The sequence below is a fragment of the Pristiophorus japonicus genome, chromosome 5, assembly GCF_044704955.1.
Source record: "Pristiophorus japonicus isolate sPriJap1 chromosome 5, sPriJap1.hap1, whole genome shotgun sequence".
Taxonomy (NCBI): domain Eukaryota; kingdom Metazoa; phylum Chordata; class Chondrichthyes; family Pristiophoridae; genus Pristiophorus; species Pristiophorus japonicus.
The window spans coordinates 227,619,731-227,763,909 of record NC_091981.1 but is presented as its reverse complement, the minus strand read 5'-3'; the positions used below and the strand labels follow the sequence as shown (position 1 = coordinate 227,763,909).

Genomic DNA, 144,179 nt, shown 5'->3' with positions numbered 1-144,179 from the left:
CAGTGCTTTTGTGTAAGTTCTTAGTTTCGTGCGAACTGGAGTTAAGACTGGCCTTGAGGCTTTATTGCACCACAATCTTTTGAAAGTCTTTTTTCCCATGATAGACTGGCTCACGCCCGTGTCCAGCTCCATTGACACCAGGAGTCCATTTAGTTCAACATTCAGCATTATTGTGGGACAATTCATGATGAATGTGTGCACCCCATGTACCTCTGTCTCCTGGGTCTGAGGCTCAGGTTCGTTGTGATCCTCCGTGGATCTGTCCTCCTCTGCAACATGGTGGTTTGCAGGTTTAACAGGCTTTGCAGCTCGCCTGCACACTCGGAAGTGTCCCATTGTTCCATAGCCCGAGCAAACGTACCCTTTGAATCGGCATGAATGGAAACGATGATCACCCCCGCAGCGCCAGCAAGGTGTTAATGGCCTTGCATTCATCAACCTTGATGGTGGACTCTGCAGACATGCAGCTGCAGGTATGTGTGACCTGCCCTGTACGTTATGATTCGAAAACAACATTACTTTGTTCACAGTACTTGTAGCAGCACTTGTGTGCTGAGAGATTTGCTTCGTATTGTCACTGGTGGCAATGAACGCCTGGGCTATCGCTATGGCCTTACTCAAGGTTGTGGTCTCTACAGTCAAAAGTTTTCGAAGTATGGTTTTATGGCCAATGCCAAGTATGAAAAAGTCTGAGCATGTGCTCCAAATGTCCTTCAAATTCGCAATGTCCTGCAAGGCGTCTTAGCTCGGCGACATAACTCGACACTTCTTGGCCTTCAGACCTTTTGTAGGTGTAGAACCGGTACCTCGCCATCAGAACGCTTTCCTTCCGGTTCAAATGCTCTCGGATCAGTGTGCATAAATCGTCATACGATTTCTCCGTGGGTTTCGCTGGAGTGAGCAGATTCTTCATGAGGCTATACGTTGGTGCCCCACAGACGGTGAGGAGGATCGGCCTTCATTTGGCAGCGTTCTCTTCCCCATCCAGCTCGTTGGCCACGATGTATTGGTCGAGTCGTTGCACAAAAGTTTCCCAATCATCTCCCTCCGAGAATTTCTCAAGGCTGCCCACTGTTCTCTGCATCTTTGGGGTCGCTATCTGTATCTCGTCGCCAGTTGTTATGTATGGAGAAAGAGTCAGACTGAACACTGACCTTAGTCTTTTATTGCAGGTCTCCAGAGTGCCTCTCCAACCTGTGAGGCCTCCTTAAATACCTGCGCTCCCAAGGGATTATGGGATCCCTTGTGACTCCAGAGGATGAACCCTCTGATGGCTATACAGAGTAAATACAAGTTTACATATATAACTGGTAGAACTCCAGCAGAGTTGTTTTTCAAATGACAGCCACGAACCAGGTTCTCATTGTTAAAGCCAAACCTGGCACAGTCAGTAGAAGAGAAATAATTAAGACAGAACGAGAATCATGATAGAGGTAGGGTAAGTAAAGCGTGAAATTGAATCAGAAGATGAGAGTGACGAACCATCACCATAAATGGTTACAGTGGTTACCAGGAAGAGTAGTGAAGATATGTGGTCCTCGCACTTATTTGGTCAAGATGTTTGATCATGGAAAGGTTAGGTTTATTCACATTGATCATATTTTACCTACAGATGTGGAAGGAGTTGAAAGTTGGAATGATTTGATTATTTCTGATGGGTCAGATAGTCGTGTTACAAGTAGAGTACCAGTAGCAAATCCTACATCCGATGTATTAGAAACAAGTCCAAGAGAAAGTCAGAATTTAAGTCTGAGTCCGAGTCAGGCAGACAAACAGTCTGAAGTTGTAGAGAGTCCAAATGTAGATCAAGGATTACCCTTGGTGGAAACCTCTCCTTAGGCTCAGCCTAGAATGGGAAGTTTGGGAAGTTCTGTTCAAGAGCGACGGTATCCTCTGAAGCAGAAAACGAATGGTTACGTTTGATTTGTACATATGGCAAAATAAGTCCATATCTTTTGTTATATATAACCATGCAACGTATGTATGATGATTATTTTATTCTGATTACTTCTTTGTTAAGGAGGGATAAGTGCAATATTGCTTCACCTAGTGGACTACTGTAGTGATGCAGCCACTGATGTTTATACAATAAAAGAAAGTTCCAGATTAGAGCCGTCTTCAGTATGTGTACTTTCATGATGCCGTAAAGAACATATTACACCAAGTAAGTATCTTTTTTATATTGCAGCGATGGCCCTTCCCTTTAAGGGAGGGAAGGAGCCTTTGAATGCAGCAGCACTGCACGACCCAGTGTGCAACGATGCTGAAGTCTCCACCCCACCTGCTGCCAGTTGTGCTCCAAGAAGGAAGGGGAGTGCTAAATCAAACGCTCTACTTCCTTCTTGAAGTACAAATGGCGATTTTTTAAAAATTTGAAATCATTAGCGCTTGGCGCTAACTTTTCAAACTTAGTGAATTTCTCCCCCTAAAAGACTAAAAGACACAAGTAATGATCTGACTTAAACATTGATCTCAGAATTTTTACAATTATTAGGGGCTATCCCGTAGCATTATTCATCAGCTAGTCAAACAAAATGCCGTCTGGGCATTAAGCAATGCCTGGGTGTAGCACAGCAAGGAAAATCTGGGAGGGACATTTTCATACCTCCAACAGAACCTGGTGGATTTTCCAACCCTTCATTTCGATGGTCCATCACCAAGAGTAGCCCCATGATACTACCAGAGACTGAGCTTGACAAGACCTGAAGGACACCACTACCAGACTGGCCCTACAATTGGTGATGAGAGAACCAACCTTGCCTCAACCAACCTTACCTCATAAACCCAGCTATCCATGACAGGAGTGATGGCAGTGACCACTGCACAAGTCCTTCAGACAAAATCTCATCTCTGCATTGGGGACATCCTCCATCGTATAGTGTGGCACTACTGTCGTGCTGAGGGGGAACAGACTAAGAACAGAGCGAGCAGCCCAAATCTGCTCTTCCTCATCCTCTTCTTATAAGTAGCACAAGAACAATGAAACGCCAAAGGGGAAACCCAGCATGCAAGAGCAATGGTGGTTAGGCGAGAAATGGACCTTTCAACTACTCCTCCCAACCGCTGAATGAAAACCTACTGCTACCTTATACAACAATAACTTTCATTTATATAGCACCTTTAACATAGTAAAATGTCCCAAGATGCATCAACAATGTGCAAAAGTCCAGAATTGGAGGAGTGCAGAGATTTGAGGATTATAGGGCTGGCGGAGGTTACAGAGATAGGGAGGGGCGAGGCCATGGAGGGATTTTAAAACAAGGATGGAAATTGTAAAATCAAGGCATTGTCGGCCCGGGGGCCGATGTAGGTCAGCAAGCACAGAAGTGATGGGTGAACAGGACTTGGTGCGAGTTCGGATATGGGCAGTAGTTTTAACTGTGCTCAAGTTTACCTTCAAATCAAAGTTGTTTTGGAACGCTCTTTAATTATGTCCAGCAAACCATGCCTAGCCCTTCAAATAGCTTTACTTCTGAAACACTGCTTTTTATTTTGAAATGACAACTTTATATGGGCACTGGTTGCACCCATCTCATGCCTATCACACAAGGACAAAAATCATTACAGTGATGTTAAAATGGCACTTCCTGGTGATTTAAATATGCTTCGAGTTTACATAGAATTACATAGAATATACAGGCCATCTAGCTTTTCCTTAAATGCATCTGTACTATTTGCCTCAACTATTCCCTGTGGTAGCGAGTTCCAAATTCTCATCATTCTTTGGGTAAAGATGTTTCTTCTGATTTCCCTATTTGATTTCTTAGTTCTTATGTTGATAGTCTTTAGTTTTGTTCTTCCCCACGTGGAAACCCTCTCTCTTCTCTATCAAAATCTTTCATAATTTTAAAGAATGCTATTAGGCCAACCCTCAGCTTTCTCTTTTTAAGAGAAAAGAGACACAGCTTGCTCAATCTTTCCTGGTACATATAACCTTGCAGTTCTGGTGTCGTCCTTGTAAATCTTTTTAACACCCTCTGCAGTGCCTCTATATCCTTTTTATAATATGGTGACTATAACTATACACAGTACTCCAAGTGTGGTCTAACCAAGGTTTGTTACAAGTTTAGCATAACTTTGCTACTTTCCAATTCTAACCCTCTATAAATAAACCATAGTGCTTGGTTTGCTTTAGTTATGGCCTTATTGACCTGTGTCGCAACTTTTAGTAATTTCTGTATTTGTACTCCCTTATCCATTTGTTCCTCTACCCCATTTAGATTCTTATTTTCCAAGTAATATGTGGCCTGCTTACTTTTCTTACCAAAATGTAATACCTCACACTTGCATATTTTGAAATTCATTTACCAATTATACGCCCATTCCGCAAGCTTATTAGTATCTTCTTTCAGTATTGACTATACCCGCCTTTCCCCCAATTTGGTGTTGTTCGCAAATTTAAAGATTGTATATTTGATTCCAAAGTCTAAATCGTTGATATAAATTGTGAACAACATTGATCCCAGCACTGATCCTTGTGGGACCCCAATTTCTACCTTCTGCCACTCTGATAGCTACTCTTTACACCTACTCTTTGCATTCTGTCTTAGAGCCAGCTCACTATTCATTTTGCTGCTTGTCCCCTGACTCCGCATGTTATGACCTTATTCATTAGTCTATTATATGTTACCTTATCGAAGGCCTTTTGGAAATCTAGATAAATTACATCGACTGCATTACCATTGTCTAATCTCACTGTTACCTCTTCAATGAATGAGGTTGGTCAAGCAAGACTTTCTCTTTTGAAATCTATGTTTATATTTTATTATATTTTTGGTTTCTAGATTTTTTCTATTTTCTCCTTTATTAGGGATTTTATTATTTATCCTACTATCGATGTTAAGCTGACTAGTCTACAAATTCCTGGACATGTTCTATCTCCCTTCTTAAATATCCGCCAGTCCTCTGGCACTACACCTTTTTCTAACAAATTATTAAATATGTGTAAGAGTTTCTGTGGTGCCCCTGGAAGTTATGCTGCAGCCCGACCTCAAAATGCTACTGTGGAATTACAGGTCTCTGCCCATTGTGGAATGGCCACAGGATGGCAGTATAGTTAATCATATTGCATGGTGACAGTGGAGTCAGTCAGGCCACAGAATAGGGTCAGAAACTCGTGAATGTCACAAGAGCTGCTGGTGCCACCACAGGCAGTGTTAACGGCTGCTGAAAATGGTGGCATTGGCAGGATTGGGGAATGGGAACCTGAGAATAGATTCAGAAGGGAGAGAAGCAAAGCTGCAATTGGAAAGCAAAGTAGAAAGTGAATTTGGAAGTCAGAGGAAACAAGGGCTAGAAAATAGACAACAAGGGAGTTTGGCAGTGCTTAATGGTATATATTTCAATGCAAGGAGTATAGGGAATAAGGCAGATGAGCTGAGAGCACAGATAGACACTTGGGAGTATGATATTATGGGCCCGAATTTGATCAAAGCCAAGTTCCGTCCGTTTACCGTCATTGGTGAAAAACTGGAAAAAAAAACGCTGGTGGAAAAAATGGGCGTTACACGGTGATTCTGGGCGGTAGCAGGCGGTAGGTCGGATTCTGGGCAGCAAATGCAATCCTCGACAAAGTAACGTCGAGGCTGGAGTCAGTCCCAGGGAGGGGGTAACGCAAAAAAAAATGTTCAACAAATACAAAACCAAACATGAAAATCGCTGCAAAAGAATTAAAGAAAAACATCTCGCTAACCTTTTCTTGCAGGTCTTCATACCTAACGTCCAGGTAAGATCTGCTTCCACACGGCGGTCTTTTCTCCTGCAGGAGTGGAGGACCACTCGGATGAATCGCAGGCGGGAGGACTTTTTTCGGCGTTGCACGCCGGCACACGTCAGCGCATGCTCCCAAGCGGTCCTTTCAAACCGCCAGCGTGAGGGCCTCGCCAATCTCGCACGGAGGGGAGAGCGGCGAAAAAACGGGGAGACCGCCTTTTCTCGGCGGCAGACGGCCATAGGGTGATCCGATTCGGGGCCTATAGCTATACTGAGACATGGCTGAAAGAAGGGCAGGTATGGCAGCTCAACATTCCTGGTTACAGGGTGTTCAGACGGTGTAGAGAGCGAGGTAAAAAAGGAGGAGGGGGTCACAATATTGATTAAAGAAACAATTAGAGCTGTGAGATGGGATGATATGTTGGAAGGATCATCAAATAAGGCCATATGGCTTGAATTGAAGAACAAAAAAGGAGCGATCACTGCTACTGTACTATAGACCCCCAAACAGTCAGCAGGAGATAGAAGAGCAAATATTTAGGCACATTTCTGAGATGTGCAAAAACAATAGGGCAGTAATAGTCGGGGAATTCAATTCATCATCATAGTGAGACCCTCGGAATCGAGGAGGACTTGCTTCCACTCCCAAAGTGAGTTCGTTAATGGCTGAACAGTCCGATATGAGAGCCACAGACCTTGTTACAGGTAGGACAGACAGTCGTCAAGGGATGGGGTGGGTGGGGCTGGTTTGCCATGCGCTCCTTCCGCTGCCTGCGCTTGACCTCTTCGTGCTCTTTGCGTTGAGACTCGCGCCCTCCCGGATGGACTTTCTCCACCACAGGCGGTCTGCGGCCAGGGTCTCCCAGGTGTCAGTGGTGATGTCGCACTTTACCACGAGGCTTTGAGGGTGTCCTTATAACGTTTCCGCTGTCCTCCTTTGGCTCGTTTACCATGAAGGAGCTCCGCATAAAGCATTTGCTTAGGGAATCTCGTATCTGGCATGCGTACTATGTGGCCTGCCCAGCGAAGCTGATCGAGTGTGATTAGTGCTTCAATACTGGGGATGTTAGCCTGGTCGAGGACACTGATGTTGGTGCACCTGTCGTCCCAAGAGATTTGTAGGATCTTGCGGAGACATCGTTGGTGATATATCTCCAGCGATTTGAGGTGCCTTCTATACATCGTCCATGCCTCAGATCCATACAGGAGGGCGGGTATTACTACAGCCTTGTAGACCATGAGTTTGGTGGTAGATTTGAGGGCCTGGTCTTTAAACACTTTTCCTCAGATGGCCGAAGGCTGCGCTGGCGCACTGGAGGCGATGCTGAATCTCCGCATCAATGTCTGTCTTTGTTGATAAGAGACTCCCGAGATGTGGGAAGTGGTCCACGTTGTCCAGGGCCGCGCCGTGGATCTTGACGATTGGAGGACAGTGCTGTGCGGCGATGACAGGCTGGTGGAGGACCTTTGTCTTACGGATGTTAAGCATAAGGCCCATGCTTTCATGTGCCTCAGTGAATATATCCTGGAGTTCAGCCTCTGAACTACACTAATAATAACTGGGATAAAATTAGTGGGAATGTTATAGACGGAGCGGAATTTCTAAATTGGATTCAGGAGAACTTTTTTAACCAGTATGTAACAAGGGAGGGGACGGTACTGGACTTAGTTATAGGGAATGAAGCTGGGCAGGTGGAAGGGGTATCAGTAGGAGAGCATTCTGGTGCTCATGATTATAATACAGTTAGATTTAGGGTAGTTATGGAAAAAGGCAAAGATCGATCAGGAATAAAAGTACTCAATTGGGGAAAAGCCAACTTTTCTAAGCTGGGATGGGATTTGGCCAAAGTGGACTGGAAACGGTTACTTGATGGTAAATCAGTGTCAGAATAGTGAGAGGCATTCAAGGAGGAGATCCTGAGGGTACATGGCAAGTATGTTCTCTGAAAGGAAAAGGATGGGATAACAAATCTGGAGCCCCTTGGATGTCAAGGGACATACAGAGTAGAATAAAGAAAAAAAGGGAGGCTTATGCCAGATACCGAGGGCTCAATACTGCAGAAACTCTAGATGAGTATAGAAAGTGCAGGGGTGCAATTAAAAACGATATTAGGAAAGCAAAGAGAGAGCATGAAAAAATGTTGCAATTAAAATCAAGGAAAATCCAAAGATGTTTTATAAATACATTAAGAGTAAGAGGATAACTAGAGAAAGAGTGAGGGCTATTAGAAACCATTAGGTAATCTGTGTGTAGAGGAAGAAGACGTGGGTATGATTCTTAATGAATACTTTGCATCTGTTTTCACAAGAGAAGGGCGATGTAGACATTGTAATCAGGGAGGAGGAGTGTGAAATATTAAATTAAGTAAACATAGTGAGAGATGAAGTATTAAGGGGCTTAGAATCTTTTGAAAATGGATAAATCCCCAAGCCTGGATGAAATGTATCCGATGCTGTTAAGTGAAACAAAAGAGAAAATAGCAGAGGCTCAAACCATCATTTTCCAATCTTCTCTGGCTGCAGGTGTTGAGCCAGAGGACCGGATGACTGCCATTGTTGTACCTTTGTTTAACAAAGGCGAAATGGATAGACCAAGTAATTATAGGCCAGTCAGCCTAACCTCAGTGGTGGAAAATTATTGGAAAAAAATTCTGAGGCACGGGATAAATCTACATTTAGAAAGACACGGTTTATTCAAGGACAGTCAGCATGGATTTGTTAAGGGAAGGTCGTGTCTGATTAACGTATTGAATTTTTTGAGGAGGAGTGTGTTTGATGTAGTGTATATGGATTTTAACAAGACTTTTGGTAAGGTCCCACATGGCAGACCGGTCACGAAAGCAAATGTCCATGGGATCCAGGGCAAAGTGGCAAGTTGGATCCAAAATTGTCTCAGAGCCAGGAAGCAAAGGGGAATGATTGATGGGTGTTTTTGTGACTGGAAAGCTGTTTCCAGTGGGGTTCCACAGGGCTCAGTCATAGCTCACTTGCTTTTTGTGCTATATATCAAGGATTTAGATTTGAATGTAGGGGGTATGATTAAGAAGTTTGCAGATGATACTAACGTCGGCTGTGTGGTTGATAATGAAGAAAAAAGCTGTAGTCTGCAGGAAGATATCAATGTACTGGTCAGGTGGGCAGAACAGTGGCAAATGGAATTTAATCTGGAGAAGTGTGAGGTAATGCAATTGGGGAGGGCTAACAAGGCAAGGGAATACACATTAAATGGTAAGACACAGAGTGTAGAGGAACAAAAGGACAATGGAGTGCAGGTCCACAGATTCCTGAAGGTAGCAGGCCAGGTAGATAAGGTGGTTAAGAAGGCATATGGAAAACTTTCCTTTATTAGCCGAGGCATAGAATACAAGAGCAGGGAGGTTATGCTTGAACTGTATAAAACACTAGTTAGACCACAGCTAGAGTATTGCATGCTGTTCTGGTCACCACTTTATAGGAAATATGTGATTACACTCGAGAGGGTACAGAGGAGATTTATGAGGATGTTGCCTGGACAGAAGAATTTTGGCTATGAGGAAAGATTGGATAGGCTGGGTTTGTTTTCTTTGGAACAGAGGAGGCTGAGGGAAGAACTTATTGAGGTGTATAAAATTATGAGGGGCCTAGTTGGAGTGGAAAGGAAGGACCTAGTTCCCTCAGCATAGGGGTCAGCAACCAGAGGGCATAGATTTAAAGTAATTGGTAGGAGGTTTAGAGGAGATATAAGGGGAAATGTCTTCATCCAGAGGGTGGTGGGGTTCTGGATTTCACTGCATGAAAGGGTGAAAGAGGCAGAAACTCTCACCACATTTAAAAAGTACTTGGATGTGCACTTGAAATGCCATAACCTATAGGGCTACGGACCAAGAGCTGGAAAGTGGGATTAGACTGGATAGCTCTTTGTCGGCCGGTGCAGATACGATGGGCCAAAATGGCCTCCTTCCGTTCTGTAAATTTCTATGATTCTATGATTGAAAAATTGGCGCTGGCAACTAATTAACTACCCCAGCGCTAAACTCACTGTGCAATGCCATCCTGGTGGTGTTCATCCTGACACAAGGCCCCAATATAGAGTAGCATCGCCATAGCCTCATTGCAGTTTGCTTTGAAAGTGAGGCAGTCATTTCAGAAGGCAGTTCGACCTCGTAAAGGGGAACTGTCTTCTGAAATGAAAAAAGTTAAAATCATGTAAAAATAGGCAGTTTTTACCCCTTACAGCTCAACTGCCTTCAGAAAAAAATTCACAAATAGGAGTCTTCAGCTCTTAAAGCTGAATTGCCTTACGCACCTTTTAAAAAAAAAAATCAGAAAAGTACTTCAGCAATAGCACAAATGGCTCAACAAGCCAGGGGAGGGTTACCCACGGTCTCATACACAGCTTTGTGCAGAGGGTCAACACTGCAAGAGAGATTGTCTACTCACAGGGGCCAGAAGACCCTCCAGAAAGAAGGATGTGGAACCAGATCACTGAAGCCGCCACTGCTAATTGTGTCAGCCTCACGACCTGGCTCCAGTGCTCAAAGAAGCTTCATGACCTCAGACCGGTGGATGCATCTTCAAGAACCATCTCCTATGAACCACACCACTAGTTTGACACACTGCTCATGCATGACCATGCTGCGACCTCCCCCTCCCCCCCCCCGCCTCCCCCCCCCCAATCACTCACCTACCAACAACCTGTACGAAACACGAGGCTCATTTCCCATTCCTAGCTTTGTATCACCTCCATGGACAGAGCTGGCGATTCTTGGCAGGGGCATGGCAGAGCCCTTGGATAGTGGTGGGCTGAAAGGATAGAGGATACTGGTATCCTCGTACATTATCCTATTTATTGCATATTGTGTTCCTAACACAGATGAGGCTGCACACAGGAAGGTTAAAGTAACAGTGACCTCAGTTTTTAATAAGACACTCCAGAGTGAGGAACAGGCCTTCGGGGCCATCTTAGATACAGTCCTCCCAAGCGATGCTGGGATCCCTTGGGACTTCAGAGGATGAGCTCCCTGGTGGCGGAACATGGGAGTGCATGCTTTACAGATACACAACATTGCATGCACCTCTTGCTTTCCCACCCTCCCCTCACCACAACTCCACCCTTGTGTCTTCTTCATTTCACACACCCAAGAAATGGAGTTGCTCAGCCAATGGTTGACAAGTAAAGGAAGAGGAGAGTGAAGGAGAAGAAACACCGTCACTTGATTTCACACACCCAGCCACCAACTCCTCAATGTCGAGTAGCAAAGCCATTTGCAGTCAGCGGATGCTGTAAATCTGAAAATCAGTAGCCTTCCACCAGCCATGCTGCAGCCACTGGTATAGCACTGCATGACAACAGTAGGATAGGCAAAGTCACAGAGTACAGTCACTAAGGGAATGCATAAGGGTGATGAGCTGATTTCTTGATGTTATGTTGGATGGATAGATGTATAAAGTTGGATTGGAAAGTTTGCTTTGTGGTGGCTTTTATTTCAGCTTTGTGGCCAAGAGAACACTGAGATGGACAGTTAGAGAGAAGGTAAGGTGTGGGACAAATGCTGAAAGGGGAATTGGGGTTGTGGTCACTGGTACTGCAGGTGGATGATTCCATCCAAGATATCCTAGCCAGAAAAAGGCTGTCTGGGTTACATCCTCCCTTCTGCTTCCTCCTTTTCTGCTTTCTCTTCTATGTTTTCCTCTTCCCTCTGTAAGCGGATGTTGTAAATCTGAAATAAAAGCAGAAAATGCTGAAAATACTCAGCAGGTCAGGCAGCATATTGACCTTAGACATGAAGTATGTTTCTCTCTCCATGGATGGTGCCTGACCTGCTGAGTATTTCCAGCATTTTCTGTCTTCTCAGAGGCCTTTTTTGACCATGCAAGGCCTTGCAAGTGTCCAGCAGCAGTCCCTCCACTCCCTGCACACTTAAAAGCTTTTAACATGTATTGCACCAAGCTGCTAATTCAATCAAATAAAAACAAATCCAGTCCAAAATCTGAAATGCAAACTTACCTTTAAGAAATGTCTCTGCCACTCTGCTGAATGTTCGCTTTTCAGAGCAAGCTTAGGACCCAGACTACGACCGAAGTTCGCAGACTGGGCTACAAACCTTACGTCACGCTCTCCCCATTTGTATCTCCAGGACCAACGCTGCTATCGGTTGCACTAAGGCTCTCACCAAAATGATGGCTGCCGAGTCCCGTGCTAGAGAAGGGTGCTAAAGTGGTATCTGCCATTTTTCGCCAGTACCGTGGCACAAACGGGTGATGGTTAGCTGCCCAATTTCTCGGCCTAGGAATATAGTTAGTCAAACTATGGGGTAGGAATATAGTTCGTCAAATCATGTGGTAGGAATATGGTTAGTCAAACTATGGAGTAGGAATATAGTTAGTCAGGCAACAGAGTAGCAGTAGAGTCAAATCTTTAAGTACAGATACAAATTAAAAAACTGTATTGACTGTTCTCAAAGCACATAAACTGTGCAATATACATAGAAGCAAAATCCTTCGACACAGCAGCAAGTACTGTGGTCAAATATTGAGCGAAACCTTCAGTTATAAAGAATTTGATCAATCTTTACTTAATTAAAGGTTATCATTTATTCATGAAAAAAATTAAATAACCACCTTTTTAATCTAAGTAAAGACTAACTATTGCTTTCTTTTTCCTTACTCTCTCTTATCTTCCATTTAGAAGTTTTACTCATGCAACAACGTTCCTGGTTACAACATTAAAGTTATTTATTAGCTCCCTGTTTTCTGTTTTATTTCCCTAATCACAAACATTCTCTTTGGTCTTGGCTCATTCTCAGGCACTCTCCTATAAAAGCTCATGTTTCCTTTAGGGCCTGGGGCTGGCTTCTTAACCTTTGTCTTTGATTTCTGGTTGTATGTGTTGGATTTTTGGTTCCCTTCTTCTGGTTTGTTTTATTTACTGCCTCCATGTCCTGATAATTCTGTTTAAGATTTTAGTATGTTTCCTTCATTTCTTTCTTTCTAACCTGTTCACTTAATGGGCCACTGTTAAGAAACTAAGACAGGAAAACATACCATCGAGCTTATTTCCTCAAGAGATCACCCACATACCTTATCACATACTCTACTCAAACCACTCATCCTATTCCTAAGCAAGGCCGTCAGTTACAAGAAAAAGTTTCAAGAAGATGAAGCTCAATGAAATTTCTCTCCAAAACCTAAAGGCCAACAACTGAGACTCCAAATGTTAATCCAATCGAACTGCCAATATTATTCAACTCATTAATCAGTTGCTTTCCACAAATGGTGCATTCAGCAAGAAATAAACCATTAGGACAATTTGAACTCCGTCCATCCAATGGGATTGGGATTGCAGCGCATCAAAAATCATGGCCATACACTTCCCGCCCTGTTTTTACTTCCCACCTGCCACCATTTTCCTGGTACCCACCGAATTCTAATATGCAAATCGGGATTTTATGATGTACATAGGACCCCAACACAATTTTACGGTAAAAATAGGCGGAGCATGTGCCACTCATGGTGCATGTATTGGTATCAGGTGTTGAACAGCTTAATCTTCCTCAAAGGGACTGCTTCAAACCCCTCCAAATCCAGGTATCTCCTCCAGCCCCCACACAAATCATGACACCTGCTGCCAGCCAGTCTGAACCCCTCTTAGTGAGTGCTGTAAAGAAAAAAAGAAAGACTTCCATTTATATAGCACCTTTCACAACCACCAGACACCCCAAAGCGCTTTACAGCCAATGAAGTACTTTTTGAAGTGTAGTCACTGTTGTCATGTAGGAAATGTAACCGTCAATTTGCACACATCAAACTCCCACATACGGCAATGAGGTAATGACCTGATAATCTGCTTTAGTGATGTTGGTTGAGGAATAAATATTGGCCAGGACACCGGGGATAATTCCCCTGCTCTTCTTAGAAATAGTGCCATGTGTTATGTTACGTTCGCCTGCGCGGGCAGACAAATAACATCTCATCCAAATGATGGAAGCTCTGACCTCAGTACTGCACTAAAGTGTCAGCCTAGTTTTTTGTGTTCAAATCCTGGAGTGGGACTTGAACCCACAACCTTCTGACACAAAGGTGAGGGTGCTACTAATTGAGCCACTGACTAACACATGCCATTTCCCCTATCCCTTGCAAATGGGAACCCTTGAAAAACCGCTGGATTTCCCAACCAGCCCTATCACCAAGCTGCCCGGGATCACTGGTTCAGTTCACGGATCAATCATAAATGGGGCCAAGCTCTCAAAACGACTCAGGCCTCATGCTGAGAAGTCATGTGGGTGGCTTGATCACACCACCAGCTGCCTTCCTGATGTCCACTCAGGGTTAAAATCAACCCCATTGTATTCTGTGAAGATTCTGATTTTTTATTTCTGTCCTTTCAATCTACAATTCCATTCTTAATCAGATATCAGTTCATCACTTGTAGCATTACCCCTACATTAAAAGAAAATCTTCCTACTTTTTAATTTTTTCTGTAAATTGCTGTTTTTCTGTTTGTTTTCTATTTTTTTTCACTCTCTATATGGCTTTCACACAGTTATGTCTGTATCTCTCTTTGTCCCTGACTCATGCTCTTTTTCTCTCACTGAAAGTGTCTCCTTCCTTCTGTCTCCTCTCTCCTGTAAATCTCTGAAATGGGCCTGAGATCACTTGTTGAGATCTGGGGCTACTCAGATAGACTGGAGAAGCTGGGGTTGTTCTCCTTAGAGCAGAGAAGATTGAGAGGAGATTTAATTAGGTGTTCAAGATCATAAGGGGTCTGGATAGAGTAGATAGAAAGACATTGTTCCCATTGGCAGAAGGGTAGAGAACCAGAGGACACAGATTTAAGGTGATTGACAAAAGAACCCAAGGCAACATAAGAAAAAACTTTTTTATGCAGTAAGTGGTTATGATCTGGAATGCACTGCCCGAAAGGGTTGTGGAGGCAGACTCAATCACTGCCTTCGAAAGGGAGTTGGATAAGTACCTGAAGGAAAAAAAATTGCAGGGCTACGGGGAAAGGGTGGGGGAGTAGGACTAGCTGAGGTGCTCTTACAGAGAGCCGGCAGGGCTCGACGGGCCAAATGGCCTTCTTCCATGCTATAACCATTCTATGATTCTATCACTAGACTCTGGCCACACTGCAAGGGATGAAATCTGGGGAACTAGAGAAACTCTACTCTGGAAGAAATAGGGGTGGCTGAGGTTTGGGAGCACAGTGGGTCTGGATTAAGATAACTGGAAGCAGCTGTGATCAGAGAGCATGAGAGCAGTGGTGGAGCCAGTGGGTGGGGAGGGGAGGACAGCTGTGAGGTAATTACCAATCCTTTGACCTGTCCTTGCATGAGGGACTGGGGTCTGGGCACACTCGGAAGAGTTGAAGCCTAGGAATTGTCAATATGGTAGCTAGAGTACAGAGGATTTGTGTAGAGAACACAAAGAATGGTCAGTATCAGTGAGGGTAGCACAGAGGGCACCTGTGGCTGCCGAGCACTATACAAGAGACTGGCCATGAAGTTGGGATCACAGAAGGTGGTGCTAGCAACAGAGGGCAGTTGCTGTCATTGGTTACTGTTCCACATATCTATTACTCTGTGGGGAAAATATCTAATAAAAGGGGTTAATCATTTTGTACATGCCTTCTAGCTTGGAATTCACAGTTCAAGTTAAATACAATGCTTTTATTTACATTATCTAAATTGTGTGATGTATTTATGTGTTTATTAGTGATGATTCCACAATCTGGCACTTTGCAAGATACACTAGCTTGTGTTTTCCAAGAAGCACTTCCTGTGAGCATTGCTGACAGCACTGGATTGCAGAATCATCTCTATTGTATTCGGTTTACATTTCTGATGTTCTTTTCAGTTCATCAGCATGTTTACAGCTTCATCGAATTTGCTGTCATAGCCGTTCTATGGTTGTTTTTGTTCCAATTGAAGCACCTTTACACTTTTGATAAATTGACAAGATTAAAGAAATCAGCTTCAGAAGAATGTTATTTTGTGTTTTGATATATATAATATATATAATATATATATTATATATATATATAATATATAAAAAATATATATAATATAAAATATATATAATATACTTCAACACTTCAATTATATATATATAATTGAAGTGTTGAAGTCACATATTGAAGTGGTAAAATTGAATAACTTTAACTAACATTTAGTTGCACATCTTACAGTTAGTTAGTGGTAAGTTCATGTAAGTGTACCTACTTACCTCTACATTTCTAAATTTCTCCCAGACCTCAGAGCCACAAGGGCCATAAGGGCCACATCTAACTCCCTTTTGAATATATCTAACGAACTGGCCTCAACAACTTCTGTGGTAGAGAATTCCACATGCTCACAGCTCTCTGAGCCATGATCATATTGAATGGCAATGCAGGCTCGAAGGGCCAAATGGCCCACTACTGCACTTATTTTCTATGTTTTCCAGTGGTCTTGACCAGGATACCAAGACCATTCCCCTACTCCTCTTTGAATAGTACCATTGAATCTTTTACATTCACTTGAGAGTGCAAATGGGGCCTCAGTTTAATGTCTTGTCCAATAGATGGCACTTCCCACATTGCAGCACCCCTCAGCACTGTCCTTAAGTGTCCGCCTAGATTATGCATCCACATGTATGGAGTGGGATTTGAAACCATTCCCTCCTGTCTCGAATAATGGAGTACAGGCAACTCTCGATTATCCAGGTCCCTCGGGGATTGGGTTATTCCGGGTAAACGATTTTTCCGTTAGGGTGAGTCTACATTTTAAAGTTGAAACTTTAATGAATAAATACAATCGTTAGGGCGAGTTTAGATTTATAAGTTAAAACTTTAATGAATTAATACAAACAGTAACAAAAGATGGACATTACCAGCATGCATGTACAGGTTCTGTGCCTGGAACCCGGTGCCGGCACTGCCCCCGTTCCAAAAGTCAGCAGCGGCCTTGAGAGACCGCGGCTGCAACAGCGCGCACACACACACACCAGCAAAGCAAGGGCAGAGGAGGGTGATTTTTATGGTGACAGTGAGAGAGTGTGAGAGAGAGAGAGAATGAGCAAATACAAATGAGAACTGTGTTTGGAAGGCAATTTTTCCAAATTATTTGGAGCTGTCTTTTCACTTGTTAGCAACAGAATTTTAAATCCCATTACAATGGTTTCCTATTGGATCTGTGTATGGATAATCGAGAGTTGCCTATGCTACTACTGTGCCAAGGCTCACATCTCTCAACTAAATAGGATCATTCTTCCATTTTATCAGTGTCACCATGAAAGTTCCAGGTCATTTATTGCTGTTAGGTTCAGAGCAAAACTGTCCTTTTTTGTTCACAACAAGGGTAAAATGGTGTGCTTTAGACCCAAGTTGAGAAGAGCATCCTCTACTGCACATCAAAAACATACCACAGAAATATATTTATTTTAAATATTTAAGTACTAAGCTATATTATAACATTTGCAGAAAAAATCTCTTCAACTACCCAAAGAAAAATGATCAACGTCATTTTTTTCCCCAAAATATTAACTTTTTTTCAACATAGAAACATAGAAAATAGGTGCAGGAGTAGGCCATTCGGCCCTTCGAGCTTGCACCACAAATCAATAAGATCATGGCTGATCATTCACCTATAAAAGGCACAGCTGGTGCAGGTGCAGCAGGGTGAGAAGGCAAAAAACGAAGTAGAAAGAAATTGAAAGGTAACGTCACAGCCAAGGGGGTAAGTGATTGGCTGGAGATTGGTAAGTAGTTTTTCTTTTTCTTTTCTTTATCAGTAATTAACATTTTGCATTGTTGTTGCCAAATTAAGTTTATCTAGGGATTAAGTCATGACAGGAGAGCTTAGACACGTGTGCTATGTGGGAAATCAGGGATGCTTCTGGTGTCCCTGACCACTATGTGTGCGGGAAGTGCATCCACCTGCAGCTCCTGACAGACCGTATTGTGGCACTGGAGCTGAGAATGCTGAGAATTACGTGAATAGCACATTTAGTGAGTTGATCTTACCGCAGGTAAAGGGTACTCAGCCAGATAGGGAATGGGTGACCAACAGGAAGAGCAGTGCAAGGAAGGTAGTGCAGGGGTCCCCTGCGGTCATCCCCCAACAAAACAGATACACTGCTTTGGGTACTGTTGGGGGGGATGATACATCAGGGAAGGAGCAGCAGCAGCCAAGTTCATGGCACCGTGGGTGGCTCTGCTGCACAGGAGGGTAAGAAAAAGAGTGGGAGAGCTATAGTGATAGAGGATTCAATTTTAAGGGGAAAAGATATACATTTCTGCGGCCGCAACCGAGACTCCAGGATGGTATGTTGCCTCCCTGGTGCAAGGGTCAAGGATGTCTTGGAGCGGTTGCAGGGCATTCTGAAAAGGGAGGGTGAACAGCCAGTTGTCATGGTGCATATAGGTACCAACGATATAGGTAAAAAAATGGGATGAGGTCCTACAAGGTGAATTTAGGGAGATAGGAGCTAAATTACAAAGTAGGACCTCAAAAGTAGTAATCTCAGGATTGCTACCAGTGCCACATGCTAGTCAGAGTAAGAATCGCAGGATAGCTCAGATGAATACGTGCCTTGAGGAGTGATGCAGAAGGGAGGGATTCAAATTCCTGGGACAATGGAACCGGTTCTGGGGGAGGTGGGACCAGTACAAACTGGACGGTCTGCACCTGGGCAGGACCAGAACCAATGTCCTCGGGGTAGTGTTTGCTAGTGCTGTTGGGGAGGAGTTAAACGAATATGGCAGGGGAACCTATGCAGGGAATCAGAGGGAAGTAGAATGGGGGCAGAAGCAAAAGATAGAAAGAAGAAAAGTAAAAGTGGAGGGCACAGAAACCTAAGGCAAAAAGCAAAAAGGGCCACATTACAGCAAAATTCTAAGGGGGCAAAGTGTGTTAGAAAGACAAGCCTGAGGGCTCTGTGCCTCAATGCGAGGAGTATTCAGAATAATAAGGTGGATGAATTAACTGCGCAAATAGCAGTTAACAGGTATGATGTGATTGGCATCACGGAGACATGGCTCCAGGGTGACCAAGGCTGGGAACTCAACGTCCAGGGTATTCAACATTTAGGAAGGATAGACAGAAAGGAAAAGGAGGCGGGGTGGCATTGCTGGTTAAAGAGGAAATTAATGGAATATTAAGAAAGGACATTAGCTTGGATGATGTGCAATTGGTATGGGTGGAGCTACGGAATGCCAAAGGCAGAAAACGCTAGTGGGAGTTGTGTACAGACCACCAAACAGTAGTAGTGAGTTTGGGGACAGCATCAAACAAGAAATTAGGGATGCATGCAATAAAGGTACAGCAGTTATCATGGGTGACTTTAATCTACATATTGATTGGGCTAACCAAACTGGTAGCAATGCGGTGGAGGAGGATTTCCTGGAGTGTATTGGGGATGGTTTTCTAGATCAATATGTCGAGGAACCAACTAGAGAGCTGGCCATCCTAGACTGGGTGATGTGTAATGAGAAAGGACTAATTAGCAATTCTGTTGTGCGAGGCCCCTTGGGGAAGAGTGACCATAACATGGTAGAATTCTTTATTAAGATGGAGAGTGAAGCGGTTAATTCAGAAACTAAGATCCTGAACTTAAGGAACGGTAACGTCGATGGTTTGAGGCGTGATTTGGCTAGAATAGACCGGCAAATGATACTTAAAGAGTTGATGGTGGCTAGGCATTGGCAAACATTTAAAGATCACATGGATGAACTTCAGCAATTATACATTCCTGTCTGGAGTAAAAATAAAACGGGGAAGGTGGCTCAAGAAGGGAAATTAAGGAAATCCAAGGAAGAGGCATATAAATTGGCCAGAAAAAGCAGCAAACCTGAGGACTGGGAGAAATTTAGAATTCAGCAGAGGAGGACAAAGGGTTTAATTAGGTGGGGAAAAATAGAGTACGAGAAGAAGCTTGCCGGAAACATAAAACCTGACTGCAAAAGCTTCTATAGATATGTGAAGAGAAAAAGATTAGTGAAGACAAACGTAGGGCCCTTGCAGTCGGATTCAGGTGAATTTATAATGGGGAATAAAGAAATGGCAGACCAATTGAACAAATATTTTTGTTCTGTCTTCATGAAGGAAGACACAAATAACCTTCCGGAAGTACTAGGGAACTGAGGGTCTCGTGAAAAGGAGGAACTGAAGGATGTCCTTATTAGGTGGGAAATTGTGTTTGGGAAATTGATGGGATTGAAGGCCGATAAATCCCCGGGGCCTGATAGTCTGCATCCCAGAGTATTTAAGGAAGTGGCCCGAGAAATAGTGGATGCATTTGGTGATCATTTTCCAACAGTCTATCAACTCTGGATCAATTCCTATGGACTGGAGGGTAGTTAATGTAACACCACTTTTTAAAAAAGGAGGGAGAGAGAAAGCGGGTAATTATAGAATGGTTGGCCTGACATCAGTAGTGGGGAAAATGTTGGAAACAATTATTAAGGATGAAATAGCAGCGCATTTGGAAAGCAGTGACGGGATCGATCCAAGTCAGTATGGATTTATGAAGGGGAAATCATGCTTGACAAATCTTCTGAAATTTTTTGAGGATGTAACTAATAGAGTGGACAAGGGAGAACCAGTGGATGTAGTGTATTTGGACTTTCAAAAGGCTTTTGACAAGGTCCCACACAAGAGATTGGTGTGCAAAATCAAAGCACATGGTATTGGGGTAACATACTGACGTAGATAGAGAACTGGTTGGCAGACAGGAAGCAGCGAGTCGGAATAAACGAGTCCTTTTCAGAATGGCAGGCAGTGACTTGTGGAGTGCCGCAGGGCTCAGTACATGGACCCCACCTCTTTACAATATACATCAATGATTTAGATGAAGGAATTGAGTGTGATATCTCCAAGTTTGCAGATGACACTAAACTGGGTGGTGGTGTGAGCTGTGAAGGGGACGCTAAGAGGCTGCAGGGTGACTTGGACAGGTTAGGTGAGTGGGCAAATGCATGGCAGATGCAGCATAATGTGGATAAATGAGAGGTTATCCACTTTGGGGGCAAAAATTCGAAGACAGAATATTATCTGAAAGGCGGCAGATTAGGAAAAGGGGAGGTGCAATGAGACCTGGGTGTCATGGTTCATCAGTCATTGAAAGTTGGCATGCAGGTACAGCAGGCGGTGAAGAAAGCAAATGGTATGTTGGCCTTCATAGCTAGGGGATTTGAATATAGGAGCAGGGAGGTCTTACTGCAGTTGTACAGGGCCTTGTGCGACCTCACCTGGAATATTGTGTTCAGTTTTGGTCTCCTAATCTGAGGAATGACATTCTTGCTATTGAGGGAGTGCAGCGAAGGTTCATCAGACTGATTCCCGGGATGGCTGGACTGACATATGAGGAGAGACCGGATTAACTGGGCCTCTATACGTTGGAGTTTAGAAGAATGAGAGGGGATCTCATAGAAACATATAAGATTCTGAGGGACGGGACAGGTTAGATGCGGGTAGAACGTTCCCAATGTTGGGGAAGTCCAGAAACAGGGGACACAGTATTCGGATAAGGGGTCGGCCATTTAGGACTGAGATGAGGAGAAACTTCTTCACTCAGAGAGTTATTAACCTGTGGAATTCCCTGCCGCAGAGAGTTGTTGATACCAGTTTATTGGATATATTGAAGAGGGAGTTAGATATGGCCCTTACGGCTAAAGAGATCAAGGGGTATGGAGAGAAAGCAGGAAAGGTGTACTGAGGAATGATCAGCCATGATCTTATTGAATGGTGGTGCAGGCTCAAAGGGCCGAATGGCCTACTCCTGCACCTATTTTCTATGTTTCTCTGTTTCACCTCAGTATCCCTTTCCTGCTTTCTCTTCATACCCCTTGATCCCTTTAGCCGTAAGGTACAAAGGAAGCTGATGACAAGTGCAATTTTTAAGGCCTTTCTCAGATTACCAATGTTATGCCAATTTATAGGCAATTTTGTGCTGTGGCCTTGTACCTTGGCCCACACCCATGTCCAACCTCATGTTACATAGTGATCCTTCCCTGGATGAGAGAGGAAACCTTCACCCCATCGGTCTGAACTGGATTCAAACTTGGGACACAGAAGCAAAAGGGCAGTGTACTGACCTATAGTCCCACTTAGTTCCCTGAATTTCATTTAAAATATCTACTAGGCACAAGTCAGGAGTGTGCTGGAATACTCTCCACTTGCTTGGATGAGTGCAGCTCCAACAACACTCAAGAAGCCCGACACCATCCAGGACAAAGCAGCCCGCTTGACTGGCACCCCATCCACCATCTTAAACATTCACTCCCTCCATTACAGGTGTACCGTGGCTGCAATGTGTAGCATCTACAAGATGCACTTCAGTAACTCTCAAACCCCTCTACTACCTATAAGGACAAGGGCAACACCTCTAACAGATCAGCATTCCCTCAGTACTGCTCTGAAGTGTCAGCTTTGGTCAGAATGGGAGCTGAACCCATAAATTTCTAACACACTAAACCAAGCTGATAGTTACACCAACATCCTAAACCAACTATACTTGTGGGATAGCTAAGTAAGACTGACAATGTAATAATAATTAGTGCTGAATCAAAGGTAATTTTGCACTATAGAATCCAGGATTATAGGAACTCAATTAGATTAAGGGGTCGAAATTGCCCCTTTGCGCAGGGCCAGTTAACGCCTATGCCTGGCACAAACGGAGCGGTAATGAGTTATCATGCTGGCGCGGTGGTCACATCAACTCGTGCAGAATTGTGCACCTCTTCGCCGATGGTGCTACGGCTTTGCGCCCCGCTCCGGCGTCCCTTGCGACGCTCCTCTGCGCACAACGATGATGAGGTAATCACTGTGCGCTTCGCCTCATGCCCGCCCGGAAGATTAAATCACCCCGCACTCTTCTACCTAGTGATAGGCACGCTGTTCGAAATATTTTTTGATCAGCCAAATTCTCCCCCAGGTTGCAGCTATTTTGTTTTTTGGTTCTGCCACCACCATCATTGATTGCTGGCCCGCAGTTTCCTTTGCCTTCCATCGGTCTCCCTGTTTTCGTCAGCTCCATTTGGAGAGAACAACATTCTTTTCCAATCATGGGCTCAGTGTTGGCAGTGGACCACCTCCTCCAACTTTACCATTGGAGGACGTTTCGCAGAAGATAACGATGCCGTCATTTAGCCAGGCAGAGGCATTGGGAGAGAGAAAACAAAAGGGTTCCCACTGGGAGAGGGACCTGCACTGGGAGAGGCCCATTCTCCGAGGATCAGGGAGATGAACAGGGAGAGGAAGAGGGACAGGGAGAGGCTGATGGAAAGGAGCAGTGAGAGGCAAAGGGAGCAAGAGCAGCAGGCAGAGGCACAGCAGCAGCAGGATGAAGAGGTCCATGAAGATGTGGGCAGAGGCAGACACTTACACAGATGTGCCAACAGAAGGCCGTACGCACCCAGCGTGTTTCGCCAACAGTTTTCCTACGTGCACTTCTCTCAGGAGCAGTGTGTGCGAAGACTGCACTTTACAAAAGACATGGTGACGGAGCTGTGCCATCTACTGCAGCCAAACCTTGAGCCTCAAACAAGGCTGAGGACGGCTCTCTCAGTGGCAGTGAAGGTCACCATCGCCCTCAATTTCTATGCAAATGGATTGTTTCAGGGAGCCACAGCAGACATCTCGAACATCTCCCACTTTTCCATCCATTACTCCATGCGTGACATCACAGACGCTTTGTACAGGAGGAGGATGGAATACATCTCATTTCCGATGAGACAGAAGCAGCTGGAGCAGTCAACTGGCTTTGTCACAGTGACACGCTTCCCCATGGTGCAGGGTGCCATAGACTGCACACACTTTGCCTTGAAGGCTCCACACCACAATCCTGAGATCTTTCAAAACCGAAAAGGACACCACTCACTCAATGTCCAGTTGGTGTGCAACCATAGATGCACAATACTGGTTATTCATGCCCACTATCCAGGCAGCAGCCACAATGCCTTCATCCTGCGTCAGACCTGTATGCCAGCACTGTTCCAGCCACACAATGCAGCTCCTGGCTGATTCCTTGAAGACAAAGGCTACCCGCTGTGCACCTGGTGCATGACTCCCCTCTGCAATCCCACCACTCCTGCCCAGCACTCTAACAATGACAGTCATGCAGCCACTAGGAGCACCATTGAACAGACCATCGGAGTGCTGAAGCAATGGTTCTGTTGCCTTGACCACTCAGGCGGAGTCCTGCAGTATTCACCTGACCAGGTGTCCCTCTTCATCATCGTTTGCTGCATGCTTCACAACCTGGTAATCATGAGGGCACTGCCGTTGCCCGAAGACATAGCCGTTGCACCTCGGGATGAGGAGGAGCAGGAGGAGGAGGCACAGCCAGCAGGCAGGACGCGCCAACACTGTCCCGAGACTGCAAGGGAGGTCTGACACCATCTCATAAGATCTCGGTTCCAATAGGGCCCTCGCAACTCACCACTTCCTTTGTACCTCCCTGTAAACACATCAATGGCCCCTTCCTTCCATACCACATGCCCAACACTGAAATGTGGTACAAGACCAAACAGTAAAGATGAGTATCAACATTTATGTGTAACAAGTGTAACATCAACATAACATATATCATTCACTCTTGTGCATCTCCTTACATCCCCTTTTATGTAAACCTACTCTACTACTAAGCCGCAGTATCTCTCCTATGGCTGCAGCATGGCTGGTGGAAGGCTGCTGTGTTTCCAAGCCAGAGACTACAGATGGTCTTCTAGGATGCCCTCGACCAGCTCTGGGCCTGGAAGGCCGGGTTGCAGACTGAAGTACCTCAGGCTGGGCTGCGGCAGTCTGGACTGGCTGAGTGACAGCCGTGGATAATTGCAATGGCAGAGTAGCAGTGGTGGGATCAGAAATGCTGTTGTCCTGACAGAGAACAGCAGGTTCCTGCTCCACTGACCCAGTGCCACTCCCCTGGGGCAGCACCTCAGCCACAGCACCAATGTGATAGAGCACAGATTGCTGGGCTGCTGCGGCACTGTGTGATCCCCAGTGAACTGTGATGGACACAGCGGTGATGATAGCAGTCCCTCGCTGAGACCGCATGACATCACCAAGATGTTGCGTGGCATCATGCTGAGACTGCATGAGATCAGTCTGAGCATCCATGCAAGCAACCATTGACTATTGCAGCACCAAGATGTTGCGTTGCTTCCGCCTGTGCCCCAATAGTCGCTGCCACATCACCCATGAGACACCTCATGAGGTCTGGATCCGCAATGTCCGTCTGGGAGTCCACCATTGCCTTCACACTGGCAATGATGGGCTCTATGGTGTGCACAGAGCTGTCTATAATGCAGGAGGCAGACTCCTCCATGCTACTTACCACTTGTTACAGGCTCCCGAGCACATTTGCCACTGCCCCTATCCTGCCGGAGTGCAAGGCCACTGCCCTTTTTCAAACGCCTCACTAATGAGGTCCTCATCTGAGTCCTGTGGAGCAGAACTCCTGCTCCGGGGAACTGGCTCTCGAGCTTGTCTTACTTCTTGACCCTGCTGCAGCCCGCTAGGCCCCAGTGCATCACCCAGTGCAGACCTCTTTCCTAAGCTCAACTGCAATGACTGCATACTCTCAGTATCTGAGTTCGTGCATGCGAGTGTGAGAAGCAGTGACTCAGTGTCCTCTTCCTCCTCCTCCTCCCCCTCCACCATTTCTTCTCCCTGCAGACTGGATTGCGGGGGCTCAGGCATTGTCTGAAAGCACAAATAGCATAAGAGTGGCGTTAAGGTGAGGGAAGGGGGGCAGGCATGCAAGAAGAAAGATGGTCAGAATGTGGAGCGCCTAAATGATAAGGCCTTCTGCTTAAAATGAAAGGGTTTCACTTAACAATGTTCGGGCTCGACGGTCCCCACTGTCACAGGGATGGTCACCTGTGGGCCAGTAAGGCAAAGTACTCGCTCCTCCAGGTCTGTGAGCTGGCGCAGTTCAGGCTCCCCTCCTCCTGTTTGATGCTGCTGCAGCCTGTTATGTGCCATCTTGGCCTGCAAAAGAAAGGAAGCTTAGTGAGTAACTGCAGTTATGTATGTGGAAGAAATGCCTGGGCAGCTTAAGCAGCAGTGATTCTAAGCAAAGCATCAAATGAGGCATTAACTGAGTAGGCACACATCCTGAGTTAAATGCTGGTTTACTGTGTCTGCACAGTGGCTGCCTTGTAAGAGTTATGGAAATAGACAGAGGCTCACAGGTACATAGGTACGGGTTGGGGGAGCATGTACTCACTTTGACCAGACGAGTGAGATTGCAGAACTTCTTGCGACACTGAGTGAGTGTGCACTGAGGTCTGAGAATCTGTGAGTGGACCTCCCAGCTGGAGAGAAAAGGATGCACCACCTGTCCTCCACTGCCCCCACCACTGTCTCCAACTTGGCATCTGAGAACCCCGCATCGCCCTTGTACTGCCTCTCCCAGCTGCCATGATGGCCCTCAAAAAGCAGCTTCTCAACTGTGAAGAAGACGAGAATTAGCAGAAAGAAGCCCAATGACCAGGTGACTTGTTATGAGTGAATGAAACTCACATGAAATTGACTACACATTTCCACCACTGCCCCTGCAGCGCCCTCCAGTGGGGTCCATTTAACGCTCCAACAACACTTCTCTCAGACTTGCGAAACAAAGTGTCGAATTTAAAAACTTCCTCGTGCCCATCTTGACAATGGCAATGCGTTTGGGGAACATGAGGGCTTGCAACAAATCAGATACTAGCTGTTTATGAGATATCTCATTCCCCTGTGAGGTTAGGAATCCCCTATTTTTCCATAATTGTCCGAAATCATGGGCCACCTCAAAGGCATACCTAGAGTCGGTATAGATATTGACTTTGAGATCTTTGGCCAAGATACAGGCTCGGGTGAGGGCGAATTGTTCAGCTTGTTGAGCAGAATAGGCAGTTTCAAAAAGCGGGAGATTCCAAGACCTGATTCTCCTGGTTTACTATGGCGTATCCTGAGATTCGTGTACCTTCTGGATTAATTCCGTCAACATACATAATACAGTCTGGATCTTCAATTGGTACATCAATAAAATCTTCCCTGACTGATGTGGCCTCTTAAATTAAAGATAAACAATCATGACTGGGTTCTTCCTCATCTTGGGGTGGCTCAGTAAGAAAACAGGCCGGATTAATTGCAGTACAGTGCCGAAAGGTCAGCTTAGGATTGTTTAGTAAGTAGATCTCATATCTGCTTTGCCTGGCCATGGTAAGGTGTTGAGTCTGCAGTTGGCCCAGGAGGGCAGCTACGGAGTGAGATGTGTTAAGACAACGGTAGCACAGTCTTTCAGAATTGTACAATACAGTTGAAAGGGCCGGTCATAGAGGGGCCGACCCAAAGCCGGAGCTTGCAGCAGGGCTGTCTTTAGTTCCTTAAAGGCTTGGACATCTACGGTTTCTATTTGTATACGGGGTGAGGTGCTTAGTCATCAGGGCAACATTAGGGATCCAGGATCTGCAGTAATTGATCATCCTCAAACACTGTCGCATTTGTTTAGCCGTGCTAGGGACTGGAAACTGGCAAATTGGTTCGACTCGGCTAGCCTCCAAAGCTCGGTGGATACTCGTTATTGCCTGTGATAACCCACTTGGGAGGGGTCCTCTGCCCACACATGAGGATCCACATAGTCAGGTATGTCAGAGCCAGTATGATGCTGCAGAGACGTTAAGACCTTCTCGGGGTCCCCGTGGAATTTGCACATCCCGGCTGGTAGGGTCAGCCTCGTCTATAGCCTGGCGCACCATAACTCCCAAATCTTTAGCGTGGTGGGGAGGTAATAATTCACGAGTAATATGTGGTGCCACCGTTGGGGGCTGTCCATTTCCACAAAATCTGCCTTCCCTTCCGGTCCAGTCACTCTAGCCCTTAATAGAATTTCCTTCATTTCCCCTTCGTGATCCTGATAAAAGTTCTGCAGGTCCTGATTCTTTCCACTGGGATCGTATGCTAGGGTCACGTGATAGGGTGCCTGCGGCAGGTCCAGAGACCACCACTGAGGGGTTCTAGTGGTATAATACTGCCGCTTAAGGGTTCCCTGTTTTACAATAATCCCATCATCTCCACACTCCAAATGCAACTGGAATAATTTGCAGTGGAGGTCTCTAGCCATCAAGTTACAGTCCAGATTGGTTGTGATAACAACTCGATGTTCCACCGATTCTTCCTGGTAACCCATTTTAACCGGTTCTGACACTGGGAATGTCGAGATTTGTCCCAGGAATCCTGAAAGTTCCTGTGTTTCAGTAGAGGCAGGGAGTTTAAGCTTTGATTGTACAGAAGACATGAAGGCTCCCGTATCTATCAAAAAGGGTTGCCACTCATTCAGAATTTTTAACAATATCATTGGTTCGTCGTCCGGGGAGGATCCCTGCACAATCAAGCTGCATAGTCAATCGGGGGACAATTGACCAAAGGGGTTGTTCTGGGAGAAGTTAATATAAGATCCTCCTCTCCCCCCTTGCCCCCCTCCTCTTCCTCCTCTTCCTTTTCCATGCTGACGGTAGGGGCAATTTTTATTCCAATGTCCTTCCTGCCCACAATTAAAACAGTCAATTCCTCTTACCCAGTCCATGCTGGGGACAATAGGGAGGTTTATTAGCAGGGCTCGGGCCGTTTGGTTGTTTAGTATAACTGTATCCTTGCTTATCCATCCAATCCTGTATGCAACACTGCGGTTCTATTGATCCTTCCTCCCGAGATGGCTCTTCCTTTCTAGTCACGTATTCAGTCTTGACCCGGGTTGGGGGCGCACCTCCCCCCTCCCCTTTCTTTTCCTGCCAATAATATCTAACTGCCCTTTCAATAGCGTGAGCAATCGAATAGTTGTTCGAAGATCACACAGACATCTATAGTGGGGTGGTCTGCAGCTTGTTGTGCATCAGGGTTTGGCATTGGTCTGACAGGGAATTGGTGTCAGGATTTTGGGATCTTGGAAATCATTCCTAGGTCGGAGGATGTTTCGGAGCTGTCTGACTGCTTGACAGTTCTGCGTCTCGATTTGCTATGTCTTTCACAACTTGGACTGGTAGATTGACTAGAAGATTTACGGGACTGTCTGTGATATCGAGATATAGTTCTGCCCTTTCAAGTGTGAGATCTGGTCCTTTCGGCTATATTGCTTGTGAACTGGGGATCCGAATCGCTATCAGAGGATGAGGAGTCAGTTTGGGTTTGTTGCTTTGGTGGTATGGGGTTATTTTTAACTCCTTTCGCCGGAGTGTAAGGTGGAAGGTGTTGGGAAGAGGACTGGAGCAAGGGGCCAGGGGGTGCAGGAGGCGCCGTTGGGCGCTGAGTCAGTGACCACTCATCAATTTCATCATCAGCCTCGGTTAACACAAAGCCAGCCATTTTACTACGTAGTCGGTCAATACCTTTCTCAGAGGTCCCAGAGGATCTCTTAGTAAGTTTCTCATGCGCACATTCTTTTTTTTTAAGACGTCTACAGTTTTAACATGTGTTCCCTCTGTCAATGAGAGTCCCAATTTAATAGCATTTATTTGCCAACTTGACAGAAGTGATGCATCTTTTAATTTTTGACAATCCCTGTGCTTTTTTGCTACCTCTACGCTTCTAGTGCCACCTAGAGGCCACTGGTCATCTCCTAATAATTTGTTCAGGGCTCCTGATAATTTTCTAAAGTCTTCAGCTCTTTCAGGGAATTCCTCACATAACTTTTGTAGCAGACTATCCGCATCCATTGTTTTATCCAACTGATTACCCATTTTCACGCTGTCCCTCGTATTACCGTGTCGTTACGCATTCACGTCGTCGTGCGATTTGAACAAACTTAAAACAAACAGACTTTACTAAAACTAACACAAAGCCGCGTCGCCCCGCAGCTTGCGTCGCCGCGCGATTCAAAACACTTGAAATAAACGGACTTTACTAAACTAACACAAAGCCGCGTCGCCCCGCGGCTCGTGTTGCCGCGCGATTCGAAACACTTGAAATAAACGGACTTTACTAAACTAACACAAAGCAGCGTCGCCCCGTGGCTCGCGTCGTCGCGCAATTCGAAACACTTGAAATAAACGGACTTTACTAAACTAACACAAAGCCGCGTCGCCCCATGGCTCACGTCGCCGCGCGATTCGAAATACTTGAAACCAATAGACTTACAATAAACAGACTTACTAAAATCAGCACTGACTTTGATATTACTTCACGGTTCGCGTCGCTGCGCGTTCGCGTCGGCCCACGTTCACTCGTTCGCGCGCTTGCGCCGCCGCACGTCCCACGTCACTACACGTTCATGCTGCCGTGCGTCTGCGTCAGCCCTCCTTCACTTGGCCGCACACTCGTGCCGCTGCACGTCTCGCGTCGCTACGCGTTCCACGCTGCTGCGTATCTGCATCAGCCCTCCTTCACTTGGCCGCACGCTCGCGCCGCTGCACGTCTCGCATCGCTACGCGTTCCACGCTGCTGCGCGTCTGCGTCATCCCTCCTCTACTCGGCCGCACGCTCGCGCCGCCGCACGTCTCGCGTCGCTGCGCGTTCGCGTCGTTGCGCATCCGCATTGGCCCTACCTTTCGAGTTGCTGTGTGATTTAAATTCAATCAGTGCCTAGACGGGCCAAGTGATATACGAGGTCGACGTCACACCTGACTTGAACACCTATCCTCTATTTAATTTCCCATAAGCCTTATTTAATTCCCTGTGAGCCTAATTTTCTAAATTTAATTTCTTTTAGTCTCCAAATTTCCCTATCCTTTCGCGTCACTGCGCAGTTTAAATCCAATCAGTCAATGAAAGCCCTAATTTAATGGAGTTTTTCTGCCAACTGGACAGGAGTGATTTTTTTTCTTTTAGACTGCAGTGGAATTTTTCTCATAATTTAAAATCTCAGAACATTTTTTTTTAGCACCTATTTAGTACGTTACTTTTTTTTTCTTTTCCATAACTAGAGAGAAGTCTGGCACATAGGCTGTGGACTGCTTTTCGTTATCTCAATTGTTCCAGCCTCAAGGTCGTGTTATTTAATATAATATATTTTTTTGAATCCTTTTGAATCCATCTCAGTTGTTTTGCTGTGCCTTCTCTGAATGTTTTCTTTCGACAAGTAAGTGAGCATGTTAAATCCTTTTTTTTTAACCACCGGGACCATGTAATTTTTTCTTTTTTTTTAACAAACCTGTCTTTTGTGCATTTCCTGGCTCCGTAACTTATCATCCGAATATACGTAATTCAATAAGGTTCACACTCTTAAACTTCCCACATACAGGACAACACTACGAAGGGTTTAAAAAAAGCTTTCATTCTGTTTGAGATAAAACAAACCACAACTCCCCGGCTTTTTTTTTACAGTAAAAATCACAGAAGGATTTCTCATTTAAACAGACGTTCACAAGAGTCTCTTTTCTTTCCTATTAATTTTTGGATCCATGATTGATCATCTATCCCTATCTAGCTCTAACTATAACCTATCTTTCCAAGTCGCCGCTTGGTTTGCATCATCGCGCAATTTCCCTATCTCTATCCCTATTCTAAGTTTGAAAGGTATTCACCAGATTGTCCTGGATCTAGTTCAGACACTACCTGAGAACCAGCGAGTGGCTAAACTTTCCTCAGACTTTTGAAACCGGGGGAAACTGGAGCAGTATTGAAATCATACTCACTCCAGTGGCCACTTTCCCCTCGTCTCGTCCAAGGCTAGTCTGGCTCTTAATTCGCAAGTTTTCGGCAGTCGTCCGTTGAGATCCCACTTCTGACACCAAATGTTGATTCCTGGATTCTTTTACCTCAATCTGGTTCAGCAAAATTACTGAAACGAATACCGTTTGTGCTTTAAACAAAGCAAGCTTTTATTTAAAAAGCAAATCCCGATCGGGGACTTTATCAGACAGAAGGAATGCATGTCTGTTCGAACGCACTCACTTCCTACGGACAAAGTGACGTTACATTGTAAAGGGACGATGGTTATACATTTTCGGCAAAAGATAACAAGATAGGGCCAGAGTGACATCCCAGCTCAGCCCATCTCTTTTGATCCCTCCTTCTCTTTGTCCACTCATAAGCCGACCCAAGCATGGTCCGATTTTAAACAAAGACCTTCTGTCAATGTTTCAGGTTAATAACATGATTTAATAAGACCTTGAGGTTTTTCTGCAAGCTGTGGATTTTTTTTCAATATGTGTTAGTGTTGTAACATTTCGCAGTCTCGAGTCTGAGATGTCATGGCTATTCCTCCATGAATTGTTTGTTAGCTTATACTGTCCCTATACAATTCCCACGTTCTCAACTTCAATGTCTCTATACATTTTTAAACATTCACATTGTCGCGTACCATCATGGGTTGACAACAGACACCTAAAAGCCATGAGCACTTATGGCAATCTCATGAGCCCTTGTCAGTCATGGTTGGCCTCCGAAGCATACCCAGTCCCGATCGATTGTGATCATTACAACCAAACTATGATGGGGATAGTTCTCAGGATGCCAGTGATGGGTCAGTCACAGCGGCCAGTGCCAATATATTGGGTAGAAAATCTTGAGGTTATCTGAAATGGGGTATATGTGTGGTATCATGGGGCACCTCCATATGTGGTTAAGTGGGGAAACTCCATGACCAGCACTGATCTGAAGGGATGTCAGGAAAGAGGTGCACATGATGTTGTGTCCACATCACCTGAATGTGTTCGACCAACTGGTATGTGGATTTAAAGCGATCAACTGTACTATGGAGGTGATGGCTCAGAGCCACGTCCCGCCCCAGGTTGCTTATAGAAACATAGAAAATAAGTGCAGGAGTAAGCCATTCGGTTTTTCCTTTCAGTTCTGTGCGGAGGGGATTCCTGTACGGGCTGCTCTTACACATCCTCCACCTTGCCATCCTCGTCTGCTGTCCAGACACGCCATGGCGCACCATCTTGCCATCCGGAGGAGGCGAAGGTCCCCAATGGAGTGCTCTCCATGCAGGAGTCCTCACTTTATTTATTGGGGACTTGGCCTGGAGGGTGTTGCATGGAGCAATCCCGTGCAAAATGTTTTTAAGTCGATTCACAGACTCCCAGGCTGCCTGTATTTTCTGCAGTCTGGAAGACTCCCTGTTCCATGTTTATGTTGAATGTGCGAGATTGCAGCCTGTTTTGAAAGGGCTGCTCCTTAAATTTTGGTTGCATTTCAGTCCCACACTCCTGATCTTTGGGCACCCTGTGTGGAGGGGAGTGGGCATGTCGGAAGGCCTTCTCATAGGACTGCTCCTGGGCATGGCCAAGGTGGCTGTAGAATTTACTAATATTTCGCAAAGATTCCTTGTACTTTTTCCCCGGCAGAGAAGAATCCCTTTCTGGACTTTTAAAATGGAAGGAAAAACTTCGGGACACAAATGAGTTTAAAGGGACAGATAAGGCCTGCAGGGTATAAAAGGGGATGCATTCATGGAGACCACCCACCCCACCCCCCCCGCCCCCCGTCTCCCCCCATCTCCCCCCAGTGTTTGGACTCATAGGAAAGGGAATTTAATTTGGAACTTGATGAACATTTTGGTATCCTAGGAAAAACTCTGAGGAAGGTACCTAAGAGCATGACAAGTTTAAGATCTCTAAAGGAACATTTTGGAACAGACTGCCAGGACAGAGGGTGGGACTTCATTCAGGAATTGGGTATTGTAGCTAATTTAATTTGTCTGGGAGAATGAGTTGATCGATAACTAACAAGAACTGTGAGACATAAAAATTCGCTCCCTAATGACAATAAATGCATCAAGAGCTATCAGGCTAATCACCGGAGACCATTAGTGGTATGCATGTGCAAATAGACCTATAGAAATCACGGGCCCAGCCCAACGGCCCAAGAGTTTAAACACTGCTCAAACAATGCCAATCGGTGATTTTCCACATTAACACATAGAAACATAGAAACATAGAAAATAGGTGCAGGAGTAGGCCATTCGGCCCTTCTAGCCTGCGCCACCATTCAATGAGTTCATGGCTGAACATGCAACTTCAGTACCCCATTCCTGCTTTCTCGCCATACCCCTTGATCCCCTGAGTAGTAAGGACTTCATCTAACTCCCTTTTGAATATATTTAGTGAATTGGCCTCAACTACTTTCTGTGGTAGAGAATTCCACAGGTTCACCACTCTCTGGGTGAAGAAGTTTCTCCTCATTTCGGTCCTAAATGGCTTACCCCTTATCCTTAGACTGTGACCCCTGGTTCTGGACTTCCCCAACATTGGGAACATTCTTCCTGCATCTAACCTGTCTAAACCCGTCAGAATTTTAAACGTTTCTATGAGGTCCCCTCTCATTCTTCTGAACTCCAGTGAATACAAGCCCAGTTGATCCAGTCTTTCTTGATAGGTCAGTCCCGCCATCCCGGGAATCAGTCTGGTGAACCTTCGCTGCACTCGCTCAATAGCAAGAATGTCCTTCCTCAGGTTAGGAGACCAAAACTGTACACAATACTCCAGGTGTGGCCTCACCAAGTCCCTGTACAACTGTAGCAACACCTCCCTGCCCCTGTACTCAAATCCCCTCGCTATGAAGGCCAACATGCCATTTGCTTTCTTAACCGCCTGCTGTACCTGCATGTTAACCTTCAATGACTGATGTACCATGACACCCAGGTCTCGTTGCACCTCCCCTTTTCCTAATCTGTCACCATTCAGATAATAGTCTGTCTCTCTGTTTTTACCATTAAAGTGGATAACCTCACATTTATCCACATTATACTTCATCTGCCATGCATTTGCCCACTCACTTAACCTATCCAAGTCACTCTGCAGCCTCATAGCATCCTCCTCGCAGCTCACACTGCCACCCAACTTAGTGTCATCCGCAAATTTGGAGATACTACATTTAATCCCCTCGTCTAAATCATTAATGTACAATGTAAACAGCTGGGGCCCCAGCACAGAACCTTGCGGTACCCCACTAGTCATTCTGAAAAGTCCCCATTTACTCCTACTCTTTGCTTCCTGTCTGACAACCAGTTCTCAATCCACGTCAGCACACTACCCCCAATCCCATGTGCTTTAACTTTGCACATTAATCTCTTGTGTGGGACCTTGTCGAAAGCCTTCTGAAAGTCCAAATATACCACATCAACTGGTTCTCCCTTGTCCACTTTACTGGAAACATCCTCAAAAAATTCCAGAAGATTTGTCAAGCATGATTTCCCTTTCACAAATCCATGCTGACTTGGACCTATCATGTCACCATTTTCCAAATGCACTGCTATGACATCCTTAATAATTGATTCCATCATTTTACCCACTACTGAGGTCAGGCTGACTGGTCTATAATTCCCTGCTTTCTCTCTCCCTCCTTTTTTAAAAAGTGGGGTTACATTGGCTACCCTCCACTCGATAGGAACTGATCCAGAGTCAATGGAATGTTGGAAAATGACTGTCAATGCATCCGCTATTTCCAAGGCCACCTCCTTAAGTACTCTGGGATGCAGTCCATCAGGCCCTGGGGATTTATCAGCCTTCAATCCCATCAATTTCCCCAACACAATTTCCTGACATCATAATCAAATTACTGCCGAACGAGCCCGACAAATTCTGACTAAGAGAGCTCAAAACTAATGAGTAGTTCCCTTGAAACAAAGAGCTGGGCTAGATTTGGTGGGAGATAAGGAAGCCTGTTTGGGGTATATTCCCAGTTTTACAAGGAAAAGGACACTCAAGCAGCAGGAGGTGGGGAGTGAAGAAATGGAGTGGTGGAGAAAACTACAAGAAACCATCAAGGATCGACCGAGCTCGCCGACAGCAAGAGGCCCACGGAACGGAAGGTTGTCCGCAACCAAACTGACAACCCAGGCCACCACAACCAGCGAAACGACCAACCGAAACCAACTCAGCAAAAACCAAAGAATTGACATTTATTTCCACTCCACAATCTACTTCTGAACGACCAATGGGTGAGAAATTACCTAAAAGGACTAACTAAAACTATTCCTAACCAAAGAAAGTGGGTACTTACCCCATACATCCAAAACGCAACTTACCGCATCGACGGACGCACCACAACTGAAGACTACGCAGTCCAAAGTCCTCTCCTCCATCCGGGGTATGGCTCGCCTAGAAGGCCAAGTGCAGCGAACCCCAAATCCGCGGTTCACCGGCAACTGTCAAAAGGGATTGGTGAGCATAGCCCCTGAACCCCCAGAGCTATAACTTAGTTAGTTAGGGGAATTGGGAGGGGGAGGCTGGGATAACTTGTGTAAATGTATCTGCATTCTCCTCTTTACCCCATTTAGAGTTTAAGCTGTTTTCCTTTCCCCACAGGCTGTATGTTGACAATTTATTCAATGTGTTGTACCCCTCAGTGTGTATTGGTATTACTATTTTGTGTGTGTTATTAAAGGTGCGCCTTTTACTTCCTTTTAAACACAATAAAGCCATACCTGCTTCCTACCTTGAAACTGATTGTCTGTCCAAGTCTGTCACAGTCCTTTCATAATTCCAGAGTCTAGAACCAAGGGTGTGGGAGCGATTCGAAACCGCTCATATAAGGTCAGAAGGGAAAGCTGATTGCCTTCCCCTTACATGGCCATTAACTGGTGCATGCAGCAGGTGGTCGAGGGGGTCATTCAGCCCGACTGCCTGCCTCTCTTCCATGTCACATCTGAGCCAGGGTGTCCCTGGAGATGGAGCACGCGGTGTCCACCGGTACGCTCGCGGCCTTCCGCGAGAGGTGGGCGCCGAAGGGACTGGAGTGCATCATTTCAACAGGGAACAGAATTTGAATTTGATTTGAGTTGATTTGCCAAAGGTTCCCTTAATGTTCAATTGTTAATTTATGGTTTTTGGTGCCTTCAAAAAAAAAGGGGCACTTGATTGAAAATTACTTTAAAATATTTGTACAGCTGTTGCATTGTGAGTGAGACCAGGACCCTGTGAGAGGAGAAGAGAAGCAAGTGCCCCGCCCTCCTCTTAAAGGGGCACAACCATTAACTGCACATTAAACAAAATTTAAATGAGACTTAAATCAAATTAAAATACGATTCTGGGGCCGGGGTGTGGTGATGTACTGCAGACTCTCAGGTGCCCACCAGTCACGGAAGGCATCAAGCGTACGTGTGGACACCATGTGCTCCATCTCCAGGGATATCCGTGCCCAAACGTAGTCACGGAAGAGAGGCCGGCAGTCGGTCTGAATGACCCCCTTGAACCGCCCGCTGCCTGGATCTGTTTATGGCCACCTTGGTCAGGCCCAGGAGCAGTCCTTCGAGGAGGTCCTTCGATTTAACCACCTCTCTGCACTGTGTGGCCAAAGATCAGGAGCTTACGACTAAAGTGCAGCCAAAAATTGAGGAGCAGCCCCTTCAAATATTGGAACAGGGGCTGCAACCTATCGCACTCTATATTAAAAATGAAACACAGACTCTTCCACACCGCAGAAATTTCAGGCGTCCCAGGAGTCCTGGACCTTGGTGATGTCCAATCCTGTCAACCTGTTTTGTAACAGTGCTGCAACTACATTGGGCCATAATTTTTTGCAGCAGGTCATTTAATGATGTCTGCCATTAGTTAGACTTGCCCTTGCACGTTGAGGTTTTCAAAAATCTTTTGCATGGTAAGTTGCTGAAAATGCAAGCTGATAACGTCGCAATGAGGTAAAAAGGGTATCGGGGACTTGAGTGAACAGAGCAATCAACTTTGTATCTCCTTAACTAATCAGATTGAAGGATTGTGAAATTAACAGCACAAGGACTGAGAAGGATGTGCGAATTAGAGAGGTGAATTCAATGTCAAATCAGGAACAGAAAGAGAAATAAAAGAAAGGAAAGATCAGATTGAGGAAAAAAATGACAAAAGTAAAATCTCCAACAATAATTAATACCCGAAGGAATGAGACTCCACACTTGTAATAGTTAATTTTCTGTGCCAGAGATTCATTGGCAATAATGAACACATCACGTCATTAAAAGGGTACTTACACTTATAATGACAAGACTTATCTTTTGTGGCAAGTTTAGTTCGTATCTACCACGCAAATACAGCAGCTTCGCACCATTCAGTGCATTTCAATGGAGAGGCAGACGGTGAGATGCGGCTTTCATGAAGCTAACAGCAGAGTTGCGCAACTCGGACAGCAACTTTTGGATATTTGCATTTAACCTCGCATCTGTCCTTGCCTGAAGTTGCTGTCCCATTTTTGCATAAGTAACAGAGGAAGCCATTATTTTGACTTCCACCTCAATGTGTTTCGGTACTGGTACGGGAATTGCACGGCGTTTAGGTGTCATTCCATTCTCTCGCCAAGGCCCATCTCTTCCCCCAGTCTCTCTCTTTCTCCCCAGTCCATCTCCCCACCCCCCCACCCCCAGTTTCCTCTCTCTTTCCCACCCCCCAGTCTCTCTTTCCCGCCCCCCAGTCTCTCTCTTTCTCCCTCCATCTCCCCCCCCACCCCCAGTTTCCTCTCTCTCTGCCATAGTCTCTCTCTCCCTCCCCCCAAGTCTCTCTCTCTCCCACCCCCCAGTCTTTCTCTCCCGCCCCCCTCCCGCCCATGCCCAGTCGCTCTCCCCCAGTCTCTCTCTCTCTCCCTCGTCTCTCTCTTCCTCTTTCAGTTCCCCTCCCCCAGTCTCTCTCTCCCCCAGTCTCCCAGTCTCTCTCCTCCATCTCTCTCTCTCTCTTCGCCCAATATCTCTCTGCCCCAATCTCAAATTCCCTCTCTCTCTCTCCCTCAGTCCCTCTCTCTCTCCCTCAGTCTCTCTCTCCCCCACTAGTGTCTCGCTCTTTTTCTGCCCTAGTCGCCCTCTCTTTTCCAGTCGCTCTCTCCCCCCCCCGCACCTTCCACCCGTCCCCCCCACCCACACCCCTCCCGCCCAGTCCCCCTCTCTCTTCCCCAGTCCCTTTCTCTCTTCCCCAGTCCCTCTCTATCTTCCCCAGTCCCTCTCTCTCTTCCCCGGTCCTTCTCTTTCCTCCCCGATCCCTCTCCACCCAAGTTCCTCTCTCTGCCACAGTCTCTCTCTCTCTCTCTGCCCCAGTCTCTCTCTCCCTGTCCTCCAGTCTCTCTCTCCCTGTCCTCAAGCCTCTCTCTCTTTTCCCAGTCTCTCTCTTTCTCTCTCTCACTCTCCCCCCAGTCTCTCTCTGTCCCACATCTGATTTCCTCTCTCTCTCAGATAGTCACAAAAATGTTCGTGTAGATAACCTCAGCGATATTCTAGGCAAAAGTCCTGGAGCCTCCTTTAGTTTTTTCTTTGCTGTGAACATGTCATGAACTATCTCCAAGAAAAATACAATGATTCTGCGCATATAGTAACTTAGAAAATAGGTGCAGGAGTAGGTCATTCGGCCCTTTGAGCCTGCAGCACCATTCAATAAGATCATGGCTGATCATCACCTCAGTACCCCTTTCCTGTTTTCTCTCCATACCCCTTGATCCCTTTAGCCGTAAGGAACATATCTAACTCCCTCTTGAATATATCCAATGAACTGGCATCAACAAATCTGCGGTAGAGAATTTCACAGGTGGCTCAACCATATTCTTTGCTTCAGTTAATTTTTGCATTTTCAGATCCCTTGGTGCCTTGCAGGTACACCGTTTAATATTACAGAGCATGCTGATTTAGATTTACCTTTTAATTGTAACCCACCTGAGAATGATGTTGGTCTGCTCTCTTGCTTTGTGTTTTCTGACCATTCCTGTGTACCTTGTTCCACAATCAGTTTATGGACATTTTCTCCTTGAAGCTTGTTCTTTTCCTCCTATGACTTACTATAGCCCAAATGCTTTAGAAAATGACATCCAGGCATAAATTTGTATCAGATTAGAAGTTGCAATGTGCTCCAGTCTCTACCGGTATAAAAACTATAGAAACATAGAAACATAAAAAATTGGTGCAGGAGTAGGCCATTCGGCCCTTCGAGCCTGCACCACCATTCAATAAGATCATGGCTGATCATTCCCTCTGTACCCCTTTCCTGTTTTCTCTCCATACCCCTTGATTCCTTTAGCCGTAAGGGCCATATCTAACTCCCTCTTGAATATATCCAATGAACTGGCATCAACAACTTCCTGCGGCAGGAAATTCCACAGGTTCTCTGAGTGAAGAAGTTTCTCCTCATCTCGGTCCTAAATGGCCTACTCCTTATCCTAAGATTGTGTCCCCTGGTTCTGGACTTTCCCAACATCGGGAACATTCTTCCTGCATCTAACCTGTCCAGTCCTGTCAGAATCGTATACGTTTCTATGAGATGCCCTCTCATCCTTCTAAACTCCAATGTATAAAGGCCCAGTTGATCCAGTCTCTCCTCATATGTCAGTCCAGCCATCCCTGGAATCAGTCTGGTGAACTTTCGCTGCACTCCCGCAATAGCAAGAACGTCCTTCCCCAGATTAGGAGACCAAAACTGAACACAATATTCCAGGTGAGGTCTCACCAAGGCCCTGTACAACTGGAGTAAGACCTCCCTGCTCCTCTACTCAAATCCCCTTGCTATGAAGGCCAACAGACCATTTGTCTTCTTCATCGCCTGCTGTACTGCATGCCAACTTTCAATGACTGATGTACCATGACACCCAGGTCTCAGTGCACCTCCCCTTTTCCTAAGCTGGCGCCATTCAGATAATAATCTGCCTGTGTGTTTTTGCCCCCAAAGTGGATAACCTCACATTTATCCACATTATATTGCATCTGCCATGCATTTGCCCACTCACTTAACCTGTCCAATTCACCCTGCAGCCTCTTAGCATCCTCCTCACAGCTCACACCACCACCCAGCTTAGTGTCATCTGAAAATTCAATTCCTTCATCAAAATCATTGATGTATGTTGTAAATAGCTGGAGTCCCAGCACTGAGCCCTGCGGCACCCCACTAGTCACTGCCTGCCATTCTGAAAAGGACCCGTTTATCCTGACTCTCTGCTTCTTGTCTGCCAACCAGTTCTCTATCCATGACAATACATTACCCCCGATACCATGAGCTTTGATTTTGCACACCAATCTCTTATGTGGGACCTTGTCAAAAGCCTTTTGAAAGTCCAAAAACACCACATCCACTGGTTCTCCCCTGTCCACCCTACTAGTTACATCCTCAAAAAATTCCAGAAGATTTGTCAAGCATGATTTCCCTTTCATAAATCCATGCTGACTTGGACCGATCCTGTCACTGCTTTCCAAATGCGCTGCTATTTCATCTTTAATAATTGATTCCAACATTTTCCCCACTACTGATGCCAGGCTAACCGGTCTATTATTATCAGTTTCTCTCTCCCTCCTTTCTTAAAAAGTGGTGTTACGTTAGCTGCTCTCCAGTTCATAGGAACTGATGCAGAGTCGATAGACTGTTGGAAAATGATCACCAATGCATCCACCATTTCTAGGGCCACTTCCTTAAGTACTCTGGGATGCAGACTATCAGGCCCCGGGGATTTATCGGCCTTCAATCCCATTAATCTCCCTAACACAATTTCCTGACTAATAAGGATTTCCTTCAGTTCCTCCTTCTCACTAGACCTTCGGTCCCCGAGTATTTCCGTAAGGTTATTTGGGTCTTCCTTCATGAAGACAGAACCATAGTATTTGTTCAATTGGTCTGCCATTTCTTTGTTCCCCATTATAAATTCACCCGATTCTGACTGCAAGTGACCTACGTTTGTCTTCACTAATCTTTTTTTCTTCAAGCTTTTGCAGTCAGTTTTTATGTTCCCAGCAAGCTTCCTCTCATACTCTATTTTCCCCCTCCTAATTAAATCCTTTGTCCTCCTCTGCTGAATTCTAAATTTCTCCCAGTCCACAGTGCTCCCAGTGCTGCTTTATCTGGCCAATGTATATGCCTCTTCCTTGGATTTAACACTATCCTTAATTTCCCTTGTTAAGCCACCTTCCCCCTTTTATTTTTACTCCAGACCGGGATGTACAATTGTTGAAGTTCATCCATGTGATCTTTAACTGTTTGCCATTGCCTATCCACCATCAACCCTTTACGTATCATTCACCAGTCAATTCACGACTCATACCATCGAAATTACCTTTCCCTTAGCTTCCTAATATGGGAGGTAGGTAAACTTGTTAAACAAGAAATCAACCTGAATAGAAACGATGATAGTTGTGGTCATTTAAACAACTGGGTGAAGAACGCGCTGAACGTTTGTCCTTTTCAGTTGTCAAACTGCCGCTGTTTCAGGAGGCGATTGAATAGAATTGAGTGACGTTGAGTGTATATTTGTGACTGAAAAATTACAAACACAGTCCATGTGTGACGATTCCTTTCTGTGGATTTTTGAAGGATCAGCATGAAATTGAAAACATTGTACTTCCTTGGAACACTTGTTTTATTATTTTGTGTCTGTTTCATCTTCTGGATAAGTAGAGTTAAGCCAAATTATTTCAGGTATGTTTTATTTTCTGTGGGGAAAGAGGAGTAATTTGAAACTAAAATCTAATACTAAGATATAACAATGAAACGGTTACATAGAAATCTATAGAAGTTATAACACAGAAATAAATTGTTCAGTTTAACCAGTCTGTGTCGGCATTTCCCCTACATGTGTGCAAATTGTTCTAATGATCTTTACCCACTCTGTTCCCATGTTCCTTCAACCCTTTCAATTCACCTTCTCGAAAGCTTCAATATGCTTCCTGTAGTGTGGAACCCAATACTTCATACAGTAATTTGAGGTCTTATTAAGGTTTTATATTGCCTCATCACTCCCTCTTGGATTTTATATTCTATATCTTGAGATAAAACCTAGAATTTTTTCTTGAAATGGCCTTTTGAACCTCAGGGGCTGCCTTTAATGTTCCGTGAACTTGTAAACCACCCCCCGGCCCCAACCCAAGTCCTTCTGCTCCTCCACAGCACCGACCCGAACTCCATTCGGAGTATAATTACTGCTGTTATTCATTTACCAAAATGCATTATCTCACACTTACTGACATTGAACTCCATTTGCTACTGTTCAGCTCATTGCCCATCTCACCAATATCCCGTTGCAGTTTCCTTTGGTCTTCTGAACAATGAACTATACCGATTTGGTATCACTTTCTGGTGGTTGAAAACGTTTGCTGGAAAACATTTCACAATAAGCCAAAGGTGGCCGATGGAAATGGCTACTGCCAGTGTGACAAGTATAAAGTTACTTGTGAAATGTTACATTGTTTGTTTACTTTTTATATATTTGGTTGGGCACTTAAAATTCTTCCATTTGAGTCTCCGAGAGAGCATGCAAAAACAAGAACGGCAGAGAAAGGGTTAACTTAAATGTGGCAAATGTAGGAAGACCTGCATCAACATTCAAATCAGATGGGAGTGTGTTCAGAAAAATGGCAGCATTCAGATCGAAGATGGTATTTCATAAAGTAAAAATAAATCTATTACGTCAGAACTTGCTTCTGCGAAGCCAATTTATTAATCACAATGAATCATCTCGACGTTAGAACATTTCGAAATATAATGCAGAATGTCTCCATCACAAACTAAGATTCAAATAAAGTGCCTCAGGGTTTTGGCCGGTGCTTTCAGTGTATGGTTTGTCTGCACCAGAATTGTGCTTGCTGTACTCAGTGTCTGATCTCTGCCCACATATCTGATTACATTTGCCTGATTTGCGCCTGGTTGTACAACCAATCCACCTGCTGTCTCAGGTGGGGAAAATATTAGCGCAAATTCGACTTATTTGCTGAAATACTCTCCGATGCTTTAAAATAAAACGCGATTTCCGGTCACACGAACACAGATAATTGACGATCCGGAAACGGAACAATTATTGCAGATCTGCAACTGTAATTTGAGAAGAGATTAAAATCCAGATTTCTGAAAGTCGGACAGTTTTCTGGCAGACAGGGCAGGAGGTGGACAGGGAGTGGGGATGCATGAGGCTGGATCTTACCCATTTTTGCACCCGTCCTATATCTACCTTTATTTCGAGTGGGCAGATGAAGCTGCCATCCTAAAATGGGCAGTGTAAGGGGTGGTTTTCAGGGGGTCAGCTTTCCCTTCAGACCTTATATGAGCGGTTTCGAATTGCTTCCACACCCTTGGTTCTAGACTCTGGAATTATGAAGGGACTGTGACAGACTTGGACAATCAATTTCAAGGTAGGAAACAGGTATGGCTTTATTGTGTTTAAAAAGGAGTAAAAGGCACACCTTTAGTAACACACATGGAATAGTGATACCAATACACACTGAGGGGTACAACACATTGAATAAATTGTCAAAATACAGCCTGTGGGGAAAATAATACAACTTAAACTCTCAATGGGGTAAAGAGGAGAATGCAGATACATTTACACAAGTTATCCCAGCCTCCCCCTCCCAATTCCCCTAACTAACTAAGTTATAGCTCTGGGGGTTCAGGGGCTATGCTCACCAATCCCTTTTGACAGTTGCCAGTGAATCGCGGTTTCGGGGTTCGCTGCACTTTGCCTTCTGGGCGCGCCATACCCCGGATGGAGGAGAGGACTTTGGACTGTGTAGTCTTTGGTTGGGGTGAGTTCGGCTGATGCGGTAAGACGTGTTTTGGATGTATAGGGTAAGTACCCACTTTCTTTGGTTAGGAATAGTTTTAGTTAGTCCTTTTAGGTAACTTCTCACCCATTGGTCGTTCAGAAGTAGATTGTGGAGTGGAAATAAATGTTGATTCTTTGGTTTATGCTGAGTTGCTTTCGGTTGGTCGTTTCGCTGGTTGTGGTGGCCCGGGTTGTCAATTTGGTTGCTGACAACCTTCCGTTTCATGGGCCTCTTGCTGTCGGCGAGCTCGGTCGATCCTTGATGGTTTCTTGTAGTTTTCTCCACTACTCCATTTCTTCACTCCCCATCTCCTGCTGCTTTTTTTTCCTTGTAAAACTGGGAATAGATTCACCCCAAAAAGCCTTCCTTATCTCCCACCAAATCTGGCCCAGCTCTTTGTTTCAAGGGAGCTGCTCATTAGTTTTGAACTCTCTTCTTTGTCAGAATTTGGCGGGCTCGTTCAGCAGTAATTTGATTATGATGTAGTAATGTGGAAATCACCAGTTGGCATTGTTGGCAGTGTGTAAACTCCTGAGCCGTTTGGCTGGCCCCGTGATTTCTATAGGCCTATTTGCACATGCATGCCAATAATGGTCTCCGGTGATTAGCCTGATAGCTCTTGATGCGTTTATTGTCACGAGGGAGCGAATTTTTATGCCTCACAGTTCTTGTTAGTTATCGATTGACTCATTCTCCCAGACAAATTGAATTAGCTCCAATAACAATTCCTGAGTGAAGTCCCACCCTCTGTTCTGGCAGTCTGTTCCAACATGTTCCTTTAGAGATCTTAAACTTGTAAAGCTCTTAGGTATCTTCTTCAGGGTTTTTCCTCGGATACCAAAATGTTCATTGAGTTCCAAATTAAATTCCCTTTCCTGTGAGTCCAAACACTGGGAGGGGCGGGTCTCCATGAATGTATCTCCGTTTATTCCCTGCAGGCTTCATCTGTCCTTTAAGCTCATTTGTGTCCCGAAGTTTTTCCTTCCATTTTCAAAGTCCAAAAAGGGATTCTTCTCCTCTGCAGGAGAAAGGTACAAGAAATCTTTGCGAAATATTGGTAAACTCTACAGCAGGCATGTTTGAATGAGGTGATAATGATTTGGGGACCATGTGTCCCATTTCATTACCACCTCATTTATGCTGAACACTAATCATGCCCATGCAAAATGGGCATGCAGCATTACGAGGCGCTACACAAGAGCTGGAAGTGGATTTAAAAGCTCCACCAGCTAATTTACAAGGATTCACAGAAAGCTTATTTCTCAACCGTTTTTGATTTTTGACAACGGCTTTATCATGTACTGTGGGCCGCCCATTCTTTCCCACTCCAACTTCTGTTTCAATGAATTTCCTGTTGAAATGCTCCTGCATCTGTGTCTCTTGGAGAAGAAGAGGAGGAACATTGGAGTGAAATCTGGTTTGCCTGTTAACACAGAAGGTGCCTGGCATCCACCTCTCACTACCCAAAGCAAGAATAGAAAGCTCGAGTGCTCCTACCTCTAGTTGACCTACAAAAGTCCTTGCAGACATTGCATTCAAAATAAGGAGTTCTGCCACTTGTGCTTCAAATCGACAAATATTTCAGTTCCACAATAGGCATTGTACTTCTAGTGAATAAAGTTCATAAACATACTACCTTTTTAAGCAGTTAGGGGGAGGAACTGAGGGAAATCCTTATTAGTCGGGAAATTGTGTTGGGGAAATTGATGGGATTGAAGGCCGATAAATCCCCAGGGCCTGATGGACTGCATCCCAGAGTACTTAAGGAGGTGGCCTTGGAGATAGCGGGTGCATTGACAATCATTTTCCAACATTCCATTGACTCTGGATCAGTTCCTATCGAGTGGAGGGTAGTCAATGTAACCCCACTTTTTAAAAAAGGAGGGAGAGAGAAAACAGGGAATTATAGACCGGTCAGCCTGACATCGGTAGTGGGTAAAATGATGGAATCAGTTATTAAGGATGTCATAGCAGCGCATTTGGAAAGAGGTGACATGATAGGTCCAAGTCAGCATGGATTTGTGAAAGGGAAATCATGCTTGACAAATCTTCTGGAATTTTTTGAGGATGTTTCCAGGAGAGTGGACAAGGGAGAACCAGTTGATGTGGTATATTTGGACTTTCAGAAGGCTTTCGACAAGGTCCCACACAAGAGATTAATGTGCAAAGTTAAAGCACATGGGATTGGGGGTAGTGTGCTGACATGGATTGAGAACTGGTTATCAGACAGGAAGCAAAGAGTAGGAGTAAATGGGTACTTTTCAGAATGGCAGGCGGTGACTAGTGGGGTACTGCAAGGTTCTGTGCTGGGGCCCCAGCTGTTTACATTGTACATTAATGATTTAGACGAGGGGATTAAATGTAGTATCTCCAAATTTGCGGATGACACTAAGTTGGGTGGCAGTGTGAGCTGTGAGGAGGATGCTATGAGGCTGCAGAGCGACTTGGATAGGTTAGGTGAGTGGGCAAATGCATGGCAGATGAAGTATAATGTGGATAAATATGAGGTTATTCACTTTGGTGGTAAAAACAGAGAGACAGACTATTATCTGAATGGTGACAGATTAGGAAAAGGGGAGGTGCAACGAGACCTGGGTGTCATGGTACATCAGTCATTGAAGGTTGGCATGCAGGTACAGCAGGTGGTTAAGAAAGCAAATGGCATGTTGGCCTTCATAGCGAGAGGATTTGAGTACAGGGGCAGGGAGGTGTTACTACAGTTGTACAGTGCCTTGGTGAGGCCACACCTGGAGTATTGTGTACAGTTTTGGTCTCCTAACCTGAGGAAGGACATTCTTGCTATTGAGGGAGTGCAGCAACGGTTCACCAGACTGATTCCCGGGATGGCGGGACTGACCTATCAAGACAGACTGGATCAACTGGGCTTGTATTCCCTGGAGTTCAGAAAAATGAGAGGGGACCTCATAGAAACGTTTAAAATTCTGATGGGTTTAAACAGGTTAGATGCAGAAAGAATGTTCCCAATGTTGGGGAAGTCCAGAACCAGGGGTCACAGTCTAAGGATAAGGGGTAAGCCATTTAGGACCGAGATGAGGAGAAACTTCTTCACCCAGAGAGTGGTGAACCTGTGGAATTCTCTGCCACAGAAAGTTGTTGAGGCCAATTCACTAAATATATTCAAAAAGGAGTTAGATGTAGTCCTTACTACTAGGGGGATCAAGGGGTATGGTGAGAAAGCAGGAATGGGGTACTGAAGATGCATGTTCAGCCATGAACTCATTGAATGGTGGTGCAGGCTAGAAGGGCTGAATGGCCTACTCCTGCACCTATTTTCTATGTTTCTATGTTTAGGAATGGGCAATAAATACTGGCCTTGCCAGCGATGCCCATGCCCAATAAAAAAAGGAGAGTCATTCTTGACAGGCACTGGAGGCACTCGTCGATCTGCTGTGCATTGGTGCATAGTTCGTCACAGACAAATTGTTTGTTATAGGAACGTAGGAATAGGAGTCCGCCATTCAGCCCCTTGAGCCTCTTCCACCATTCAATCAGATCATGGCTGATCTGTACCTCAACAAAATTACCCACCTTTGATCCATATCTATCAATTGCCTTTCTGAGGGAGAGAGTTCCAGATTCCACAACCCTTTGCGTGAACAAAAATGTACTCCTAAATGGCCTCGCTCTAATTTTAAAATTATGCCCTCTTGTTCCCCCACAAAAGGAAGCAGTTGCCCTGTATCTACCCTATTGAAACCCTTCATCATTTTAAACGTCTTGATTAGATTACCCTCAACCTCCTAAACTCAAGGGAACACAAGTCAAGTTTATGTAACCTGCCTTCATAATGTAACCCTTTAAGCCCGGGGTGTGAAACACAATTTCCATGGTTGATTTAATTAGATATCTTTTCACTTGGTGTGGCTCACACACAGCACATGTTATTTGGACAAACTGTGGTAAACATCAGATATGTGTTTCACCTGTTTTCAAGATGTAAAACTGGCAGAATGTATTCTAATTTCTGGGTGCAAAGTGCTGCACCTAATATGTGCCGGCAGCTTGGCCACTGCCATATTGATCCTCACTGTTTTTTGGCATCCCTGGTGACTGCCTGAAATCAGCATTGGATTAATTTAAATATGTAAAAAAAATATTTTATTTTTAAATATGCAAAGAATGTTCCTGTTTCAGAATTGTTCTGCAAAATGCATGAAAAACTTGGTGGAGCATGAACTGTGCAAGGTCCCAGGCTGTAAGAAGCAGTGCCTAAGAGTATTGGTATAACACACTGAAGGTCGCAGGTCATATGTTTGACCTTCCTGTTTTAACAACTACTTGTGGGTAAATCGGCGTTGGAACAGTGGGAGGCATTCAAGGAGGCGATCCGAAAGGATCAGGCCAAACATGTGCCCTTAAAGAAAGAAGCTGGGGAAAATAATTCTAGAGGTCCCTGAATGTCTAGGGACTTACAGGGGAGGGTTAAGAAAAAAAGGGATGCTTATGTCACATATCAACAGCTAAATACTTTAGAATCTTTGGAGGAATATAGAAAGATAAGAGGTAAAATTAAAAAAGATATTAGGAATACTAAGAGAGAGCAAATTCTTGGTCAGTAAAACTAAGGAAAACCCTAAGATGTTCTATAAATATGTTAAGAGTAAGAGGGTAACTAAGGAAAGGGTCGGGCCTATTAGAGACCATGAGGGTAATCTTTGTGAGGAGGTGGAAGATGTTGGTAGGATTCTTAATGAATACTTTGCATCTGTTTTCACAAAGGAAAGAGGTAATGCAGATACTGCTATGGAGGAAGAGTGTGATATTCTGGATGAAATAAATATAGTGAGAGGAAGTATTAAGGGGCTGATCAGCTTTGAAAGTAGATGTCCCCAGGCCCAGGTGAAATGCATTCCAGGTTGTTGAGCGAAGTAAAAGAGGAAATAGCAGAGGCCTTGACCATCATTTTCCAGTCCTCTTTGGATATGGGCATGGTGCCGGAGGATTGGAGGACTGCTAATGTAGTAGTACCCTTGGTCAAGAAGGGGAAAAGGAATAGGCCGAGTAATTACAGGCCTGTCAGCCTAACGTCAGTGGTGGTAAAATTATTGGAAAAAATCCTGAAAAACAGGATAAATTTGCATTTGGATAGGCAAGGATTAATTAGTGACAGTCAGCATGGATTTATTAAGGGAAGATCGTGTTTGACTAAACTGATTGAATTTTTTGAGGAGGTAACCAAGAGGTTCGATGAGGATAGTGCGTATGAAGTAGTATATATGGACTTTAGCAAGGCTTTTGATAAGGTCCCATATGGTAGAGTGGTCATGAAGGTCATGGGATCCAGGTCAAAATGGCAAGTTGGATCCAAAATTGGCTTGGAGGTCGGAAGCAAAGGGTAATGATTGATGGATGTTTTTGTGACTGGAAGGATGTTTCCAGTTGGATTCCGCAGGGCTCAGTACTGGGTCCCTTGCTTTTTGTGGTATATATCGGTGATTTAGATTTGAATATAGGAAGTATGATTGAGAAGTTTGCAGACGACACTAAAATTGGCTGTGTGGTTGATAATGAAGAGGAAAGTCATGAGCTGCAGGAGGGTATCAATCTACTGGTCAGGTGGGCAGAGCAATGGCAAATGGAATTCAGAGAAGTGTGAGATGATGCACTTTGGGAGGGCTAATAAGGAAAGGGTATACACATTAAGTGGTAGGCCACTTAATAGTGTAGATGAACAAAGGGACCCTGGAGTGCTTGTTCACAGATCCCTGAAAGTAGCAGGCCAGGTGGATAAGGTGAATAAGAAGGCATACAGAATGCTTGCCTTTATTGGCTGAGGCTAGAACATAAGAGCAGGGAGGTTATGCTTAAATTGTATAATACTTTTGTTAGGCCACAGTTGGAGTACTGCGTGCAGTTCTGTCACCGTATTATAGGAATTTCGTGATTGTACTCGAACGTGTGTAGAGGAGATTTACTCAGATGCTGCCTGGAATGGAGAATCTTAGTTATGAGGACAGATTGGATAGGCTGGGTTTGTTCTCATTGGAACAGAGAAGGTTGAGAGGTGACCTCATCGAGGTGTACAAAATATTAAGGGGCCTGGATATAATGGATAGTAAGGGTCTATTTCCATTGGTAGAGGAGGCTATTACGAGGGGGCATAGTTTTAAGGTGGTTGGTAGAAGGTTTACAGGGGATTTGAGAGGGAGCTTCATTACGCAGAGGGTTGTGGGAATCTGGAACTCACTGCCTGGAAGAGTGGTGGATGCAGAAACCCTCACCACTTTTAAGAGATGGTTGGATGGACACTTAAAGTGCCGTAACCTGCAGGGTTACGGACCTAGAGCTGGTAATTGGGATTAGACTAGACGATCTTTTGTTGGTCGGTGCAGATATAACGGTAAGTACTGCAGGGAATAGAATACGGTCAGGGTGATCTCCTGGACTAGTTTCGATCACCTGGATGGGTCGGAGAGGAATTTTCCCAGATTTTTTCTCCCTAAATTGGCCTGGGTTTTTATCTGGTTTTTACCTCTTCCAGGAGATCACAAGGCTCCAGTTGGGGTGGAGTGTTGATGTTTTTAGTATAAGGGGGTTGCAGTGGAGTGGGGCAGACTGGTTGGGCTGGGTGCTCTTTGCCTTTCCGTTATTGTTCATGGGTTTGTATGTAACCTTTAGGGCTGCTGACGAAGGGCCGTGCGGCTCTTTGTCGGCCGGTGCAGACACAATGGGCTGAAATGGCCTCCTTCAGCGCTGTAATTTTCTATGTTTCTATGTTTCTATGTTTAAGCCCTGGTATCATTCTAGTGAAACGGCGCTGTGCACCCTCGAAGGATAATCTATCCTGCCTGAGGTTTAGTGCCCAAAACTGAAGTTTACGGTAATATCTCAAAACAGCAAATTATTATTGGCTTACGAAACAGATGACAAGCTCAAGAACATATGAAGAATAAGATGCAATGTGCTTCTTTTATAATCAGTACAAGACAAAATTTAGATGTGAGTTGTCTCAATGCCACCGATAGAATTTCAATAAATAGAAGCCTTTGTTTTACAGTTAGGTTTAGAGTCAATGGAAATACCTTGAAATATAATCTAGTATTCTATGCAAATAGTGGTTCTATCTGCAAAGCCTTTATTTCAATTATTTTCATGAAACTACATTTTTACTCTATTATTATAGCATCGAGAAGAAGAAATGGAAGAGTCAGCTGGAGCTTAATTCATCAGAATGTGCCGAGCTGAGCAAAGTACTTACTCTTAAACCCAAGAGGTAACCCAACGTTTTCTGCTAAAGTCATTATGTAACAAGTCCAACACAGGAGGGGGCGGTTCTGGATTTAGTTTTGGGGAATGAAGCTGGGCAGGTGGAAGAGGTATCAATGGGAGAGCACTTGGGTGCCAGTGACCATAATTCAGTCAGATTCAAAGTAGTTATGGATAAGGACAAGGATAGACTAGGAGTAAAAGTCCAAAATTGGGGAAAAGCTAACTTTGCTAAGTTGAGAATTGATTTGGCAGTGGGAGGCATTCAAGGAGGAGATCCGGAGGGTTCAGGCCAAACATATACCCTTAAAGAAAAAGGGTGGTGTGATATATTCACAGAGCAGAGCACACACAGTTTTCTAACATGGCAAGCAGCTCTCTCGGAAGTCACCGGAACCTGCTGCTCTGTTTAATTATTAACTCTGTAGTTGCAGTACACAATACGTCCACATCCACAGTGTAGAGCTACAAACATTACAAGCTTACAGACATTACACTTCTCCCTCGTTAATGAAGAAGTTATTATAACAAACAGCATACGGAACTTGCATGTTTATACATAACAGGATATAGTCTTATTTTTTTCCCATAATTACAAATTTAACTTTACCATTTGTTTTCTGTTTCGAAGAGAATACTTTTGCTCTTGAACAGAACTTTCCAAACATGGTGTCGAATTTAAACTCATTCGAGACTCATCCTGAGGAACGTTTTCCTCCTTGGAATTTCCTTGATTTTCATTTGAACTCACTCTAACTTCAGGCTCTTTGTTTTCCTGACTCGGACTCAGACTTACATGCTGATTTTCTCTTGGATTTGTTTACATGTACATTAGATGTAGGATATGCTACTGGTATATCAAAACTATCTGATGAGTCAGAAATAATTGAACTTCCCACCTTCAACTCCTTCCATGTCTGTCGGTAAAATATGATCAATATGAACAAACCTAACCTGTCCATTATCAAACATCTTGACCAAATATGTGCGAGGACCACATCTCTACACTACTCTTCCGAGTAACCACTTTACCCATTTATGGTGATGGTTCTTCACTCTCACCTTCTGGTTTAATTTCACACTTCTCTCTTTTGCTCTACCTCTATCATGATTCTCTTTCAGTCTTAATTATGTCTCTTCTACGGACTGTGCCAAATTTGGATTTAATAACGAGAATCTGGTTCGTGGCTGTCGTTTGAGAAACAACTCTGCTGCTGTTCTACCAGTAGTTATGTGAGGAGTATTATGATATGTAATTTAAAAATTAGTCAATTTGTGATCCATTGACAACTGTTGTTTCCTTCGATTTGGATCTTACATTTGTTTTATGAGGGTACGTTTTACAATTTGTTGCTCTGCTGCACCATTCGAAGCAGTGTGGTATGGTGGAACCTTGGTATGTTTCACACCATTTTTGCTCATGAACTGTGCAAATTCTTCGGAACAAAATTGTGGTCCATGACACGAAACAATTTCTTCAGGGAGGCCAAATGAAGAAAATAATCTTCGCAAAATGTCCGATGTTTTACTTGTTATTTTCCACATTGGGTACACCTCAACCCACTTCCAATGGCTATCAATCACAATGCACAATTGTTGTCCTTCTAGCTCAGCAAAATCAATATGTAGCCTTTGCCACACCCTGGGAGGCCATTTCCATGGCTCTAATGGTGCTGATGGTGATTGCTTGCTTACCGATTGACATGTCGTACACTGACTCATGGTGTACTCTATATCTTTATCACGACCTGGCCACCATAAATAACTATGCGCAAAACTCTTGGTCAAGCACATTCCCAGGTGCTGGTCATGGAGGTCGCCTAATAATTTGGACCTAAATTTATTTGGTACAACCACTCTTGCATCCTACATGATAAAATCTTTATCAACTGATAATTAATTCCTTCGAATGAAGAATAGATGAATATCTTAGTCTGTTACATGGTTTGGCCATCCATTTGCAATATAATCATACACCTTTGACATCACTGGGTCACATTTGGTTGCTCTACCAATCTCTTCAGCTGTGACTGGCAGTTCATCAATGTATGAAAAATAGAACACTTCTTCCCTATCAGGTGTAACTTGTGATGGGGAAGACAATCTAGACATTGCATCAGCACTACTGTGATTGGCTGATCATCTGTATTCAATATCATATGTGTATGCTGACAAAATCAAAGCTCATCTCTGCATTCGGGCTGCAGCTAATGTTGGATGGAGGATTGCTGTTCGGGGCTTATAGTCTGTAATGATGGTAAACTTATGACCATACAAGCATTTGTGGAACTTCTTGACCCCAAAAATGAATGCCAAAGCTTCCCTTTCAATTTGCGCATAATTACTCTCATTGGCACTGAGAGTGCATGAAGCAAAAGCAATTGGTTTCTCCTCCCCACTACTTAATACATGAGAGCTTACTGCCCCAACTCCATATGGAGAGGCATCACATGCTAGCTTAATCTCCTTCGATACGCCATCGTGAACTAACATAGTGCCCTCTACCAATTTGCTTTTACACTCCTTGAATGCTGTATCGCATTCTTTTGACCACTTCCAATGGAGCTGTTTTTTCAATAGTTCATTCAGTGGATGTAATACTGCAGCCAAATTTGATAGGAACTTCCCATAATAGTTCAAAAGACCCAAAAATGATCGAAGTTCAGTGACATTCTTGGGAGTGGGTGCATTTCTGATTGCAACCAGCTTTCCCATGGTTGGATGTAAACCATCTTTGTCTACTCTGTACCCTAAGTACTCCACTGAGTTTTTAAATAACTCACACTTACGAGCAGACACTTGTACTCTGTGCTTCTCTAGCCATTTGAGTACTTCATTCAATATGTTATGAATTTGCCTATATGGTGCTGAAATTAATATATCATCCAAATAATATGCTACCCCTTCAATACCTTGCAAAATCTGGTTCATCACCCCTTGGAATATGGCAGGGGCGGAAGACACTCCAAACGGTAGCCTATTAAATTAATACAGACCTAGAAGAGTATTTATAGTCAAGCATGACTTGGACTCCTCATCTAGTTCAAGCTGTAAGTAGGCATTTGTAAGATCCAGTTTTGAGAAGATCTGACCACCTGTCAGTGTTGTGAACAAATCTTCTATATTTGGCAATGTATTGGGGACATTACCCTCTAGAACCTGGTTTATGGTTACTTTATAATCACCACACAATCTTACCTTACCATCGGACTTAGGTAGAACAACAATGGGAGTAGCCCAATTACATTGATCTATCTTACAAATAATGTTCTCAGTCTCTGGTCTTTTGAGTTCTTGCTCAACTTTCTCCTTGAGTGCAAATGGTATGGAACGTGGCTTGCATTAAACTGATCTAGCATCCTTCTGTACCCTGACACTCACCTTGAAGCCTTGGGTCGGACTGCCTGTTTCGCAGAGCACCTTCAGATAACTCTTGATAACCTCATCCGTTGATGAAAATCTCGCTTCCACATGGAAAATCTTACTCCAATCCAGCTTCAATGAGCTCAACCAATTTCTTCCAAGTAAAGCAGTCTTGTCTCCTTTCACTACTATTAGAGGGAAGTTCTGAAATTGATCTTTATATTTCACCGGTACGGTGCTAGTACAGGAATTTTCTCTCCCGAGTAGCCTCGCAGTTCTATCTTGGATTTCTCCAATTGAAAATTACGTAATTTGTCGCGGTACAGTGACTCTGGTACTACACTCACAGAGGCACCCGTGTCAATTTCTATTGGTATCTTGAATCCCGCAACATCTATGTGGATTTTGATGCTTTCTGAATCGCTGTCTGTTAACCTCGTGCTCCTGATGATGTGTAATTCTAACATCTCCTCGTCCTGTTGTTGTTCTTCCATGCTATGTAGTCTCTTTGAGTTACTACTCACAGCTTTGAACGCTGGACTCATAGCTTTAAAAACTGGTTTACCCTTCAGTTGGCATGCCTTCGCAAGATGCCCAGTCTTTCTGCAGAAGAAACACTCTGCCTTCACATACGGACAACTTTGAGCAATGTGTTGTCCCAGGCACCTTCAGCACGACTTCGATGCTCTGTTAGAATTTCCAGTTTCTGAGACTTTCGGCCATGGCCGTCTTTTAATTTGAACCTACAGGTGATTTACCTCGGTAATATTGTTCAGCCATGCTCATCGACCTCGCTGTCTGACAAGCAATCTCAAAAGTTAAGTCATCTGTTGTCTATAACTTCCTTCTGATCGCATCATTTTGCACACCACAAACAAAACGATCCCGTAATGTTCAGTTTTGAAAGTTTCCAAAATGGCAGTGCATCGATAGCTTTTTTAATGCTATGATGTAATCAGTGATACTTTCATCCGCTTTTTGATTCTGAATCCAGAAACGATAGCTTTCAGCAATTACTAACGGTTTGGGGTTATAGTGCTGCTCCAGCTTCGTCAAAATCTCTTTAAGCATTGTGTCCTTTGGCTCGTCAGGCACAAGCAGATTTACAAGGGTTTCGTATAATGCCGGACCTGCCACTGATAAGAAGGTCGCTTTCTTATGTACCAACACAGCCTGGTTCTGGACTGCATTGTCTGGAACTTCAATTTTGTTATTTGCAGTGAAATACATTTCTTGCTGATCCACATATGCTTTAAAACGTTCCTGGTCATGTTTATATTCACCCAAATATCCAATTACACCTGCCATTTTAATCTCTAGCTGTTCACACTGTGTGCTGTTTTTTTTACCTCGGATTTTTGTAGCTTTTTTCAAAGACAGAAACTTCCTAAGTCTTCTGTCAGCTGGCTGAATCCTTCACCAACAAAATTTAAGCTTTAAACATCCGAAAAATCTCATTCTTGGTCGCCAACTGTGATATCTTCATAGAGCACAGCACACACAGCTTCCTAACATGCAGGCTGCTCTCTTGGAACTCTCTGGAAAGCCTGTTCTGTTTAATGATTAACTATACAGTTGCAGTACACAATACGTCCACATCCACAGTGTGGAGCTACAAACATTACAAGCTTACAGACATTACAATCATCATCATAGGCAGTTCCTCGTAATCGAGGAAGACTTGCTTCCATTCTAAAAATGAGTCCTTAGGTGACTGAACAGTCCACTATGAGAACCACAGTTCTTGTCACAGGTGGGACAGATAGTCGTTGAGGGAAAGGGTGGGTGGGACTGGTTTGCCGTACGCTCTTTCCGCTGCCTGCGTTTGATTTCTGCGTGCTCTTTTTTATCAATGAGAACACTGTACCATGATTGGTGGTCCAGGCCGACATGGCTCCAGCATTTCCGTACGTACGGGGAAGTCATCTCCCCATACACTGTGCAGTGAATGAAGGTTCCAACCGCAATCGTAGGTTCCTCCGTGACCACCAGGTATTTTCGTAAAAAAAGTTTGGGTCGGAGGTGTTCATCCAAATGAAGCCTCGGACTGTAATTTTCCCTCCAATACCTAACATTTATCTGTTTTGAAATTCATTTCCCAATCTTAGCCCATTCTGCAAGTTTATTAATGTCTTCTTGTAATTTGTTGCAGTATTGACCCCCCCTCCCCCAACAAGGAACAGTCGAAGTTGAACATAAGACATAATAATTAGGAGCAGGAGTAGACCATGTAGCCCATCAAACCTGCTCCAACATTCAATAAGATCATGGCTGATCTTCGACCTCAATTCCACTTTCCCGCCTGATCTTCATATTCTTTGTTTCCTTTACAATCCAAAAATCTATTTATCTCAGTCTTGAATATACTCAAAAATTTAGCATCCACAGCCCTTTGGGGTAGAGAACTCCAAAGATTCACAACCCGTTTGAGTGAAGAAATTCCTTGGCATCTCAGTTTTAAATGGCCAACCCCTTATCTGAGACTATGCCCCTTAGTTCTAGACTCTTCAGCCGGGGAAACAGCCTCTCAGCATTTACTCTGTCAATCCCGCTCAGAATCGTTTGGGCTGGATTTTTGACTTTGATGAATAAGGGGCGGTAATGGCAGCAGGGCGGTAAAGTTTGCGCCTCAGTCATCAAAATAGGGCAGCTGGGCCCTGAGTCTGGGGTGCAGCACTAAGGGAGGCATTGTACACCTCTCTTAGGGTGTTAGCGTGGGAAATAGCCCAAGTTAAACAGCCGGCCCGGGAGCAATCCGAGAGACGCCTGGGGAGAAATAAAAACCCTGAAAAAAACCCCACAAAACCATTCCCAATGCATAGCCCATGCCACCACAACATAAGTCGCAAAAAAAAATAAAAGAAAAAGCAATCACAGTTACCTTAGGATGGCATTACTAACCTCTCTGCAATTGGTACAGGTTGGACCGCCCGTTTTCCCAGGTGGTCACTGTGGGGTGTGAAACGGGGCATACGGGTCGGGCGGAAGTCAAAAGGCACGCCGGTGTCACAACATGGAGCTCTTCCGGGCGATGATGCTCCGTGCCACCGCAAAACCGGCCCCGAAATCCCCCATGGGGCACTCGAGGCTGACCACCCGCCCAGAAGACCTCATCGCCGCCATTGTCAGCCCTCCAGGGCAAAAAACGGAATACAAAGGACCAGAAAATCCGCCCCTATATGTTTCAATGACATCATTTCTCATTCTTCTAAACTCCAGAGAGTATAGGCCCAATCTACTCAATTTCTCCTCAAAGGACAACCCTCTCATCCCAGGAATCAATCCAGTGAAACTTGCACCGCGCCTCAGATAAGTAGACCAAAGCTGTGCACAGTACTCCAGGTGTGGTCTCACCAAAGCCCTGTACAATTGTAACAAGACATCCTTACTCTTGTGTTCCAACCCTCTTGTAATAGAGGCCAATATGCCATTTGCCTTCCTAATTGCTTGCTGTACCTGCATCTCTGTGTTTCCTGTACAAGGACAATTACATTTCTCTGAACATTGACATTTAATAGTTTCTCACCATTTAAAAAATATTCTGTTTTTTTATTCTTCCTACCGAAATGAATAGCCTCACATTTCACCACATTACACGCCATCTGCTGCCTTATTTCCATTCACTTAACCTGTCTATGAGCTAGATTTTATGCTTTTATGCAGATCGCTTAAAAATGGGCGTTATTTCCAGCATGGGCGGTAAAAGTGGGTTTTTAGATCGCCGGCTTATCATCCATTCTCAAAGCCCCTAGTCTCCATTTTTGAAATTGGGCATTACCACGAGGGATATGAAATGGGCAGTGGCGGTAAATCTCTCTGACCTTCTGCCTTAAAGTGTCGCCATCCTTAGCAACGGCATGGCAACGTTCATTTCCTGCGATTCAGGAGGTCAGGGATCATCATTACATGCGCAGAAAAGGAGACAGAGAGAGAGGGAGCAGAGAAGGACTGAAAGCGTGTGTGGGTGTGGTGTGTGCTTGTTTGGCTGTTGAGGGAGGCACGAGGGAGATTCACCAGCAGCAAAAAGCCTACTAAGCACCAAGAACATAGTTGGCACTGATATTTTGTCCAACAAATAATATTTAATATGGAAGGGATGGAGGAGGCCCTGGAGCTGGTAGTGAGGAACACTGGTGGCAGAGGGCTCCCAGTGGTCCCAGAGCGTGGCACTGCACCCCAAGGTGCTGCACCTCCATTGCCAACGACACATGAGAGCCAGGAGCAACATCTTCCTCTCCGATATCCATCCAAGCAGCGGTTCTGCCATCATCCCCCCACCCCCCGCCCCCCCCACCAATGAAGCATCATCTGAGGACCTCCTCGGCCAGGCGGCTTGGAGTCAGGAGGGGAAGAGGTAGCGGTGAGGAGGAGAACTGGGCGGGGGGGTAGGCGGGGGTGGAGGTGTTTAGGGTTTGTTTTTACAGAAATACTTATGATTTCAGACAAATGTTCCATTTAAATGTTTCTTATTTACCAAAACCTTGTTGCGCATTGTCTCAGATAGCTGCACCATTACATGCTGGTGATTCCTTAACTTGAAAGGGTATAATTACACTTAACTTCAATCAACTTAAACTTTAACTGTCACCAAGGTGATGCCCTCCATTGATGTATGACCTGCACACCCAGCAGTGTGTCAGCCTTGTAAATACCACCAACATTCTTTCAGGCAAAGCGCTCTATTATGAGCTCCGACCAAAGAATCTTGCAAGTATCATGCCACTACGAGCCCTTTCATGCGGTCTACAGGGGGGCAATGGCATGGCTTCAGCGTCAGCCTGATTGTCTGAGCCGATGTCAGCATCCACCTCCTCGTCCTCCTCTTGCTCTCTCTGCTGAGGTGGACTGCCAGACTCTTCTGGCAATTCTTGTTCCCTCCTGATAGCCAAGTTGTGCAGCATGGAGCACATCACCACGAATTGAGCTACCTGCTCAGGGTGGTATTGGAGCTCGGCAATGGTTTTCTCCACGATATTGCAAGTGGCTCTGTGGCTCTCATTGTATCGCCTCTCAGCTTCGGTTTGGGTGTCATGCAGAGGGGTCATCAGCCAGGTGGCGAGACCATGTCCTTTGTCACCAACCATCCAGCATTGACCTTGTGGCTGATTGTTAAACAAGTCAGATACAGTACTCTCACGCAGGATGTGAGCATCATGGATGCTGCCCAGAATTTTAGCATTCACTGCCACAATAATTTGCTGGTGGTCGACAATGAGTTGCACATTCAGGGAGTGGAACGCTTGCGGTTCCTGAAAACCCCTGCATCCTGAAAAGGTGCCCGCATCGCTCCCTGCACTTTGGGGAAGTTAGCAATTCGGTAGAATCCTAAATCCCTCTCAGTCTGAGCCTCCCTGGTCATAGGGAAGACAATTAAGTCCATCCTGCGTGCTTACAGGGTTTCAGTGACCTGTCTAATGCAGCAATGTGTGGCATGCTGAGACAGACTGCAAATGTCACCAGATGAGGAGGCCTGAAAAGAACCCGATGCGTAGAACGACAGTGCCGTGATGACTTTGACCTCGACGGACAGTGCAGTACTGATGGTGCTGACAGGCTGCAGATCTCCCCTTATGAGCTGGCATACGTCAGTGATAACCTCTTTGTGGAAGCGCAGTTTCCAAAGGCAGGTGTTATCGGACTAGACTGACTCTCCCTGTACTTGCCGGGGGTGTAACATCTGGTCCTCCTCATCAGTCTGGCATTTCTTATATTGGGCACATAATGCTGTGGAGCGTACCTTCTGCCATCTTGTGTCTGCAGCATGTAATTGGTCATCAAGAGAGGATGAGAAAGGACAGGGCCCATTCAATAGCTATCTGTTTCCCACCGATTGGTCACAAAGAATGAATGTCCCGATGAAGACACCTATTAAATTCCAATCGTTCACAGTATGATAAAGGTGTTTGTTCAAATGTTCACATCACCTCCAAAGACCTCCAGAGTACATCTGAACTCCCCCGAGGTTGAAGCAGAGTAACCTTTCAAATGATGCGACATGTGATTTAGAACATGGCGTCCATACCGCTGTGAGTAGTTCCGGTTAGTTCCACTTTTTCCAGGCGTTTTTTTGGGCGAGCGATATTGTGGGCAAGATGTGTGCGAGGTGGCTGTTGGACCATCTCCTGGACATTAGTTTCGGCAAATGTGATCTTTACGATAAAATAAAGCGGGCAGTCGGTATTATTAAATCTCAGCGTTAATTACGTGCGGAAAGTAATGCTGGGTGATATTATGAGCATTGGTTTCGCCCATTCTGGTGATTCCGCCCCAAAAAGTAGGCAGGCGGTATTATTTTTTCCCAGCATTACACACATGGGGAAAGTAACGCTTGGCGATAAGTGTCCGAAAAATGGGCGTCAGTTTCCATTTTGTGGCTAAATGGGCGATATCTGGGCGTTATACGTCATTTCAGCAGTAAAATGGATGTTAAGTGGGCGTTATGCATGCAAGAAAGTGGAAAATCTAGCCTTATATCTCTTTGCAGACTTTATGGGCTGGAACCTCCACTTTTTTTGCATACTTAACACCCACTTAACGCCCATTTTCCTGCGAAATGACGTATAACGCTCATATATCTCCCATTTTGGCACAAAATGTAAACTGACAGGCATTTTTCGGAAACGTATCGGCGAGCATTACTTTCCCTATGTGCTTAACACCGAGAAAAAATATTACCACCTGCCCACTTTTTTGGGGCGGAATCAGCAGAATGTGCAAATTCAATGTCAATAATTTTGGCCAGCATTACTTTCCGCATGGAATTAACGCCGAGATTCAATATTAATGCCCGCACACTGTTTTTTATCGTAAAGAGCATATTTACTGAAACTAACGGACATGGAGAACGCCCATCATCGATTTCACCACGTCGCACACATTTCGCCCACAATATCGCTCGCTCAAAAAACCGCCCACAAAAAGTGGAACGAACCGGAATGAATCACAGCGTTATGGACGCCATGTTGTAGATCACATGTCTCGTCCTTTCAAAGGCTGCTGTGCTTCAACCTCGGCGGAGTTCGGATGTACTCTGCAGGTCATTGGAATTGATTTGAACATCTCTAAAAACATCTTGACCACACTGTGGCCGATTGGAATTGAAGAGGTGTGTTCGTCGGGACATTCCTTATTTATGACCAATCGGTGGAAAACAGAGAGCTACTGCAATGGGGCCTGTCCTTTCTCACCCTCTCTTGGTGACCAAATACATGCAGCAGACTCGACATTGCCGAAGGAATGCTGCACTGCATTATGTGCCCATTGTATGAAGTGACAGACAGATGAGGAGGACCAGACGTTACACCCGTCGCAAGTACAAGGAGAAGCATTCTTACCTCGACTTGCCCGACATTACGGGCCTTCAGAGACTGCGCTTCCACAAAGAGGTTATTACTGAGGTATGCCAGCTGATAAGGGCAGATCTGCAGCCTGCCAGCACCATCAGTACTGCACTGTCCGTCGAAGTCAAAGTTACCGCGGCACTGTCATTCTTCCCCTCGGGTGCTTTTCAGGCCACAGTTGGTGACATTTGCAGACTTCCTCAGCATGCCACACATCGCTGCATTAGACAGGTCACTGAAACCCTGTACACATGCAGGAGGGACTTGCTCAGCTTCCCTATGACCAGGTGGCACAGAGTGAGAGGCTCTAGGATTCTCCAGAATTGCAAACTTCCCAAGGTGCAGGAAGCAATAGGCTGTACGCACATCACGATGCGGGCACCTTTTCAGGATGCTGAGGTTTTCAGGAACCGCAAGAGATTCCACTCTCTGAATGTCCAGCTGGTTGTCGACCACCAGCAAATTATAATGGCAGTGAATGCTCAATTTCCAGGCAGCATCCATGATGCTCACATCCTGCGTGAGAGCACTGTATCTGACTTGTTTAACAATGAGCCACAAGGTCAATGCTGGATGCTTGGTGACAAAGGATATTGCCTCACCACCTGGCTGATGATCCCCCTGCGTGACACCCACACCAAGGCCGAGAGGCGATACAACGAGAGCCACAGAGCAACTCGCAGTATCGTGGAGAAAACCATTGGAGTGCTGAAGCAACGCTTTAGATGCCTGGACCACTCAGGAGGCGACCTCCAATACCACACTGAGCAGGTAGCTCAATTCGTGGTGGTGTGCTCTGTTGTGTATCTGTAAAGCATGCACTCCCATGTTCCGCCACCAGGGAGCGCATCCCCTGAAGTCCCAAGGGATCCCAGCATCCCTTGGGAGCACTGTATATAAGCCGGCCCCAAAGGCCTGTTCCTCACTCTGAAGTGTCTGTTACTTTAACCTCCCTGTGTGCAGCCTCATCTGTGTTAGGAACACAATAACTGGCGACGAGAATACAAATCCAACGCAAAGATGCAACAAACTGTGGGCATCCTGGAGAAGTTCTCAGACGGTGAGGACTGGGAAGCCTATGCCAAATGGCTAAACCAGTACTTTGTAGCCAACGAGCTGGACGGAGAAGGAAGCCCTGCAAAAAGGAGAGCGGTCCTCCTCACAGTCTGCGGGGCACCGACCGACAACCTCATGAAGAATCTTCTGGCTCCAGTGAAACCCACAGATAAGTCATATGAGGAGCTGTGCATACTGGTTCTGGAGCATCTTAACCCGAGGGAGAGCGTGCTGATGGCGAGGTATCGGTTCTACACGTGCCAGCGATCTGAAGGTCACAGAGCTAAGACGACTTGCAGGACAATGTGAGTGTGATGGCTACCTGGAGCAGATGCTCAGAGACTTTTTTGTACTGGGCATTGGCCACGAGACCATCCTCCGAAAACTTTTGACTGTAGAGACATCGACCCTCAGTAAGGCCATTGCGATAGCATGGGCGTTTATGTCCACCAGTGAGAACACCAAACAAATCTCTCAGCACACAAGTGCTAGCAATGTTCATAAATTAACTGGAACTGTGTTTGCGAGCAGAAATGTACAGGACAGAACCCATGAGTCTGCAACATCCAGCAGGCCTCAGGTGACCCAGATGACTGAGTCCCCAACAAAGGATGAATGCAAGGCAACTCACACCTTGTTGGCGTTGTGGAGGCTTCCATTCAGCCTATTCATGCCGATTCAAAGGGTATGTTTGCAAGAGCTGTGGAACAATGGGGCGCCTCCAACGAGCTTGCAAACGAGCTGCAAGCTCTGCAAAACATGCTAACCACCACGTGGCACAGGAAGATCGGTCCATGGTGAATCAAAGCAAATTTGAGCCTCAGAGAGAGGAGGCAAATGCTGAAGTTCACGGGGTGCATACATTTTCGACGAAATGTCCACCTCTAAAGTTAAACATAAAATTGAATGGCTTACCCGTAGCCATGGAACGGGACACTGGCGCTAGCCAATCCATCATGAATAAAAAGATGTTTGAGAGACTGTGTTGCAACAAGGGATTTAGACCAGCCCTGAGCCCCATCCACACGAAACTGAGAACGTACACCAAAGAGCTTATCACTGTCCTGGGCAGCGCCATGGTCAAGGTCACCTACGAGGGCACAGTGCACGAACTGCCACTCTGGATTGTCCTGGGCGATGGCCCCACACTGCTTGGAAGAAGCTGGCTGGGCAAAATCCGCTGGAACTGGGATGACATCCGAGCGCTATCACATGTCGATGAGGCCTCATGTACCCAGGTTCTTCATAAATCTCCTTCCCTTTTTGAGCCAGGCATTGGAAACTTTTCCGGGTCGAAGATGTGGATCCACTTGGTCCTAGAGGCATGACCTATTCACCACAAGGCGTGAGCAGGACCTCACATGATGAGGGAAAGAGTGGAAATCGAGCTGGACAGGCTGCAATGCTAGGGCATCATCTCCCCAGTGGAATTCAGCGAGTGGGCCAGCCCGATTGTTCCAGTACTCAAAAGTGATGGCACGGTCAGAATTTTCGGTGATTATAAAGTAACTATTAATCGTTTCTCGCTACAGGACAAAGACCCGCTACCTAAGGCAGACGACCTATTTGTGACGCTGGCAGGAGGCAAGACGTTCACCAAGCTCGACCTGACTTCGGCCTACATGACGCAGGAGCTGGAGAAGTCTTGGAAGGGCCTCACCTGCATCAACACGCACAAGTGCCTGTTCATCCACAACAGATGCCCGTTTGGAATTCGGTCGGCTACAGCGACCTTCCAGAGAAACATGGAGAGCCTACTCAAGTCGGTACCACACACGGTGGTCTTTCAGGACGACATATTGGTCACGGGTCAGGACACCGTCAAGCACCTATAAAACCTGGAGGAGGTCCTGCAGCGACTGGATCGCGTAGGGCTGCGGCTGAAGAGGTCGAAATGCGTCTTCATGGCAACAGAAGTGGAGTTTTTGGGGAGAAAGATCGCGGCGGACGGTATTCAGCCCACAGACCCCAAGACAGAGGCTATCAGGAACGCGCCCAGGCCTCAGAACGTCACGGAGCTGCGGTCATTCCTGGGACTCCTCAACTATTTTGGTAACTTCCTACCGGGGTTAAAAATCCTTTTAGAGCCCCTTCATGTGTTATTGCGCAAAGGTGAGAACTGAGTATGGGGGAAAAAAACCAAGTAATTGCTTTTGAGAAAGCCAAAAACATTTTATGCTCCAACAAGCTGCTTGTATTGTATAACCCGTGTAAAAGACTTGTGCTTGCATGTGACGCATCGTCGTATGGAGCCGGGTGTGTATTACAACAAGCTAACGTTGCAGGGAAGTTGCAACCTGTCGCCTATGCTTCCAGGAGCTTGTCGAAGGCTGAGAGGACTTACAGCATGATTGAGAAAGCGTGTGTGTTCGGGGTAAAGAAAATGCATCAGTACCTGTTTGGCCTCAAATTTGAGCTGGAAACCGATCACAAGCCCCTCACATCGCTGTTCACTGAAAACAAGGGGATAAATACTAATGCCTCAGCCCGCATACAAAGGTGGGCACTTGCGCTATCAGAGTATAACTATACCATCCGCCACAGGCCAGGCACCGAGAACTGTGCAGATGCTCTCAGTCGGCTACCATTGCCCAGCACGGGGGTGGAAATGGCGCAGCCTGCAAACTTGTTGATGGTGGCACAGCCCGCAGACTTATTGATGGTCATGGAAGCGTTTGAAAATGATAAATCACCTGTCACGGCCCGCCAGATTAGGACTTGGACCAGCCAAGATCCTCTGCTGTCCCTAGTAAAAAACTGTGTACTGCATGGGAGCTGGGCCAGCATCCCCGTTGAAATGCAATAGCCAATCAAGCCATTCCAGCGGCGAAAGGACGAGCTGTCCATTCAGGCAGACTGCCTGTTGTGGGGTAACCGCGTAATGCTACCAAAAAATGGCAGGGAGACGTTAATCTCGGATCTCCACAGCACACACCCGAGTATAATAATGATGAAAGCCATAGCCAGATCCCACGTGTGGTGGCCCGGTATCGACTCTGACTTAGAGTCCTGTGTACGGCAATGCAGCGTATGTGCTCAGTTGAGCAACGCGCCCGGAGAGGCACCACTAAGTTTGTGGTCCTGGCCCTCCAGACCATGTTTGCCACCCACGGCCTGCCTGACATACTGGTCAGTGACAATGGGCCATGTTTCACCAGTGCCGAATTTAAAGAATTCATGACCTGCAATGGGATCAAACATGTCACCTCGGTCCCATTTAAACTAACCTCCAATGGGCAAGCAGAGCGGGCAGTACAAACAATCAAACAGAGCCTTAAACGAGTCACAGAAGGCTCACTCCAAACCCGTCTGTCCCGGGTACTGCTCAGCTACCGCACAAGACCCCACTAGCTCACAGGTGTGACCACGGCTGAGCTACTCATGAAAAGGACACTTAAAACCAGACTCTCGCTGGTTCACCCCAACCTGCATGATCAGCTAGAGAGCAGGCGGCAGCAACAAAATGTAAACGATGGTCACGCCACTGTGTCATGGGAAATTGATCTGAATGACCCTGTTTATGTGCTCAACAATGGACATGGTCCCAAGTGGATCGCGGGCACGGTGATAGCTAAAGAAGGAAATAGCGTGTTTGTAGTCAAACTAGACAATGGACAAATTTGCAGAAAGCACCTGGACCAAACGAGGCTGCGGTTCACAGACTGCCCTGAACAACCCACAGCAGACACCACATTTTTCGAGCCCACAACACACCCAAAGGATCAATGACACCACGCCGGACCAGGAAATCAAACCCATCATGCCCAACAGCCCAGCAAGGCCAGGCTCACCTAGCAGTCCTGCAGGGCCAACAACACGCCAGCCCAGGGAGGGCACAGCCAACACACCAGAACAGACATTTGTACCGATGCGGTCCACCAGGGAAAGAAAGGCTCCCGACCGCCTCACCTTGTAAATAGTTTTCACTTTGACTTTGGGGTGGGAGTGATGTTGTGTATCTGTAAAGCATGCACTCCCATGTTCCGCCACCACGAAGCTCATGCCCTGAAGTCCCAAGGGATCCCAGCATCCCTTGGGAGCACTGTCTATAAGCTGGCCCCTAAGGCCTGTTCCTCACTCTGGAGTGTCTTATTAAAGACTGAGGTCACTGTTACTTTAACCTCCCTGTGTGCAGCCTCATCTGTGTTAGAAACACAATACTGAGAAAGTCCACAAATGTCACCAGCTGTTGCCTGAAAAGAACCCGAGGCGTAGAACGACAGTGCCGCGGTGACTTTGACCTCGATGGACAGACTGATGGTGCTGGCAGGCTGCAGATCAGCCCTTATCAGCTGGCATACCTCAGTAATAACCTCTTTGTGGAAGCGCAGTCTCCGAAGGCAGGTGGTGTCGGGCAAGTCAAGGTCAGAATGTTTCTCCTTGTACTTGCGGGGGTTGTAACGTCTGGTCCTCATCATCTGTCTGGCACTTCTTACATTGGGCACATAATGCAGTGGAGCGTTCCTCCAGCGATGTTGAGTCTGCTGCATGTATTTGGTCACCAAGAGGGTGAGAAAGGACAGGCCCCATTGCAGTAGCTTTCTGTTTCCCATCGATTGGTTTTAAACAAGGAATGTCCCGACGAAGACACCTCTTCAATTCCAATCGGTCAATTCCAGTGTGGTCAAGATGTTTTTACAGATGTTCACATCAACTCTAATGACCTGCAGAGTACATCCGAACTCCGCCGAGGTTGAAGCACAGCAGCCTTTTAAAGGACGCGACATGTGATCTACAACATGGTGTCCATAACGCTGTGATTTGTTCCGGTTAGTTCCACTTTTTGTGGGTGTTTTTTTGGGCGAGCGATATTGTGGGCGACATGTGTGCGAGGTGGTGAAATTGACAATGGGTGATCTCCATGGCTGCTAGTTTGAGTAAATATGCACTTTATGACAAAAAAAACAGCACGCGGGCGTTTATATTGAATCTCGGCGTTAATTCCGTGTGGAAACGCTGGGTGATATTATGGGCGTTGAATTCGCCCATTCTGCTGATCCTGCCCCCAAAAAGTGGGCGGGCAGTAATATTTTTTCTCGCCGTTAAGCACATGGAGAAAGTAACACTCGGTGATAAGTTTCCGAAAAATGCCGTCAGTTTCCATTTTGTGCCAAAATGTGTGATATATGGGCGTTCTACGTTATTTCAGTGGTAAAATGGACGTTAAGTGGGTGTTAAGCACACAAAAAAAGTGGAGGTTCTAGCCCAAAGTGATTGCAGCCAGGCAGGGGGAAAGAGTAGCACAGGTGACACCTCCCCGGAGGGTGAGATTACACATGAGTTCTGCTGCACAGAATTTAGATGAAGACTTCGTTGGGGCGGCCGACAGAAGAAGGCTGATGGGTATGCACAATTAAATGCGTGATGCATTGGCAGCCTGCCAGAAAGCCTGAATACAATGTCAAGCAGCATGGAGGAATCCAGCTCAAGCCTTGCACAGGGCTTTGGGTAGAGCTTGGAGCCCATCCTTTCCAGCGTGGAAGCGGTGGGCAGATCCATTATTGCATTTGTGGACCCAACCATCATGCCGTGTCTGATGGCCAAAGTCTCAGCTTCCACTGTAGCACAAGCAGAAGGCACCCAATGTCTGAGTGCTGCAATAGAAGCTGGGACTGAATATAAAGAAAGCAAGACTTGCATTTATATAGCGCCTTTCATGACCACCAGATGTCCCAAAGCACTTTACAGCCAATGAAGTACTTTTTGAAGCATAGTCATTGTTGTAGTGTAAGAATTACGGCAGCTAATTTGTGCACAGCAAGCTCCCACATTAGCAGCAATGTAATAATGACCAGATAAACTGTTTTAGATGTTGATTGAGGGACAAATATTGGCTAGGACACCAGGGCCCCAAGATTGAAGGCCTCAAGATAGTGGATGGGATAGCAGCTCCCCAGGGAGCTTTCCCTAAACAAGCTTTCATCTGACCATCTGATGCCATCTTCCACCTCTCTCCCCCTCAGACCTTCCCTCTCCTCACTGTCTAAGCCCCCTCTGGTCCTAACTCAGACCCTCAAAGTACTCTACCTGCCCCTTAAACCTTGCTGCAAGGACCCATTGCCCATCCCCCACACCCCAACTGCAATCTATCTTCCAGGCCGACCTCCTCATTACCAAGTCCTTCCAGCTGGACCTTCACGTCTCGCTCCCCACGGACGATTCAGCTGCTCCAAGCGACCGCCGGCGATCTCAATGGTGGTGAGCCTGTGACCAGCTTCAAAAACAGGTTTGGTCCTACCTCATGCGCAAGCCTTCCCTCGAGCCACCACCATCGACGACCGGGCCTCCCTTCATCCATCGATGACCGGGCCTCCCTTTATCCATCGACGACCGGGCCTGCCTTCATCCTTCGACGACTGGGCCTTCCTTCATCCATCGATGACTGGGCCTCCCTTCATCCATCGATGACCGGGCCTCCCTTTATCCATCGACGACCGGGCCTGCCTTCATCCTTCGACGACTGGGCCTTCCTTCATCCATCGATGACTGGGCCTCCCTTCATCCATCGATGACCGGGCCTCCCTTTATCCATCGACGACTGGGCCTCCCTTCATCCATCGACGACCGGGCCTTCCTTCATCCTTCGACGACTGGGCCTCCCTTCATCCTTCGACGACCGGGCCTCCCTTTATCCATCGACGACTGGGCCTCCCTTCATCCATCGATGACCGAGCCTCCCTTTATCCATCGATGACCGGGCCTCCCTTCATCCTTCGACGACTGGGCCTTCCTTCATCCTTCGACGACTGGGCCTCCCTTCATCCATAGATGACCGGGCCTCCCTTTATCCATCGATGACCGGGCCTCCCTTCATCCTTCGATGACTGGGCCTCCCTTCATCCATCGATGACCGGGCCTCCCTTCATCCATCGATGACCGGGCCTCCCTTTATCCATCGATGACCGGGCCTTCCTTCATCCTTCGATGACTGGGCCTCCCTTTATCCATCGACGACTGGGCCTCCCTTCATCCATCGATGACCGGGCCTTCCTTCATCCCTCGACGACTGGGCCTCCCTTTATCCATCAACGACTGGGCCTCCCTTCATCCATCGATGACCGGGCCTCCCTTTATCCATCGATGACTGGGCCTCCCTTTATCCATCGACGACCGGGCCTCCCTTCATCCATCGACGACTGGGCCTCCCTTCATCCATCGATGACCGGGCCTCCCTTTATCCATCGACGACTGGGCCTCGCTTCATCCATCGATGACCGGGCCTCCCTTCATCCATCGACGACCGGGCCTTCCTTCATCCTTCGACGACTGGGCCTCGCTTCATCCATCGATGACCGGGCCTCCCTTTATCCATCGACGACCGGGCCTTCCTTCATCCTTCGACGACCGGGCCTTCCTTCATCCTTCGACGACTGGGCCTCCCTTCATCCTTCGACGACCGGGCCTCCCTTTATCCATCGACGACTGGGCCTCCCTTCATCCATCGACGACCGGGCCTCCCTTTATCCATCGATGACCGGGCCTCCCTTCATCCTTCGATGACTGGGCCTTCCTTCATCCTTCGACGACCGGGCCTCCCTTCATCCATCGATGACCGGGCCTTCCTTCATCCTTCGACGACTGGGCCTTCCTTCATCCTTCGACGACCGGGCCTCCCTTCATCCTTCGACGACCGGGCCTCCCTTTATCCATCGACGACTGGGCCTCCCTTCATCCATCGACGACCGGGCCTCCCTTTATCCATCGATGACCGGGCCTCCCTTCATCCTTCGATGACTGGGCCTTCCTTCATCCTTCGACGACCGGGCCTCCCTTCATCCATCGATGACCGGGCCTTCCTTCATCCTTCGACGACTGGGCCTTCCTTCATCCTTCGACGACCGGGCCTCCCTTCATCCATCGATGACCGGGCCTTCCTTCATCCTTCGACGACTGGGCCTTCCTTCATCCTTCGACGACCGGGCCTCCCTTCATCCATCGACGACCGGGCCTCCCTTCATCCATCGATGACCGGGCCTCCCTTTATCCATCGATGACCGGGCCTTCCTTCATCCTTCGACGACTGGGCCTCCCTTCATCCATCGATGACCGGGCCTCCCTTCATCCATTGATGACCGGGCCTCCTTTATCCATCGACGACTGGGCCTCCCTTCATCCATCGATGACCGGGCCTCCCTTTATCCTTCGACGACTAGGCCTCCCTTCATCCTTCGACGACTGGGCCTCCCTTCATCCTTCGACGACCGGGCCTCCCTTCATCCATTGATGACTGGGCCTCCTTTATCCATCGACGACCGGGCCTCCCTTCATCCATCGATGACCGGGCCTCCCTTTATCCTTCGACGACTAGGCCTCCCTTCATCCATCGATGACCGGGCCTCCCTTTATCCATCGATGACCGGGCCTCCCTTTATCCATCAACGACTGGGCCTCCCTTTATCCATCGACGACCGGGCCTCCCTTCATCCATCGATGACCGGGCCTCCCTTTATCCATCGACGACCGGGCCTCCCTTCATCCATCGACGACTGGGCCTCCCTTCATCCATCGACGACTGGGCCTCCCTTCATCCATCGACGACTGGGCCTCCCTTCATCCATCGACGACCGGGCCTCCCTTCATCCATCGACGACTGGGCCTCCCTTCATCCATCGACGACCGCGCCTCCCTTCATCCATCAATGACCGGGCCTCCCTTCATCCTTCGATGACCGGGCCTCCCTTCATCCATCGATGACCGGGCCTCCCTTTATCCATCGACGACCGGGCCTTCCTTCATCCATCGACGACTGGGCCTCTCTTCATCCCTCGACAACTGGGCCTCACTTCATCCGTCGACGACTGGGCCTCCCTTCATCCTTCGACGACCGCGCCTCCCTTTATCCATCGATGACCGGGCCTTCCTTCATCCTTCGACGACTGGGCCTCCCTTCATCCATTGATGACCGGGCCTCCTTTATCCATCGACGACTGGGCCTCCCTTCATCCATCGATGACCGGGCCTCCCTTTATCCTTCGACGACTAGGCCTCCCTTCATCCTTCGACGACTGGGCCTCCCTTCATCCTTCGACGACTGGGCCTCCCTTCATCCTTCGACGACCGGGCCTCCCTTTATCCATCGATGACCGGGCCTTCCTTCATCCTTCGACGACTGGGCCTCCCTTCATCCTTCGACGACTGGGCCTCCCTTTATCCATTGATGACTGGGCCTCCTTTATCCATCGACGACTGGGCCTCCCTTCATCCATCGATGACCGGGCCTCCCTTTATCCTTCGACGACTAGGCCTCCCTTCATCCATCGATGACCGGGCCTCCCTTTATCCATCGATGACCGGGCCTCCCTTTATCCATCAACGACTGGGCCTCCCTTTATCCATCGACGACCGGGCCTTCCTTTATCCATCGATGACCGGGCCTCCCTTTATCCATCGACGACTGGGCCTCCCTTTATCCATCGACGACCGGGCCTCCCTTCATCCATCGACGACTGGGCCTCCCTTCATCCTTCGACGACTGGGCCTCCCTTCATCCTTCGACGACTGGGCCTCCCTTTATCCATCAATGACCGGGCCTCCCTTCATCCTTCGATGACCGGGCCTCCCTTCATCCATCGATGACCGGGCCTCCCTTTATCCATCGACGACCGGGCCTTCCTTCATCCTTCGACGACTGGGCCTCTCTTCATCCCTCGACAACTGGGCCTCACTTCATCCGTCGACAACTGGGCCTCTCTTCCTCACTTTTAGAGTGGAAGCAAGTCTTGCTCGATTTCGAGTGACTGCCTATTGTCATGTATTCAACTATCATTGTAACTCATGTATAAGCTGATCTAAGTTGTACACCTTGAGAACATTGACTAAAACGGGGTGAACTTGTGGGAGACACTCCTAACCTGGAGTCTCAGGTATAAAAGGGGAAGCTCCACCCACCTTCATCACTTGAGGTCTTGGTAAGAAATGTAACTGGTCACAGAGCGGAGGACCTCTTTGCAACGCTATCCGGTGGAAAACTTTTTTCAAAATTGGACCCGAAGTCAGCTTACATGACCCAGGAGCTGGCGAGTGAGTCAAAAAAGCTGACCACCATCATGACACACAAGGGGTTGTTTGAGTATAACATATGTCCGTTCGAGATTCGTTCGGCCGCCGCGATCTTTCAGCGAAATATGGAAAGACTCCAAGTCGATTCCAAGGATAGTGCTTTTTCAAGACGACAACCTCATCACGGGTCTCGATATTGAAGAACACCTCCACAACCTGGAGGAAGTGCTACGCAGACTAGAACGGGTAGGGCTGCGACTGAAAAAGGCGAAATGCGTCTTCTTAGCTCCAGAGGTAGAATTCCTGGGGAGGAGGGTAGCAGCAGACAGGATCAGACCCACTGCGTACAAAACGGAAGTGATCCAGAAAGCACCCAGATCCCGTAACACGATGGAGCTGCGTTCGTTCCTGGGGCTCCTGAACTATTTTGGTAACTTTCTTCCCAAATTGAGCATGCTGTTAGATCCGCTACACGTGCTCCTGCACAAAGGTCGCGATTGGGTCTGGGGTGACAGCCAGGAAAGGGCTTTTGATAGAGCACGCAACTTGTTATGCTCCAACGAACTGTTAACGTTATATGACCCGTGTAAGAAACTTGTTTTAACGTGCGATACGTCGTCCTATGGGGTCGGGTGTGTGTTGCCGCATGTGAATGCCAATGGTCAGTTACAGCCAGTAGCTTATGCCTCCAGAAGTCTGTCCCAGGCAGAAAGGGGCTACGGGATGGAAGAAAAGGAAGCGCTAGCATGTGTATATGCAGTAAAAGAAATGCACCAATACCTGTTTGGCAGGAAATTTGAGCTGGAGACAGATCACAAACCCCTAATGTCCCTTTTAGCCGACAACAAGGCCATAAATGCGAATGCATCAGCCCGCATAGAGGTGGGCACTTGCGTTAGCCGCCTATGACTACACAATTCGGCACAGACCGGGCACTGAAAACTGCGCTGATGCACTCAGCAGGCTCCCACTAGCCACCACTGAGGGGGCAACTGGGCATGATGCTGAGATGGTCATGGCTGTTGAAGCTTTCGAAGGTGAAGGCTCACCTGTGACAGCCCGTCAGATTAAAGTCTGGACAAATAAAGACCCGCTACAGTCTTTAGTTCAGAAATGTGACCTGAATGGGGACTGGGCAGCCACGTACGGGGCATGCCCTGAGGAATTTAAACCGTTTCATAGGCGCAAGGATGAACTCTTGATTCAGGCCGATTGCCTACTGTGAGGAAACCGAGTAGTCATGCCCCAGAGGGGCAGATAGGTGTTTATCAGAGAACTTCAAAATGAGCACCCGGGCATGGTCATGGTGAAGGCAATTGCCAGGTCACACATTTGGTGGCCAGGGATAGATCCTTTGTGTTCGCAGGTGCAACGCGTGTGCTCAGCTGGGCAACGCACCCAGTGAAGCCCCCCTTAGCCCCGGTCCTGGCCTGCCAAGCCATGGTCACGCATCCATGTGGACTACGCAGGACCTTTAATGGGAAAAATGTTTTTATTTGTCGTAGACGCCTACTCCAAATGGATTGAGTGTGCCATTTTAAATTCAAACACATCCTCTGCCACGGTAAAAAGTCTACGGGCAATGTTCGGCGCCCATGGTCTACCGGATGTCTTGGTCAGCGACAATGGCCCGTGCTTCACAAGCACTGAATTCCAAGACTTCATGGCAGACAATGGAATCAACCATGTCAGAACGGCACCATTCAAGCCGGCCTCAAACGGCCAGGCGGAATGAGCAGTGCAGATAATCAAACAGGGGATGCTCAGAATCCAAGGGGGTTCCCGACAAAGCCACTTATCATGCCTTCTGTTGGCCAATAGATCCTGACCACACTCGCTCACAGGAGTTCCATCCGCAGAGCTGCTAATGAAAAGGATGCTCAAAACCAGATTATTCCTTATATACCTGACTATGAAAGAAATTGTTGAGAGCAGGCATCAGTCACAATGTGACTACCATGACAGGAATGCGAGGGCGTGATGTATTGATGCCAATGACCCTGTTTTTGTCCTTAATTATGCTGAAGGGCCTAAATGGCTTGCAGGCAGTGTGATTGCCAAAGAGTGGAATAGGGTTTTGGTAGTTAAACTTACCAATGGAAAAATCTGTCGCAAACACGTGGATGAAACAAAAAGGAGGTTCAGCAACCCCATAGAAGAAGCAGAGGAAGAACACGATGTAGAGTTTACTCCACCACAGATGATTGAACACCGGAACCAAGTGGAGGAGAGCCCAGTCACTGTGGGCAGTCCGGACAGGCCTGAAGCACCGCAAACAGCAGACACTCAGGCCAGCGCCCAACAACCGGAGCCCCAACTCAGGCGCTCTACAAGGGAGCGTAAACCACCAGAGAGACTTAACCTGTGATCCCAATAAGACTTTGGCGGGGAGGTGATGTCATGTATTCAACTATCATTGCAACCCATGTATAAGCTGACCTAAGTTGTACACCTTGAGAACATTGACCACTAGGGGGTGAACTTGTGGGAGACACTCCTAACCTGGACTCTCAGGTATAAAAGGGTCTTGGTAATAAAGGTAATTGGTCACAGAGTGACCTTCTCTCAAGTATGGGCCTCGTGTGCATTTATACTGTATGGTAAGGATATATTACTTATGATGGATGAGGACACCGTGGATAACTCCCTACTCTTCTTTGAAATAATGCCATTGGGTCCATTACATCCACCTGAGAGAGCAGCCTTGGTTTATCATCTCATCTGAAAGCCAGCACCTCAAACAGTGCTGCACTCCCTCAGTACTGCACTGGAGTGTCAGCCTAGATTTATGAGCTCAATTCTCTGGAGTGGGACTTGAACCCACAACCTTCTGACTCAGAAGCAAGAGGGCTGCTAATTGAGCCACAGTTGATACTTATGACTGAACTCATACAAGCTCAGCTTGCTGCCACGGCTGGGTTTAACAGTGTTGAAAGGGGCTTGCTGGGTGTCACATCAGTCCAGCAGTCTGCCCCAAGGGACTGGTAGATGCCGAACCTGCTGTCCTCTCTCAGGATTTGTACTCCCACCACTGCCGCTCTGCCAGTGCTCTTGCTGTTGCTTGTCAGCCAGCCAGCTAGCATCCACAGATTCATCGCCACTCCCTTGGGGCAGCGCCTCAGCAATCCTAGTAATCTGCTGGAGTACAGACTGCTGCCACCCATGCTGAGATGGTGCAGTCCAAAACTGGGTCTATTAGGCCCAGAATTCCACGAGGTCATCCTGCAAGGCCATTTGCAGTCTCCCCCTCTGAAAGTCAGCAGCTCACCAGCATGCTGCAGCCAGTGGGGTGGCACTTTGTAGGAGCACGAGACAGGCAAAGGCACATCAGAGACAGGCACTAAGGGAATGCACAAGGGTGATTAGTTGATTTTTTTTTGTGTTATATTGGTTGGATATATGCATAAAGTTGGATTGGAATGTTTGATTCGTGGTGGCTATTAATTCAGCATTGTGGCGAAGAGAACACTGTGATGATCAGTAACAGAGGGAAGGTAAGGTGTGAGACCAATGTTCCATCTAAGCATGCCACCCAGCTGTTTGCAGGTGCAGTGCAACCCAGGAGTGCTGTCGGGCTCCTCCAGAATGGTACAGACAGTGGAGCCAATGGTCGGAGGTGGGAGCTCGAGGTGTGGGTGAGGACTACATAAGGCCCAGCGGCTGCGAGAGGCGGCGGCAGATCGGAGGCGGGAGCTCGAGGTGCGGGGGAGGACTACATAAGGCCCAGCGGCTGCGAGAGGCGGCGGCAGATCGGAGGCGGGAGCTCGAGGTGCGGGAGAGGCCTACATAAGGCCCAGCGGCTGCGAGAGGCGGCGGCAGATCGGAGGCGGGAGCTCGAGGTGCGGGGGAGGACTACATAAGGCCCAGCGGCTGCGAGAGGCGGCGGCAGATCGGAGGCGGGAGCTCGAGGTGCGGGGGAGGACTACATAAGGCCCAGCGGCTGCGAGAGGCGGCGGCAGATCGGAGGCGGGAGCTCGAGGTGCGGGAGAGGCCTACATAAGGCCCAGCGGCTGCGAGAGGCGGCGGCAGATCGGAGGCGGGAGCTCGAGGTGCGGGGGAGGACTACATAAGGCCCAGCGGCTGCGAGAGGCGGCGGCAGATCGGAGGCGGGAGCTCGAGGTGCGGGGGAGGCTTACATAAGGCCCAGCGGCTGCGAGAGGCGGCGGCAGATCGGAGGCGGGAGCTCTAGGTGCAGGAGAGGCCTACATAAGGCCCAGCTTGTGCAGTTCCAGCCGGGAGAAAAAGCAAAAAAGAAGTAGAAAGAAATCAAAAGGTGACGTCACAGCCAAAGGGATATGTGATTGGCTGGTGATTGGTGAGTAGCTTTTCTTTTTCTTTTTTATATCACTAAGTAACCTGTTAACAGTGTTGTCGCCAAACTAATTTATCTAAGGGTTAAGTCATGGCAGGAGAGCTCGGTCATGTGATATGCTCCTCCTGTACCATGTGGGAACTCAGGGACACTTCCGGTGTCCCTGACGACTAGGTGTGCAGAAAGTGTATCCGCCTCCAGCTCCTGACGGACCGCGTTGCGGAGTTGGAGCTGAGAATGGATTCACTCTGGAGCATCCACGATGCTGAGAATGACGTGAGTAGCACGTGTAGCGAGTTGGTCTTACCGCAGGTGAAAGGTCCACAGCCAGATAGGGAATGGAAGACCAGCAGGAAGAGCAGTGCAAGGAAGGTATGCAGGGGTCCCCTGCGGTCATTCCCCTGCAAAACAGATACACCGCTTTGAGTACTGTTGAGGGGATGATTCATCAGGGGAGGGCAGCAGCAGCCAAGTTCATGGCACCGTGGCTGGTTCTGCTGCACAGGAGGGCAGGAAAAAGAGTGGGCGAGCGATAGTGATAGGGGATTCAATTGTAAGGGGAATAGATAGGCGTTTCTGCGGCCGCAACCGAGACTCCAGGATGGTATGTTGCCTCCCTGGTGCAAGGGTCAAGGATGTCTCGGAGCAGGTGCAGGACATTCTGAAAAGGGAGGGTGTACAGCCAGTTGTCATGGTGCACACTGGTACCAAAAATATAGGTAAAAAAAGAAATGAGGTCCTACGAGATGAATTTAAGGAGCTAGGAGCTAAATTAAAAAGTAGGACGTCAAAAGTAGTAATCTCATGATTGCTACCAGTGCCACGTGCGAGTCAGAGTAAGAATCGCAGGATAGCTCAGATGAATACGTGGCTTGAGCAGTGGTGCAACAGGGAGGGATTCAAATTCCTGGGGCATTGGAACCGGTTCTGGGGGAGGTGGGACCAGTACAAACCGGACGGTCTGCACCTGGGCAGGACCGGTACCAATGTCCTCAGGGGAGTGTTTGCTAGTGCTGTTGGGGAGGAGTTAAACTAATATGGCAGGGGGATGGGAACCAATGCAGGGAGACAGAGGGAAACAAAATGGAGACAGAAGCAAAAGACAAAAAGGAGATGAGTAAAAGTAGAGGGCAGAGAAACCCAAGGCAAAAAAAAAAGGGCCACTGTACAGCAAAATTCTAAAGGGTCAAAGTGTAATAAAAAGGCAAGCCTAAAAGCTCGGTGCCTCAATGCGAGGAGTATTCGGAACCCAGGAGAGGGCTCTGAGCTAGTTAGAGTTGGTGAGAGCTCAGATGAACAGGACCCCAAGAAAGAATGCAAAAGGCAGGAGGCAACAGAGCAGAGTAGCACTGGGGTAAGTGTAAACCACAAGGTGATAGGAAGGGACAATATGTATGAATATAAAGGGGCTGCAGGAGGGGTCAAAACTAAAAATCATGGTTTAAAAACTAGTTTTAAAACACTCGACCTAAACGCGCGCAGCATTCGAAATTAAGTAAATCAGTTGACGGAACAAATCATTACAAATGGATATGATTTGGTGGCCATTACAGAAACGTGGTTGCAGGGTGGCCAAAACTGGGAATTAAACATACAGGGGTATCTGACAATTCGGAAAGATAGACAAGAAGGGAAAGGAGGTGGGGTAGCCAATTCACTAAATATATTCAAAAAGGAGTCAGATGAAGTCCTTACTACTAGGGGGATCAAGGGGTATGGCGAGAAAGCAGGAATGGGGTACTGAAGTTGCATGTTCAGCCATGAACTCATTGATTGGCAGTGCAGGCTAGAAGGGCCGAATGGCCTACTCCTGCACCTATTTTCTATGTCTATGTTTCTTAGCTCTGTTAATAAAGGATGATATCAGGACAGTTGTGAGACGATATTGGCTCCAATGAACAAAATGTTGAATCATTGTGGCTGGAGATTACAGATAGTAAGGGGTAAAAGTCACTAGTTTATAGGCCCCCAAATAATAACTTCATGCTGGGGCGGACAATAATCAAGGGAATAATGGAGGCATGTGAAAAAGGAACGGCAGTAATCATGGGGGATTTTAACCTACATATCGATTGGTCAAATCAAATCGCACGGGGTAGCCTTGAGGAGGAATTCATAGAATGCATACGGGATTGTTTCTTAGAACAGTATGTTACAGAACCTACAAGGGAGCAAGCTATCTTAGATCTGGTCCTGTGTAATGAGACAGGAATAATAAACAATCTCCTGGTAAAAGATCCTCTCGGAATGAGTGATCACAGTATGGTTGAATTTGTAATACAGATTGAGGGTGAGGAACTAGTGTCTCAAACGAGCGTACTATGCTTAAACAAAGGGGACTACAGTGGTGAGGGCAGAGGTGGCTAAAGTAGACTGGGAACACAGACTAAACAGTGGCACTATTGAGGAACAGTGGAGGACTTTTAAGGAGCTCTTTCAGAATGCTCAACAAAAATATATTCCAATGAAAAAGAAGGGCGGTAAGAGAAGGGATAACGAGTCATGGATAACCAAGGAAATAAAGGAGAGTATCAAATTAAAAACCAATGCGTATAAGGTGGCCAAGGTTAGTGGGAAACTAGAAGATTGGGAAAATTTTAAACGACAGCAAAGAATGACTAAGAAAGCAATAAAGAAAAGAAAGCTAGATTACGAAAGTAAACTTGCGCAAAACATAAAAACAGATAGTAAAAGATTTTACCGATATATAAAACGGAAAAGAGTGACTAAGGTAAATGTTGGTCCCTTAGAAGATGAGAAGAGGGATTTAATAATGGGAAATGTGGAAATGGCTGAGACCTTAAACAATTATTTTGCTTCGGTCTTCACAGTGGAAGACACAAAAACCATGCCAAAAATTGCTGGCACTGGAATGTGGGAAGGGAGGACCTTGAGATAATCACTATCACTAGGGGGGTAGTGCTGGACAGGATAATGGGACTCAAGGTAGACAAGTCCCCTGGTCCTGATGAAATGCATCCCAGGGTATTAAAAGAGATGGCGGAAGTTATAGCAGATACATTCGTTATAATCTACCAAAATTCTCTGGACTCTGGGGAGGTACCAGCGGATTGGAAAGCAGCTAATGTAACACCTCTGTTTAAAAAAGAGGGCAGACAAAAGGCAGGTAACTATAGGCCGGTTAGTTTAATATCTGTAGTGAGGAAAATGCTTGAAGCTATCATTAAGGAAGAAATAGCGGGACATCTAGATAGGAATAGTGCAATCAAGCAGATGCAACATGGATTCATGAAGGGGAAATCATGTTTAACTAATTTACTGGAATTCTTTGAGGATATAACGAGCATGGTGGATAGAGGTGTACCGATGGATGTGGTGTATTTAGATTTCCAAAAGGCATTCGATAAGGTGCCACACAAAAGTTTACTGCAGAAGATAAAGGTATGCGGAATCAGAGGAAATGTATTAGCATGGATCGAGAATTGGCTGGCGAACAGAAAGCAGAGAGTTGGGATAAATGGGTCCTTTTCGGGTTGGAAATTGGTGGTTAGTGGTGTGCCACAGGGATCGGTGCTGGGACCACAACTGTTTACAATATACATAGATGACCTGGAAGAGGGGACAGAATGTAGTGTAACAAAATTTGCAGATGACACAAAGATTAGTGGGAAAGCGGGTTGTGTAGAGGACACAGAGAGGCTGCAAAGAGATTTAGATAGGTTAAGCGAATGGGCTAAGGTTTGGCAGATGGAATACAATGTCGGAAAATGTGAGGTCATCCACCTTGGAAAAAAAAACAGTGAAAGGGAATATTATTTGAATGGGGAGAAATTACAACATGCTGCGGTGCAGAGGGGCCTGGGGGTCCTTGTGCATGAATCCCAAAAAGTTAGTTTGCAGGTGCAGCAGGTAATCAGGAAGGCGAAAGGAATGTTGGTCTTCATTGCGAGAGGGATGGAGTACAAAAGCAGGGAGGTCCTGCTGCAACTGTATAGGGTATTGGTGAGGCCGCATCTGGAGTACTGTGTGCAGTTTTGGTCACCTTACTTAAGGAAGGATATACTAGCTTTGGAGGGGGTACAGAGACGATTCACAAGGCTGATTCCGGAGATGAGGGGATTACCTTATGATGATAGATTGAGTAGACTGGGTTTTTATTCATTGGAGTTCAGAAGGATGAGGGGTGATCTTATAGAAACATTTAAAATAATGAAAGGGATAGACAAGATAGAGGCAGAGAGGTTGTTTCCACTAGTCGGGGAGACTAGAACTAGGGGTCACAGCCTCAAAATACGGGGGAGACAATTTAAAACCGAGTTGAGAAGGAATTTCTTCTCCCAGAGGGTTGTGAATCCGTGCAATTCTCTGCCCAAGGAAGCAGATGAGGCTAGATCATTGAATGTATTCAAATCACAGATAGATAGGTTTTTAACCAGAAAGGGAATTAAGGGTTATGGGGAGCGGGCGGGTAAGTGGAGCTGAGTCCACGGCCAGATCAGCCATGATCTTGTTGAATGGCGGAGCAGGCACGAGGGGCTAGATGGCCTACTCCTGTTCCTAATTCTTATGTCATTATGTTCTTATGTATGATGTTTCGTGTGGCAGTATGGCTCTCGTTGTACACATGCTGGCCACATGTGGTTGGGTTGTGGAGCGGAGTCATGAGCCAGGTGGTCGAGGGATAGCCCTTGTCTCCCAGCAGTCAGCCTCTGTTTGACAATGTGACTCAAAGACTGAGGGAACAGCAGACTGGCACATAATAAAAGCATGATGACGGCTGCCAGGATACCGGGCATTCACCATCATGATGTGCTGAGCATGGTCGCATAGCAAATGCACAGCTGATGCTGGCAGACGTGCTTCCTGTTTGCAGCCTTGAGAAGTTTTGCATTGGTGATGTATAGAGGTAGACTTTATCTTACAGACTGAGGGCTTATCAGACTCCTGGGAAATTTTACCCACACTCAGTATTGTGTCTGTAAGCACTCAAGTAATGACTCCATGAGGTAAGGTATTGCACTTGAACTGTTGTGACCTTAGTCCATTTATTGCAGCTCCTGAATGAGGGTACAGTGAGGTGAGCTCCCTTTTATACTTGGTTACCTTCTTTGTGCAGGTGACCCCCTAGGTCTCCACCAGTTGCACCCTCTGGTGGTACAGGCATAGTGTATACAATGTGACGATACATTCAGTGGTCTTCTGTAACTGTACATTGAGTGTACAGGGTATATACATATATTATACATACGCAACATTCAGATTAAGGGGTTCTTATTTATCATTGTTCATTCTATTCATGAGGAGAAGGTGGTAAAGAGGTTAGGGGAAAGGAGAATGAAGCATATTCTGAGGAAGATGCAGCCCAGTAGATACTAACTCGTCCAATTGGAGTCATAGTCCATGAGTGAGGAGCTCTGTGTGAGAAGTAAATTAATCCATCTGATGGCATAAGGCATCAGAACTGATGCCCATTTAGAACTGAGATGAGGAGGAATTTCTTCTCTCAAAGGGTCGTAAATCTATGGAATTCTCTGCCCTAGAGAGCTGTGGAGGCTGGGTGATTGAATATATTTAAGGTGGAGATAGACAGATTTTTGAAAGATAAGGGAGTGAAGGGTTATGGGGAGCGGGCAGGGAAGTGGAGCTGAGCCCAAGATCAGATCAGCCATGATCTTATAGAATGGCAGAGAAGGCTCGAGGGACTGAATGGCCTACTCCTGCTCCTATTTCCTATGTTCCTATATTCCACCCCAACCTGGAGCAGAAATTTCATTGGCAACAAACCTAACAGAAATTGGTCCTGCCTTAAAATCTAACCTTCAAAATTGAGAAGCCCCTGCATTACGCCTGTATTTTGCCAACATCAACATGGATGTTCAGCCTTGTCTTCCTTACTTTTTAGTTCCTGATTATCTGATTTTATGCTTTTAGGTTTTCTGAAGATGATTTTATTAAACTAGTCAAGGAAATTCAGAAATGTGAGTGGAAAAAGAATCCTGAAGAGCACACAATTTTAAGGTAATTTTCCGATGTCAAACTTAAGTAGTGCTGTACAGTTACAATATTGTAGTTCCTTAGAATTTGCTCAGGGAGAACAATTTTTGAAAATGAAGTGGTTGTAATCTAGTCTAAAACAATTTGTGTTTCTATCTGTGTGTTATACAAATATTATTTTGTAATGCTTCTTTTAAGGAAAAAGAATGCTGTGTATACGCTATAATTTTAATCTCTATAATTATAGTTTGCCAAATCTCTTTTCACACTTTTAAGCTGACTGGGTTTAAGGAAATTCGTTATAATGCTGTCCCAAGGGTTGCAGATCCATAGGTGTTTATTGGGTGTGTATATGACATAGCTTTCTTTAGTCTGAACTTGAAACTAAATTAGTATCTATCCATCTTCTATCTATCAACAGTTCCATAGAGGTTACTAATTATGTGTATCATCTACTTGTAGACCTTTCCTATTATGCCTTTTCTATCCTGTATTTTGCAACACACTTATCAGTCATGCATATGTGCAATGCCTGTCTCATTTAACATGTTGTGCCAGATCTACTCACCTGTGAGCCCAGTAATCTGGGCAGCTGGAGGTTGCTGTTCCACAAGTTTTCCTGTTTACAGTCATTTATCCCATTGCTGCTTGTGGCACTTACTGTGCACAAATTTGCTGCCACAGTTGTCTACATAACAACAGTGACTATGCTTTAAATTGGCTGTAAAGTGCTTTGAGGCATCCGGAGGATGTGAATGGGGCTATGTAAATACAAATATTTCCTTCTTCTGCTTTCTTAAAATTAGAAACATGGTCAAAATGCTACCATTGCAGATTCACCTCAATTTATTCAATTAAACTCATCTGGGAACTTATATTTCATGCCTCTCCACTGTTCGTGCTATGGACCTCCCTGCTTCCCATAGGTTTCTGCTCACAGTGCACCTGTTGGCTTCCAAATTGATTGCTGTAGATCAGCTTTACTTGTAAGGTTCTTAGACTTGACACCAATTTCTTACTGGCAAATAATCGACCGAGTCTTGATACACTCAAATGCCTTATGCAGAGAAATAAACAATATTACCTGATTTAATTGTGGATTCGTAACCTTCGATGATTCTTTTGTTCTTATCTCTCTCTATGAATTGTAAAGGAAAGATTAAGATCTGTATTGGGCTCTAGTCACGTATACCATCCTTGTAACCTTGATGATTCATTTTGATGTGATTGGAGTTTTTCAGTTTTTTGAACTGATCTGTTTATCATTGCCTTGTTTGTGTGTGATATAGGCTATCTCTTAGCTGGGAGACCATTGGCCCCTTATTCATCATTCCTTGCTAACAAAAGATCTCTTCTTGCTGACAAAATGTTTTCTTGCTAACTGTAATCCGTACCCTGAAAGATTCTGGGAATGAGCAACTTTGACGACTATATTATTTCTACCTATAGTACAAGGGCCGCTGGAAAGCTGGTGCTCCCCCTACCTTTTTGGGGCCTTTAGCGCCAAAACGTTTTCGTGGTTGGGCTACCCCACATCATCTCCAAAAGTGAATAAATGGGTTCCAGCACTAATGAACCCTTCCAAAGTGGATTTTTCAGCGGTGTGGCTGTCTTAATTTGAGCATTATCACCACTGAGAAATTCAGCATGCAGATAAGGATTTCTAATGAGCCAGTTGCTCCCTAGTCTTTTTGAAGGCCAGTGTTTGCAGCAAGGCCCTGAGGGGTGGAAGGAGTTTGGAAGGATGGCTGGTATAAGAGGTGCAAGGAGAGTCAACAGGTTCACTGATATAGAGCTGGAGACACTGATGGACGGTGTTGAGGACAGAAGAAGAAAACTGGTTCCTGACGTGGGGAGACCTGGCAGACCGCCAGTACATAATGCATGGAAGGAGTTTGCAAGGGAGGTGTCAGGCACCTCCGTATATGTGAGGAAGCACCCGCCCAAGAGGTTGCTGGCCAGTCTGCACCCAGCCCTTGTAGGGGGTGGTGTGTGGGGTCAGGTTCACCTCTGACCTTCTGAGCAACTCGAATCGCACCCAATCCCTGGGTTCTAGACTCTGGATTTATTTGGGGGATGTGATAAAGTGCAAGAGACTACTGGTTTTGTGCAAAAGAACTTCAATTTTATTAAAGACAAGAAAGTACAATGTCAAACTTATAATCATTCAAGTAAAGAACAGTACACCACACATTCAAAGGGGTTACAGTAAGTAATACACCTCCCACCTCCCAATGCCTAACACTGACTAGGTTAAACTACAGGGTAAACAGGGATTATGCTCAACCATCCTTTACTGGTAATTGGCGGTCATTCGCGATTTCGGGGTTCGCTGGATTCTGTAGGTTCTGCTTGCCGTACCCCGAATGTCGTAGAAGACTTCTTGCTGTACAATCTTAAGTTGGGTGGTGTCCGCTGATGCGGTAGGGGGCGTTTTGGACTTATGGGGTAAGTACCCACTTTCTTTCATTAGAAATAGGTTTCAAAGTCTCTTTAGGTAGTGTTTTCACCTGTTGGTAGTTAGGCCTAGGTTGTAGAGTAGAAACTTTCGATTCTTCGGTTTCTTCCTTGCGAAGTTTTGTTTCAAAGTTGATCGATTGCGGTATTTTTGGTGGTACCACGTTGGCTGTGGTCAGTTGATGCCGCGATGGTGATGTTCTTCCTTCCTTTTCGATTGCAGAACATCGAGGCTGGAGAAGCTAGTTAAAACTGCTGCGGTGGTCTCTCTCCCTTCTTGATGCTCTATGATGCTATGCTGCTGTATGCATACCTTCTGCTAAGCGTCCCGAGCAGTGCCTTCTGAAGCGAAGCATAAGCATACCCTTTGTAAAAGCAGGGCCCAGTTATACCTTTGGACCTGTTCTAATCTTCGCGCCAAATCAGCCCTGAGTATTTGTTTAATTTTTGGCCGGCTTGATATTTCTTTGTCATGTTTTGGCGGGCCCATTAAATGTTTAACCTGTCTCGGATGTGTCGATCTTTTAAATCTGATTCTTGATGGAAATATTAGCTTTGGTATTTGCAGTGTCTGTCTGTGCTTGGGTTTTTCATGCGGCCTGGATGCGCCAAAGTTATTATGTATGTGCTGGAATGGTTCTCCAGATCGGGATGATGGCCAGCTATCTCTGGGTCAATTGTTGCTATGCTAATTCTCCTGGGGAGAAGGGTTTTTGAGTATACACAATTCTCCAGACAATTTGCTTTAGTTTCAATACCCCAGACAGCTTCAATACTCAAAACTGGCTTCTTTGACGGATAGTTATCCTTTAGTTCTTTAGCCCTTCCCAGACCCAATCTGCCTTGTAAAATCCCAAATTCGATTAAAGTTCGTAGTTTCTTCCATGCGCAATTTAGGATCTCAAACTTTCTGGTAGATAGTTCCAAATTAAATTTCCTTTCCAATGAGTCCAAACACTGGGGAGGGGGGTGGGGAGGGGGTGCTGGATTGTTCACATGAATTTTGCAACCCTTCAGTCCCCCTTGTGACACTTTACATACTTGAGTGTCATGCTAGGTGAGCAAAATTCCTCATCTCCCGAGAGTCAACCTTCCCTGTATTTACCTAGCTAAAACTTTAACGTGAATCCCCCTTTGAAATGCAATGTAGTTTACAGACAAATACAGTCATTTCAATTCTGTTCTAGAGGAGGTCCAACACCCCTCCATCATTCTGTTTTTACAATAAAATAAAAGTACATAGTCAAACACAATTTTAATTACTGTAAAATAAAGGTACATAGTCAAACACATTTTTAAGTAACATTCTTACAACACCCGATTTCTGTGGTTTTACAGCAGGTAAATATTAAAACAAATCAAACATGGTAGTATGGTATCACCCCTCCCTGTGCGATCCCCAAGTTTGGCCAGGGAGCGTACAGCACCCCTTGGTGCCTGACCTGACGACCTCTGCGTTTCACTTGGCAAATGAGACACTAAGTAAAGAATAATCGCAAGCTGGCAGATAACTAAAACGTGGGAATCTATTCTGATCCCGGCAGGAACTTCTATATTTCTGAAAATGTCCCACCAAAGCGGAATTGTGATCTCTAGAATTTTTCTCCCTATCTCAATTGTTTTCTGTTCCAGCGTATAGAAATGTTTTTGTGAGATTACCACAGCATCTAGCAGAGCGGTAAGCTGTTCGGGTAGAGGGGGAATTTCATAGCCAAAGTGTGCAACATAATCCTGCAGGTTTGTGATGTTTTCTCTCACAGTGAGGTGAACAGTGGAGGGTTCAGGAATGGGGACAATCTGTTCCTGGGCCACTTAAACTGCTGCCTCAGGTTTAAGGTCAAAACTGCTGTCACTCACTGGACACCAGAAGTGTCCATGCTGGTAGTGGGGCGCACTGGTGCTGACACAATGGACCCAAGTTTCCACATGATTTGCGCCTGATTTTTAGGAGCAACTGGTGGAGAACGGACTATCTTAGAAATCGCAATTCTCCACATTTTTTTTTCTGCAGTTCTAGTCAGTTAGAACAGTTTCACTTTGGAACAGAATTTTTTCTTCAAAAGGGGGCGTGTCCGGCCACTGACGCCTGATTTCAAAGTTTCCACAGTGAAAACGTACTCCAAACTAACTTAGAATGGAGCAAGTGAAGATTTTTGTAGAACTGAAAAAACCTGTTCTATACATTAAAAAATCAGGCGCAGGTTACAAATTAGGCGTCCAGAACGAGGTGGGGGGGGGGGAAGTCATTAAATTCTACAATAAATCCTTATTTATACTTATACAAATATTATACAAATAAATCCAACCTGAATAAAAATTTATAAGCAAAGAAAAGATTAAATAAACCATCTTCCTACCTGTGTGAAAGTGCTTCAGGCAGGGAGAATTCTGCAGGAAGCCTCACAAGTTGAGGCAGCCGTTCGTTCCCGCGGGGGGGGGGAGGAGGAAGCCGCTCGTTCCCGCGGGGGGGGGGGGGGAGGAGGAAGCCGCTCGTTCCCGCGGGGGGGGGGAGGAGGAAGCCGCTCGTTCCCGCGGGGGGGGGGGGAGGAGGAAGCCGTTCGTTCCCGCGGGGGGGGGGAGGAGGAAGCCGCTCGTTCCCGCGGGGGGGGGGGGGAGGAGGAAGCCGCTCGTTCCCGCGGGGGGGGGGGGGGGAGGAGGAAGCCGCTCGTTCCCGCGGGGGGGGGGGGAGGAAGCCGCTCGTTCCCGCGGGGGGGGGGGGAGGAGGAAGCCGCTCGTTCCCGCGGGGGGGGGAGGAGGAAGCCGTTCCCGCGGGATGGGGGGGTGGGGGAGGGAAACGGCTGCCTCAACTTTCTGAGGCTTCCTGCAGCCTTCTCACTGCTGCAAGAAGCCTCAGTGCTGATGTGCTGATGGCAATGTGCTTTTATTAAAAAATGTTCAAAAATTAAACAGCTACAAAGAACTACAAAAATGGCCGAGTGCCAATGTTTCCTTCACACTGCGCATGCGCGAATGCTCCAACGCGCACGCGCAGGGTTGCCGGCAGGAAAAAAACTAATTTAAATGGTACCTGCCCCCTCCCACTTACAAAATCGGCGCGAGTGGTGGCTCCGCCCCCCTGGGCGCCGCGCCAAGCAGACATGGAGCTGCAGGGCGCTCCAGAATCGCGCGTTTTTTTCCGGCGCCGTTTTCGGCGCGAAAAACGGGCGCCCAGCTCGGAGGGGCGCCCGTTTTTTATCGTGTGGAAACTTGGGGCCAATATGTCCCAGCCCCTATGTATGTTACCTGTGGAGGGACTTGGTCTTGTGCCATTACCTCCATGGTACAGTTAATAGGCTGTGCGCCAGCAGCTTTAAACCCACACTGTGATTTAGAATAGGCATTTAAATGCTGGGGACACAGTATTATGGGCCCAAGTTTCCACATGATTTGATCCTGATTTTTAGGAGCAACTGGTGCAGAACGGAATATCTTAGAAATCGGAATTCTCCACACTTTTATTTCTGCAGTTCTACTCAGGTAGAGCAGTTTCACTTTGGAACAGAATTTTTTCTTCAAAAGGAGGCGTGTCCGGCCACTGACGCCTGATTTGAAAGTTTCCACAGTGAAAACGTACTCCAAACTAACTTAGAATGGAGCAAGTGAAGATTTTTGTAGGCTTGAAAAAACCTTGTCTGCACATTAAAAAATCAGGCGCAGGTTACAAATTAGGCGTCGGGAACAAGGTGGACGGGGGGGGGAGGGGGGGAAGGGAAGTCATTAAATTCTACAATAAATCCTTAGTTATACTTATACAAATATTATTCAAATAAATCCAACCTGAAGAAAAATTTATAAGCAAAGAAAAGATTAAATAAACCATCTTCCTACCTGTGTGAAAGTGCTTCAGGCAGGCCTTTCAGTCAGCTCAGCGGTGTGGCGTCGTTCCCGACAACGGGAGGGAGGGGCAGGCAGGCAGCCAAAGATACAGCAGCAGCCTTCGAGCTGTGAGGGGGACTGAGACTATTTGGACAGGGAGAGGCAGCCACATCGACAGTTTTATATTTACATTTGCAGAATGGGTGCTGCATGGACATGTTTATTCTTTGCAGTTGTTCCTACGTTATGTTGTGTTAATGGAACATGAAACAGTTTTAATGAAAAAATATTTTATTGAAAAGTTAACGTCACTCTAATAAAATATTTGTTGTATCAAACTATACTTTTTAATATGACTCTTGAAGATCACTTAAAAACTTTAAGATCACTTATAAACTTGTAAAGTTACAAAAGTTACAAAACACTTTCTATGTGAAAAATGTTACACTCTAAGATCACTTACACTTCAAGATCACTTATTAGATGCAAAATTAAATAATTTACAGAATGTGCGAGCATTTACACTATAAGATCACTTGAAAACCCTGAGATCACTTATAAGTTGTAAAGTTACAAAACTTACAAAACAATTTCAATTTGAAAAATCTTACACTCTGAAGAACACTTAAACTTCAGGATCACTTTTTAGGTGCAAAATTAAATAAGATACAAAAAAAAGTGAGAGCATTTACACTATAAGATCACTTAAAAACCATAAGATCCCTTATAAGTTGCAACGTAACAAAACTTACAAAACAATTTCAATTTGAAAAACGCTACTACAGCTACATCAAGAACAAGAACAAAAGCAGCAAAGAAAGGCTGCAATCATGTCTCATCCATATCTCAGTGAATGTTCACTTCCTCATGGGGGTGTCATTTGATTGGCTGGGCTGTGTGCCCTTATTGCAGCAGCTACCTCAACCAGGCCCATCCTGACGACTTGTGCCAACACTTGCATGCCCTCCCTGATGGCCTGTGCCGACACTTGCATGCCCTCCCTGATGGCCTGTGCCGTCGATTGCACTCCCTCAGACATTCTCTCCCTAAGTTCCCGTGTCATTACTGCTATTTCTCCTGTCAGGGCCGTCAACTCTTCACCTACTGCATTGACGCCACCGATGAGTGATCGGGTAAGCTCATTGGTCTCCATACCCAATGCCACAACCTCAGCCGCATCTGTTGCACGCTGCATCTCAGGAGAGCGTGTCTCCAATCTTCTTCTCCTCTGCCTGGGTCTGCCTCGTGGCACCACTTCACTGGGAGGCGCGGGCACGGACGGTGGGATGCTCGGTGTTGCAAGCGGCACCACTACACAGGGAGGCGCAGGCTGGGACTGTGGGACACTCTGTGTTCCAGACGGCTGAACTGGAGGGAGAGGCTCGGGCTGGAATGGTGGGATGCTCGGTGTTGTAGACGGCAGCACTCGAGTGCGAGCCGTGGGCTGGGATGTTGGACGAATGGGTGTAAACTGCTCCATGATATCAGCAGTAACACTGGGACCCGAAGCGTCGGAATCTAAACCATAGTAGGTGGAACCAGAACCTATGCGAGAGGGAGGCGCAGGCTCGGACGGTAGTGCACTGACTGCAGAATGCTGCATTATACCAGCAGCACCACTGGGACCCGCAACATCGGAAGCGAAACCATGGATGGTGGGACCAAGATCTATGCTAGGGGTTGAAACTCTGATGCCCCTTGATGGGGGCTCATAAACATTAAATTGGAAGCTCCCCCCTGCAGACATTTCAGTCATCGCTGCCATCATCCAGTCTGGATCGTCCGTAGCTGGTTGTACTGGTCCTTGTTCTGTACCCTCAGGATCCTGAGGGTTGGCAGCAGCAGCATCGTCATCATCATCATCAGCATCATCATGTTCTGCAAAATACATCAGATCAGTCAAATGCTTAACAGCAAGGGAGGGGGCCGGGTGGGTGGCATGAGTACTCTCACACATAGCAGGCCAGGCAGCAGGTTGATTTAAAGGGCCATGATGCATTTTCAGGACTTACCCTCTTCCTCGCTTGCGGGCCCAACTTGTGCTGTACCGATTGCTTTACTCCATGTCCGACTCATCATAGCAGCTACCCTCTGTTCCAAGGGTGTCAGTGGATGCAGATTGGGCATGCCTCCTCCTGTATGAGTTGCCTCCCTTTTGTTGTGGGCCAATTTCTTCTGCAAAGAGTAAAATATAACTTTTTACAGAGTGTGTCAGTCTGCAAGGTGGGCCATACAGATAGCCAGCTTAAAATTACGATTAAATAAAAAATGGGAAATATTACTTACACTAACTACTTGACCAAGGTCGTGCCATTTCTTTTTACACTGGCTTCCAGATCTCCTGGTATGCACCACTGCGCAGTAATCTTCTGCAACTTAGTTCCAGCGTTTCTTCATTTCTTTTGGTGGCACTTTTATGCGACCTCTGTTGCTGGTATCTAGCTCCTGCCATCTCTGCTCAATTACATTCACTAATATCTCAACTTCCTCATGGAAGAAATTCTTTGTTCTTGGTGGACGTTGATCCATTGCAAAGTTGAATTGGCACTTTTTTTTCTCCAAACACAGTCCTTAATTTGCATGCACCAATGCAGCACGGGTTCTGCAAGTTTAGCAGTGAAAAGCTGAACTCACTGATTTCAGCAGGTGATTTATTCAGCAGTGCTGCTAAAAGCACTCCCTCACACACAGAAATATCAAGAAAATTAAAATACAAGCCTTTGCAGGGGTCCAAGAACAAATCTTCACGTTTTCTGCAGCACTTTCTAAAATGGCCGAGTGCCAATGTTTCCTTCACACTGCGCGTGCGCGAACGCTCCAACGCACACGCGCAGGGTTGCCGGCACGAAAAAAACTAATTTAAATGGTACCAGCCCCCTCCCACTTACAAAATCGGCGCGAGTGGTAGGCTCCGCCCCCTCTGCGCCACGCCAAGCAGACATTGAGCTGCAGGGCGCTCCAGAATAGCGCGGTTTTTTTCAGGCGCCATTTTCGGCGCGAAAAACGGGCGCCCAGCTCGGAAGGGCGCCCGTTTTGCTGTGTGTGGAAACTTGGGGCCTATGTGTGCACCCCGGCTCCGACACCCGGAGGTCAGTACCCGTCATAGTGTGCTCCCACTTTATGACATAGGGTGGGACCGCTGCGAAACGAATGTGGGCACCTCTTTGAATGACTCCAATGTTCTCCACCCTGTATACCGGTGCGGGTCGGGCTGTCCCACCCATGACCAGCATCCTTAGTACTATCCCCATGATAGTGTGATTAGATCGCCCACAATCTACTGGGACAGGGTAGGCTTCAGAAGCTAGGCGGAGCTGGCACGAGCTTAGTGAATTACTGTATGGGTGGAGGGCTGCGAGGTGCTTGTTACTGATCCAGGAGGGGACTAAACCTTATTTTAAATCCTCCAGGTTGTTGCGGCTCTTGCCCAACAACCATGCCCCATACAGCACGCACACCTCGTTCTGTGCAGCCTGGTCTGAAGCATTTCTCTCCTCCCGTATGAGTGCATTCACTGTCTGTGCATGTTTTTCCAGCTCAGCCACATTCTCTTTTAAATGGACTGTCATAGCCTGGTCCTCGTGTAGTTCTGAGCCCACTACTGTGTTTTCCTCTTTCAGGATCTTTCTCAATTGGTTCTTTAAACCATTTATCTGAGTTTGCAGTTCTATATCATCCAGGCTATTTATCACAGAGGACCCTGTTTTATGTGCAATAAAAATGTCGTTCAAAGTTCCCCTTCTAGGTCTCCCCATGCCCATGGTGTCCCTAGTGTGCAGGGTGTATAAATCTGCTTTGTCTACGTTCCCAAAATCTAACTCGTAAAATTGCTTGAACATTTCTCTCAGTGGAGCCTGGTATAGCAGCTCTGTTTCCTTCAGGCACCATGCAGGTAAGTGCACCTCAGTAAGGTTTAAAATAACTGAACCTACTGCATAGTGTACCCCCTGGTATAACACCTTTTCGGTCAGCACCAAATACTAATCCATTCCCTGGTCCCTTGGTGGTGGTAGGACACCTTTCTATTATTGTTCGCATTGGCGGGGTCATAGGCAGGGGTTTCTTAATGCGTGTTGTAAGTTCGGTGGTGTTAATTGGGAGTGGGGAGTGTGGGACCGTACATGCGTGTAGGCTGGAGTCCCACCCCATCCCTTCCCCATCATTTTGCCATTGCCTGGCGAAGGCAATTGATAGGCCTGTGGGACAGATCTTCTCTGAACCCCACATGCAAACGTAAATTCCCTGTTCAGATTCCCACCACTTATTCCAACACACCTTTACTCCTCCCCATGTCCCCATGGATGGTGCAGTACGTATCATTACCGAGTCTTTCCCAGTCAGATTCCTGGTCCCACGTGTCCTTGCTCAGCTTTCTGAGCCACCACCATCTACCCAGGGGAATCCTTCCTTTACAAGTCAAACACACACATTTTCCCTCCGTAACACTGACCCGCACAGCAACAACCCATATCCTGGGACATGGAACTGAGGCTTCCCCATAGGTAAACCCTTCCTGGCTGGAGTAGCGGGTGGAGTTAGATCCCATCCACCTCGGCCAACTTCCCTTGTGGGCGTAAACGCCGAGTTCTTCCACAACCGGGGTGCCACCCCCGGTGATTACGATCGGTGCTCTCTCTCCTGAGCATCCATAAATGAAGGATTCTTCCACGTCTTCACGGCCGCCCCTGTTCATCCTTATCAAGGCGAGCAGGAACAGGACCCTTTTCATATTGTTCTCCTTCCTGTAGGGGCACATAAAACAGATAGTCCAGCCCTGAGAAAAGTTCTCTGGCTTGACAAAAGGTGATCGAATTCCAATTTGGGCTCATCTCTTCTCAGAAACATAATAAAGTCTTTAATCGACTAGCTATCTTATACAGTTCCTGTCGGAACTAATGCCTGCTTTTAACTTTTGTCTCACAGTCGTTTTACTCTTATCTTACCGGTGCTTCCTTTAATAGCTATACCGGTAGATTCTTCCTACTCCCGGGTGTTACCCGGCCTGTGCCTCTTTTTATAGCTGCACAGGTGGATTCTTTTTCATTATACTCCTGGGTGGGCTCTTACATGTTTTCCCCAAATACTACCAGGTATATGTCACTAGTTAGTCACTGGCTGTCGGCCGAAACTCTTACATTTTGTATTCATTTAAACATTCTTATCCTATTATACTCCTACTCTTCTACTATGCTAGATTCTTACTAGACATACTTAAACTTCATGTTGTCCTATTTATGTACATCTGCCACCCGTTTCTGGGTGGCCCGCTTAATTCCCGTTGTTCTCCTTTCTTCTCTGGCCTGTGGGTTTCCAGCGGGGCCAGTAGTAAGTCGGCCTGTACCGCAGGATGTGGAGTGTCCTGACCGGAGGTGGGTCTGAGTCCCACACTATTGAGGAAACGTTTCCTCCGGTGCTACAGCACACCGTTCCTTTGGGGGTGGCTGCATGGTTCATTTCGTCACCTCGGGGTTCTACCTGGTCGAGGGTCACGGGCTGGGGACTCCCAATTGGTGGCTGGTCCACCCCTATCTCATCCGTAGGTCCTCATTGCCTGAGGCTACCGGCTGGGGGTCCCTGCTCGCAGGCTGGTCCCTGATCTTAGGTACTCCTTCACGGATGGTCCCTTTCCCGGGGCTGAACCACTTAAATTGGGGCGCTGGTGACCACGGTGTCTTTAGCCGTGGCGTACGGGGAGTCCTTCTTAAGGCTCCGGCTACTGGGGGTGCGTCCAAGTCCCAAATGATTGGGGGGGAAAGACCCTCCAGTAACAAAGTTCACCACCCCTCTAGATGCAGTCTGTGGATCTGCCACGTCCCCTCTGGGATTTGCACAATCTGGGGCTGCTGGCTGGGGATCCCTGCCTTTAGTACGGTTCACTGTTTCTGGCTGTCCCTTATGTTTAGCTGCTATCCCAGGGTTGAAAAGTTTGCACTGGTTTATGTGGAACCACTTTGTAAGGCGAGGCATTTTCACAGCATAGACCATGGGGCTTCCCTTGTTGACAATGTGGTACGGACCCATGTTCAGTGCCTCAAAAACCCCTACTCGAGCGTAGTTCCGTACCATGACCTGGTCCCCTATCTCCCATTCACGGTGTTTGCGGGGTTCTAGCAACAGTCAATTGCTCCGATGCTGTTTTCCCATGTTGTTAGCAGCCTGCCAGTGAATCTGTTTAAGGTGTTCAAACAGATTCCTGACAGAGCTGTTCCGGCTCGCTTCCCTAAGCTGACCTTCCGTGAGTACCGGGGCTAATACATGGGTGGAGGTTCGCATGCTCTGCCGGTCATGAGCTTGTATGGAGAGTACCCCGTGGTCTTTGACTGGCTGGCCCGGATCCCCATGAGGACCAGTGATAGGACCTCTAACCACCTCTTGGGTGAGTCCCCTGTCTCTTTATGCAACCTCTTTTTGATAGTGCGGTTTAAATGCTCCATAGGCCCGGATGACTGCGGGTTGTGGATGACATGCCATTTCCCCTTGATGCTGAGCACCATAAGGGTCTCCTGCATCACCTGCCCGGTGAAGTTACTCCCTTGGTCGGACTCCATGTACTGGGGTAGTCCCCATCGGGAGAACACCTCCCTCACCAGGATCCAAGCTGTTCCCAAGGCAGTGGCTGTTCGGCATGGGAAGGCTTCCACACATTTGGTAAATACGTCCACCAACACGAGGCAGTACTTGTAGCCTCCCTGGGCAGTGGGTAGGGGCCCGATGTAATCGACCTGGATTGACTGCCAGGGTCCCTCTACCCTCTTGATACATCCCATAGACACCTTCCTTTTCTGGGGGTCAGGGTTGTTGGCAGCGCACAGCAGACAGCTGGCGCAGAACTCGCGGACATCTTCCCTGAGTCCCGGTCACCACCCTGCCTGTTCCACCCGTTGCCAAGTGGTCTCAGGTCCGGGGTGTCCTGCTCCTGGACCCTCGTGGGCCAGCTGGAGGAATTCTCTATGGTGTTGTTGCGGCACTACTCATTGCTCCCTCCTGAACAGCATGCCTTCTTTAATGGCAATCGCTGCGGTGCCGTCTACCTTTTCCCCTTTAGCTAGCGTGTTTAGGACAGTTTTGAGGACAGGGTCTTGGGTCTGAATCGTTTTTAGGTCCACAGGCAATGCTACCCTTTCCCTCCCTGTCGTCCCAATCCTGCCCCTGACTGCTGCGATGGGGCCTGGGTTGTACTGATCCCAGAGCCTGCCCGTGCGGGTACCCTGCTTGGCCAGCATGTCAGCCTGCTGGTTTCCTTCGCTACAGGGTTCAGTGGTGGAATGTGCCTTCACTTTATGTATATAGATCTTCCCTTCCTCCCCCACGGCTGCCATGATCTTTTCCAGGAAAGGCTTAAAAATTGCCAGGGTTCTCCCGTCTGCCGCGACGGGACCAGATAGCCAGGTTCTCCGTACACAAATTGCTTGTGAACATACTGTCCGAGCAAATCGTGTACGGGGTAGGGAATTCTTCGGGATGTGTGACCACGTACACCACCGCTGACAGTTCAGTGTGCTGGCCGCTCATAATACTGCGGAGTTTAATCGCCAGGGCAATGCCTGTCTCTGGGTCATACACTCCGTAGCCTGTGAGTCGTTTGCCCGCAGATACCATGCTTGATCCGTCCACATAGATCTCACGGCCTGTGAGGTGTAACCCGGCCCGAAAGCCTATGTTAATTTCCCATACTCCTTCTACGGAACACCGGTGGGCTGTCCCTGGATAGATAATGCTGGCTGCGAGCCTTGCGTGCAATGCTCCCTGTCCCGTCCTTGATTTTCCCGTCCAGGAGCATTTGGGTGGGCGTATGGTGGGTAAGGAGTGTGATCGGGGACCCCTCTGTGAAGATCAGTGACTTTTCACAGCCAAGTGAGTGGCTGGAAGGTGCCGCTCACAGTTGGAGTATCCCTTCTCCACATCCATAAGTATCATGGAGGAATAGACCACTGGTCTCAGCCAGCCGTGCCGCTCCTGGAGCAGTACTGCACTCAGGCTGTCCCCGCTAGCTGCTACCTCCAGGAAAAACTCTTTACACCCATCAATGGCCCCTAGAGCTGGCGCGGTCTGCAGGTCTTTCTTGAGTTGGATAAATGCTGCCTCACAACCTTCGTCTTAATCCCACTCCACCCTCTTGTGTCGGAGTCGGAGCAGAGAGGCTGCTGCAGCCGCATAATCCTCAATGAAATCTCTGCAGTACCCGGTTAGCCCTAAAAAAGATCTTACTCCTGTTACTGTGTTGGGGGCTGGTAACTTCTGCACTGCTTCCCTTCTAGCTTTGTCAATGGCTCTTTCCCCAGCGCGCACAGCCAGTCCCAGGAATTTTACTTCCTTCTGTGCCTTCTTGGGATTCACTTTAAACCCTTCTTCTTTCAGCAGCTCCAGCAGTTCAGCCAGCAGTGGGCCATGCTCCTCCTCCTCATCGGTGAATAGGAGCAGGTCATCCACATACTGTACCAACTGCTGGGGTCTGCTGAAGCTCTTTAAACAGTTGGCCATACATTGGTGGAAAATGCTAGGGCTGTTGTGGAAGCCCTGAGGGAGATGGTTCCAAGTGTATTGTTGTCCTTTAAAGGTAAAAGCAAACTTGTACTGATCTTCCCTTCTTAAAGGTATGGACCAGAACCCATTGGAAATATCCAGCACCGTGAAGGTGGTCGCAGAGGCTGAGATACTTCCAATGAGGTCGGCGACGGCAGCAACCGTGGGTGCACAAGCGGGAATGTTACGGTTGAGTACTTGATAGTCCACCGTGGCTCTCCAGGAGTTGCCCGGTTTCTTAACCGGCCACAATGGAGAGTTCACATGGATAGCAATTGGTCTCAATACCCTCTGTTTAACCAAAGAACCCAAGGCTGTTTCCATGTCTGCCTCTGCCTCCCTGGGGAAATTGTACTGTTTCTGGGTGGGGTCATGGGGTCTCCATCTATGCTGACCTCAACCCTGTTTATCCTTCCACAGTCGTGTTTGTGAGTGGCAAAAGCTGCAAGGTTTGTTCTCACATACTCTTGGTACTCTATCGGAGTGTTACTGACCAGTGATTCAAGGTCGTAACCCTCCTTTGGCTTCATGGTGCACACCGTCCCTTTTCCCCGATTTTCTGGGATAACCACCACCTCACTCTTCTGTCCCGTACATACTGCCCCGCAAAGAGAGTGGTTTCTTAAATCCACTTGGATCCTGTGGCCTAGAATGAAGTCAGCCCCCAGGATCCCTCTCCCTTCCTGTTCCCACTTCATCAGGACACAAGTCCACTTGGTGTGGAGTGTTCCTAAATGAATAGAGAGCGGAACAGAGAATGAACCAGCCTGCTCAGCACCTGTGAAACCCACCAAGCTGTAGGCTAGACAGAGGTGAGGCAGCAGGGTTAGCTGCATAGACAAGGGTGCTTGATGCACTGGTATCCAGCAGATAAGTCCCTTTCACCTTTTCCACTACCATCCTCCACACATCATACTCGAGGGAACACAGGTGGACAGGCTGCGCTTGACCTAGTCGCGGTTTTAGTTGCGATGGGGCAGATGGGATTTCGGTACCAGTGACGGTGGCTACCCTCCTAGCATTGTACGTAGCGCAGTTAGGAAGGTATCAAACACGTGCAGAAGGACTGGCTTCTCGGTATTGGTCGTTTGGGCAAGGGCTGGAGAACTCTTCCCTGCGCTACTCTTCCATGGATTTCTACGATCCTTTCTCCAGTGCCCACTCTTTCCGCACCCGAAGCAGGAACATTTTGTATCGGAGGGGTTGCTCCCTTCCTGATGCCATTCCTTCTTATCCTGACTAGGCCTGACCTCGTGGACCCTTCCCTTGGGTGGGTGCTCTTCCGTCCCCCTGCCGTTCCGGTAGGCTAGGGTCAGTTGCCTGACCACTCCCTGCTCGGTGGCCTGGGGATCCCTTGGGTCAAACCAGGCCTCAGCCTTGGTTCTTATTCGTGGTAAACTGTTTGCCACCAGGCTTCGGAGCCAATGGGCTCTCTCGTCCCGGTTTAGGTGACTCCGCTTGAGGTCCTCTGCACAGGCGCTCTTGTACACAGGCCACAGTCTGTCTGCGAAAGCCTGTGGGGTTTCCCCTGTGAGCTGCACTGTTTTCGCTACTCTGGAGAAGGGACTCCCGTCATTACAACCCATGACTTCGAGAATGTCTTCCTGGACAGCGGCACATGTCCTCTGCCCCCTTTTGCTCTCGGCAGAGAGGGACTGCTACAGCTTGCCGTCCAGTGAGAGGAGGAGCATCTTTGCTATCGCGGCATCATAACACCCGTTAATATCCCCTGCCTGTTCCACTTCCATAAAGTGAACCGAGGAATCTCCCTTTGGAGTGAGCTTTCCCAGGTGACTTATCATAGCCCTAAGCTGTTGGGTAGTGTGGGAAACCACAAATTGACTTTCCAGGGGCCCCAGACCCCCAGCACCGGTGGGCGGGCCAAACTTCTGTTGCCGGACCGGGCACATTGGCCCTGACTCTGGCTCTTCCTGCTCTGGCTCGCCTACCCCTCCTCCCTGCGACCAGGCCGAGCTGAAACTCGGCGCCACAGGTGGTGGTGATCCGCTATCCCTGTCCACCCCACAACTTGTTCACCCCTCCTGTTGCTGAACAGTTTCCTCCTTCTCTTCCAGGTTTACCTGGGCCGTACCCGGGCTTATTAGGCATTTTGCCTTGGACAGAGCAAGGGTTAAACTTTTGATTTGTTGCTGGTAGGGACCGTGCTCTCCTGACTCAAACCCACTAGTGCTGGCTACTTTATATGCTGCCTGTACGTCTCTTAATTTCTCCTCCAGCTATTTTACTTGAAGGGAGAGGCGAGTGCTTTCCTCCCGCAGTATCTTTTCATTATTTTTAGCCTCGGTAACCTGACACTGAAAATAGTCCTGGCTGTTTTGAAATCTTTCCATTAGCTGGGCCTTTCCATGTTTTAACTTACGGAGTTCTCCCCCTCTCCTTTCTTCAGCCATAGTCCTTTCATGTGATGTCTCTACAGGCAGAACTATGAGAATGCACAGTGACTCAATGGTTTTGTCTAGGAGTTAGACCTGTTGCTGTAGACAGACCAACCAAATTGCCTTTTGTACCGATTCTTTATGGTCCTTGCTTGCTGTCCACTGGGCTGCAGTGTCTCCCGGATGCTCAGTGCGCAATAGACCAAGCACCCATTCCTTTGTGACATTCACTTTCTTATACACATTGGAGGAAATCCTCTCTTCCATCTTGGTTCTTTCTTCCAAAACAGCGCTCTCTGCATCACATCCCTGAGACCAAAGTCCTTCTGCGGTCGCCATTTCTGTAGGGGGTGATGTGTGGGGTCAGGTTCACCTCTGACCTTCTGAGCGGTTTGAATCGCTCCCACTCTATGGGCCCAAGTTTCAGGCCGCACCGAGAATGGCACAGCCCCGACCTGGACGCCCGGTTCTCGCGCCACAAAGTGCGCCTAAAAAAAACATCCAGATTCTCCGGCTCCCTGCTGGTCCTCTGGCCCTCGGCGCGGCGCAGCATGAGCTGTAGGGGGCAGAGCTAGGTTCCTTCGCTGAAAACATTGCAGCGCGCATGTGCAGTAGCTCCAGGTGCCTAAAACTGTGTGGGAGGGGCCCGAAGCACACAGCCCCTAGCCCTGGCCAAATGGCCTCACTGGGGCTGCGTGAATAAGGCTCCTCCCACGCCCAGCTCCTGCTTCCTCCCGACCTGACTCGACTCCTGCTCCACCGTTCCCGGACCGGACCTGACCCGACTTGACTCCCGCTCCCACCCCCCTCACCGGACCGCCCCCCGCCCCGACCTCCGCTTCCCCCGCTCCCGACCTTCCCCCCCGCCGCCTCCCCGACCGACCTCCGCTCCCGACCGATCTCCCCCCCCACCCGAGCTGCGATACAGACCCCCCCGGACCCTGGACCCGACGCCACCTACCTGTCAATCCGGTAAGTCTAAGCTCGAAGTCTTGGGCCCGGCCGGGCCCGGCCCGTTCAGCCTCCCTCTCCGTTCTCTCTCTCTCTCTCTCTCTCTCTCCCTTCTCTCTCTCTTTCCCCTTCTCACCCTCCCTTTTCTTCACCCCCTCCCTCCCTCCCTTCTCTCACCTCCCCTCCTCTCCCCTCCCCTCCCTTCCCTCCTCCTACCTCTCCTCCCCCCTCCCCTCCCTCCTTTCTCAACCCCCCTCCCCCCCACCCCTCTCCCCCACTACACCCCCTCTCCACCACCCCTCCTCCCCCTCCCCTCCACCCCTCCACCCCCCCTCCCCATCCTCCCCCTGCTGTCAGAAACACAGACACTGACAGACAGAGAGTGAGAGACACACGCACCCAGACAGACAGAGAGATAGAGACACTGACAGAGACACACTGCGGAGTGCGGGGGGGGAGCATCCCAGCACGCTGTTGGAGGGCTCCCGGTGCTGCAGTCGGTAAGTAGAAAATGTTTTATTTATTGATTAAAAAAAAAAAAAATTCTTATTAATTTTTTTGATTGATTTATTGGTTGATTTATTGATGTTTTTATCATTTATTATTGATGATGGCTCTTTATTTGTAAAACTGAAGTGTTTAATGTTTGTAAACTTCCCTTCAAACCCCCCTCCCCCCATTCCATACGCCTGAATTGTAACCTACGCCTCATTTTCTAAAGTGTAGACAAGGCGACGAGGCGGGAGCTCGGAGCAGCGCGAGTCCGGGGTCGGCGAGAGGCCTATAAAGGCCAGCGGGAGTCGAGCAGTTCGAGCAGTCAGTCGAGGAGGCGGGAGCTCGGAGCAGCGCGAGTCCGGGGTCGGCGAGAGGCGTACCGGTGCAGCTACAGGGGAGGGCAGCAGCAGCAAGTTCATGGCACCGTGGCTGGCTCTGCTGCACAGGAGGGCAAGAAAAAGAGTGGGAGAGCGATAGTGATAGGGGATTCAATTGTGAGGGGAATAGATAGGCGTTTCTGCGGCCGCAACCGAGACTCCAGGATGGTATGTTGCCTCCCTGGTGCAAGGGTCAAGGATGTCTCGGAGCGGGTGCAGGACATTCTGAAATGGGAGGGAGAACAGCCAGTTGTCGTGGTGCACATTGGTACCAACGACATAGGTAAAAAAAGGGATGAGGTCCTACGAAACGAATTTAAGGAGCTAGGTGCTAAATTAAAAAGTAGGACCTCAAAAGTAGTAATCTCGGGATTGCTACCAGTGCCACGTGATAGTCAGAGTAGGAATCGCAGGATAGCGCAGGATAGCGCAGATGAATAAGTGGCTTGAGCAGTGGTGCAGCAGGGAGGGATTCAAATTCCTGGGGCATTGGGACCGGTTCTGGGGGAGGTGGGACCAGTACAAACCGGACGGTCTGCACCTGGGCAGGACCGGAACCAATGTCCTAGGGGGAGTGTTTGCTAGTGCTGTTGGGGAGGATTTAAACTAATATGGCAGGGGGATGGGAACCAATGCAGGGAGACAGAGGGAAACAAAAAGGAGACAAAAGCAAAAGACAGAAAGGAGATGAGGAAAAGTGGAGGGCAGAGAAACCCAAGGCAAAAAACAAAAAGGGCCACTGTACAGCAACATTCTAAAAGGACAAAGGGTGTTAATAAAACAAGCCTGAAGGCTTTGTGTCTTAATGCAAGGAGTATCCGCAATATGGTGGATGAATTAATTGTGCAAATAGATGTTAACAAATATGATGTGATTGGGATTACGGAGACGTGGCTCCAGGATGATCAGGGCTGGGAACTCAACATTCAGGGGTATTCAACATTCAGGAAGGATAGAATAAAAGGAAAAGGAGGTGGGGTAGCATTGCTGGTTAAAGAGGAGATTAATGCAATAGTTAGAAAAGACATTAGCTTGGATGATGTGGAATCTATATGGGTAGAGCTGCAGAACACCAAAGGGCAAAAAACGTTAGTAGGAGTTGTGTACAGACCTCCAAACAGTAATAGGGATGTTGGGGAGGGCATCAAACAGGAAATTAGGGGTGCATGCAATAAAGGTGTAGCAGTTATAATGGGTGACTTTAATATGCACATAGATTGGGCTAGCCAAACTGGAAGCAATACGGTGGAGGAGGATTTCCTGGAGTGCATAAGGGATGGTTTTCTAGACCAATATGTTGAGGAACCAACTAGGGGGGAGGCCATCTTAGACTGGGTGTTGTGTAATGAGAGAGGATTAATTAGCAATCTCATTGTGCGAGGCCCCTTGGGGAAGAGTGACCATAATATGGTGGAATTCTGCATTAGGATGGAGAATGAAACAGTAATTTCAGAGTCCATGGTCCAGAACTTAAAGAAGGGTAACTTTGAAGGTATGAGGCGTGAATTGGCTAGGATAGATTGGCGAATGATACTTAGGGGGTTGACTGTGGATGGGCAATGGCAGACATTTAGAGACCGCATGGATGAATTACAACAATTGTACATTCCTGTCTGGCGTAAAAATAAAAAAGGGAAGGTGGCTCAACCGTGGCTATCAAGGGAAATCAGGGATAGTATTAAAGCCAAGGAAGTGGCATACAAATTGGCCAGAAATAGCAGCGAACCTGGGGACTGGGAGAAATTTAGAACTTAGCAGAGGAGGACAAAGGGTTTGATTAGGGCAGGGAAAATGGAGTACGAGAAGAAGCTTGCAGGGAACATTAAAGCGGATTGCAAAAGTTTCTATAGGTATGTAAAGAGAAAAAGGTTGGTGAAGACAAACGTAGGTCCCCTGCAGTCAGAATCAGGGGAAGTCATAACGGGGAACAAAGAAATGGCAGACCAATTGAACAAGTACTTTGGTTCGGTATTCACTAAGGAGGATACAAACAACCTTCCAGATATAAAAGGGGTCAGAGGGTCTAGTAAGGAGGGGGAACTGAGGGAAATCTTTATTAGTCGGGAAATTGTGCTGGGGAAATTGATGGGATTGAAGGCCGATAAATCCCCAGGGCCTGATGGACTGCATCCTAGAGTACTTAAGGAGGTGGCCTTGGAAATAGCGGATGCATTGACAGTCATTTTCCAACATTCCATTGACTCTGGATCAGTTCCTATGGAGTGGAGGGTAGCCTATGTAACCCCACTTTTTAAAAAAGGAGGGAGAGAGAAAACAGGGAATTATAGACCGGTCAGCCTGACCTCAGTAGTGGGTAAAATGATGGAATCAATTATTAAGGATGTCATAGCAGTGCATCTGGAAAATGGTGACATGATAGGTCCAAGTCAGCATGGATTTGTGAAAGGGAAATCATGCTTGACAAATCTTCTGGAATTTTTTGAGGATGTTTCCAGTAAAGTGGACAAAGGAGAACCAGTTGATGTGGTATATTTGGACTTTCAGAAGGCTTTCGACAAGGTCCCACACAAGAGATTAATGTGCAAAGTTAAAGCACATGGGATTGGGGGGTAGTGTGCTGACGTGGATTGAGAACTGGTTGTCAGACAGGAAGCAAAGAGTAGGAGTAAACGGGTACTTTTCAGAATGGCAGGCAGTGACTAGTGGAGTGCCGCAAGGTTCTGTGCTGGGGCCCCAGCTGTTTACATTGTACATTAATGATTTAGACGAGGGGATTAAATGCAGTATCTCCAAATTTGCGGATGATACTAAGTTGGGTGGCAGTGTGAGCTGCGAGGAGGATGCTATTAGGCTGCAGAGTGACTTGGATAGGTTAGGTGAGTGGGCAAATGCATGGCAGATGAAGTATGTGGATAAATGTGAGGTTATCCACTTTGGTGGTAAAAACAGAGAGACAGACTATTATCTGAATGGTGACAGATTAGGAAAAGGGAAGGTGCAACGAGACCTGGGTGTCATGGTACATCAGTCATTGAAGGTTAGCATGCAGGTACAGCAGGCGGTTAAGAAAGCAAATGGCATGTTGGCCTTCATAGCGAGGGGATTTGAATACAGGGGCAGGGAGGTGTTGCTACAGTTGTACAGGGCCTTGGTGAGGCCACACCTGGAGTATTGTATACAGTTTTGGTCTCCTAACTTGAGGAAGGACATTCTTGCTATTGAGGGAGTGCAGCGAAGGTTCACCAGACTGATTCCCGGGATGGCGGGACTGACCTATCAAGAAAGATTGGATCAACTGGGCTTGTATTCACTGGAGTTCAGAAGAATGAGAGGGGACCTCATAGAAACGTTTAAAATTCTGACGGGTTTAGACAGGTTAGATGCAGAAAGAATGTTCCCAATGTTGGGGAAGTCCAGAACCAGGGGTCACAGTCTGAGGATAAGGGGTAAGCCATTTAGGACCGAGATGAGGAGAAACTTCTTCACCCAGAGAGTGGTGAACCTGTGGAATTCTCTACCACAGAAAGTAGTTGAGGCCAATTCACTAAATATATTCAAAAGGGAGTTAGATGAAGTCCTTACTACTCGGGGGATCAAGGGTTATGGCGAGAAAGCAGGAAGGGGGTACTGAAGTTTCATGTTCAGCCATGAACTCATTGAATGGCGGTGCAGGCTAGAAGGGCTGAATGGCCTGCTCCTGCACCTATTTTCTATGTTTCTATGTTTCTATGTTTTTTCGAGCGTACAAAAATCTTCACTTACTCCATTCTAAGTTTGTTTGGAGTAAGTTTTCACTGCCGAAACTTTGAAAACAGGCGTAAGTGGCCAGACACGCCCCCTTTTGAAAAAGAAATTCTGTTCCAAAGTGAAACTGTTCTAACTGACTAGAACTGGAGCAAACTAAATGCCGAGAATTTGAATTTCTAAGATACTCCGTTCTACACCAGCTGCTCCACAAAATCAGGAGCAACTGAGGCCAAAACTTTGGCCCATTGGGACCTAGACTCTGGATTTATTTGGGGGATGTGATGAAGTGCAAGAGACAACTGGTTTGATGCAAAAGAACTTCGACTTTGTTAAGGAGAAGAAAATACAATGTCAAACTTGTAATCACTCAAGTAAAGAACAGTGCACCACACATTCAAAGGGGTTACTGTGAATAATACACGTCCCACCTCCCAGTGCCTAACACTAGCTAGGTTAAACTCCAGGGCAAACAGGCACTATGCTTACCAATCCTTTACTGGTAGTTGGCGGTGGTTCATGACTTCAGGGTTCGCTGGATTCTGTAGGTTCTGCTTGCCGTACCCCGAAAGTCGTAGAAGACTTCTTACTGCGCAATCTTAAGTTGGGTGGTGTCCGCTGATGCGGTAGGGTGTGTTTTGGATTTATGGGGTAAGTACCCATTTTCTTTCATTAGAAATAGGTTTCAAAGTCTCTTTAGGTAATGTTTTCACCTGTTGGTAGTCAGGCCTAGGTTGTAGAGTGGAAACTTTCGATTTTAAGTTTTCTTCCTTGCGGAGTTTTGTTTCGAAGCTGGTCGATCGCGGTGTTTTTGGTGGTACCATGTTGGCTGTGGCCGGTTGTTCTTCCTTCCTTTTCTATTGCAGGACGTCGAGGCTGGAGAAGCTAGTTAAAACTGCTGCGGTGGTCTCTATTCCTTCTTGATGCTCTATGATGCTATGCTGCTGTGTGCATACCTTCTGCTAAGCATCCCTAGAAATGTCTTCTGAAGCAAAGCATAAGCATACCCTTTGTAAAAGCAGTTATACCTTTGGAGCAGTTCTATTCTTCACGCCAAATCAGCCCTGAGTCTTTGTTTAATTTTTGGCAGGCTTGATATTTCTTTGTCATATTTTGGCAGGCTCATTAAATGTTTACCTGCCTGGGATATGTCGATCTTTTAAATCTGTTTCTTGATGGAAATATTAGCTTTGGTATTTGCAGTGTCTGTCTGTGCTTGGGTTTTTCATGCGGGCTGGATGCGCCATTGTTATTATGTATGTGCTGGAATGGTTCTCCAGATCGGGATGATGGCCAGCTATCTCTGGGTCAATCGTTGCTATGTTAATGTCTCCTGGGGGGAAGGGTTTTTGAGTATACACAATTCTCCAGACAATTTGCTTTAGTTTCAATACGCCAGACAGCTTCAATACTCAAAACTGGCTTCTTTGACGGATAGTTATCCTTTAGTTCTTTAGTCCTTCCCAGACCCAATTGCCTTGTAAAATCCCAAATTCGATGAAAGTTTGTAGTTTCTTCCATATGCACTTTCGGATTTCAAATTTTCTGGTCGATGGTTCCAAATTAAATTTCCTTTCGAATATGAGTCCAAACACTGGGGGGGGGGGGGGGGGGGGGTTCCCACTAATTTTGCAACCCTTCACCTTCCAGGGTGGCAATGGGTCGACACCTCCTAGCTCCAGGGCGGCAGGGATCCTCCTCCTCCTGCTGCTCCTGCACCTCCTCCACCTCAGATGGTACTGCTGGCTTGACCTCCAGCGGCTGTCCCCTCATGATGACCAGGTTGTGCAGCATGCAGCAGAGCCTGGCGATTATGGAGACCCGTTGAGGAGAGTACTGCAAGGTGCCACCAGAGCGCTGCAGGCACCAGAACCTCTGCTTATGGATGCTTATGCACTGCTTGATGATGCACTTGGTGGCACAATGAGCATCATTGTATGCATGCTCTGGCGCTGTCCTCAGGTTCCGCAGTGGAGTGAGCAGCCAAGTTGACAAGGGATAGCCCTTGTCCCCAAGCAGCCAACCGCAATCTTGATTGGGGCCGGTCAAGATGGCGGGCACACTGGTCTGCTGCAGAATGAACGAAGGGAGGCTGCTGCCTCCCTTGCCCACTGCCTGTCTGCACGGTGCAGATGCCTTCTCCTGTGTGCCACCCTGCTTCAAACCAGGTGTACCAGGCGCGCCCTCCCAACACTCCTCCCATCCTCAGGGTGAACCCTACCAAGCAGGCCTCTGCAGCCCACAGGCCTCCACTGAAGAGTCAGACCTGAAAGTTGTACAAAAGTATGTGCAACCTGTGAGCAGAACTCAGCAGGTTTAATGGAGTCAAAACAATTAATAAAAATGATATGAAAAGCTAAATACTGCGGATGATGGAATCTGACATAAAAACACTAAAATTAATAAAACTATTTCCCTACCAAAGGGCACGGATTGCGGCAAAACTCCAGTGGTGTCGCGATCAAGCACCAATTTGGCACTGCCTGAAGAAGCCCTACCTTTTTTAGCTGAAAATCCCTGCCTTGGCCACTTTCCAGCGGCCCGCATCTGCTGCTGAGCTCAACGCTGGAAACTTACCTTTGCAGCCGCTTCACCCTGCCGTTTCCAGCAGAAGTGAGCGCCAGTCAAATCCCCCCCGAACTGAATAAGGCTCGGGAATGGAAAAGCACCCGACAGCGGCAGCCGCCCAGACCCCGAAGCAGCCTTCCCTTCAGGGATGGTGAATTTCGGCCCCCAAGTCTACAAGCAATTCATAAGTGAAAAGAAAGCCAAAATCGTAATCATATGAGAATAAACAAAATCCTAGTTCTACATATCTATGTATATAAGAATGGGGTACCTTACATACTGTTATAAAATGCCAGCTCATGACTGTAATTCCCATTTAGCCAGGACTACAACTCTAAGCAAGTCGCACACCCTTTTAATGTGTGGTTCTCTGAAGCCACATAGCCTGTGGATTTTAGTGAGCAACAGCAGCAGAACTTATGGCCGCGATTTTGCCAACCGTGGCGAGTCGGGGGCAGCCGGCATTGGTGGCGTTTGGGGAAGCCGCTCCTGGCTCCAGCCCGCCCTCTCACAACAATCATCCCCAGATTGGGCTAGTTGAGCCCGCCCTGTGAGGATCTCGGCAAATTAACAAGAAGTGGGTCTGATGACGTCATTTGATGACACGTCATCAGCTGGTTTCCTTAAAGGGAGCGTGGACAACTTTTTTTGACATTTGATCTGTCAGTGTTTTGCTGAATTGAGGTGCTACAAACACTGACGAACACTGCACAAAGGTGCAGGGCTGCACCCAGGCTCTCCCATGACTTATGCTTATGGAGAGAGTCACAGGACGCAGAGGGGTCCAGCCCACTTCCAATGGGCAGAAGAGACCTCCCCAGGACATCAATCCAGCCTGGTTGCACATTGCACAGGAGGGCACAACCAGGGATGTTGTCAGGAGGAACTGGCAGCAGTGGCGCAAACCTTTTAATGATCTCAGTAGATCACGAAACGTTACTGCAAAGCCACACTCAACCTTATCCTGCTGTGCCACTTATCACATCCCCATCATTCTGCCTTCCCTACCCAATTCTGCAAATCCTTACTCACACCAACTTACCTTGCACCTCCACCCATCCCTCTCACCCTATCTACATTATCACAACCCCATCTCACTAGCCACCCATCACACTCACCCTCATCCTCGTGCAAACACACCAACTAACAACACACAAGGGTAACCACCTGTGTGTTTTTGCTAATGTTCATGTAAAGTTTCTGTTATGTGTTGTCAAACATTGAAATTTTTATTTTCAACACTTTTTTTCTTGGAAAGATTTGTGTCCACCTTTGGAAGTGGCTTAGTGAGTTGTAGTGAATGGTCAGACATAAGGGTACCCCGCACAACAGTGAAGAGTGTGAAAGGAATGGCTTGGGCATTGCAAGGCTGCTTTATGGTGCTGGTGTGGGGTGGTGCCAACCTGGCACATCATGTGACAGGCACTTACCATTTTACGAAATTTTTAATGAGTTTGCCATCCTTCGGGTTTCACGCCAGGTAAGTGTGTCGGGTTCTCAGTGATTCTCCATTGCTTTGACTAGTTGACAACTTCAGAAGTGGTATAAAAGCATGAAGTGAAGTAAATCTGGCCATGGTGAGTCCATCCCTGGCATCTCAGGTTGGGTGTTGATGCCCTGTGCCCTGTGCAGCATCAGGTGATTGCGGATAAGGTTGGTGTTGTTGTTGATGATGTTGGTGTGTTTAGTGATTTTAGTGTTGGGGTTGATCATGGTGGGATTCTGAGGACCAAGGTGAGATTTTATCAAGGGCACCGATGCTGTTGGAATAGTTGGCAGCTGAATTGAGATAGAAGCACAGAAACATAGAAATTTATAGAAGGAGGCCATTTTGGCCCATCGTGTCCACACCGGCCGACAAAGAGCCGCATGGCCCTTGGTCAGCAGCACTGAAGGTTACATATAAACCTATGAACAATGACGGAAAGACGAAGAGCACCCAGCCCAACCAATCCATCTCACTACAACTGTGAGACCCCTTATACTGAAACATTCTACACTCCACCCCAACTGGAGCCATGTGATCTCCTGGGAAAGGCAAAAAAACAGATAATAACCCAGGCCAATTTAGGGAGAAAAAAAATCTGGGAAAATTGCTCTCCGACCCATCTAGGCAATCGAAACTAGTCCAGGAGATGGCCCTGGCCATATTCAATTCCCTGCAGTAATTACCATTATATCTGCGCCGGCCAACAAAAGGTCATCCAGTCTAATCCCAATTACCAGCTCTAGGTCCGTAACCCTGCAGGTTACGACACTTTAAGTGCCCATCCAAGCCGCTCTTAAAAGTGGTGAGGGTTTCTGCATCCACCACTCTTCCAGGCAGCAAGTTCCAGATCCCAACAACCCTCTGTGTAAAAAAGCCCCCCCTCAAATCTCCTGTAAAACTTCCACCAACCACCTTAAAACTATGCCCCCTCATAATAGACCCCTCCACCAATGGAAATAGACCCTTACTATCCACTATGTCTAGGCCCCTCAATATTTTGTACACCTCGATGATGTCTCCTCTCAACCTCCTCTGTTCCAATGAGAACAAACCCAGCCTATCCAATCTGTCCTCATAGCTAACATTCTCAATTCCAGGCATCTTAGTAAATCTCCTCTGCACCCTCTCCAGTGCAATCATGTCCTTCCTATAATACGGCGACCAGAACTGCACGCAGTACGCCAGCCGTGGCCTAACCAAAGTATTATACAATTTAAAGATAACCTCCCTGCTCTTATATTCTATGCCTCGGCCAATAAAGGCAAGCCTTCCGTATGCCTTCTTAATCACCTTATCCACCTGGCCTGCTACTTTCAGGGCAAGCACTCCAAGGTCCCTTTGTTCATCTACACTATTAAGTCGCCTACCATTTAATGTGTATAGCCTTTCCCTATTAGCCCTCCCAAAGTGCATCATTTCATACTTCTCTGAATTAAATTCCATTTGCCACTGCTCTGCCCACCTGACCAGTAGATTGATATCCTCCTGCAGCCCATGACTTTCCTCTTCATTATCAACCACACAGCCAATTTTAGTGTCGTCTGCAAACTTCTTAATCATACTCCCTATATTCAAATCTAAATCGTTGAAATACAACAAAAAAAGCAAGGGACCCAATACAGAGCACTGCGGAACCACACTAGAAACATCCTTCCAATCACAAAAACATCCATCAACCATTACCCTTTGCTTCCTACCTCCAAGTCAATTTTGGATCCAACTTGCCACTTTGCCCTGGATCACATAAGCTTTAACCTTCGTGACCAGTCTACCATGTGGGACCTTATCAAAAGCTTTGCTAAAGTCCATATACACTACATCATACGCAATACCTTCATTCATCCTCATGGTTACCTCCTCAAAAATTTCAATCAGGTTAGTCAAACACGATCTTCCCTGAAAAAATCTGTGCTGGCTGTCCCGAATTAATCATTGCCATTCCAAATGTAGATTTATCCTGTCTTTCAGCATTTAAAAAAATAATTTTCCCACCACTGAGGTTCGGCTGACAGGCCTGCAATTACTCGGTCTATCCCTTTCTCCCTTCTTAAACAAGGGTACTACATTAGCAATACTGCAATGCCCGAATCCAAAGAGGACTGGAAAATGATGGTCAAGGCCTCTGCTATTTCCTCTTTTACTTCGCTCAACAGCCTGGGATGCATTTCATCCAAGCCTGGGGACTTATCTACTTTCAAAGCTGCTAAACCCCTTAATACTTCCTTTCTCACTTTATTTATTTTATCCAGAATATCACACTCCTCCTCGATAGCAGTATCTACATTGCCCTGTCCTTTGTAAAAACAGATGCAAAATATTCGTTAAGAACCATATCAACATCTTCCGCCTCCACACAAAGATTATCCTCATGGTCTTTAATAGGCCCTACCCTTTCTTTAGTTACCCTCTTACTCAATATATTAATGGAACATCTTAGGGTTTTCTTTAATTTTACTAGCCAAGAATTTCTCGTGCTCTCCGGAGTACAAACCGGACGGTCTGCACCTGGGCAGGACCGTAACCAATGTCCTAGGGGGAGTGTTTACTAGTACTGTTGGGGAGGAGTTAACCTAATATGACAGGGGGGTGGGAACCAATGCAGGGAGACAGAGGGAAACAAAATGGAGACAGAAGCAAAAGACAGAAAGGAGATGAGTAAAAGTGGAAGGCAGAGAAACCCAAGGCAAAAAACAAAAAGGGCCAATGTACAGCAAAATTCTAAAGGGTCAAAGTGTAATAAAAAGGCAAGCCTGAAAGCTCGGTGCCTCAATGCGAGGAGTATTCAGAACCCAGGAGAGGGCTCTGAGCTAGTTAGAGTGTGTGAGAGCGCAGATGAACAGGACCCCAAGAAAGAATGTAAAAGACAGGAGCAACAGAGTAGAGTAGCACTGGGGTAAGTGTAAACCACAAGGTGATAGGAAGGGACAATATGTATGAATATAAAGAGGCTGCAGGAGGGGTCAAAACTAAAAATCATGGTTTAAAAACTAGTATTAAAATACTTTACCTAAACGCACACAGCATTCGAAATAAAGTAAATGAGTTGACGGCACAAATCATTACAAATGGGTATGATTTGGTGGCCATTACAGAAACGTGGTTGCAGGGTGGCCAAGACTGGGAATTAAACATACAGGGGTATCTGACAATTCGGAAGGACAGACAAGAAGGGAAAGGAGGTGGGGTAGCTCTGTTAATAAAGGATGATATCAGGGCAGTTGTGAGAGATGATATTGGCTCGAATGAACAAAATGTTGAATCATTGTGGGTGGAGATAAGAGATAGTAAGGGGAAAAAGTCACTGGTGGGCGTAGTTTATAGGCCCCCAAATAATAGCTTCACGGTGGGGCGAACAATAATCAAAGGAATAATAGAGGCATGTGAAAAAGGAACGTCCGAAATCATGGGGGATTTTAACCTACATATCGATTGGACAAATCAAATCGCATGGGGTAGCCTGGAGGAGGAATTCATAGAATGCATATGGGATTGTTTCTTAGAATAGTATGTTACAGAACCTACAAGGGAGCAAGCTATCTTAGATCTGGTCCTGTGTAATGAGACAGGAATAATAAACGATCTCCTAGTAAAAGATCCTCTCGGAATGAGTGATCACAGTATGGTTGAATTTGTAATACAGATTGAGGGTGAGGAAGTAGTGTCTCAAACGAGCATACTATGTTTAAACAAAGGGGACTACAGTGGGATGAGGGCAGAGTTAGCTAAAGTAGACTGGGAACACAGACTAAACGGTGGCACAATTGAGGAACAGTGGAGGATGTTTAAGGAGCTCTTTCATATGGCTCAACAAAAATATATTCCAGTGAAAAAGAAGGGCGGTAAGAGAAGGGATAACCAGCCGTGGATAACCAAGGAAATAAAGGAGAGTATCAAATTAAAAAACAATAAGTTGTAAGGTGGCCAAGGTTAGTAGGAAACAAAGATTAGTGGGAATGAGGGTTGTGTAGAGGACACAGAGAGGCTGCAAAGAGCTTTAGATAGGTTAAGCGAATGGGCTAAGGTTTGGCAGATAGAATACAATGTCGGAAAATGTGAGGTCATCCACCTTGGAAAAAAAAACAGTAAAAGGGAATATTATTTGAATGGGGAGAAATTACAACATGCTGTGGTGCAGAGGGACCTGGGGGTCCTTGTGCATGAATCCCAAAAAGTTAGTTTGCAGGTGCAGCAGGTAATCAGGAAGGTGAATGGAATGTTGGCCTTCATTGCGAGAGGGATGGAGTACAAAAGCAGGGAGGTCCTGCAGCAACTGTTCAGAGTATTGGTGAGGCCGCACCTGGAGTACTGCATGCAGTTTTGGTCACCTTACTTAAGGAAGGATATACTAGCTTTGGAGTGGGTACAGAGACGATTTACTAGGCTGATTCCATAGATGAGGGGGTTACCTTATGATGATAGATCGAGTAGACTGGGTCTTTACTCGTTGGAGTTCAGAAGGATGAGGGGTGATCTTATAGAAGCATTTAAAATAATGAAAGGGATAGACAAGATAGAGGCAGAGAGGTTGTTTTCACTGGTCGGGGAGACTAGAACTAGGGGGCACAGCCTCAAAATACGGGGGAGCCAATTTAAAACTGAGTTGAGAAGGAATTTCTTCTCCCAGAGGGTTGTGAATCTGTGGATTTCTCTGCCCAAGGAAGCAGTTGAGGCTAGCTCATTGAATGTATTCAAATCACAGATAGATAGATTTTTAACCAATAAGGGAATTAAGGGTTATGGGGAACGGGCAGGTAAGTGGAGCTGAGTCCACGGCCAGATCAGCCATGATCTTTTTGAATGGCGAAGCAGGCTCAAGGGGCTAGATGGCCTACTCCTGTTCCTAATTCTTATGTTCTTATGTTCTCTCTCAGCATTCCTAATATCTTTTTTCATTTTTCTTCTTAACTTTCTAAATTCCTCTTAAGATTCTATAATATTTCGCCATTGGTGTATGACTTAAACGTCCTTTTTTTTTCCTTAATCCTACCCTGTAAGTCCGTTGACATCCAGGGGCTCTAGAATTATTATTCCCAATCTTTTTCTTTAAGGGCACATGTTTGGCCTCAGCCTTCTGGATCTCCTCCTTCAATGCCTCCCACTGTTCCGACACTGATTTACCCACGAGTAGCTGTTTCCAGTCCACTGTGGCCAAATCACTACTTAACTTCGCAAAATTAGCTTTTTCCCAATTCGGGACTTTTATTCCATTCCTATCCTTGTCATTATCCATAACCAACTTGAATCATGGTCACTGGCACCCAAGTGCACTCCCACTACATTGACTATATCCTGGAGTTCAGCCTCTGTCTTTGTATTCACTGAGGCATACAAAAGCATGGGGCTTACGCTTAACATCCGTAAGACAAATTTCCTCCACCAGCCTGTCACCGCCACACAGCACTGCCCTCCAGTCATCAAGATCCCCGGGGCGGCCCTGGACAACGTGGACCATTTCCCACATCTCGGGAGCCTCTTATCAACAAAGGCAGACATTGATGTGGAGATTCAGCACCGCCTCCAGTGCGCCAATGCAGCATTCGGCCTTCTGAGGAAAAGAGTGTTTGAAGCACAGGCACCTCAAATCTACCAGAAACTCATGGTCTACAGGGCTGTAGTAATACCCGCCCTCCTGTACGGATCTGAGACATGGACGATGTACAGAAGGCACCTCAAGTCGCTGGAGATATATCACTAACGATGTCTCCGCAAGATCCTGCAAATCCCTGGGAGAACAGGCACACCAACATCAGTGTCCTCAACCAGGCAAACATCCCCAGTATTGATGCACTGACCACACTCGATCAGCTTCGCTGGGCAGGCCACAGAGTACACATGCCAGATACAAGACTCCCAAAGCAAATGCTTTATGTGGAATTCCTTCATGGTAAACGAGCCAAAGGAGGACAGCGGAAACATTATAAGGACACCCTCAAAGCCTCCCTGGTAAAGTGCGACATCACCACTGATACCTGGGAGACCCTGGCCGCAGACCGCCCGAGGTGGAAAAAGTCCATCCGGGAGGGCGTTGAGCTCTTCGAGTCTCAACGCAAAGAGCATGAAGAGGCCAAGCGCAGGCAGTGGAAGGAGCGCATGGCAAACCACCCTACCGACCCCCTCCCCCGACGAATGTCTGTCCCACCTGTAACAGGGTCTGTGGCTCTCGTATCGGACTGTTCAGCCATCAACGAACTCACTTTGGGAGTGGAAGCAAGTCTTCCTCGATTCTGAGGGACTGCCTATGATGATAATGCTCTCCCACTATGATGCTGATGCTCTCTCCCTTCAACCCGCCCAGCTTCATTCCCCAAAACTAAATCCAAGACCGTGTTGGGCTTGTTACATACTGATGAAAAAAGTTCTCTTGAATGCATTTCAAGAATTCCGCACCCTCGAAACCCTTCACACTACATTTGTCCCAATAAATATTTGGATAGTTAAAATCCCCTACTATTACTACCCTATGGTTTCTGGACTTAACAGCAATTTGCCTACATATTTTCTCCTTTATCTCCCTCCCACTGTTTGGGGGGTCGATAATACACAGTGTTTGGGGGGTCTATAATACCAGCAGTGTGATCGCCCCTTTTTTATTTTTCATTTCGACTCATATGGCCCCATTTGTTGATCCCTCTAACATATCTTCCCTGCTCATTGCTGTAATAGTTTTTTTAATCACTGCAAACTGTTCCAAATTGCATACAGCTCAAAAATGTCTTCCAAATCCTGAAGGCTTCAGCTTCTGAGATTGGAAAGTGAACCGTGAAAGTGACAGTGGGGCCGCCTCCAAACCCGCACTCGCAGGGCTGGGAAGATTCCGGCCTGTGTCCAACCAGCGCCTTTGAGTGGAGCCATAGTAAGCATCAGAAGCCAGGCTATAGTCTGGAGACTATCCATGACCAATGTCACAGGAGATGTGTTATTTCTAAAATAACATTCCAGGAATCTAAAGACCAATCAATTAGATCAGATCAAAGATGGTGCATTGAAAAGCATTACTTTGCTTCATGTGATTTTGTAAAAGTGAATGACTTTGGAAATTAAACTACAGTGTGTTTTTCCTCATTGTTAACTGTTCAGTTCTGCCATTGTCTGAGCAGTTCTACTGCCAACAGCTTTATCTTCAACAGTAGGTTATATTAAAGTCCCTATTTAGTTCTAGGAACATTACAAAGGAACCATATTGGCAAGAGAAGACAGGTGCATCAGATATGGGTTGTAAAATTTAACTACTGCATTCCTGCTTGTATAATAAAGAAAGAAGAAAGATTTGCATTTATATAGTGCGTTTCACAACTCAGGATGTCCCAAAGCACTTTACAGTCAATTAAGTACTTTTTGAAGTGGAGTAACTGTTGTAATGTATGAAATGCGGCAGTCAATGTGTGCACAGCAAGCTCCCACAAACAGCAATGTAATAATGGCCAAATAATCTATTTTTTAGTGATGTTGGTTGAGGGATAAATATTGGCCAGGACACCAGGTGTAACTCCCCTACTCTTCTTCAAGTAGTGCCATGGGATCTTTTACATCCACCTGAGAGGGCAGACAGAGCCTCAGTTTAACGTCTCATCCAAAAGATGGCACCTCCTACAGTGCAGCACACCACTCGGAGTGTCAGCCTAGACTTTTGTCCTCAAGTCTCGCATAGAAATTGAACTCAAAACCTGCTGACTCATAGGTGAGAGTGCTCCCAACTGAGCCACAGCTGACACTCAATGACACACAAAATGGTTTATCTTTCAGGTCAGAGTTGGAGAAATGTTGTAATGCAACTCAAAATTTTGTTGTTACACAAGTTAATACGCCACTGGGAACAAATCTGAGCTTTGATGCAGAACCTAAAAGAATAATGAGGATTACAGAAGATATTCTTAAACTGATTCCTAAGGTAAGCTGTGATTTGTGCTCAGGTATAAATACAAGAATAAGTCAAATTTCAGTAACAGAAAAAATGTTCTAACAGGAATTCATATTTTCACTAAAAATATTGATTCAGATATTTTCACGTTGCAGTGTATTACCCATGCTATTTTCTTTTAGGATTAAAATACAGTACAGGGGGTCTCTTCAACTGTTAGTGCCAAACGCACCTAAGAGAGCAGTATGGAGAATGGAAGAATGCTTGCACCAGTGTGAGTGTATTGCACAAAGTCCCAAAGGCAGTACGGAGAATGGAAGAATGCTTGCACCAGTGTGAGTGTATTGCACAAAGTCCCAAATTCCCAGAATCAATGCAGGAAGATGATTAAGAACATAAGAACATAAGAAATAGGAGCAGGAGTAGGCCATTGGGCCCCTCAAACCTGCTCTGCCATTTGACAAGCTCATGGCTGATCTGATCTTACTCTCAACTCCACTTTCCTGCCTGTTCCTTACAATCCTTGATTCCACTATAGTTCAAGAATTTCTCTATCTCAGCCTTGAATGTATTCAATGACTCAGCTTCCACAGCTCTCTGGGGTAGAGAATTCCAAAAATTCATGACCCTCTGAGAGAAGAAATTCCTCCTTATCTCTGTCTTAAATGGTCGACCCCTTGTTCTGAAACTATGCCCCTTAGTGCTAGATTCCTCCATGAGTGGAAACATCCCCTCAGCATCTACCCTGTCAAGCTCCCTCAGAATTTTATATGTTTCAATAAGATCACCTCTCATTCTTCGAAACTCCAATGAATACAATGAACCTTTCCTCATAAGATAACCCCTTCATCCCAGGAATCAACCTAGTGAACCTTCTCTGAACTGCCTCCAATGCAAGTATATCGCTCCTTAAATAAGGAGACCAAAGCTGTATGTAGTACTTAATGGGTGGTCTCACCAATGCCCTGTACAGTTGTAGCAAGACTTCCCCATGTTTGTACTCCATCCCCCTTGCAATAAAGGCCAATATTGCATTGTGGGTGCAGTCTATGGCACCCTGTACTATGGGGAAGCCCACTATCCTGGCAAATCACATGTACACTCGTGCTGCTTCTCTTTGGTCATGAGGAAGAAAATGTAGTCCCTTCACCTTCTGCAGAGAGCATCTGTGACCTCGCGAATGCAACAATGGACAGCGAACTGAGATATGTTAGACATGTTGCCTGTTGCATACTGGAAGGATCTGCTGGCATAGAAATTGAGGGCGATGGTGACCTTGACTGCCACTGAAAGAGTCGTGCTCACCCTGGTCTGAGGCTCAAGATCTGGTTGCAGGAGGTAGAACAGCTCTGTGACCACATCCTTGGTGAAGGGAAGCCTTCTAAGACACTGTTCCTCAGTGAAATTGATGTAGGAGAACTGCTGCCGGAATACCCTGGGAGGATAAAGTCTCCTGTTGAGAGCTCTGTTGGTCCTTCTCCCTTTTACAATCATTCTCTCTACCTCTGCTGCCTCCGATGTTGATGCTAGAGGGAGAGGTCCAGTGCTAGTACAGCCCCCATTAACATATGGAAATGTTGCACTTTTGAATCTCACCTAAATTAAAGTGATTAATTTTCTGAAATCGCTCAAAACACCTGTTTACCTATGTGAAACTGACATGGCAGCATTCTTTGCCGAGTAAAAATAAACCGGATGTTGATGCCTTTAATTACCGGTCCTCCAACGGCCATATATATATCCAAAGGGATCAAGAGGTATGGAGAGAAAGCAGGAAAGGGGTACTGAGGTGAATGATCAGCCATGATCTTATTGAATGGTGGTGCAGGCTCGAAGGGCCGAATGGCCTAATTCTGCACCTATTTTCTATGTTTCTATCTCCTCTACCTGCCATTGCTAACGGCAGGTGCTGAGGCAGGGGACAAGAGTGAAGTTCTGATCCAAGGCGCCAACTGGCGCACCGCCTGACATCATGATAACCGGGGTGCTAGGAACTGAGGTGCTAAGTCTTCGTGCTAGTGCAAAAGCAACAGGGAATTTCATGGGCATTCAATTCACCCATTTGCGCCCCATTATTTCCCGTGGAGGCGTTAATAGAAGGAGCAAAGGAGGCCCATTTCTCTCCCAGTATCTCTAAGTCATGCAGAAAAATAAAAGCAATTACCCTGTTTTTCACCTACAAATTGTGAAGGAAAGCACAAGATGTTTTTAGGCCTCTAGTCACGCATACTGTCCTGGATGTTTCATTATGGCATGACAAGTGTTATTGTGAACAAGACCCCCAGAAATGAAGTATTTCATTTCTTCAAGATGGCCAATCAGTTTATCATTAATCATCTTGGGCCCAGTGTCCATTTCCTTGTTTCAAGACTATCTTGGCTATCTCGTTTTACAATGTCGACATCTCACAAGCATTGTCAGCTAAATTGTGCCATGATATATTAAACCCCAAAGCACAATGACAACAACAACAACTTGTATTTATATAGCACCTTTACCGTAATGAAATGTCCCAAGGCGCTTCACAGGAGTATTATGAGATAAGTAATTTGGCACCGAGCCGCATAAATAGAAATTAGCGCAGGTGACCAAAAGGGTCAAAGAGGTATGTTTTAAGGAGCGTCTTCAAGGAGGAAAGAAAGATAGGGAGGCAGAAAGATTTAGGCAGGGACTTCCAGAGCTTAGGGTCTAGGCAACAGAAGGCACGGCTACAAATAGTTGAGCGATTATAATCAGGGATGCTCACGAGGACAGAATTAGAGTAGCGCAGACATCTCGAGGGGTTGTGGGGCTGGAGGAGATTACAGGGATAGGGAAGGGTGAGGCCATGGAGGGATTTGAAAATAAGGATGAGAATTTTGAAATCGAGGCATTGCTTAACCGGAAGCCAATGTAGGTCAGCGAGCACAGGGCTGGATGGGTGTGCGGGACTTGGTGCAAGTTAGGACACAGGCAGCCAAGTTTTGGATCACTTCTAGTTTACATAGGGTAGAATGTGGGAAGCCAGCCAAGAGTGCATTGGAATAGTCAAGTCCAGAGGTAACAAAGGCATGGATAAGGGCTTCAGATGCGGAGACAGGCAATATTATAGAGGTGGCCAGTGGAGATACTGGAAGAGATAAAAATTGATAAAGAGGAGTTACTAGAAAGGCTGTCTGTATTTAAAGTTGTAAGTCACCAGGACCAGATGGAATTCACCTTAGGATGTTGAGGGAAGTTAAGGAGGAAATCGCGGAGGCACTGGCCATAGTCTTCAATTCTCCTTAGATACGGTGGTGGGGGATTGGAGAATTGCAAATCTCAAAAAGGGTGTAAGGATAAACCCAGCAACTACAGGCCAGTCAGTTTAACCTCAGTAGTGGAGAAGCTTTGAGAAACGATAATCAGGGACAAAGTTAACAGTCACTTTGAGAAGTGTGGATTAATTAAGGTAGCCAGCATGGATTTGTTAAAAACATGTTTAACTAACTTGCTCAAGTTTTTTGATGAGTCAACAAAGAGGGTTGATGAGGGCAATGTGACTGACATGGTGTACATGGACTTCCAAAAGGAGTTTGATAAAGTGCCACATAATAGGCTTGCCAGCAAGTTCAAGCCCATGGAATAAAAGGGAGAGTGGTAGCACGAAAACAAAATTGACTAAGTGACAGGAAACAGAGCAGAGGTGAATAGTTGTTTTTTGGATTGGAGGAAGGTATACAGTGGTGTTCCCCAGGGGTCGGTCTCAGGACCACTGCTTTTCTTCACATATATTAATGACTTGGACTTGGGTGTACAGGGCACAATTTCAAAATTTGTAGATGACAAAAAACTTGGAAGTATAGTGAACAGTGAGGAAGATAGTGATAGACTACAAGAGGACATAGACAGGCTGGTGAAATGGGCTGACATGTGGCAGATGAAATTTAATGCAGAAAAGTGCAAAGTGATGCATTTTGGTCGGAAGAATGAGGAGCGGCAAAATAAACTAAAGGGTACAATCCTAAAGGAGGTGCATGAACAGAGAGACCTGGGGTATATGTACGCAAATCATTGAAGATGGCAGGGCAGGTTGAGAAAACAGTTAAAAATGCATACAGGATCCTGGGCTTAATAAATAGAGTGGAAAAACAAGGAAGTTATGATGAACCTTTATAAAACACTGGTTCAGCCACAACCAGAGTATTGTGTCCAATTTTGGGCACTGCACTTTCATCATCATCATCATAGGCAGTCCTTCGAATCGAGGATAACTTGCTTCCACATCAAAAAGTTCACAGGTGTTTCAATGAAGGACCTAATATTCCTGGTCCCGAACTAAATCTTGAAGGGTGGAAGATGCCTGTGCGTGGATTTTTTTTAATGTGTGGTGGCTGTTGCACACCAGCCACCACACGGGCTTAACAGAGCTAGGTCTTGGTCCAGTGGCTGGATTAAACAGACGACTGAAGACCAGCTCTGCTGCATGGATCTAGTGCGCACACATATCCACTCCAGGGAACAGCACTTGTTGGAGAAGGAGAGTGACGGCAGTGAAAAGGGCAACTGGATTGGATGTCACCACAATCCAGGTCGATGATTGGAGCGTGGGCAGGTACAGCAGGAGCTACGAGGTTGGGGCAAAGTGAGAGCGAGAGATTGTAGAGAGATGTGATCAGGGCCCAGGAGAGGTTTGAAATCGGGGCCCAGGACCACATGAGGAGAGAGGGGAGGAGGAGGAAGAGGAGGAGGATAAGGAGCCCGGCGATGAACCCATGCCACCACTCCCCCCCAACACCACAGGGGAAGCCTCATGGAGCTTTCGCTACTGCAAAAGTGTTACATCAGTAGCTCATAAATCAATGCTTTGCTTGAACAGCGAGAGTTACGTTTCACCTTTGCCTGCTCACTCTATTGAACCATGTTGACTATTATCCCTCATTTTCTAAAAGTACAAGAATGGTTAAGTTGAACAAAAAGATTTTTAAAAATTTTATATTTTGAAAACTTTAACAGCAAATAAATAATTTCTCCTCCTCAACAAATTTGTAAATGGTAAATTTTTTGAAAGAATATTAACAATAATAAGAAAAGTAATGATATAACAACACAACAACAAAAACAGCAGCAACAGCAGCAAGAACAACAACAAACAATCAACCAACCAACACCCCACACCTTGCACCAATTTTAACTGCAGTCAACATTCCCACCACCTCTGCCCCCACCCCGCCCACCCCCCCGATCTTTACCTGCAATTGCTTCCTCCCAATACCCCTACCCACGTTGGGACCAGGAAGTTGTGCAGCAAGGTATCCGGAGCGTTGCTGTTGTTGGGGGATAGACAATGGCGATGACATGTGTGGATCCACTGGAGAAGCTCAGGGTGTGGAAGACCCGGCCTCTGAGTCAGAAGACTGTTCTAGCTCCCCACCCTCAGGGGCTGTTGGTCTGGGTGGTGTGACACTGGGGGATGCAGTGCCAAATGCCGAGACCATCAATTGCCACATGGCATTGACAGATTCGGTGTTTTCCCGCACCGCCGCAATCAGCTGCGACATGTCCGCCGATTGTCGGGCAGATTGTGTGGCGATGTTGCCAGAAATACTACCCAGGGCCCGGAAGAGTTCTCAACCTAAATCAACGCTCGCTCTTGACAGTCCCACCATGTCCAGGTTTGCACCTGCCTGTCTCTGAGCTTACCGGCTTTGGCGACTCAACCTCCGTGGAGGCGGCATACGGGCTTGTACACTCGGGGTGCATTGCTGCACACCACTTGATCCCGCTGACTCTGAGGTGAACCCATGAAAGTTGAATCCCTCTGAGGGACTGCTGGCCGCAGCTAAAATATGTGCTGATTCGTCCAACCACACCATCCCCACCTCTGCCTCCACCATCAACTCCTCCTCCACCTCCACCACCACTGACTCTAACATCAATCCCTCCCACAACAGCTGTTTCTATAAGGTCCTCTGGGCACTCCTCTTCTTCCTCCTCATCGACCTCGTCCTCGTCGACCCATGTATGACAGGATGAGGCGGAGGTGGAGGCTTCCATGGTGGGATGGTGCACATGCGACTCCTCATCTGGAAATAGAAAATAACATGAATGCTTAGCAGCAGGGGAGGGGGTAGGCTGACATGACTATGGTCACATCGCGCAGGCTTATTTGAAGGACCACCACTACTGTATTATATGTCGTCGAGAGGCACTACATGAAATTACCCTAACCCAAATCCACAGACACTACATGACATTACATTACATGACCCCAACATTACATTATATGACCCCAACACAGCCTGGGGATTTTGCAGGACTTACCCTCAGCTGAAGTTGTTGAATCAGCACTACCACAGGTAGCTGTTCCATTGTGGGCACCCACCAGGGCTGCCGCACATTCCTCCACCTCTGTTAATTGCTGGATATTGGGTGGACCACACCCTCTGCAAAAATGCCAATAGCACTGATTCATGCAGCAACTGGCTGATCTTACCAACTTAGTTGAGGAAAAGGAAGCATTAATATTCCAAAATACTTGTCAAACAAACAACTATTTTGAACTGACAGCATTCATATAATCTGTGAGTGTAAGATTGAATTCCTTGTCCTGTTAACTTTTCTTTTTGGCTCTGAAATGCACTTTGGAACCAAGCACAAAAACAATCATTTTGTTACTATTTCCACATTGAGTATCTCCTTATCTAAATATACTTTAAAGTAATTCTATTTATTTGATTAGGTGTAGATTAAAAACTGATTTTTGTATAATTATAGGAACTTCTGAATTGTAATAGTGATGGTAATTGCATATTGTTTATTTTTTTTTAGACAGATCCTTTCAAAGACCATGTATTTAAACGTTGCTCTGTTGTTGGAAATGGAGGAGTTCTAACTAACAGCAGCTGTGGAATGGAAATAAATCAGGCTGACTTTGTATTCAGGTATGAACCAAAGCAGCTGCAGGAGTATGTCTCTGGTTGTTCCTGCTAATAAATGTGAGGGGAATACCAGACGCAGGTAAAATCTTTTTTTAAATATTCATCCTGTAAGGTGCTATCATTGCAACAATCTTTTTAGCTGCTGGCCAGAGGTATGTATATAACCCACTATTTCTTCAGTGATATGCTGGTTTAGTCAGAGTTAAAATATAAATAGAGTGAAGTTGAAGGAAATGTTTCAGTGATTCTCATTTATATTACCATTCTCACACCGACCACTCGCTTGACTTCGGCCACAAGGCTTATGATAATAGGTAATGTAAGAGTAGGGGAGCACCCAGGAAACAATGATGGTAGCATAATTAGGTTGGATGTAAAAATGGAAAAGATGAGGAAACAGTGAAATATAAAGGTACTTGAAAAAAAGCTAATTGCAATGAGATAAAAAGAGAACTAGCCCAGATAATTTGGAAAAAAACATTGCTAATAAGATGCTAATTGCATAAAGAATGTTCATACAGGAGATAATTAGGTCCAGACTAGACATATTCAGACAAGAGGTAAAAGTGGGAGTTCCTTGAATGAGTACAGAAATTAAAATGCGACTTTAAAAAGAGGCATGTGACAAATCTAGGGCCAATAATTCAAAACAAAAGCAATCCAAATATAGAAACTAGAGAGGGGAAGCAAACACAGTGATTAGAAAGGCCAAGAGAAGGTATTAAAAAAGCTAATATAAAGGGGAAATAATAAAGGATTTTACAAACAAAAATAAATAAAAGAAGAATTAAAGAAAAGTTAGGGCCAATTGGAAATGAAAAAGGAACTCTTCTTTTGGAGAATGAAGGGATGACAGAGATAGCAGATGAGTGCTATGCCTTTGCTTTCACAGAAGACCGAGTAATATTAATGAATGGGTAGAAGAGGAAGATGTGAGCAATTAGATAGGATAACAATAGATCAGGAAGTATTACTGAAAACATTGCTAGAACTTAAAGTGAAAAAGGCACCAGGTCCTCATGACATGCATTCCAGAATACTAAGGGAAGTCCGAGAAAAAATATGTTCTGCCGATATTCTGCCAAAAATCTTTAGATATGGAAGTTATTCCAGAGCATTGAAGGATTGCGAATGAAACATCATTGTTCAAAAGGGAGAAATGAATAAACCAGGTAACTATAGCCAGGTGGTGTATAGGAGGCTTGTTGATAAAATTAAGGAACATGGTATGATCTTATGTTTACTCTTCTTATAGCACTGGTAGATGGGAATTACCATCATCAAATTTAGAGGTAAGCATATGCCCCTTTCTTAAAGTGCATAACCAATAAAGACTGTAAATTAACCAAAATTAAAAGGAAACTTCACAAATTAAATTAGAATTCTATTTCCCAAGGTAATGATGCACTCCAGTCCCTCCGGTGCCATGATCCTATCCTCATGCCTCCAATAACACACAGTCCATTAGGTGTTATTACTGATGCTCTGTAATCACCCATGTAAATAGAATACATCATCAACAGCCTCAGAACATTGCAGAATCACTGCAAGCGGATTAACAAAATAAATGCGATATGAAAGGTTAAAATTTGCACCACTGGCAGGGCCTTAGATGTAACCAGCATTCGTTGCAAAACACCTATGATCTTCTGACATGCACTGGCTGCGTGCAAGTTCTTTTGGTGGTATAAGACCATGCAAAATTTACCCTAAGATGTTGTGCTCAAGAATGTGTGAAACAGGGCATTAAAAGTGCTAGTGAATCAGTCGAATAATTTGTTAAATCAAGATATTAAGGGAACATGTCCTTGGGAGAATAGTAATCTGAAAGGGAATATATAAATAAGAGAGAATATACATGTGATAATGAAAGAACAACACTTGTCAGAGGACAGCCAGGTGCTGAGGGCTTCTCTGAAACCATTGGTGCCCTGGAGGTGACACTCCAACTCTTTTTAAATACTGGCAATTAGAACATAAGAACATAAGAAATAGGAGCAGGAGTAGGCCATTTGGCCCCTCGAGCCTGCTCCGCCATTTAATAAGATCATGGCTGATCTGATCTTGGGCTCAGCTCCACTTCACTGCCTGCACACCATAACCTTTCACTCCTGTATCATTCAAAAAACTGTCCTTCTCCACCTTAAATATATTCAATGACCCAGCCTCCACAGCTCTCTGGGGCAGAGAATTCCACAGATTAACGACCCTCTGAGAGAAGAAATTCCTCCTCATCTCAGTTCTGAATGGGCGACTCCTTATTCTTAAACTATGCCCTCTAGTTCTAGAGTCCCCCACAAGAGGAAACATCCTCTCTGCATCTACCTTGTCAAGCTCCCTCAGTATCTGATATGTTTCAATAAGATCATCTCTCGTTCTTCTAAACTCCAATGAGTATAGGCCCAACCTGCTCAACCTTTCTTCATAAATCAACCCCTTCATCTCAGGAATCAACCTCGTGAACCTTCTCTGAACTGCCTCCTTAAATAAGGAGACTAAAACTGTACGCAATACTCTAGGTGTGGTCTCGCCAATACCCTATGCATTTGTAGCAGGACTTCCCTGCTTTTATACTTAAGTCAGCAACCAAAAAGCCTGTAAAATAACAAAAAAATCTTTTGAAGAAACCTTCATAAATCAAATTAAAATGTTGTTCCCGTTTGTGATGATGCACTCCAGTCCTTCCGTTATCGACCAGTCGCGGAAGGCATCGAGCGTATCGGTGGACATCACGTGCTCCATCTCCAGGGACACCCGGGCGCATACGTAGCCGCGGAAGAGAGGCAGGCATTGAAATGACACTACAGGTTGGAAACTGCCTCCACGTGTTGCAATCTAAGGATTAAAGTGGTGGGGTGATGTGAATGATGATGATGATTTTAATATCCAACAATGTTAGTTTATTGTAGAATAATTGTAATAGTGATCTACATGAGTTATCTTTACTGATCTGATGAACAAGGTGTGCTTTCGAATTTGTTCTGGTCATTTACTGCCTTGCACTGATGTCTGTCACAGTAGTGATATATTCATGTTATACATTATTAGTTTAAAAAGACAATATAATTGTTTACTTAATTATTACAGGTGTAATCTTCCCCCTATCATGGATTATATGGATGATGTGGGAATGAAAACAGATATTGTGACAGCCAATCCAAGTATCATTTCAAGGAGGTAATTATAAGAACATAAGAATATAAGAAATAGGAACAGGAGTAGGCCATATGGCTCCTCGAGCCTGATCCGCCATTTAATAAGATCACGGCTGATCTGATCATGGACTCAGGTCCATTTCCCTGCCTGCTCCCCATAACCCCTTATTGCCTTATCGTTTAAGAAACTGTCTATTTCTGTCTTAAATTTATTCAATGTCCCAACTTCCACAGCTCTCTGAGTCTGCGAATTCCACAGATTTACAACCCTCTGAGAGAATAAATTTCTCCTCATCTCAATTTTACATGGGCGGCCCCTTATTCTAAGATTATGCCCCCGAGCTCCAGTCTCCTCTATCAGTGGAAACATCCTCTCTGCATCCATCTCTTCAAGCCCCCTCATAATCTTATATGTTTCGATAAGGTTACCTCTCATTCTTCTGAATTCCAATGAGTAGAGGCCCAAACTACTCAACCTTTCCTCATAAGTCAACCCCCTCATCTCTGGAATCAACCTCGTGAACCTTCTCTGAACTGCCTCCAAAGCAAGTATATCCTTTTGTAAATATGGAAACCAAAACTGCACGCAGTATTCCAGGTGTGGTCTTCCCAATACTCTGTATAACTGTAGCAAGACTTTCCTGCTTTTATACTCCATCCCCTTTGGAATAAAGGCCAAGATTCCATTGGCCTTCCTGATCACTTGCTGTACCTACATACTAACCTTTTGTGTTTCATGCACAAGTGCCCCCAGGTCTATTTGTATTTAATAACAAACCAGAAATAGGAGAGAGTAAAAGAAAAACTTGCATTTATATAGTGCCTTTCATGACAACCGGGTGTCTCAAAGCGCTTTATTGCCAATGAAGTACTTTTTGGAGTGTTGTTACTGTTGTAATGTAGGAATTTGCGCACAGCAAGCTGCCACACACAGCAATATGATAATGACCAGATAATCTATTTTTGTTATGTTGATTCATGGATAAATATTGGTAAGGACACCGGGGAAAACTCCCCTGCTCTTCTTCAAAATAGTGCCATGGGATCTTTTATGTTCACCTGAGATAACAGGCAGGGCCTCGGTTTTATGACTCATCTGAAAGATGTCACCTCCGACAGCACAGTGCTCCCTCAGTACTGCACTGGAGTGTCAGCCTAGATTTTTGAGCTCAAATCCCTGGAGTGGGACTTAAGCCCACAAATTGTCTGACTCAGAGGGGAGAGGGCTACCCACTGAGCCACAGCTGACACTGCAGAGACAGAAAATGGGAAGAAGATAGGATAGGAGAAAAGAAGGTCTGTGTGAGAAGAAGTGAGCATAAGGTATGCTTTGCCGCTGAGATATCGCTTCATTTTCAGCAATTTTCCTTTTCCAATTTTCTCTTCAGCCTTTGCCTCCTGAAGGTATTGGGTGGGATTTTCCACTTTGGGGTCGAGTAACAATGGTGCAGGTCTTCTACCTACCCTTCTGACCTCTCTTTGACCCTGATCTACTTATTTGGTTTGTGGCTTGTTTGGCATGTAGGCCGGAATTTTACCAGCGCTGAGAGGGGGGGATCGAAGACTGGACAGGTGTTATAATAGAAATATTGACAGTGAGTTGGGAGCCCACTGTCAACACCACCTGCACTCGTGTTTCCCATGTGTCAGGTCTGTCAGTGCTCAACAGACCCGACACCAAGCAGTGGGGGAGGTAATTTAGATTATAGTTAAAAGCCAATTAAACACCATTTGCCCAACACTTACCATTTTTTCATCCCTTTCACGAAGTTCACAGCGCTGAGGGATCACGTCAGATAAGTAGGTCGGGTGTTCCATCAGATTCCATTCTTCTGAACAGTTGACTGCTGCAAATATGGTATAAATGCTACCATTTCATAGATGTTCACTTTCTAATCTTCGAATCTGTAGCCTTGGAAGACACATTTGAGCTTTATGCAGGTTGGAAGTGTTTGGAGTAAACTTTCTATACACTGTCACATCCTTGGAATAACCTCTCTCACCATTGACAGATCGCTGCTGTCATCTCAACCTCACCTGCCAGCTACTGCATCAGTATCGATACCCTTGAAAATAATGCCTCCGATGTTGTGGTGGATCTGGAGGAAAGGAAAATAGAAACTAAAAGTATTACTTGTTGGGATTATGGAGATAGGGAACAGAGTGGAACGCTGTGTCTATATGGTCCTTTACAGAGATGCCAAAGTGACAGTGCTTGTTTTCAGTCTGGTACTGGCCATATGCAGCCAGCCTCGCCTTCTCCTATGTCAAGAGCAAAGTGTCTCCCAATGAGCTCCACGGCCTTCTCTGTGTGAGGAGTATAAAGTTGGGAATGTTGCCACCCCCTACCGACCAGAATCCCAGTCCTACCTCACCTGTGACATCGGCCCCGCCCAGCCATGAGCCCACCCCACCTGCCCACGATCCTGGCCCAGCTGCCCACGGCCCTCGCCTGGTGCTGCCGGACCCCAACCACAATCCAAACCGGCCCTGATAGAATCCCTGAATTTCAGGGTCTAAATGTAAAGAATATTGTTTATTTTACAGGTACCAAAGTCTGAATTTAAGGAGAAAACCTTTTGTGGACTATATATCTGCCTATAAAAATGCATTTATTCTGCTGCCTGCATTTTCTTATTCAATTAACACGTCACCTTCATTTAAAGTTTCTTACACTCTGCAAGATTTTGGAATGAAACAGAAGGCAATATTTTTAAATCCATCATACATGAAAACTGTCAGTCCATTCTGGAAAGGTAAAGGTGTTAAAGAGAAACGTCTTTCTAGCGGTTTCATTATATTAAGCGCAGCAATGGAGCTGTGTGAGGAAGTATGGGTGTATGGATTCTGGCCCTTCTCTAAAGATGTGCATGGAAACCAGTTCCACCATCATTACTATGACAATATGATGCCAGGTAAAATTCACTCAATGCCGAATGAATTCTACAAACTTCTGCAGCTTCACATGAAAGGCATTGTGAAACTGCACACCGATAAATGTGAATAAATATACGATTGATATACTGCAGGAGACAAACTTTATTAGTTTGTGAATCATAGTACAAAATGTATTTTTATTAATTGATGCATGTTATAAATTGTGTTATTGTGGTGATAATTGTGGAGAGTGTTTTTGGATGATTCCGGTGAGACGAGGCTTGAGATGCTGATTCAGTTTTCACTGATGTCGGGAAGGATGTGAGAAAGGCCACAAATGAGGCCAGGACCCAGATATGCTGAGTCTCTGCCTTACGGCTGAATTCCACAATAGTCTTTTGGAGCCATAAACAAGGATTAAACAGGGTCACGGCTGGGGGCATGGACTCACTATGTTAAGGGACCTGGCATTGGGTAACCAGAGATACGCCTAGTGAGACATATCTTGTCAATACCTTTGAATGTGGGGCACATCTGGGGGTTCAAGGCTGTTATCGTGTTCTGAGTTCCTGAAGAGAAACCAAATTTTATTTTTTAATTAAATGCAGCCCCTTATAAATGGGACCACTGAGAGCCTTCTGTTTCCGAGGTGGAGACTCTTGACACCTCCCCCAGCCTGATACTTCCCAGCTACATCCATCCACCTTGGCTCCATATCCCTTAATACCTTTGTCTAGCAAAATCTATTGATCTCAGATTTATAATTATTATTTGAGCTAACATCTACTGCTTTTTGTGTGAGAGAGTTCCACACTTCTAGCACCCTTTGTGTGACGGAGTATTTCCTAACCTCTTCTGGCTGGCCTGACTCTGATTTTAAGGTTATGTTCCCTTGTCCCAGGCTTCCCCACCAGCAGAAAAGGTTTTTTATCTACCGTAACAATTCCTCTCAAATCCTAAAAATTTCAATCAAGTCATCTTCTATATTCCAGGGAAAACAAGCCTAGTTTATGTAATCTCTCCTCATAATTTAACTGTTGGTGCCCTGGTAACATTCTGGTACAGCTATGGAGAGAACCCAAGCATGGGATTCGTTTCGGATTGTTCTAGCAAATGAAATGTGCCGAATGGCTAACTTGTCTCAGGGACTGGAAAAGTTAGATGCGGGAAGAATGTTTCCGATGTTGGGGAAGTCCAGAACCAGGGGATATAGTCTTAGGATAAGGGGTAGGCCATTTAAGACTGAGATGAAGAGAAACTTCTTCACTCAGAGAGTTGTTAACCTGTGGAATTCCCTGCCGCAGAGAGTTGATGATGCCAGTTCATTGGATATATTCAAGAGGGAGTTAGATATGGCCCTTACTGCTAAAGGGGTATGGAGAGAAAGCAGGAATGGGGTACTGAGGGAATGATCAGCCATGATCTTATTGAATGGCGGTGCAGGCTCGAAGGGCCGAATGGCCTACTCATGCACCTATTTTCTATGTTTCTATGTTTCTGCAATGTAACCTTCTGCTACTATGGTTTTATGGAGTGAGCAGAACCAACTGGATGGAGTGAGGGACATTGGATTGTGATGCCCAAACAAATGAAATGAAAAGGTGATCATATATTTGGTTACTGAACAATTTGATCTTGGTGTTTAATGTTAAAATGAAAAGAATTGTAAATATTATAAAATGGTAATTAAGAAGGTGCTAATTTATTGTTGGTTTTAGCAGACCTTGGTGAGGTATATGTAAACATTAAATTCCAAGTTATTTGAAGCCTATGTTTTATATTATCTTGTATATGGACCTAATATTCTCACTAAAAGTGTGAAAAGACAAAATTTAATGTAATTGCATCAGGACAATGTGCATAATAATCCCAGTGCATCAATACAACTCTGGACTGTGCAAATTGGAGAATTTTCCGTGGTCCAGATCCATGGGATCACTCTCGCCTGGTCCTATTCCGAGCTGACACAGGGTAGCCAACACATTCCTAGAAATTGCATTTCCCCCACCTTGCGTTGTTACTTCAATGTTCCATTCTTGGTTTTCTCCTTTAGTGTCACTCCTCAATGACATTGGCCCCAAAATTCCCCCAGTATCCCACCAATCTCCTGCCATATCTCTGGAAGGAATCCCAGCGGAACCCCCCCAGGAAAACGGTGAATAATAGCTTGTGCTGAGTCTCTATAGATTCCAGGAGCTTCCTAACTGCTTTGTAAGCAGTGGAGCCCCTTACAAAGCTAATGGAAGAGCGAGAGGCTGGGACTCCTGCTCCTGAGCCTCAGTCAGGACTCAGTATAGTCATGGCAGGGAATATGTCGTGTGATTGGAGGCATAATGGCTGCAACAGGGTTTATGTGGACCCTATCTGTGGAGTCCTGGCCATGCACCCCAGAGGTGGTAAAGAAAATAATACAACACAACATTTAGGAACAGCTCCAAAAAATAAATATGTCCCTGTGGAATATTTGTCGCTGAGCCGTCAGGCATCAGTAAAGCGTTCACAGATGAGCTGCTGGCGCAAGGCTTGAGCAATCATTAAAGGAGCACGATGGCCCGCCCTCCTCTGACGTCGTGCTCTGGCCTCAGGCACTTGCATGGCTTCCTCATCCTCATCATTCTCCTCCTCCTCCTGCTCGTCACCTGCATCTTCCAAATCATTATCATCAGTCACTCTCACCACAGCTGGGTCTTCTTCTTCCACTATCAGCTGCTGCTGCCTCATGATGGCTACGTTATGCAGCATGTAGCACACAACAGTGAACTGACCGACAATCTCAGGGGAGTATTGCAAGTAGTCTCCAGAATGGTCCAGGCATTGGAAATGCTGTTTCAAGATGGCAATGGTCCTCTCTATGATGCTGCGCGTCGCAATGTGCGACAGGTTGTACTGATGATCAGCTTCCATCCAGGTTACGCGTATGAGTGTCATGAGCCAGGTGGTGAGGCCGTACCCTTTGTCTCCCAGTAGCCAGCTCTGCCCTTCTGGCTGCTGCTCAAACATGGCAGATATAACGCTCTCGCATAGGATGAACGCATCATGGGTGCTGCCAGGGTATCTTGCATCGACTGACATGATGCAATGCATGTTGTCACACACATTCAAAGAGTGGAAGCCTTTTCTATTCCTGAACAGCTCAGCATCCTTCAAAGGTGCTCGCAATGCGATGTGGGTACAATCAATGCAGCCCTGTACCTTTGGGAAGCCAGCAATCCTTGAGAATCCCACAGCCCTGTCATAGATTTCTTGGGTGGTCATTGGGAACTTGATGACATCATTCCTCCGTGCATACAGTGCAGCCATGACCTGATGAATGGAGACATGTATTGCATGTTGAGAGATGGCGCACATATCCCCAGTTGTAGCTTGAAACAATCCCGAGGCATAGAAGGAACGTGCAGCTCTAACCTTCACTTCAACTGACAAAGCATTCCACCTGCCGCTTCTCAGCTGTAAGTCTGGTCTCAGCAACTCACAAATTTCACGGACAACTTCTCTGCGGAAACGCCACCTTCTGACACACTCTGCATCACTCATGTCCAGGTACGAATGCCTGACTCAAAATTGCCGAGGTGGGTAAGGCCTCCTGCCCAGCAGCCTATGGGCTCTGATGTTCCTGATGTGACGAGCTCTAATCAATTGTCTCCTATGTAGCACAATGATGCAGAACGCTCGCAAAAAATATAGCATTGATATTATTGCCCCCATAGTTAAAGTTAAACTTTCAAAGAAGGTCAAAATGGCAGGAAAGCAGGCAGCACAGCACAGGTTCGCAGTTCTCTCTCTCTCTCTCCCCCCCCAAGGTATGTATATGGACCGCACCCAAAGGTCTTTTCTCCTCCTCCCCCCCCTTGAGTCTTGTGACCTCCCTCTACTCTCTCCTCACCCCCCTTGAGTCTTGTGACCTCTCGCCCTCTCTCTCCCTCCCCGCTGCCCCGTCCTCCCCCCAACCTCTTTGTTTGCTTGCTGCAGCCTGTTGTAGACTGTCTGGTGATTTTGCTTCCTGCAGCCGCTGTGTGTGCTCTGCTGTCGGTAATTCAATCGTTCCTATCCCTATCCCTGGCCGAATGGTCTCCCGGTTCATTTTCATCCTGCACCTATCCCAGGCCGAGTGGCCTCCCGCACCGGCTGGCCCGCTGCCTTCCCTGGCCAAGTTTTCAGATGGAGGTAGGAATAAGTTCTATTTTTTATTTGTTATTGAATGCTTATTACTTTTTATATTTTGTTTAGTGCTTTGTAAGTCTTGGTGCTTTAGGTGCAGGTCCTCTCCACTTCCCTTCCCGCCCCTATCCCAGGCCGAATGGCCTCCGATGTACCTACCTGTGCTGATTTTTTAACTTTCTGCAAGGGTTTTCTGAAGTGGCCACATACGCTGGCCGAAGTAGATTTGGAGTAACTATTAGCTGGCCAAAGTGGCCTAAATGGCCAAAACTGGCATAGGTGGCTGGTCATGCCCTCGCTTGAGAAAAAAAACTAAACTAAAAAAAATCGTAACTAACCGGTGCAAATTGAATATGCAAAATGGGGATTTTTAAGATACTCCAGAAAAATCAAGTTGCTCCAAAAAAAATGGAGCAACGCCTGGCCAAAATTGAGCCCATAGTAAACATTGCTGATACTAGTTTTTTTAATCCAGATTTATTTAATTAACTGAATTTAAATTCAGCTGATATAGTGGCATTTCAACTTGTGTCTGCAGGCCATTAGTCCGGACCTCTGGCTTACTAGTCCAGTAAGATAACCTCCATGCCACCATTCCCAGTTGATATTCTAAGTGACTTGTTAACAGATTCTGGAATTTTCCCTACTACTGATCTCCGACAAACTGGTCGATAGTTCTCTGTTTCTCTCACCCTCTTTTGTTGAATAGCAGGGGTACAATTGCTAGCTTCCAGTCCGCAGGGACCATTTTAGAATCTGGGAAATTCTTGGAGATCAAAGCCAATCTCTATAGCCACCTCTTTTAAAACCCTAGGATGTAGGCCATCAGGTCCAGGGGATTTGTTGGCTTTTAGTCTCATTAATTTCTCCAGTACTATTTATTTACTAATATTAATTTCTTTATGTTTCTATTCTCACAAGGCCCTTGGTTCACCACTATTTCCAGAATATTCCAGAATTCCCTTCTTTTCGGATTTTGTACTCCACCTAAGCAGACAGACATTGATTTAACATTTTGTCTGAAAGACAGCATCTCTGACAATGTAGCACTCCTTTGGTGTCGGTGGACTTGAATCCAGAACCTTCTGATTCATGGGCAAGAGTGTTTTCAACTGTGCCAAGCTGCCAATTCATGCCATGTTAAAGGCCAAGCATTAGAAACTCGTGCAGAATTACAAGAGGGAGAGAATAAAATCTAAAAGTGAGTCCTAAACACTCGTTCATAACTGCTGTTAGTTCACAAAGATTTTAAAGTATCACTACAGAACTAGCTGGTACAGAGGAGTTTTCAGCTCCGCAGGCTGTGAGCAGCAGTCATTGTCAGGCATTTAGTAATTTGGCAGTAGATGGCTCAGGAGAGAGCATGACATGCAGAAAAAGTTAACCTTAGATTTTGGATCAACCAGAACTGAGTCTGCTACATTAGCATGATGGAGGACGAGTTTCTGATCAGACTTAGCACGGAGGCTTTGTCACATGATCTATGAAGATCTGCAAGAAGAATCAATGATCTGCACTTCAGATATGCAAACTGGATAGAGAGTTGACTGCAGTTATTATGTTAAAGGTATTTAAAAAAAAACGAATTGGGGAACATTGCTTAGCTTTGATATCTGAAATTTCACACAATGGGAGTGACTGGGTGTGGTTTATCAGAAATGTGCTTAAAAACAAATTGAAATCGAGATATCAGTGTAAAAGAAAACTGGTGAGAATCATGCCAGCTATTTCAATTGTAATAATTAACATCCTAATCCAATAGTCTGATTAAAACTAGTAGAATTCTTTAATCGATGATAACAAAAATTGCAGAACAGTGACAACTCATGATAGCTTTTGCTCAGATCATTTCCATGAGTATCATTACTTAACCATAAAATCTGATTGACAACAAGCTGTTGTAGATTGAAGAATTTGAACATTAATTTAGTGTAAGCTGCTGAATGAATAGAACTAGTCTATAGGCATGATCATGCAGAAGGGGATACTTTTGATGAGACTTTATCTCCCAGCTCTGATTACATAAGTTAAATTGTTTCTTTAAAATGGTCGTAAATGAGAGTCTCCCAGCCAAAACCTGCAATGGCAGTGGTTCCCACAGAAAATCTGTTAGAATATCTTCTGGCTGTACTGAAGGTGACACTATTTTTAGTGGATTCTTGGAGCTGTGGTTGGTTCTTTTACTGACTGAAGCAGTATTCATGAGACTGTTCCTGAAAGGTCACTGGAGAGTGCTTTCTAATGCAGATTGGACAGATGACATAACTTCCTACCTGACTGAGATAGGTACAAATATGGTTGTGACTGCATGCATGAGACGCACCCACCCCATCAACTGAGATTACATAGGTAATGATGGAAGTGGATTTTGAGGTCAGGGGTGAATGAATGGTGCCAGCTGTTCATTATACTTGCACATATCCACAGGAATTCGACAGTTTAATTAAAACAAAGCATCGAGGCGGGTGTTGACTCAATGTGATTTCTGCCCAGTGCTCTGATTGTCAAAGTGAAGACATATCTATGGGGTTTTGCACAGGAACTTGAGAGCCAAAAATTGCAGCCCATTCTACAGAGTGTAAACAGGGCAAGCAACTGTGTATCTCAACCAATCAGATTAAAGAATCAGAACTGGGACGTGTAAGTTGGAATATGGAATTTAATGTCAAATCACATACACCAAGCAAAATAAAAAGAGGGAAAGATGAGATAAAAGACAATATAAAAAATTATTTGCTCTCTTTTAAATCTCCCAATAATTAAAATCTGAAGGATTGAGTCTGCACAGTTGTAAAAGTTAATTTTCAGTGCCAGAAAAGTTGGTTGGCAGTAATTAAGACCGTTAAAAGGGTACTTAGACTGGAATGGACAAGCCCTAACTTTCTGGCGCGTTTAGTCCGTATCTGAGGCAAGTACAGCAACTTCACTCAGTTCAATGTATTTCAATAGTGAGTCAGACAGCAAGATGCCATTTTTGGAAAGCTTTTGGAGGAGCAGGGCATCTCGGACAGCAACTTCCTGATTTCTGCATTTAACTGCGCATGTGCAGTTATTAAGTTGCTGCCCGATTTCCACGAAAATAACGGTGAGAACTGTTGTTTCTACAGCAAAATCCAGCACATTATCTTTCAATAAGGTAAAGTAGTAGATGTCAGGATCTACTTGCTTTGGTTTTACTGGCTTGATGATCTCCTGTCTAAAGAAATGAAGGAAACAGTCTTCAGTTACAGGAACTCCCTTATCCTTTTGACCGAAGTTCCTCTTTTCCGTTTGCATAAAGTGCTTACAACTTTAATGGAATCACCATATGTAGGGTAATAATAGATTCAAATGTTTTATGGTAACATTGTACTTAAGTTTGATATTTGACATGCCTCTCTGGGGAGCAAGTACAGTATTGATCTGTTGGCTACTTTTGTCGAATTGTGCCCCCTACAGTCTGTTTTATAGAACGGGCTTCTGCAATGTTTTATAGAACCGAACCGATCTGAACCTATCAGAATAGCAGATGGCGCTGCAGGTGAACAGCATGTCTTCCTTCATTGAACAAATACTGAGCGTGGCGTTTATATATGGTGTACATCTGAAAATAAAAAAGAATTCTGAAGATAAACACAACTAAAGTGGAAGCAACACCTCTTTGCACGATCAGTAGAGTTTCCACGAGTTGTATCTGCGCAATTTGGCGGAATCGAAAGTACCAGTGCAAAACATCGAGGAATTTTAAAAGGAATTTTAAAAGTTTGTGTTGTCTGCAATCTTTTAAACAGTTCAGGCACCGCGCATAAAACATGCCACACCTTCAAGTCAATTTGTGAGTTTCCACCGATTGCACTAGTTCAGGAAGGCTTTTCAAATTGCATTCATTTTCTTGGGTGTACATTCACTAGTAGGCAAGATGTAAACATTTCGTTTCATATCAAAATATATTTAATTTTACTAAAACCAACTAGTGTACACTAATGAAATTATTAAATGGTTCAGTATAGTTTTTAAGTCATTTTCATCTCTGGTTACTCACAGGTGGAGGACTGGACACCCTTATTAAACCAACAACAACTTGTATTTATATAGCGCCTTTAATGTAGTGAAGCATCCCAAGGCACTTCACAGGAGTATTATGAGAAATTAAGGCATGTGACTAAAAGCTTGGTCGAAGAGGTAAGTTTTAAGGAGTGTCTTGAAGAAGGAAAGGGAGGCAAAGAGGCAGAGAGGTTTAGGCAGGGAATTCCAGAGCTCAAGGCCTAGGTAACAGAAGACATGGCCACCAACGGTTGAGCGATTTAAAATCAGGGATGCTCAAGAGGGCAGAATTAGAGGAGCGCAGACAACTCCATGGGGTGGGGTTGGGGTGCGGCGGGGAGGATTGTGGGGCTGGAGGAGATTAGAGATAGGAAGGGGCTTTGAAAACCAGGATGAGAATTTTGAAATCAAGGCACTGCTTAACCAGGAGCCAATGCAGGTCAGCGAGCACAGGGGGCCCAGAAGAGCCGAGGGCCCAGGGGCAGCATGGGCCAGCCCACACTGCGAAATGTGTGCGCACTAGGTCCGTGCAGCAGAGCAGGTCTCCAGTCGTCCTGGTTAACTCTTGACACTTGTAAGGGGAGCTTGGGGTATGGGTTCGAATCCACACTCCCCTGGGGTTCTGTACATGCGACTTATGAGGATGGGTGAGTGATGAGGCACCAGACACAGTGGGTAAGTGTATAAAATTGCTAATGTTGTTTATTTAGAATAGTAAATAGGAAGAGGTCATAAATAGCAGTAATGGCACAATCTCACTCAACGCACGAAAAATCTCGCAACAGGGAAGGGGAAAATAAGAGGTTAAAACATTTCCCTCACACACAACCACACCTCCCACTTTCACCCTTCTTACCAATTCCTATCCTAAATTGAGTCTGTGAGGGGGTTTGGGCTATACGCACAATCCTATCATCTCCGGAGTTCTGGGGGCACTTATTTCAGCTCGGGGTCCCTCTGAGGTGGGTTTTACGTTGTTGGTCGGTTCCTCCTCGATGTTGCGTTGGTTTCTTCTCTTTGCATTTCGGTTGGCTCCTAAGCAAAAAGCTGCTGGAGTTAAGCACACCTTCCCCAGAGCGAGGGCCCTGTGAAAAGCTGACTCCACTCCCAAAAGCTGACTCCAACCTCCAACCTCTGGTTGGTTTCCTTGCTCAGCTCAGCTGTGGGAAGTCACTGCCACTGCCTGCTGGTTTTCAGTCTCGGTGGCTTCATCTGCGGAACTGCTGCTTCTTCCTCTGGTGGAGTGAGAGCGAGAGGGAGAGAGAGCTCTTTCTGGATACAAGCTGCAAGCTACCAGCTGCAAGCTCCAAGCTCTCCAACTGCTTCCACACCCTGCTGCTTCTACACCCCCGGTGGTTCTGTAGGTCCTATAACCAATTTAGTTCTGGCCTTTTCGCGCAAAAACTCAGTTGGTGGTCCATTGTGTAAGTTTGGGCAGGGAGATAGCTTTGAATATTTAATCAGAAGATGTCACAGGTACAGATAGGTGTGAGGACAGGGGTATTGTTTCAGTGCACATTGGTGCCTAAAAGTCTGCTGGTCCTTTGTTACAGTCCTGGGAGTCAATTGGTTTGGGCCTCCCCTTTAATGGGCCATTACTGCAGTGATTGTCCACTGTCCATATTAATTAGGTAGATGATGGTCCACATTCATTAGGGGTGAGTCATATTTTCAAACTGGGCCGGGTAGTCCCTATTGGTTGAGGATTTCCCCGCTTCAGGCCCAACTCGACCCCTGATTGACCTGCCAGAATGCACTTTTCCTCCATTGGCCAGTGCCAGACTCCACAATATCTGTATCTGCCCACACGTTTCCCAGCCTGCCTGGTCTGAGGGTTTGGTGGCCAAAAATGTTCATTTAAAATGAATAGAACGATCCCATGTTAGTTTTCTTGTCCTTAGGGTGTTTCAATAAAATGCGGCCGTGGATTTTAGAACCTTACACACTGGATAAAGGCCTAGCTCTGTCAAGCCCGTGTGGTGGCTGATGTGCTACGGTCACCACATGTTAAAAAAAATCCACGCGCAGGCATCTTCCACCCCTGGAGTTCAGGACTAGAATATCTGGTCCTTTATTGAAACATCTGCGAACTCATCCCTATTTGTGTGGAAGCAAGTCATCCTCATTTGAAGGACCGCCTACGATGACTATCAGAGGTAATGAACATCACCATTGCCCTCAACAATTCTGTTGCAAGGACTTTCTAGGCACCTAAAAGGAACATGTAGCAGCATCGCAGCTGCTGAGACATAAGACAAGGTTGGACAGTTTTACCACTTGATAACTTCCACAAGGTACAGGGCCTCTCGAACATTGCCTGGCATTCGTGCACCTGTCAACAACCCTAAGGTAAATGTAAATAAGGAGAGATATTGTTCGATCACTAAAATTTATGAGCCTAACCTAAAGATAATGCGCGACAATGCACACTTCCTGAGAAGGTCTGAAGCAATTCTCTTTCATGGAGAATGTAAGACAGAAGGCTTAATTCTGAGGGTTATGGGCCGGAATCTTTACCTTGGAGTCAGGTTGTTTGAATACGGGCTGCGTAGTAAAAAAAGAGTAATCTTGGAGGGGCGGCAACAATTGCATGAGGCTCTGACAGCTGTTGCAGCTGCGATGTGTGCAACTGTACAGCAAATGGAGAAGTCCATCTCCAACATGAGCACCACCATCTCGCAGACGATGGTGACAATGTGCTGCTCCATGGAAAGGATGGCCATCTGCATGGAGCAGCAAATGTGCCAGTCACATGAGAACATGCTTGCTGTGAACAACAGATTGAAGACATTCATTGACCTCATCTTGAGGAGGGATATCAATGTACACTTGGGCGTTCATCGCCATACTGATGTTCACCAAGGTGCTCTCCAGCTCCATGCTAGCAGGGAAGTGCAGGTGGCCCTTGAGAGGGATGAGGGTGAGAGGGAACATGGAAGTGGGGGCTCTTTTCAAAGCACCCCCGCTTCTCCCCCATTGCCTCCCACTTAGTCAGAGCCCCATGTGCTTCCTCGGATCCCAATGGATGAGTCTGCCCTTGCTCAGTTGTAGGAGGAGTAGTCTTTGGTGCCCTCACAAGCTCCAAAACCCAAAGGACATCTGCCAAAGGCGTCTAAGCAGTCGCCACAGGAATGTGAGCAGCCTCCTCTACCTCTGCTGAAACCACAGTGGTTGCACCTTGTAGAAGCACGCGTGAATGAAAAAAGACATAAGGGTGGTAAATTGTGGTTCTAATGCTATCCGTTAATGCTGGAGAGGGGCGGCTAATGGGCGGCTAAGTGCTTACCATCGGCGGGGATCGGGTTCCTTGGCTCCCGGGAAATTTAGTTGTGGGGGCGGAAGCAAGAGGTACCGCTGCACGCTCTGCCACCACCCACGTGGTGATATCATTGAGCATGCAATGCCCCCTTGCCACCATGGCTGCGAAAGTAGGTAAGTACTTGGAAAAGCTGTCGGGACATCGGGGATCCCGGGGCGGTAACATCCAGAGATCAAGTTAAGTGGTTATTGATACACTCATAATAAAGGATGAAACTGAGTACTATGAACAATGAGCAAGTGTGACCTTAGCTCCTTTAATAAGACTCCAGAGTGCAGGTACCTCGTGGGTGGCCTGCTTATATACCGTGCTCCCAAGGGATGCTGAGATCCCTTGGGACTCCAACAGGTGGGCCCTCTGGTGGTGGTGTGATACAGGTTGCAAAGGGTTAAATACATAACATCACTCCCTCGTAAAGTTAATCGTACACTTATTTACAGGGTGAGACAATCTGGGGCTTTTCACTCCCTTGTCGATCGTCTCGGTACAAATGTGGGCTGCTGGGCAGCCGGCCTTGCCAGGCTGCTGGGGATGGTGAGTTCGTCTTTGTGGTCAGCCATGATGTCAGTTGTGTGTGTGTTGGAGGGTCAAAGTTGGTGGTGTCTTCTTCGGGTTGTTCATAGCTGTTGGTGAACTGCAATTTGATTTGGTCCAAATGTTTTCTGCACGTTAGTCCAAATTGGCCAATTTGACCTGAAACACCCTACTCCCCTCTTTGGCTATGACCGTGCCAGCGAGCCATTAGGGACCATGTCCATAATTGAGTACAAACACAGGGTCATTGACCTCAATATCGCGTGACAAATTTGCACGGTCATGGTACATACATTGTTGATGCCGCATGCCCTCCACGTGATCATGGAGATCAGGGTGGACAAGAGAGAGCCTTGTTTTGAGCACCCTTTTCATGAGCAGCTCGGTTTGGGGAACCCCGGTGAGTGAGTGGGGTCTGGTGCGGTAGCTGAGCAGCACTCGGGACAGTTGGGTCTACAAGGAGCCTTCCGTATGCATTTCAAGCTTTGCTTGATGGTCTGAACTGCCCGTTCTGCCTGGCCATTGGATGCGGGCCTGAACGGGGCAGATGTGACGTGCTTGATCCCATTGCGGGTCATGAATTCCTTCAAGTTAGCACTGGTGAAGCACGGCCCATTGTCACTGACTAGAACATCTGGCAGGCCGTGCATGGCAAACATGGCCCATAGGCTTTCGATGGTGGCCGTGGACGTGCTTACAGACATTATTGCACATTCAATCCATTTTGAATAAGCATCCATGACAACCAAGAACATTTTGCCTTGAAATGGGCCCGCATAGTCCACGTGGATCCTCGATCACGACCACAAACTTAGCGGTGCCTCTCTGGGTGCATTACTCAGCTGAGAGCAAGTGTTGCACTGGCGCACGAATGACTAAATCTGAGTCAATGCCGGGTCACCACACATGGGATCTGGCTATGGCTTTCATCATTACAATGCCTGGGTGGGTGCTGTGCAACTCACAAATGAGCGTATCTCTGCCTTTCTCTGGCAAGACCATGTGATTACCCCACAACAGGGAGTCCGCCTGCAAGGACATTTCATCTTTGCACCTGTGGAACGGCTTAATCGCCTCCTGCATCTCCGCTGGGACACTGAACCAGCTCCCATGGAGGACACAGTTTTTTACCAAGGACAGCAAAGGATTCTGGCTGGTCCAGGTCCTGATTGGGCGAGCCGTAACGGGTGACTTTTCGTTTTCGAATGCCTCCATTACCATGAGCAAGTCCGCAGGCTGTGCCATTTCCACCCC

The 144,179-nt window shown here is 46.3% G+C and overlaps 1 protein-coding gene across 1 annotated transcript; it reads left to right on the top strand.

Moving 5' to 3' along the window:
* The first annotated feature begins 29,736 nt into the window (after positions 1-29,736).
* On the top strand, positions 29,737-132,657 carry LOC139264146 (alpha-2,8-sialyltransferase 8F-like). The gene is made up of 7 exons (XM_070880232.1): positions 29,737-30,011; positions 51,218-51,307; positions 83,263-83,349; positions 117,846-117,990; positions 124,750-124,862; positions 127,947-128,036; positions 130,562-132,657. Exons 1-7 carry the CDS (start codon positions 29,737-29,739, stop codon positions 131,019-131,021), a joined length of 1,260 nt encoding a protein of 419 aa, XP_070736333.1. The 3' UTR covers positions 131,022-132,657.
* Positions 132,658-144,179: the final 11,522 nt, after the last annotated feature.

Excerpts from the sequence above, each read along its gene's own strand:
- LOC139264146 (XM_070880232.1), top strand. The coding sequence starts at position 29,737 with ATGGCTCACGTCGCCGCGCGATTCGAAATACTTGAAACCAATAGACTT. Across the intron at positions 83,350-117,845 it reads GAAGAGCACACAATTTTAAG|GTCAGAGTTGGAGAAATGTT; the intron begins GTAATTTTCCGA and ends TTTATCTTTCAG. Across the intron at positions 128,037-130,561 it reads CCAAGTATCATTTCAAGGAG|GTACCAAAGTCTGAATTTAA; the intron begins GTAATTATAAGA and ends TTTATTTTACAG.